Source organism: Panulirus ornatus, chromosome 13 (genome assembly GCF_036320965.1).
Source record: "Panulirus ornatus isolate Po-2019 chromosome 13, ASM3632096v1, whole genome shotgun sequence".
NCBI classification, from domain to species: domain Eukaryota; kingdom Metazoa; phylum Arthropoda; class Malacostraca; order Decapoda; family Palinuridae; genus Panulirus; species Panulirus ornatus.
The window spans coordinates 58,874,607-59,018,785 of NC_092236.1; the positions used below are offsets into that span (position 1 = coordinate 58,874,607).

Consider the following 144,179-nt stretch of genomic DNA (forward strand, 5'->3'; position numbering starts at 1 on the left):
CCACGCACGTTGCTCACTTCAAGGGTCATATGCTAAGGAATCCTTGAGAAAACCCAGTTATTTTCGTCCGTCACTCTTTTCTTCATCCTGTGCAACACTCGTCTCACGTACTATAACTAAAGCTACTGCGCTGGTTACATGTCCAGCCTCGTACATACCGGTTTATGGGTGTTATCAATTGTTTTCCTCCTAAAAATACTAATTTTCTTGTCTTATTCTGTGGCCTAATGATGATTATCCATTCGTCCCCCTCAACCCCCATTTTACCCTGTCGCCTCAGTTCTTTTTAAAGTTCGTCTCTTGGTCTCACGCTTCTTCTTCCCTCTGCTTCCGACACATAGATCTTCTTCATCAGTCTTTTTTCACTCATCCTCTCCATCAACCCAAACCATATCAGCAAACCCTGGTCAGCCTTCCTCAAGCATTATAGATCCAGCACATTTACCCTGATACTTTCCTTTCAGTCAAGGCCTAAACCTTGCATCCACAGAACACTGGTGGGTCATTCGATCTGTACTCTGATAAACAGTGACCTCTTCCTCACACTCCCTCTTCCTCACACTCCACACAGGTAGGACCTCTGTCGTCTCCACCCACACCATGACTCACTTCAGCTCCCATGGTTCCACCCGCTGCCACATCCACTCCCGTGTATCTGAGGCGCTCCAACTCCTTCACGTTCTCCCCATTTAAACTCATACTTAACCCCATATGTATACACACATGAAGATAATCATACAGACGCATACACTAATGCATGTATACATGTTTACACCCAAACATATACGTGCGTGTGAAGATGTGTACACCTAAGGTTAAGACACGACACATGAACAGGATTAAGATATGGCAACGCGAGTGTAAAACTCTCTCCTCGCAACACACAAACAGTAAACACACACATGAACATACTTATGCATACGAGGAAAATTGTTTAGACACGCAAAGCTCTGAAAAACTTTCACATAAAATGGTGTCCACTTTGCTATGCTTTGATGAAAAGACTCCCTAGTGTCTTTCTTCTATTTTCATCTACTGTTCGTAAGATAGTTCTGTGGAGTCTATTACCAAATTTTCATTGCTATGTGTTACATGAGGACGGAAAGTAAACTTTCCCCATTTGCACTGTAGTCACATGGGGAAGTGTCGCGCCTTGGAGGGTGCGAGGCTGCACTCCCCCTATGTGACGACGGAAAATCTCTCTCTCTCCCCTATTCTCCCCACATTCCATATTCTCCCCACCTCCTTCACCACTCTCATCTCCCCCATTCTTCTCCATCAGTGTTACCAACCTCACTCCACCCATGAAAAAAGGTTTATGTATTGTACTTTCACTTGTCCAAAATTGACGTTTCCTTTGATTCTCCATTTCCATTGTGTGAGTGGAGCGCCGCCTCTCCAAAGCCGACAGCTTTGTTGAGCAATAAATGAAACCAATTTCCTTTGACACTCTGGCATGAAGCGGTATGTTGTGGAGTGGGAGTGGAGGGGGTACATTGTGAATTGGAAATGGAGGGGGGGTATACTGTGGAGTGGGAGTGGAGGGGTGAGAATGTTGTGGAGTGGGGGTTTGTGGAAGTCAAAAGCACCCATATGATATGTCACTCTTGTGAGGATTCTCGAACAAATGGATTAATACCACAAACACACTTCACACTTATCAGACAACACACACACACACACACACACACACACACACACACACACACACACACACACACACACACACACACACACACAATTTACTCGAGTGTGAAATAAAGTTGTCTCTCTCTCTCTCTCTCTCTCTCTCTCTCTCTCTCTCTCTCTCTCTCTCTCTCTCTCTCTCTCTCTCTCTCTCTCTCTCTCTCTCTCTCTCTCTCTCTCTCTCTCTCTCTCTCTCTCTCTCTCTCTCTCTCTCATATCAAGTGTTTACATACGATAGAATCTCACAAAAGCTCACAAACTCACAAGGCGATTTCCTGGCCTTTTAAATGGTTTTGTAAACACAAGAGAGTAAAATGGTCTATTTGTTGACATCCCGAAAATGCCGGAAGGGTTGAGTGCAAACGAACCGTACTTCCACTGTTTACACTCAGCCATTCTAAATATAAATGATCATTTTAGCACTTCGAAATCATATATTTTTTTCTACAATAAGGAAGTAACATTTCCCTCAACGTGGATGGACGCAGTTCAGCTAAGAAGCTGAGAAACAGTTATCAAATCAGTAAAGTTATTTGACACATATTAATCCTTCATGCAAAATTTTTGTAAGATTTCATGAAATACGTAAATGTTATATAGCAGTGGGAGAGGTCTGTATTCTCAAAACACTCCACACTTTGTTTTCTCTCTTTTCTCAGTGTGTTTCACCTCTCATATATTCTCTGACAATGGTTTACATTCCTCATAAAGAAAAAAAAACCACCTAGCATCTCTGGTCTATTACTATACAGCGTAGAGCCAATTTTCCTTCAACTATCTTCAAACGTTTAAAGAAAATAAACTTGTCTCTTTTGCGACTTAGGTGAGACAGAATTACGACTTTAGGGTAAACTTATTCAGTCTGCCTCACAATTGTTTTAATTCTCTATTGGAGATATTGTTGAATGTCTCGTCTCCTTTCGATGGAATTTCATCTGTTTCTTTAAGACCGGTATGGAAGATATTGGTCTTCTCTCAACCCGATCAGAAAGAAAATAATGAATTACTTTTAGATATCGCGATCCTTTGAATTCTTTAGGAAATTCTTATATCAAACCAACAGTTGAAGATTATAAAGTTATGGATCATGCATCAAAGCCCAAGGTAGACTGATGCATCCTTTGACTTTCATTTATTTTACGTATTTAACTTTATGAGAAGAGTTTACACACGTCAAGTTAAAGATATATAGCCATACTATGTGTTCATATGTATTGTGTACGGGTTGACCTGTATGAAGATTTCTATGTATATGTTTTTTGTGTAATTGTAAATACTTGTGTGTACGTATGAATGTCTCTATGTCACCGAGTTCTATGACACATCTATATCTTTCTGTATAGACCCTGATGTTTGAGTGTATGTCTGTGTTCTTGTGTATGTGTATTGATACATTTGTGTATGACTTGCAAGCGTCTTGATACACCTAGATCCTTAGAGCAAGTCTGTGTCCCGCACATGCTCTGATGTTAACGTCTCATCATGAAATATCATGACACAAATGACATGAGCGAGGATGTAGTGTAAACAATGACGAATAAAAAAAGGTTTTTGAATAAATCTCCTGACCCTTGTCTTGAGGGTAACCACAGTAGATTGACCTGTGACCTCTGACCCCACTTCTGTATCTCTGGTGAACACAAACTGGACTTGACCTTTGACATCTGCCACCCACACACGAGGGTAAATGAATCAAAATAAAACATGAGATTTTCAGAGAAGCGAGGATCAATGTGGGACACGGAATACAGTATAAAAGTATTTTGACATTTGACCTCTGACCTCAGTCTCTCCTGCCTCATCCAAGTAATATTTGAGAACTGCTTTGATGTAAGGTTTATAATTATGTGTGAAGATTGAGCTCTTCTGAACCTTAGCTGCTCAGTTCTGCACAACTCGAATCCCCTGGGAAGCGAACCCCAACTCAACCACTGCACACACACACACACACACACACACACACACACACACACACACCACACACACACACACACACACACACACACACACACACACACACACACACACACACCACACACACACACACACACACACCACACACACACACACACACACACACACACACACACACACACACACACACTGCACCCTACAGCCACACAGACACCGCCAGTCATAAATATAATAACAACCTGTTGTACATCTACCACAATCTGACCACCACACACACACACCTTCTGTCCACCACGGCCGTCATGACCGACTCATTCACAACAGTTCCACCACAAATACAGCCGCCAGTACCTCTCTAGATCTACCAACAACAACAACAACAACAACAACAACAACAACGGCAGGACGCACTGGCCGGATCTAGTACGTCCAGCGGCGCCATTGAAAGATATTCAGTTAAATTCTGCTCGAGTGATCTCTATCGCTGGGGCGCTGAGGAGGAGTGACGAATGCTCCCCCAGGATGTGAGAGGCTGGGGAGAAGAAGGAGAAGGCCTGGGGAGGTAGCAGTGAGCTGGGGAGGTAAAGGTCAGTGGTGGGGAGATGGTAGAGTATTTAGGTCAATATGGATATTGAAGGATATGTTGAGGAAGGGAGAACAGAGCAAGAAGTCAACTATCTGAACAATACATGTTTTTAAAGTCAGTATTTAGTTCAATGTTCAAATGTCCACCATTAAATTATCTTCAAATTTCTTCGGTCTATTTTTTGGCCTCACAGATAACTATTATAACTTTTTTGTGATGGCTGATACATTTCGAGGGAGACTCATCTCCAAAGTAATCCAGATGACCAAATGTTCTTTCTGCCACAGTTTCACAAACTTCAAAATCTTTCCCATAGAGAAACGCAAATTTGAATGTTTCTAAATATATCTAAAATTATTAGCTGCTACAGGCGCTGTAATGTCTCATACGTCCTTTATTCTGAAAAGAATATTTCCCTGGTTAATGAACAATTTTACAGTCTTGAATATGATTAATGAACAGCAGTACACTTTGGGACATGATTAATGAACACTATGACAATCTTTGACTTGATTAATGAACAGCTTGACAGTCTTAGACATGATTAATGAACAATATGACCATCTTGGACGTGATTAATGAACATCTTGACAGTCTTAGACATGATTAATGAACAATATGACCATCTTGGACGTGATTAATGAACATCTTGACAGTCTTAGACATGATTAATGAACAAATGTGGAAGTTCAGAGTCAGAAACAAGATCACTGTTCGTAACCATTATTACATAGAATCTATGAACAAATTTCTATCGCCATGTTTTACATAGATTTCTTCATCACCCCTGGGCAGTTGTATGATCAACCTGTTCCCTTCAGCAATTAGTTCATTTCGCCATCAGCCATGCAACCAATCGTGCAATTTCACGGGGAAATGAGCGCTTGTCACTTGCACTGGGGAAACAGATGCTGCAACAGAGGCTGGTTCACCTCTGTCCACACATAATCGAATCGAGAGATAATGTTGCTAGACTGGCAGAGTGATCATGTATGGGCACAGATGAAAATCATGTTCGCTAAAGTTCTATATCTCTGTGTGTGTGTGTGTGTGTGTGTGTGCCATACTAACCAACCAATTGCTATTAGAAATAGATTAACATTTAGCAGTTCTGACTTCACTATATCAACAACAACAAAGAGTTAGACGCGCACTCTTATTTACTTGTAACGTTAAATGGAATTTTGGGTGTTCGACTGACGGTCGCGTGTACGTCCCCGCTGATGAAGACTCTGTGCTGGGGTCTGCCAGGTAAACCTCTATTTTGCCTTTCATTAAAGCACACCTGTTGATCACTCATATATTTCCATCCCAAGTTTCGTTTGAAGATTATCATACATCCTATGGACGAAAGATGATTTGGGGAAAAAAATAATCATATTTGATATACGTTGGTTCTTGATTACTTTGATTATATTGTGATTGAGTTTCGTGGTAGAGTTCTGTTGTGATTACATTGCTGATCTAAGACATATCCAAGAACCGCCTTCTTACATTGTCTCCCTCAAGAATTCTAATCATCGTGGCAAGATAATCAAATTATCGTACTGAAGAAGTCATGTTATCCTCCTCAAGAGGTTTAGATGTCGTGCTCGAAATGTTAACGTCATCGTACTCAGGAAATTAAGATATCGTACTCCAAAGTTAGGTGATTGTCCTCAGCAGATCATCATACACAAGAAGATAAGTTACTGTGCTCTAGAAGATAAGTTATCGTACCCAATAATCTACGTTATCGTACACTAGGAACCAAATTATCGTGCACAGGGAATTAGATTAACATACTTACATATTTCAAATTACATTCAAGACCTTCAACTCATCTCTATATCTATGGCTTCTCTCTATATTCAAATAGATATCTTTAAAAGAGCGAGGGCCAGATAGATATTGGACTACTGTACAAGTTGTGTGCTCTCGAGGCAATGATGTTCCAAAGGACTGATTTGGACTCTCTTTCCCAGGCTCAGAAGACAGCGCCAGGGATGACCGTGGCGGAGCTCGGCTCTTGTGGTGGGATTAACCTGGGATCCTCCACACCCGGTTATTCACACGGTAAATGGAACGAGTTCTACCCCTCCCCCCACCTGACTTTGGGTCCAGAATCCAGTGGATTATGAGAGATGATGATTCAGGTTTCTTCACACTCGTGCTCATATATATATATATATATATATATATATATATATATATATATATATATATATATATATATATATATATATATATATATATATATATATATATATATAAATATATATATATATATATATATATATATATATATATATATATATATATATATATATATATATATATATATATATATGTGTGTGTGTGTGTGTGTGTGTGTGTGTGTGTGTGTGTGTGTGTGTGTGTGTGTGGGTGTGTGTGGGAGGGATGGAGAGGACGTATGTTTGTGGAGCGAATCAGCAACCTACGCGTGGGTGAAGTGGAAGGAGGGAGCACAGCGACGTAGGCCAGTAGAGTGGAACTTGACGAGGAGAGACAATACCTACGAGTGCCCGACGCGATTTCTGCCACTAGTCAGGGCTAGCGAGGGAGAGAGAGAGAGAGAGAGAGAGAGAGAGAGAGAGAGAGAGAGAGAGAGAGAGAGAGAGAGTCGCACGACCCCTTTGCCTCCATAATTTTTCGTGGTTGTAGTACGTTCCCGCGACGGTCGTGTTCCTCTGAAGTTGTGGAGACTTGAAGAACAACAGCGGACGGCGAGATGACCGTCTACGACACCACGCAGGGACGGCCCTGTACCACCCGCTCCACGACTCTAGTCAAACTATGGAACGACTCTGGACTACCTGCTGGACGACTATATCCTTATGGTCACTGGACGACTGCGACCCCGCCAACAGACTGACGTGTCGCCATTACTAGACTAAGATATACCCAACAAGATCACATCAAGTTCACATTGTCTTCATTTTCACATCCTTTCAAAGGAAAAGGATGACATCCTCTCGAGCCCGAGTGTTGCGAGAGGGGGATGCTGCTGACCCGAATCTTACGTCGGATATAATCTGCCGTGACACTTCCCGACCTGGATGTCCTCGCGGCAAGACAGAACTTGGACGCAGGTTTGTTATGGGAGAAATTCCCCTCATAATGAATTACTGAAGAATTCTAATGTCTGAAAAAGAAGAATATATGTATACTATATGTATGATGTATGCATGTAGGTAGGGGAGTAGATAGATAAAGAGACACATTCCTTCGGAGATTTTGATACTTAGAGTTTCAGTAATTCTATCTATCTATGTATCTATAGTCTTGACGCCTTGTTGCACTACGATGATTGGATATTGTACGGTAGTAGAGAGACACTCCCACTTACAAAGGCGGGAAAGGTGTGAGCCAAAGCCTGAATGTCTACAGACAGTCTCATGCTGGTTGGTGCTTTGTGAGGGTAAGTGATGCCGAGGATATGTTGAGATATACTTAGGAAGGAACTTGGAGTCGCTGTTTAGTATTCGATGATATAACCAGAGGTAACGACGGTGAAGATGATAGACAGACAGACAGACAGACAGAAATTATCTATAAACTCGAGGAAAAATGAAATAGAAAACTATGCAACGTTTAACAGGTAGCCTGCTTTCAGCACGCGCGCGCACACACACACACACACAATGGTTCAGATGTGAACTGTCATTGCCACTCCATTGCCTTAATGGGTTGTTTACTCGCCATCTCCCGGCTGGGGTCCGAGCAATGATTAGGTGTTTACGATGTGAATGAGCGTCATTAAATGGAATTGATGACTTGCTACCTTGATCACCCACGTGAAAACTGGGAGTTTCCGGCATCACGGAACTTAAGCTTTACGACGCCAAGAATCCTTTCTTGCCAGATGTCACAGAAAACGACCAGACGCGACTCTGGATCTGAGATCTTGTGTGAGAATATCAATGTACTGATTTCCCTGGTGATGTGGCAGACGCAGGTACCTGGTGGCTCTTTCAAGAAGGCGGCCAAGACGTTCCTCCTCGTCTCCAGCCAATCACTACCCCGGTCTCGATCTCTGGATCCGGATTTAGACTCCTTGGAGAACACCACCCCCACGAACTATATGTATATGTCACGATATCTTTTCCCAGGTTTTCCCTGTCTTCTGCATAAGGCTCCCCTGGGAGAGACGAGTGAGGGCAGAAGTGCTGGTAGACTGTTCAACTCTGGTTGAATGGTCTTCCTCTGGTAACCAGAGACGAAGATTCCTGTTGTTGATAGATTTAGATTGTCTCACGTGTCCATATAGATTTAACATGGAGGGACTAATATCTACATCAAGGATCCTAGCTGATTACGTATCTTTAAGTTATCATCAGAACACAGTTAGCAACCCCATTCTCTCGATCTGGGCGAAATTTGTTGATCACAGAACCAAATTATCAATCAGTCACGTACATCATAAAATACCTTGACATGTCCTCACATGTCGACCAGTTACTCTCCTCTGCACCGAAAGATTAATTGGTTATCGTCGACAAACGAAGCCTCTTCCCTCGCCCCGGGAATCAAACGTGAGAGTTTTACAGATAAGTTAATTACCTGTAATCAAGCGGTGATGATACTATTCTTGCTTACCAGTTAGTAACTGCAAGTGACCTGGCTTCCATATGTCCTATGTATATGAGGTAGGAAACAAAGCGTCCCCGTAAGGGTAAACAACAGAGGTTCCTGTCATATGCATACCGACTCAATTAGCTGGGAAAGACAGTGTGTTTGGTGTTGTTGTCGTCTCTAGCAGCTGTTGCGTTTCATTCCTGTGATTGCCTCGGTGTGAATTGGATGAGGGATATTGATCTACTATTTCTGGCCCCTGGAACTTGGCGATACGACTCTTGAACACTGAGGTACGATCCTTGAGCGAGACGATACGATCCTTGAGCATTGATGTACGATCCTTGAGCATGATGGTACAGCTCCTTGCGTATGATAGTATGACCTTTGACCTGACCTTTAAGAGCAAGGCCAGAGGTCATGTCGTCGTGGGCAGCATTGATACCGTCGTACACAGGAGTTGATGGCGTGTGTAGATATTCGTCGAAACATAGTGGCAGCGGTTCCCTCGCTCTACATATTACCGTGTCAGTGTTTCCAGGGATGACCTGGCTGGTTTAAGGTCCTTTCATAAACAATTCTGCATTTATCTACTCTATATGTTTGTGTTTTACGATTCCTGTGAAATGGTCATTCAGTAGTTGATTGTCGTTAACTGAATATAACATTATACGTGAGAGTGGTACCGTGATGAACATTTGCTAACTAGTTTACAGAATTGGTTGATATTGAATCAGAATGTTAAAGATGTCGTTTAGATAAACAGACATCATAAAGGAAGAGTACTTCCAGGTTAAAGTGTTTTATTTACGTTCATGATGTGATCCGACTATAGATCCGGATTCAGGGCATCTGGAAAAGGAGATCTAAATTTCGCGACCTTCACCATAGGGACGTATGTCAGGCAGGAAACCCAAGCAGAAGCACCCTTCTTTACCGTTGTTGGGGGGGAAACGACGCATTCCACGTGAGTAATGACGTCGTTGGGATAAATGGCTATCACCATGTGAATGGTCATTAAGCCAGAATCCGTCCGACTTCAGCCAGTTGTATATGTGTGTCAAGCCTTGTATGACGTGTTATGGGCGAGGCCATTATAACCAAGAGCAACAGGTGATCTGCTTTGTGACAGAAGACGCCATAAGCTACCCGTCCTCGCACATACACCCCCAACTCCCCCTACTTCCCGCGCCGTCAGACGAAGCGCTCACATGTTGCCTGGTATCCACGGGTCATACATGATGCAGCGAGGGCGTGCTTTGTGGTAGAATCATCTTCAACAACTGAGAAGGTTTGCTAGGATCTGATTTTTCGATTTGTGGTTCCAGAATGACGCTGAAGACCCTGAATGACTGACACTGTGCTGGCTGTCAATTGTCACAAAGCCGAGAGAACCAGAACCTCAGAGCCAAGACGGCAGAGTATAAAGTCCTACGATTAATCTGTACCCAACCTGACCACTGCAAACAATAGTAAGTGTTGAAACAATGTTGATAATTTGGCCGTGACTTGAAATGTCGAGTGTGAGGGCCAGAGTGAAATGTATTTGAGTTTAATTTTAAAGATCTGATCACACTAACATGACAGAAATGACTGTGCTTGAAACAGTCATAACTGTTATAGATGCGACTGTTAACTGGTGTGTGTGTGTGTGTGTGTGTGTGTGTGTGTGTGTGTGCAGATAGGTCTGAGTATCTGTAATTATAGGTATGATTGTGTGAGCTTGTTTGTGTGTGTGTGTGTGTGTGTGTGTGTGTGTATGTATGTGTGTGTTTACATGGACGCCTGTATGTGCGTTTGTGTATGTTCATAACTGTACACTATGTATGTAAGTGGGTGTATGTATATGTATCTTATATTGCAGTAGTATTGCTGTGTATATTATTGTACCAATAGACAGATTGCTCGGTACATGTCGTTGTATGTGTGTATGTTGAAGTATTATTTACAGGGTTTTTGCATTTCCACCGAACATATTCCTTTGCTGTAATACCCCCTGCTGAAACTACGTATATCCATGTTACATTTATTTTTCAAAATAGAGAGATGTGGGACCTCTGGACACAGATACTGAGGGGAGATTGGGAAAAAGACACAATGCTAACTTTTACCACATTATTCTGTGAGTTTCTGATATTTTTCACCGTCACACACGGCCTCGAAAGGACCCAGTGGTCTGTCTGTTGCTGTCTGAATTCCTTTATATTCCTTTGTATTGATATTCCTTTATAAGTCAGTTGGCAAGTCTACATTTCTGGTTGAATGTGGATGGCTCCCGTCTCATTTAGTGACCTAGCTGGACGCTGGGGTAACATAGGTCAAAGGTTAAATGACGGGGTGACGTAAAGTAAGGAACTACGTCATATAGCCATACGTCAGTCTCATGTGTGACACGGTGACGTAAAGTTAGAAACTACGTCATGCAGACATTAACGCTCACGTACCTTATTTGCTAACTCTTCTTTTACCATAATAATGATCGAACGCCAAAGTAAGTCTCACAACAGCAACAACAGCGTAAATAAAAGACCTTCAGTCCTTCTCCAGTCAGTTAACTTTTCGAGAAAAGTTAAGATGTTTTCGATCGTCACCTATTATGGCTGATGTTTATGGTGAGGTGTACGATAATTCCCGGCGGAGTACGGTACTTTCGCGACGTACACATACACGCACAAATTTAATTGAAAATCGCTTAAAATAGCCACTTGTTTAAAGAATTTTCGCTCTGATGAATAACGAAGTATGAAGGATCTGATGTTCATCACAATCTCAAAAGAAATTATAATTCGATAAATGATATAATGTAAAGTCCTACGGCTTGTCAACTCCTCACTCAAAAAGTTTTAAATACAGTTATGGAAGGGAAGGAGTATTGTAACTTACTTTAGAAACTTTAGAAAAACAGTACACCATCTTGTTGGTGGTGAAGGTTAGAAATTTGACCTGAGGAAATAGAATAATCAAACAGCCTTATATCTACAAGACAATGTTATTAACGTCTTTAGGGAAAACAGAAATGATAAACTACATAACAACAATTACGATTCACTTATCTTACTTCTAATTATAACTTGAACCAGAAAAATCAATAAATAGCCAAAGTAAAATTTTTCAGTCAGTTTTTTCCTTCGGTATCTCGCAGAATTTTGTGGCATAGAGTCTGTGTGACATTCTCTAACAAAGGCGTCACACTGATTGTTCCAAATCCTGTCGTAATGAATATGCTACACCACTCAGCCTCTCGCGATACAATACAACACAGCGGAAATCGTTTTTAATTAAGCGACTCCGCCTTTATCAGCATCGTAATACGAGACGTTCAAAGACCCACTTAATCCTTGTGTTTTACCGTGCGACACACACACACACACACACACACACACACACACACACACACACACACACACACACACACACACACACACACACACATGGGCCTCCCCAGTGTATATATATATATATATATATATATATATATATATATATATATATATATATATATATATATATATATATATATTTCATATAGTCTTATTCCTTCAGTTCCTCAGAGATAAGAAGACGTAGATGGATAGTGCCACCCGCATCTCTTCCCTGGATTTTGCTATACTGAGGCGATGAAGTAGAAAGCTGGCCTCTCCATCGTCCTCGGTCCACACGTTATGCTGGCAACCAAGACCATTCTCCCGCCAGGACCCCAGCCTCTCCAGACCAGTTGGCACAGAAAGGTATTGTGATTTCACGACCTCGTATCTTGCACTCTTTTGCTTCACCTGAAGACCGCACCACAGTTCTGGTTTTCTGAGGCCGGCTATACGCGTGTCTGCCTGAGTGAAAGCACACGCGAAACCCCACCTTCTTATTTTTCTCCTTCTTCTTCTTCTTCTTCTTTTTCTTCTTCTTCTTCTTCTTCCTCTACAGTTTAACATTTAGAGGTGTTTGAAACCACCGTTCTTCTTCACTCAATTCTATCCAGTTATTTCGTATTTCTTTCTTTTCTTTTCTTTCAAACTATTCGCCATTTCCCGCGTTAGCGAGGTAGCGTTAGGAACAGAGGACTGGGCCTTTTTTGGAATATCCTCACCTGGCCCCCTCTGTTCCTTCTTTTGAAAAAAAAAAAAAAAAAAAAAAACGAGAGGGGAGGATTTCCAGCCCCCCGCTCCCTCCCCTTTTAGTCGCCTTCTACGACACGCAGGGAATACGTGGGAAGTATTCTTAATCCCCTATCCCCTTATATTTCGTATATATATATATATATATATATATATATATATATATATATATATATATATATATATATTACATTTCAATATTTAGGTTTTCCTGTTTTGCAACATGAATTAATCATTTGTGTATATTCAGGGGGAAACACATCGATGTTTCTTTCATTAATCCACCTTAAAACTGAGTTTAAACTCACACTTTGAAGCGTTAAACTTACACATCGTCTACACAATTATTAAGCATAAGGTCGAAATGAATTAATATTTACGTTAAATGTTGAGTAGTTTCCTCCAGTTTGCTCTCACAGTGACGGGAGGAAATCCATCTGTATTTTTCCCGCGCACTGAATTGCGACTTGGTTTTGTTTTCGTGAGGTACAACCAGCTTGAAGCTACGTTGATCTGGCCCGAGACTATCAAGCGTGTGGACCATATTTCTCTGGTGTCTTGGCCTCGGGTCGAGCTCTGGAGGAAATTCATTTTGTCACTCACGAATGGCACTCGTTCGTGAGTTTATTCATAAATGGATCGATAAACATAAAATCGTCGGTTGGACGAATTTATTCAAAGATGGTGGGGGGGTTGGGGGGTTCTTTGGGTAGACCTGATTCGATATGAAAAGCTAACATTAATTCTCTCTAATTACCATTTAAAATACCCCTAATCAAGAGCTAATTCCATATTCTTTATTTCAAGATCAGCGTAATTAGACGACAAGGTTCACGGGATTATGAAAATATAACGGAAATTAATCCTTATTAGAAGGACTTAGCTGCTGATATGACAGAACTAAATATCTAGGGAAAACATTTCATACGGTAGAAGAATGTACATCGCTGTCAGCCGTATGAGGAATTACGGGTCAGGTCAAAGGTCAGATCATCATAGTGGTCGGACTGTCGTGCTCAAAGGTCGTACCATCGTACTCAAGGATCGCCCCGTCGTGCTCAAGGGTCATGCTGCCGTGCCCGAGGATCGTACTGTCGTGCTCAATTGTCGTACCGTCGTGCTCAAGGGTCGTACCGTCGTGCTCATCGACCTTATCATTACTCTCAAGGGTTCGAATCCCGCCTACTAGAAGGAGGCTTGGGAACAGACACGGAAACAAGACGATGCTGATAATCTTGTTCATTTCCTGTGTCAGAGTGACGTACGACGCTGAACTCTGTACATTTAGAAAAGGAACGAAAACAAAAGAAACATTTTTTTCTTCGTTCTATATACCTTCGGTGTCACACACACACACACACACACACACACACACACACACACACACACACACACACACACACACACGAGTCTCCACAGTGCAGTGGTCAGCCTTGTGATCCTGCAATTTACCGGGCCCTGGTTCGAAAGCTAGAGAGAGACAGTCGGCCCACAGCCAACCCAGGTGTTTATTCTTCCCATTGGAGTCTGGTCTGTGTGTATATGTGTTTGTGTGTGTGTTTACATAAACGCAAGACATTGTTTATATACAAGGTTGAGTGACGGGGCAACGTGAGTGTAAAACTCTCTTTGCTTAAAACACACACACACACACACACACACACACACACACACACACACACACAACACATACACACACACACATACACACACACACACACCTGTCACCATCCAGCGCGTTGCCAACAGCCACCGTTGGGGTGACAACGGCTGTTGCCAACATCTACCACTTGATTGACTTCCAATATTATTATCTGAGTGACGTACCGCTATTATATATATATATATATATATATATATATATATATATATATATATATATATATATATATATATATATATATATATATATATATATAATCCCTGGGGATAGGGAAGAATGAATACCTCCCACGTATTCCCTGCATGTCGTAGAAGGCGACTGAAAGGGAAGGGGGCGGGAGGCTGAAAATTCTCCCATCTAGTTTTTACTTTTCTAAAAGATGGAACAGAGACATGGGCCAAGTGAGGATTTTTCTCCTCTGAGGCTTAGTCTTCCTTTCTTGACGCTGCCTCGCTAACGCGAGAAATGGCAAATAAGTATGGAAAAGATATATATATATATATATATATATATATATATATATATATATATATATATATATATATATATATATATATATATATATATATATATATATATATATATATATGTGTGTGTGTGTGTGTGTGTGTGTGTGTATGTATGTATGTATGTATGTATGTATGCATGCATGTATGTATGTATGTATGTATGTATGTATGTATGTATAGCGTGCCTGGTTTCGAGTTTTGCTGTAATGGAAATCCAATAAACAAGTAATACTTGTTGCGAGAGAGAGAAGTATGTTTGTGTTTGCAAGTTGTTAATCAACTATATATGTTCACAAACTGGTCACGTTTCGTCTATACCGCGCCACACGCTGATGGGAGAAGGAGATAACTTTAGAGAGATAGGAAGATAGAGAGAGAGAATAATTGGAAGAGTATAGATGGATAAAGACAGAGACGGAGGTTCAGAGAGAAGTTCAAATGAAACAGGTTGGGAGGGACGAAATAATTTCTCCATTTAACCCATGAATTCTGAGCTTTGAAATTCCTTTCACTGTGGAAAGGTCAGCTTCATCCAATCCTGCAAAAGGAAATGTAATCACCTAAATCACTTTCCACTTTCTCTACTCAACGTGGTATAGCTAGGAATATTCTGTTATCGTCAACCGCCACCAGCAACCATCACCAACAACCATCACCAACAACCATCACCAACACCACCACCAGCAACCATCACCAACACTACACCATCACCAACACCGCCACCAGTAACCATCACCAACACCGCCACCAGCAACCATCACCAACACCACCACCAGCAACCATCACCAACACCACCACCAGCAACCATCACCAACAACCATCACCAACACCATCACCAACACCATCACCAACAACCATCACCAACACCATCACCAAACCACCAGCAACCATCACCAACACCCCACCAGCAACCATCACCAACACCACCACCAGCAACCATCACCAACACCACCACCAGCAACCATCACCAACACCACCACCAGCAACCATCACCAACACCACCACCAGCAACCATCACCAACACCACCACCAGCAACCATCACCAACACCCCACCAGCAACCATCACCAACACCACCGCCACCAGAGCAACCATCACCAACACCGCCACCAGCAACCATCACCAACACCACCACCAGCAACCATCACCAACACCACCACCAGCAACACATCACCAACACCACCACCAGCAACCATCACCAACACCACCACCAGCAACCATCACCAACACCACCACCAGCAACCATCACCAACACCACCACCAGCAACCATCACCAACACCGCCACCAGCAACCATCACCAACACCACCACCAGCAACCATCACCAACACCGCCACCAGCAACCATCACCAACACCATCACCAGCAACCATCACCAACACCGCCACCAGCAACCATCACCAACACCACCACCAGTCATCATCATCATCACCATCACCACCACCATCACCACCACGTCATCGTAACGTCTCTTCACGTCGTCGTAACGTCTACTTTCGTCGTAGCAGCCTCTGCTTACGTCACTGTGACGACTGTTTACGTCATCGTAACGCACGTGTGCAGTCATGACGTCATATGACGCCCTGGCAATGAAGGTCTTGTGTTAGTCAGTCAGTCTGTATTTTGAGATTCATGGAAGACGAAAGAGAAAAAATAAGACTTAATTTCCTGCTGGATATTAAAGCGACATATTAATGTATGTCCCTCTGGCATGTAATCCAGGTATATGAAACTTCAGTGTCCTTCAAGCAGACTTTTATACAATTGTTGTTTAAGTTGGAAAGAAATGAAATCGTGAAATATACTCAAAAGAACGTATGAATAAAGCTGATGAAATATTGGGACGCACGTGTGTGTGTGTGTGTGTGTGTGTGGCTCAGGGTGAACAAGCTCACACAGCTCATGTTATAAGACGTCTCCCTCACTGTCCTGCGACTTACCATCTCCTACGATATTTTTCCTTTCTTTTTCCAGTGGCTGGATAGAAGAATGGGGTCAGGGAGACAAGGAGGGAGGGAATGAGCAGTGGAGATGAGGAAGATACAGCGGAGAGATTTTTGACGTGTGTGTGTGTGTGTGTGTGTGTGTGTGTAGAGGGTTTTATGAACACGTAATTTTTACGTGGGTGAACGCATAGTCTCCCACGTCTTGTACGTCAACTCACAGAGGGTGTGTGTATTCTCAGGGGAATAATCTCTCTCTCTCTCTCTCTCTCTCTCTCTCTCTCCCCCCTTCCATTATTATTGATTCACGTCCGCCAACTGTTCGAGAGTTACTGGACCGCCTGTACGTAGCAGTGCACAGCGGAAGGCTGGGCTGGTGTGGGCGGGAGTCATCGTTCCTGATTCATGGATCGTGATGTGTTCGTCTGGGTGGCCCTTCCAACACCGACCTCCTGTCCGGTTCTTTTGGTGCTGGCACGCCTCCCACGCCTGCCCCACGCGCCTCCTGGAGGATGCGAGAGCCGAGACGATAGGCAAGGGTCTGGGCTGGCCTGCTGGGAGCGCCTTAACGAGGGGCGTAGCTCACACACACACCCACACACCAAAGCCTCCACCTCACAGTCCGCCAGCCTCTCGCACAAGTCCCATCTCTGGGAGAAGATTTCTCCCGCAGGTCCACTAGCCAAGACGAGGAAGACTTTACCCTCCTGACGAAGATGAACGTCCTCCTCCAGATACCAGGAAATCTTGTAAAGAACTTGACACAATCCGTTTCTTACAACCAGTTATGGAGTACAGAGGTTGGGGGACATTTCAACGTTCATGATTATTTCTTTTTTTTTCTGCAGAGATGTACCCGCGTCTCCTCTTCGTGACGTTCTTCACTTGGATCCGCTGTACACATCCTGCTACATCGTTCTCGTACACGCACTTGCACACGCACTCTGGTAAAGGCGGGTTGCTCCTCAGAGAAATCACTTTGAAGACGCTTCGCTGAGTCTTTTGAACATCCAGCCATTTATTTTTTGTCTCTTATCTTTTGCAACTTCTAAAAGCATATATATATATATATATATATATATATATATATATATATATATATATATATATATATATATATATATATACGCTTTCACCTTTTGCGCCCTTCACCGATGTTCCTACTTCTCTTGTTTCTCGCAGTTATTAATCTCCTTGCAAAACAACTTGTTCTCCGTAAACTCTAATGATATTCGCTCACCAGAACTCTCGTTTGCCCTCTTTTTCAACCCCTGCACCTTCCACTTGACCTCTTGCCGCAAGGAAAGGGTGGCCTTTGTTTCCAGCCCCGTTCCCCCGCTCCCACCCCCTTTAGTCACCTTCTGCTACACGCAGGGAATCTGGGTGTAGAATTATTTCTTCCCTACCCCAAGGGAGAATATACATATGTGTGTGTGTGTGTGTGTGTGTGTGTAGGTGTGGGTGGGTGTATGGGTGGGTGTGTTTGTGTGTTTTGCATGAAGTTATAGATAGATGTGTACCCTTTGTACCCTGCTACATACATATGTATTTCCTTCGCTGTGTTTATGATGTCGACACAACAAGCGATATCACACCGGACTACCTGCACCTCCCACTCATCAACACAATGTTGTGCAGAGCAAAATAATAATGTGTTTTAAGTTTGCTTTCATAGTACCGCCATGACAGAGTTGCCATGAAATCAAAATATCATATATATATATATATATATATATATATATATATATATATATATATATATATATATATATATATATATATATATATATATATATATATATATCCAGAATCCAGTGTTCTGGTCTGGACGCCAAAGGATTTCTCTGGTGAAAGACAGAAGTCAGTTGACGAAAAAAGGAAGTCAGTAAAGTCTCTCACTAGCGGTAGATTACAGAGAAAGTGTTATATCACTTGATACATAACTAATGAGATATAACATTGAAGTTCACAACAGGTTATAGATAGAAAAGAACATTTCTAGAACACACATCGAGGGGAAATATAACGTAACAATCACGGAGAACTTCTGTGAAACTGAACTCAAAAGTTTTAATCCCATACTGAACTTTGTGCATAAGTTAATCATACAATAGATCAACTTTTATCATAATAAAAGTAAAACTTTCTAGATTCTTGAATCAGATGTGATGAAGAATGAAATGAATAACACACATTCCAACCATCTCTCTTGTGCCTCTAAAGGAGACATGAAAGTACTTTGGAAAACATGAAATCCATGAGGAAAAATATTTAAAGTTGATGCTGATAAACTTTCCAAATCCCTTTGTATATCTGAGTTAAAAAGTAGATGAAGGAAAAGTATATACGAAAGTTATTGCCGACATGTTAATCAACCTAGGTCATTGAGTCGAAAATCCCCAGTGTTATCGTATCGTTAGGACTGTGTGGGTCGTGGATTCATAGTGGCCTACTGGTTTTGACATCCATTGGAGTGTCCAGGACAGTAGTTCGAACCCTTGTTTCTCTCAGTCTCGGTGATATAGTGACTGCCTCCTCAACCCAGCCAGCCAGCTAGCTAGCTAACTGTCTTATATACATAGCCAATCACGTGCATAACGCCCCGACAACACGTACAGAACACGATCTCTTATTCATTCGTAACTCTGTGTGTATATATATATACTTTCCTGCGGTGAGAGCCGCGCGCTAGCCTCGCCCCCTCTGGCAAAAATCTCTCTCTCTCTCTCTCTCTCTCTCTCTCTCTCTCTCTCTCTCTCTCTCTCTCTCGTCACACACTCACACACACAGGGGCGCGCGCGCGCATCGTAAAGCCGCAGTGGTCAGCAGGTGGGCTGAGAGGCCTCAGGTGGGGGCCGATGGTCTCTTGTGACACTCAGAACTTAGCTAACGAGGACACCTGACCAGAGGAGCTGCCTCCTCCTCCTCCTCCTCCTCCTCCTCCTCCTCCTCCTGCCTCCCTCCTATCTCTCTCCTCCTCTCCCACACCCCCGAGGGACCTGTCAGTTCCTGTTTCCATGTATACATCAGCTTTTGGAGAGAGAGAGAGAGAGAGAGAGAGAGAGAGAGAGAGAGAGAGAATGTTCGGATTGCAAAATGTCATCGAAAACAAAGTCAGACATAACCTAACGTCGCGAGCAAGAGATGTATCAACGTGTGGAGTAAATGGGTTTCGAAATCATTAGAATTTTCCTTCTCAACATTATGTCTTGGAGAACAGAAAATGAGGCTTTTTAGTACAGGTTTACATATATATATCCTTGAGGTCTCTTCATAATTCATCAAGTATCAATATATTCATTTACTTAATTCTTTCATTCATTTCGTTCCTCTTGGAAATGTGTGATTTCGCTGTTAATGTGGCGGAGGTTTAATAACGAGAGTGCTTTTGTACTGACCGGCTTTGTTATACATGTTCCGGGTTGCCATAAATGTGTGCTGGGTTGCCATACGGGTGTGCTGGGTTGCCATACGGGTGTGCTGGGTTGCATGCGGGTGTGAGGACCGAACTAGTCTATGTCAACACGGGCGGTGTCCCTCTACAAACACATTTGGCTTTCCGAATCCCATTTTCTTTCCCTCAGAATTCATTAAGGACGACGAAATTAAGCTTTATTACTCAGAGGGGAAGGAAATATGACCCTCTTACGCTTAAGTCTGTCTGTCTGTATATGTTGGTCTGTATGTGTTAGTCTCTATGCGTTGGTCTGTAGGTGTTGGTCTGAATATGTTGGTCTGTATACGTTGGTCTGTATGTGTTGGTCTGAATATGTTGGTCTATATACGTTGGTCTGTATGCGTTGGTCTGAATATGTTGGTCTGTATGTGTTAGTCTCTATGCGTTGGTCTGTATGTGTTGGTCTGCATATGTTGGTCTATATATGTTGGTCTGTATGTGTTGGTCTGTATGTGTTAGTCTCTATGCGTTGGTCTGTATGTGTTAGTCTCTATGCGTTGGTCTGTATGTGTTAGTCTCTATGCGTTGGTCTGTATGTGTTAGTCTCTATGCGTTGGTCTGTATGTGTTAGTCTCTATGCGTTGGTCTGTATGTGTTAGTCTCTATGCGTTGGTCTGTATGTGTTAGTCTCTATGCGTTGGTCTGTATGTGTTAGTCTCTATGCGTTGGTCTGTATGTGTTAGTCTCTATGCGTTGGTCTGTATGTGTTAGTCTCTATGCGTTGGTCTGTATGTGTTAGTCTCTATGCGTTGGTCTGTATGTGTTAGTCTCTATGCGTTGGTCTGTATGTGTTAGTCTCTATGCGTTGGTCTGTATGTGTTAGTCTCTATGCGTTGGTCTGTATGTGTTGGTCTGTATGTGTTAGTCTCTATGCGTTGGTCTGTATGTGTTAGTCTCTATGCGTTGGTCTGTATGTGTTAGTCTCTATGCGTTGGTCTGTATGTGTTGGTCTGTATGTGTTAGTCTCTATGCGTTGGTCTGTATGTGTTAGTCTCTATGCGTTGGTCTGTATGTGTTAGTCTCTATGCGTTGGTCTGTATGTGTTAGTCTCTATGCGTTGGTCTGTATGTGTTGGTCTGTATGTGTTAGTCTCTATGCGTTGGTCTGTATGTGTTAGTCTCTATGCGTTGGTCTGTATGTGTTAGTCTCTATGCGTTGGTCTGTATGTGTTGGTCTGTATGTGTTGGTCTGTATGTGTTAGTCTCTATGCGTTGGTCTGTATGTGTTGGTCTGTATGTGTTGGTCTGTATGTGTTGGTCTGTATGTGTTAGTCTCTATGCGTTGGTCTGTATGTGTTGGTCTGTATGTGTTGGTCTGTATGTGTTAGTCTCTATGCGTTGGTCTGTATGTGTTAGTCTCTATGCGTTGGTCTGTATGTGTTAGTCTCTATGCGTTGGTCTGTATGTGTTAGTCTCTATGCGTTGGTCTGTATGTGTTGGTCTGTATGTGTTGGTCTGTATGTGTTAGTCTCTATGCGTTGGTCTGTATGTGTTAGTCTCTATGCGTTGGTCTGTATGTGTTAGTCTCTATGCGTTGGTCTGTATGTGTTAGTCTCTATGCGTTGGTCTGTATGTGTTGGTCTGTATGTGTTGGTCTGTATGTGTTGGTCTGTATGTGTTGGTCTGTATGTGTTAGTCTCTATGCGTTGGTCTGTATGTGTTAGTCTCTATGCGTTGGTCTGTATGTGTTGGTCTGTATGTGTTGGTCTGTATGTGTTGGTCTGTATGTGTTAGTCTCTATGCGTTGGTCTGTATGTGTTAGTCTCTATGCGTTGGTCTGTATGTGTTAGTCTCTATGCGTTGGTCTGTATGTGTTGGTCTGTATGTGTTAGTCTCTATGCGTTGGTCTGTATGTGTTAGTCTCTATGCGTTGGTCTGTATGTGTTAGTCTCTATGCGTTGGTCTGTATGTGTTAGTCTCTATGCGTTGGTCTGTATGTGTTAGTCTCTATGCGTTGGTCTGTATGTGTTGGTCTGTATGTGTTAGTCTCTATGCGTTGGTCTGTATGTGTTAGTCTCTATGCGTTGGTCTGTATGTGTTAGTCTCTATGCGTTGGTCTGTATGTGTTAGTCTCTATGCGTTGGTCTGTATGTGTTAGTCTCTATGCGTTGGTCTGTATGTGTTAGTCTCTATGCGTTGGTCTGTATGTGTTGGTCTGTATGTGTTAGTCTCTATGCGTTGGTCTGTATGTGTTGGTCTGTATGTGTTGGTCTGTATGTGTTGGTCTGTATGTGTTAGTCTCTATGCGTTGGTCTGTATGTGTTAGTCTCTATGCGTTGGTCTGTATGTGTTGGTCTGTATGTGTTAGTCTCTATGCGTTGGTCTGTATGTGTTAGTCTCTATGCGTTGGTCTGTATGTGTTAGTCTCTATGCGTTGGTCTGTATGTGTTGGTCTGTATGTGTTAGTCTCTATGCGTTGGTCTGTATGTGTTAGTCTCTATGCGTTGGTCTGTATGTGTTAGTCTCTATGCGTTGGTCTGTATGTGTTGGTCTGTATGTGTTAGTCTCTATGCGTTGGTCTGTATGTGTTAGTCTCTATGCGTTGGTCTGTATGTGTTAGTCTCTATGCGTTGGTCTGTATGTGTTAGTCTCTATGCGTTGGTCTGTATGTGTTAGTCTCTATGCGTTGGTCTGTATGTGTTGGTCTGTATGTGTTAGTCTCTATGCGTTGGTCTGTATGTGTTAGTCTCTATGCGTTGGTCTGTATGTGTTAGTCTCTATGCGTTGGTCTGTATGTGTTGGTCTGTATGTGTTAGTCTCTATGCGTTGGTCTGTATGTGTTAGTCTCTATGCGTTGGTCTGTATGTGTTAGTCTCTATGCGTTGGTCTGTATGTGTTAGTCTCTATGCGTTGGTCTGTATGTGTTAGTCTCTATGCGTTGGTCTGTATGTGTTAGTCTCTATGCGTTGGTCTGTATGTGTTGGTCTGTATGTGTTAGTCTCTATGCGTTGGTCTGTATGTGTTGGTCTGTATGTGTTGGTCTGTATGTGTTAGTCTCTATGCGTTGGTCTGTATGTGTTAGTCTCTATGCGTTGGTCTGTATGTGTTAGTCTCTATGCGTTGGTCTGTATGTGTTAGTCTCTATGCGTTGGTCTGTATGTGTTAGTCTCTATGCGTTGGTCTGTATGTGTTAGTCTCTATGCGTTGGTCTGTATGTGTTAGTCTCTATGCGTTGGTCTGTATGTGTTGGTCTGTATGTGTTAGTCTCTATGCGTTGGTCTGTATGTGTTGGTCTGTATGTGTTAGTCTCTATGCGTTGGTCTGTATGTGTTGGTCTGTATGTGTTGGTCTGTATGTGTTGGTCTGTATGTGTTGGTCTGTATGTGTTAGTCTCTATGCGTTGGTCTGTATGTGTTGGTCTGTATGTGTTGGTCTGTATGTGTTGGTCTGTATGTGTTAGTCTCTATGCGTTGGTCTGTATGTGTTAGTCTCTATGCGTTGGTCTGTATGTGTTAGTCTCTATGCGTTGGTCTGTATGTGTTGGTCTGTATGTGTTAGTCTCTATGCGTTGGTCTGTATGTGTTAGTCTCTATGCGTTGGTCTGTATGTGTTGGTCTGTATGTGTTAGTCTCTATGCGTTGGTCTGTATGTGTTAGTCTCTATGCGTTGGTCTGTATGTGTTAGTCTCTATGCGTTGGTCTGTATGTGTTAGTCTCTATGCGTTGGTCTGTATGTGTTAGTCTCTATGCGTTGGTCTGTATGTGTTGGTCTGTATGTGTTGGTCTGTATGTGTTAGTCTCTATGCGTTGGTCTGTATGTGTTAGTCTCTATGCGTTGGTCTGTATGTGTTAGTCTCTATGCGTTGGTCTGTATGTGTTAGTCTCTATGCGTTGGTCTGTATGTGTTGGTCTGTATGTGTTAGTCTCTATGCGTTGGTCTGTATGTGTTAGTCTCTATGCGTTGGTCTGTATGTGTTAGTCTCTATGCGTTGGTCTGTATGTGTTGGTCTGTATGTGTTAGTCTCTATGCGTTGGTCTGTATGTGTTGGTCTGTATGTGTTGGTCTGTATGTGTTAGTCTCTATGCGTTGGTCTGTATGTGTTAGTCTCTATGCGTTGGTCTGTATGTGTTAGTCTCTATGCGTTGGTCTGTATGTGTTAGTCTCTATGCGTTGGTCTGTATGTGTTGGTCTGTATGTGTTAGTCTCTATGCGTTGGTCTGTATGTGTTAGTCTCTATGCGTTGGTCTGTATGTGTTAGTCTCTATGCGTTGGTCTGTATGTGTTGGTCTGTATGTGTTGGTCTGTATGTGTTGGTCTGTATGTGTTAGTCTCTATGCGTTGGTCTGTATGTGTTGGTCTGTATGTGTTGGTCTGTATGTGTTAGTCTCTATGCGTTGGTCTGTATGTGTTGGTCTGTATGTGTTAGTCTCTATGCGTTGGTCTGTATGTGTTAGTCTCTATGCGTTGGTCTGTATGTGTTAGTCTCTATGCGTTGGTCTGTATGTGTTAGTCTCTATGCGTTGGTCTGTATGTGTTAGTCTCTATGCGTTGGTCTGTATGTGTTAGTCTCTATGCGTTGGTCTGTATGTGTTGGTCTGTATGTGTTAGTCTCTATGCGTTGGTCTGTATGTGTTAGTCTCTATGCGTTGGTCTGTATATGTATATATATGCTGATGATCACGTGGAAAAGTGAAACACGGAATGTTCTAAGTGCACTTTCTTGGAATTACAGCATTCCCTGACGATGTCATTACACGAAAGTGCACCTGGCACTTATCGTGTTTCACTTCTTCCTGCATTTATCCGCAGATGCTGGATCACACGCATCACTGTGACCTACTGCAATATATATATATATATATATATATATATATATATATATATATATATATATATATATATATATATATATATATATATATATATTCCGTGAGGAACCATACCTCTCACACCCACATTAAACTTTTCATTCATTTCAAGACCGGATTCTCCAGGAGAGACGTGCCAGTAGTGTCACTTCGACAACCCCACAACTTCCCCTTCTTTGCCTCCTCTCTGGGAGAGATCACAGCCTGTGCGGTGCCTCTCCCTCCAAAGGGAATATTTCATGAAGCTTCCCTCCCTCAAATGAGAGAGCATGGAGACGGGTATACCAGAGGCAACCACACTTGGGTTTAACATTATCTCTTTATTGCGTACATAGGCTGCCATAGCACAGTGTGGGATGGAACTTTGGTTCGAACATATTTTCAGGCATCATATTCTTCTGTTGACATACACACACACACACACACACACACACACACACACACACACACACACACACACACACACACACAGGGTAAATCCCTATTCGTTATAAATAGGTAATTTCACACTTCTGTCTCCCATCAAACCATGTTACTATTCTCTCCCTTTATCATCTAACATTCTATCCGTTTTCCATCTAATACACCTAACCAAACATCGCTTACACAAGCTACAGTAATCTAGGTCTTGATGATACACCTTCATGCACGTCAGAGGCACAGGTTCGGGCCTGCTGACCCATATACCCTCTCAAAGGTGTACAGACGAGGCAGGAGGAGACTATTACACCCTGGGGTCTGTATAGACCACCACTCCAGACCACAGTGGTAGAGGGATAATACTGCAGACCACAGTGGTAGAGGGATAACACTGCAGACTACAGTGGTAGAGGGGTACCACTACTTCATAACACAGTGGTAGAGGGGTACCACTGCCGACTACAGTGGGAGAGGAGCGCCTCATTCGACTCCTCATCAAAGATGTCTCCATTTAAAGGTAAACATCTTACGTAAGACGTCATAACACAAGACAACGAGACACGAGAGACTCAGAGTAAAGTTCTCCTCATTAAACCTGTCAGCATAGGTCAGGAGAGACTTGTGACGTAGTGTATCGTAGGTGGGTAACCGCCGGTGCTTCTCTCTCTCTCTCTCTCTCTCTCTCTCTCTCTCTCTCTCTCTCTCTCTCTCTCTCTCTCTCTCTCTCTCTCTCTCTCTCTCTCTCTCTCTCTCTCTCATAGCCAACCACTCGTCTGCTCGGTCAAAGTTATCAGTCATCTCAGATTTCCATCACTAGTGACTTGTACCTCAACGTCACACCAATGACCACCACCGTCCGTTTTCTGTCGTGTATTACTTCGCCGAACAGCAAGTACCAAGATGGCGGCGTCTCATATATGCATTACACACACCGACAAGATAAATGGCCGACTAATAAAAGACTCTCCATTAACTGCCAGTTTTGTGTCACCTTCTGTTACACAGGCAAGAGATGATGATAATCCAATTTCGTTGCTCAACGTGACAGATATTTTGATAAGTTTGATTCTCATATAAAAGAAAAAGAGATGGCGGAAAGATTCTGTTGGGCCAACTATACTAATTTTCTTATTCGGAAATTCAGTTTAATTTTCTGGTAGACAAGATAGATTGTGACTGGCATTTCGTAGTTGGTGATATGCAGTTAGTTTCGCTACAGTGAGGACATGAATGCTCAATGTTTAGGAGGCTATGATCATCAAGTTCCTACAGTTATAAGCCATTTGGCACCTCGACCATAGCCAATTGCTATCACTAGTCTTAATCATATAACTGAGAAACCATCGGCAAATGAAGTAATATTATATTCAATGTATGTAGAAAATTCAGCTCATCATAAACGCCACAGAGAAATCACAACATTAATGTTTCAATAACTATTATGTTGTACATTGTTAAAAGTACATTTTAATAGAATAAAATAAATCGAAAATGTTTAGCACCATAAGAGCCGAGTTCCTGTTTTTCATTTTCTTTAGAAATTAAATAATCAGAGAAAATTATAGTAAATAGTTATATTTCATGAGTAACTTACTTATTCTCATAGTTTCTATTTGATATGCTCAGTTGGCGCTCCACCTAACGGGTTATTTCTTGTTTACCGTTTGTAAATGCTTCTCCCATTTACATTTACATGCATTTGTCCTACGAAAGGAATATTCAGTACACGTTATCAGGATTGAGGGTTCGCGATTTTATTGGAGATAATTCTAAAGGTGTGGAGATCGGGCGCAGCTGATGACGCCATATATTCTGGGAGTGTCGTTCAAACGCCTGAACAGCAAACCCTTACCACATCCTCGCCACCACTACCACACCCTCCTGCTCCAGCCACCATATCCTCCCTCACCACTAGCACGCCCTCACATCCTGGCCACCACACCCTCCACTCCCTCCCTCCCATCCTGTCTACCACATCCTCCACTCCCTCCCTCCCATCCTGTCTACCACATCCTCCCTCATCGCCAACACTCCCTTTCTCTCTGGGTACCAACGCCCTCCCTGGTCACAACCTGGCTCTCCCTCTCTGGCCACCATACTCTCCCTCGCTACCATCACTCCCTCCCTCCCTCCCTTGCCATTACACTCTCCCTCCCCACAACCATTCCTGCCTCAGTGTGGTGTCAAGTGTTACGTGTGGGATGAACACATTGTATGAACGTGGACCGAAAGCTAGCAACCCGAGCCATGGGAGTGAAACTTGAGAGCCACTGAAGTGCAGGCTGGATCACTTGAATCATACCCCATGCGGGTAGTCCCAGTAATATACTTCCCTGGTCAGCGACTGCTGAGAGAGAGAGAGAGAGAGAGAGAGAGAGAGAGAGAGAGAGAGAGAGAGAGAGAGAGAGAGAAGTCGTGTCACGTGCATTATGTCTTACAAACGTGTTGCCAGCATAAGTCTGGATGTTTAAATGTTGCTTAAAATGTAAGGAAGATGGATCATGATGATGATGAGGAGGAGGAGGAAGAGGATCACGAGGGGTCAGAAATAGAGAAGGAGCGAGTGGAGGAAGAAGAATGAGAGAGTGTGAGGGAGTAAGACATGGTAGGGATGTAAGGAGAGGCGAGATCCTCACCAGCTGTCTCCTGCTACTGACTCATAACGTCAAACGTAAGATGAACTATATCTTTAAGGACTAATTCTCTCATATCCTTCACTACCTTCGTTAAGTTTATGGCAGAAAGATAATCAATAAGTAGGTCAAGATTGGCTATCTTCGTAAGTTTGAATATAATGGACGAACTGATAACTAAAACCAGTGACAAAAGGAAAGTGTTGACATTAGCGGCTCCTCCAAATCTCTTGCCATGATTATATTGTATTCATGGACTGGAAATTCATTTCTAAAGAAGATTTGATTTAATAGTACTTCCCTGCTGTTGTAAGTCACCAATGAAATAAACGGAGGTGCTGGCAGGCAAACTTCTGCCGACGGGAGAAGGAAAATCAATAGCAGCAGATTTCTGAGGAAATGCTTCAAATACCGTATGCAATTTCATGGAAAATGTTACTGGAAGAGGGAGGATGACAGGAACTGCAGTGTTCACCAAATATGTTAGTCTTGTGATTATCGACCGATGCTGACCAAAAATAAAATCAAGATCAAAATATTATTCAGGTTTTTCTCTTGTGTGTGCAAGGGATAAAGCGAACTAAAGCGACGTAGTATAAAGGGGACGACGTGCTGTCAGTTGGCTGAATAAGGATATGTGAAGCGGTCTAGGGAAACCACGGAAAGGTCTTTTAGGCTTGGCTTTGGATAAGTGGCTTTAATTTTGAGGCATTATACGTAACAGCTGGAGAGGGAATGTGAGCGAATGAGGCTATTGATTCATCTGTTCCTGGCGCTACCTCGATAACGTGGGGAACTGCACATGCTGCCCAACACGAGGACGATTCTTTGTGGTAATTGTTTCGTGATTTCCCATCGGCAGATGACGAAATTGCAATAGATTGATTCGCGTTGCTGGCAGCATCCTAGCCCAAACGTTAGAGTATACCAGAGTGATATTGACCCACAACACAGATGGAAATAGATATAAAGCGGCAGATTCCCTGATAAGAAGTGGATGTAGGAAGGAGATGGATTTTCCAATGCCTAAACACAGAGAACAATGAAAGAACAGCGTCGTAAGGATGCCTAGTAGGAAAGAGGTATTGGAACAAGAATGTTTTGAAGAAAATGTAGGAATATTGTGAGATGATGAAATATAGAGAGGTGTAAGACGTTATACATATGGAAAGATTAGAGTAAAGATATTATCGTGGTTGTGTTAATACTAGAATACAGGAGTAGAGGATAATATAATATGTGATGATAAAAAGTGGAAGATGTTTTTTACAGAAGATAAAGAGTACAGTTAAGCATTATATTCAAGTTGGTAACATAAAGTCTAGATTTAGAATTGAGATGATATGATAACTAGTGCCCCAGGGAAAATAGAACAGACAGATGAGGCTGTTAAGCTTTGGGAATAATGTAAAACTAAAACTGATGTGAAAATGTGCACTAGTGAACATCGTAATGCAGGCATTCATTCATTTTCTCTCGAGAATAACATTTTTGAAAACGGATTGAAAGGTGAACTGGCTGCCTACCAGGCTTTCTGAACCATACATTACCCTGTTGTTGCCATCAACATACCATAAATGTATCCAGTGCTAAAGTCGTGACCGATTGAAATCATCTCAGGAACTAAAAGAAATGTTATCACGAACAACTTCTCTCAATATTCCTTCTTCTTTATAAACATACAGCGTTGATTCCGAAATTTTACCGAAACTAGTTTCAAAAGTTTTCCAAAAAAATTTAGTGGCCATTGAAAATGACGGAGAGAGGCTCTGCTATTACTTTACCTGACATAGATTAAAATGCGCATATTTCTTAACTCGTCCGTGCCGGATGGGTTTAAAGATTAAATCTTTAAGATATTTTCTTGAATTTGGAATATGGATAACTCACTCTGGCTGCCTGAAAGATCCTATAGTATTCAGTGAAGTTACTGGTCAATTGTGAGAGAGGTTAATATTAGAATTAATTATTTTCTGTTGCCATTTGTATTTCTTTAATGAAAGAAAATGTATGTTTGAAAAATCATTAGAGGGGTTACATAGGTGTTTTTTACTCTTACCATACATCTCTTCACTTTCTCATTCAACGTTATTTCCTCTCACGACCAACGTCCGTCTCTCATACTACTCATATTCATACCTCGTAATCTCCACCTTCATGTACTCTTCACCCTCGCCACTCACATTCATGTATCCTACATAGATCTAATGGCCACATATTTCGCCACATATCACCTCACACGCCGAGATCGCATTTGTTCTTCGCTGCTTCAGTTAGGTCTTCACACAGTCAATCATATTGTCTAGATTTGGTTCTGGTTTGCTGTGTGTGTGTGTGATCAGCATAGGATTCATCCCTTCCGCGGATAGCATAACATGACAACACCGCCTCCATTCATGTGAAATTTTCTAATGTAATATAGGTCCAGTCCACGGCTTCTGTTGCCTCAGTCACCTCCCTTTGCCCAGTGTGGTTGTCTGTGTGAGAGAGACAGCATGACAGGCAATCCCAAGAGAGAGAGAGAGAGAGAGAGAGAGAGAGAGAGAGAGAGAGAGAGAGAGAGAGAGAGAGAGAGAGAGAGAGTCAAAACGTTGGGTGAAATATGAAATAGATTAGTGAATAAATCTGCAGCTATGAAGAAATGGCTTCGAGGAAGCTTTGACGGCGCTTCTTCCCTTAAAAGAAAGAGGCAATATTTGAACTACCAATTTAGATTTACAGATTGTCCCCAGAAGAATATTAGATCCGGTGTGGATGGTATGTAGTAATCATTGAGGAAATTTACTACATGCTTAATTACACGCATTCCGGAGGGTTTTACGTCACCATAGCCTAACTTTTGCCATCCTTCTCTATGGCATTGTCTTGAACTCTTCGGTGACATCAGCATGCGCTGTTTTTGTTCCGTTTGTTTGTTATTTTGTTGATAATGGACTGCTTTGTTGCTTCTTCCCAATTTATCGTCTTGAAACGTTCAGATTTGTACGTGAAAAGGTCTTAATAATGAAATGCAAAATTAATGTTGCGTAACATGATCTACTTGTTCTTTTCAAAAAGGGAAGAAAATTGAGGAAGGATGTTTCCTGTTTGTCTTACTGCAATAGAAAAATATTCTATAGGTGTAGCAATTTACTGATTGTGCCTCGTCCTATTGATAAAAAAATTTTAAAAGTGTGTATTTTTGAAAAACAGTCGATGCCTATATTAGAAGACTGTCGTTATCTCTTGAGGAAGTAGGTAATTACTTTGACAAGTTCTCAAATAAATCAACTAGAAGAATGTATTTTTGAGTATATTTTTTTTCTTTATTTCCATAATTTTGTATTTAAATCCGGTTTGGAGGTTTACGTAAACATTGTACTGATATAGTATAAAAAATTTTACTTTTTGAGTATAAATCTATAATTCATTGTAGATTGAACTTTATATCAGCTACAGTTGGATTTATTATTTTGTCTATGCAAATATATTTAAATGGACATTAAAAAACTCGCGACAATGTGGTCCTGATGTAAGGCGGCAGACGACGCTATCAACATGGCTGCCTGTCGTGTCTACCGTCTGTTATCCTCATGCCGTAAGTCATTTACCCTTCGACCAACGACATTGTTACTTACATTAATAGAATGAATGACAAGAGGACGAGGGAAATACCCATACAAGATATAAGAAGTGTGACTCATGACTGAGGATTTAAATGTATCGTGAAATCCTTTCGTAACCGGTCGTCCTAAGGAAACGAAGATTGTCGTGTTATAACACTAGTGATTACTGAATTTTAAGCACACCTCTGTACCTCAGTGCCAAAGGAGAGGTTTGTTCTTGTAGAGAGACGTAATGGAATATAGTTATTAAGCTCAGTGACCTGGCGATCTTGACGTCAATAATGTCCCCTGAAGTCCTCTTTGGTATATGTGGCCCACTACAGTTATTAATACCAGTTACAGAATGTGGTCATTTACAAATGTACGGACACCACAGAAATAACTTGTATGGATCTGGAAAAAAAAAAAAGAATGATGACGCCATTCGCGAGCTAGATAAGTTAGACTGGCACTGCTTTATTTGATGCATTACTCATTATTTAACTTTAATAAGTAAATGATCTGAAGCAAGGCTTTGAAAACCAAGAAGATTGTAGGGTTCATGAACATGGCAGTAGATGCAACGCTTGCAGAAATCAACAGAACCAATGTAAATATCAGCTAACATTTCCTTTTAGCTGAGATTTATATTAGTTATAATGATATTAATGTGGTAAGCTGTTAGGTTCTGCATGGAGTGTCTTAGTGTAGAGAAGCTCAGTGGCAGAGCCATAAGCGACTGTGTGTCTTCTTCAGGGCGTAGCTGTAACTCATAAGTACTTAGCTTAACACAGAAATCAAAGGCGCATAGTTAAGAAATATAAGAAAGACCAAGATAAGTATTTACAAAGTGTGCCAGACCAGCTGGGCTGTAGGAATTGCTGGGCAACAAACGATTACCTGATGTTATTTATTTGACCAGGAAGATATGTCTGTTGTGGTCTCATGTTAACCCAGTTGCTTGGGGGGAACAAATGGGATTGGTTTACGTAAAAGTAGAAGAAACCTGTTTAGAAATCAACAGAATTTATGATCCATCAAACTTCCCTAGCTACCAACTGTTACGATACATCATATTCATCGTTATTTGAGGAATGTGAATGTTTCAATCTCGTTTAAGTTTAGTTCATGGGAGTTTTTACAGAAATTGCAAATGCATTTAACCTGTCGTTAGTTCTGCTGTCCATATGTTACTTTGAGGCAGGCAAGAGTAGATGATGGTGTCATTGACATACTTTGACTGTGATGATGAAAAATATGTCAACTAAACAGAGGTTGAAAAAAGTTTCAGAAACATATTGAGAACTTTCAATATAGCTATTTATAATGCATACATAAATGTGCACAGCCATAACAAGTCCATGAAATCATTGGATTATGATTGATGCATATCTTATGTAACATTGAAAACATGGTAAATGTCAGCCTGAGGTAAAGTATGATTTTTTGTAGATTTTTCACTTTTACAAATAATTTTATCTGTCTTGCATTAGTTAGTTTCACACACTGTGCCAGACTATTAATGTTGTATATACTTGTGAGTTATTCATTATCAAATGAAAAAAGTAGTACACTTGGAACACTGTCTGTGTTTTTTGAGTCTTCATCACTGAATTATTTGATATTTGTTAATTTTGTAAGTTGACAAGACTGTATATGTTTTTACCATGAGGAATCTAGCATTTGCCAAAGTGTATCTTGACACACACATAATGCATTCTTATTCATGAGTTAGACTGATGTCGATTACAATATGGTGTATGGAACATTTATCTCAACATCTCACTTCGGTTCTTGAAACAAAAAGGATGTATTTTTATGTTTATTAAACTTTGCTTACTTTTTCAGATGTTTGGGTTTTAACCCATTCATTGCATGGATGTGTACACATCATTGGATATTATATTTTGTTCACAGTGACTAGTGCATATATAGTTAAAACTCTTGAATTTCCCACTTTTGCTTCAAGTTCATTTATCATACCCTAACATGAATTGTTTTCAGATGCTACAGCCATTTTTTTTTGCTCTTGTACACTGGTCAGTTTATGTGAAAGTTAAAGGAGGCCTTTACAAGATCTGTACCTTCTTGTTATGTAATGATCTGCGATTCTTTGAAAACAGATTGATGACTTGGGCAGTGGGCTGTTCTTCAAAAAATGTAGTGATAGAGTAAACAGAGAACTTATAGTGAAGCTGATCAGGAAGCTTTTTCAAAAAGATGTACAGGCTCTTTTATAGTTTCTGTAAGAGTGGTGGATGAGTGGAATATGACAACTGAAGATATGGGTAGTGCTGACAGCATACATGAATGAAAGAAGCTGTGCAGAGAAAAGTCAAGAGATAGGCTGAATGTAAAAGTCTTTCCCCATTCAATACATATAGGTAGTGACACACACATGCAAACACCCACACACACACATTACCTTCTCACCACAGGAATCCCTTCTGTCTTCCTGTGGGGCTCCATATAAGGCTTGGTTCCCAGTTTCATTCAGAAATAGCCCCCTATAAACATGAGAGGCATGGAGGATCTTGTATGAGTTGAAATGGTGAGCTATAGTGAATTCAACAAAACGAAATTTCAATGGATGAGGCACAAAATTGTTTAATTCATTGCTTGCAGCCATTAGAAATGCTATAGAATGTACTATGGAGAAGCACCACCTGCAGCCTGACCTTGCTTTTTTTCAGTGATTTTGTCAGATGATTTACTAAAATGCCAAGGTCAAAGGCTTTCTCAGTATATGGAAAATTTTGATGCAGCAAGTTGTGAATGTATGTTTTTTTTTTCAGGTTTCTCCCATAGTATACAGGCTCATCACAGTCGGAATGGGAGCCTTGCCAGTCTAACCAGGACTAGAATCGTTCCAACTTTTATTCAGACCTGCAACTATGCTGAGAAAAAGGTTTACCAGCGTGACAAACCCCACTGTAACATAGGCACTATTGGACATGTTGATCATGGCAAAACTACTCTGACAGCTGCTATTACTAAAGGTGAATTTCGTATTTTGTATGATGTTTTGTAAAGTATAATAAGTAAATTTTGTGTCTGGTTATGAGTGTAGTCATGCATCTTCCCCTGGGATATTCAACTCATAGACAATTCCTTATGTGGTGGCTTATTGGCAAAACTCCTTTGTTTAAGCGTGGATGTTTGGCCTTTACTGAAGATGTAGTTTAGAGACTATTAAGTTGTTACCATATCCCTTTATATATATAGTGTATGGTGCTGATTAAAACCATTGATATAATGCTGATTGTGGGATGAGTAGTATTTGTGAGTGGTGTGATTTAGGAGGGGAGCATGAGAGCATTTATGAGAGAGAGGGACCAGTAACACTATAAGTGCAAACACACATGGATGCTACTGAATTTCAGCTAACTACTTTTCCAGTCTTGCCTTATAAGGACAATAAATTCCTAGGTAAGTGGGAAGATATTGAAAAAAAGAAAGATAGAGAAGAAGAAGTGAGAGAGAATTAGGGAAGAAGAATTAGTTTAATGAAGTGCTTGAACTAAGGAGTCAGAAGGCACTATATGAAAGGAAGATTTAATATCAGTAGTAGAAGGCTGTTTTAAAGGAATATAAGGTACACATTTTGGTATAGTAAATGTGTGATCCACAGTCATTCTTTTCACTTCAACTGATATTAGTTGATAAGGTGTCAGTTATAATACATTTTTTTCTGTTTTCTTTTATATTTAATGCCTTTGTCACCTTAGTAAGGTAGTATTAGAGACAAATGGACATGTATAATGCACGAAGACCTTAGCCCACCCTTTATTAACATTAACTGTGTATTGATTTGTTATGACCACTCTGCTACTACCTTGAGAAGCGTTTTAGATAAAAATGTTGTTAATAGAAGGTGAAATTCCCTGTCACAAACTGGTGCCTGCCTCATTTCATTTAAGGATGAAGTTATTAGTAGATTCACATACCTATTTTATTTTTGTTGTTGCAGTATTTCATCATGTTTAAGGGAAATGACATTGTTACAGGATTAAAAAGATTTCAGTGTTGTGTCATGTGAATGCTGTCTGTAAATGAGTAAAGTGTACTGTGCTTTGATTATGAATTGTAAATATTTTCAGTTCTTGCAAATAAGGCATTGGCAAAAATGAAGCGATATGATGAAATTGATAATGCCCCCCAAGAGAAAGCACGTGGAATCACCATCAATGTTGCTCATGTTGAATACAATACAGAAAACAGACATTATGGTCACACTGACTGCCCTGGACATGCTGATTATATCAAAGTAAGTCCTTAGGATATAATTCTGATTCATTGCACTTTAGACATTTTTCTATGCCGCTTTGCAAATACTACCTTTTAACAAGACTTCTCTCTTATTAGTGAAACCATCTTCTTATACATTTGGTGTTCCTTCATCCCTGTTTGGGATTAGAATTAGCCTTTATTTATTCAAAGAAAAGCGAGCTGTTTAAGCACTTTAAGATGATATTTTGATAAATATTAAGGAAGTGTGTCAGATTTTGTCATTTGGAATGTATTTTTTCTTGACGTTCAACCTTGTATATTACTTTGTTTTGTCCTTCCATCAAAGATATAGATAGATATATAACTTTAGGTCTAAGAGTGCTGAATGATGGGACATTCTGATTTTTAACAAGCACATATAACCTAACTTGCAACATTTCGACTTAATACATTTATTTAGTGCTTCAGAATTAGGATACATTCTCAGTTTGCACCACATATGCCTTATATTTGAAGTAGACTTGAAAAAAGCTTCCCCTAAGTTGTTAATGCCTTTCCCATGCAAGAGTGGGAAAGACAACTCCCTAAAAAGAGTAATATTCATATGTGTACCCCTGCACTGTTAAGGTCTTATCCCAAGGGCTAATGCTAATTCTTTGAGGTACTTAACATTGTTTACTGCTTCTTGCACTAATATAATGTAATTTTTTTGTCTAGTGGAAGAATATACATTTATTTCATGTGTGTTTCCTTATTCTAAACATCTAATCTATCTAGTTTTCATCACTTCTGTTTCCTTTGAATTAAGGTATTGTAATATTTTTTTTTATGATTATGATATTCCTTCATTGAATTAACATATTCCCAAACAGAACATGATTCTGGGCACTTCACAAATGGATGGAGCCATATTAGTTGTGGCAGCCACAGATGGTGTAATGCCTCAAACCAGAGAACATCTTATCCTTTCAAAGCAGATTGGCATTGATCATATAGTAATTTTTGTAAATAAGGTATGTAACTCCCTATTTTTAGTTAACTGATGAAGCATTTTTTATATAAGTAGTTGATGAACTGTCACTTGTGAAAGATTCTGGATTGTTAGCAAAAGAGGAGCCACTTTAATTTTTCATGGCAGACATGTGAAACAAATAGAAGGAAACAGTTTAGAGATAGTGAATGTGTTTGTTTGTTAATTCCTTTTTCTTATATATTTCTGGATAATTATATAACTGAATAGAGAGGGAAACGTGGATTACTAGGAATTTAGTTGCTGAAAGCAATACTTATATATTCTCAAACGACAATTCACTATAGTTTGTAAAGTAAAAATTAAAGAAGCACTTATATAAGTGTGGATATCATTGTTGCACTTTTAACACATTGGGCACATGTTGAGGATGTGTGAGTGATATTGTATGGACTGTATGTACTTCATGCTCTATAAGTATTGGGAATAGATATCGTGGATAGATAGAAAGAAAGGGAATAGTTGTGATTTGATGTGAGTGAAACTTTGATGGGGTAAAGTAGATAAAAATAGAATTGATATTTCGCTGTTATGGTTTGGAAGATTAACTGCAGTTTTCAGGTGTGACATGAATCAGATACTGCAAACTTTTATTCAGAAACATTTGATAATGTTGTTTTGTAAAGGATGATGTAGTAATGTAGCATTGTTTAACTATATAGTCATTTCTGTCCTACAACCAAAAATTTTGGGTAGTTTGTGCAGAATTCACAATGCTCCTTAATTAGTAATTAATGACAATGCATTAAAGTCTTACTTTCGTTATTAGGTTGATGTTGCAGATGAAGAGATGATAGAGCTGGTGGAAATGGAAATCCGTGAATTGATGACAGAGATGGGTTATGATGGTGACAATGTTCCTTTGGTAAAAGGATCTGCCCTTGCAGCCTTAGAAGGGAAAGATGAGGCTATGGGTTTGTTTGTATAATTTGTTTGTTTCTTGTTCCTCTCTATTTATGCATGTCTTTTGTATATCCTTTTGGTAAATCATAGCTTGCTTCCCCTTTGGTATTATATTTATCAAGTTATTATTCATTAAAGATTCTCATTTGAAAGCTTTCTTTATGGTATCACTCATTACAGGGCTTCACAGTGCAGTAAAATCTTATCAGTGTCTTCTTTTAATTAAAAGTTTCTCATACTTTCCTGCATTATGTAGGCCGCACCAGGAAGTATACAAAGACACATACACATATGTACATTTCTTTTTTTTTCTTTTAAACTATTCGCCATTTCCCGCGTTAGCGAGGTAGCGTTAAGAACAGAGGACTGGGCCATTTTTGGAATATCCTCACCTGGCCCCCTCTGTTCCTTCTTTTGGAAAATTAAAAAAAAAGAAAAAAAAAACGAGAGGGGAGGATTTCCAGCCCCCCACTCCCTCCCCTTTTAGTCGCCTTCTACAACACAGGGAATACATGGGAAGTATTCTTAATCCCCTATCCCCAGGGATAACATATATACATGCGTATACATATTAAACTAATTTTTTATTAGTGCTTGATCGGTTTCCCATGTCAGCGAGGTAGCCCCATGAAACAGACAAAGAACAGCCCATCCACTTGAGAGGGTGAAGGCATGTACAGAGCATCAGATTGGGGAAGAGCAGTGTGGTTTCAGAAGTGTTAGAGGATGTGTGGATCAGGTGTTTGCTTTGAAGAGTGTATGTGAGAAATACTTAGAAAAACAACTGGATTTGGATGTAGCATTTATGGATCTGGAGAAGGCATATGATAGAGTTGATAGAGATGTTCTGTGGAAGGTATGAAGAGTATATGGTGTGGGAGGTAAGTTGCTAGAAGCAGTTAAAAGTTTTTATCGAGGATGTAAGGCATGGGTACGAGTAGGAAGAGAGGAAAGTGATTGGTTCCCAATGAAAGTCGGTTTGCGGCAGGGCTTGGGAAGTGAGTCAGTTGTTGTTCGCAGATGATACAGCGCTGCTGGCTGATTCGTGTGAGAAACTGCAGAAGCTGGTGACTGAGTTTTGTAAAGTATGTGAAGAAGAAAGCTGAGAGTAAATGTGAATAAGAGCAAGGTTATTAGGTACAGTAGGGTTGAGGGACATCAATTGGGAGGTAGTTTGCATGGAGAAAAACTGGAGGAAGTGAAGTGTTTTAGATATCTGGGAGTGGATTTGGCAGCGGATGGAACCATGGAAGCGGAAGTGAATCATAGGGTGGGGGAGGGGGCGAAAGTTCTGGAAGCGCTGAAGAATGTGTGGAAGTTGAGAACATTATCTCGGAAAGCAAAAATGAGTATGTTTGAAGGAATAGTGGTTCCAACAGTGTTATATGGTTCCGAGGCGTGGGCTATAGATAAAGTTGTGTGGAGGAGGGTGGATGTGCTGGAAATGAGATGTTTGAGGACAATATGTGATGTGAGGTGGTTTGATCAAGTAAGTAATGAAAGGGTAAGAGATGTGTGGTAATAAAAAGAGTGTGGTTGAGAGAGCAGAAGAGAGTGTTTTGAAATGGTTTGGTCACATGGAGAGAATGAGTTAGGAAAGATTGACCAAGAGGATATATGTGTCAGAGGTGGAGGGAACAAGGAGTGGGAGACCAAATTGGAGGTGGAAAGATGGAGTGAAAAAGATTTTGAGTGATCAGGGCCTGAACATGCAGGAGGGTGAAAGGCGTGCAAGGAATAGAGTGAATTGGAACGATGTGGTATACCGGGGTCGACGTGCTGTCAGTGGATTGAACCAGGGCATGTGAAGCATATGGGGTAAACCATGGAAAGTTGTGTGGGGCCTGGATGTGGAAAGGGAGCTGTGGTTTGGTGCATTATACATGACAGCTGGAGACTGAGTGTGAACGAAAGTGGCTTTTGTTGTCTTTTCCTAGCGCTACCTCGCGCACATGTGGGTGGAGGGGGTTGTTATTTCATGTGTGGTGGGGTGGTGATGGGAATGAATATAGGCAGACAGTATGAATTATGTGCATGTGTATATATGTATATGTCTGTTTGAGTATATATATGTATACTTTGAGATGTATAGGTATGTATATTTGCGTGTGTGGACTTGTATGTATATACATGTGTATGTGGGTGGGTTGGGCCATTCTTTTGTCTGTTTCCTTTCGCTACCTCGCTAATGCGGGAGACAGCGACAAAGTAAAATAAGATAAAATAAATATATGTAAACACTTATACACGGACATATACTTATATACACATGTATGTATTCATACTTGCTTAGTTCACACTCAGTCTCCAGCTGTCATATGTATGTAATGAAAGGGTAAGAGAGATGTGTGGAAATAAAAAGAGTGTGGTTGAGAGAGCAAAAGAGGGTGTGTTGAAATCAGGGCCTGAACATGCAGGGGATGAGATGCATGCAAGGAATAGAGTGAATTGAATGATCTGGTATATTAGGATCGATGTGCTATCAGTGGGCTGCACCAGGGCATATAAAGCAATCAAGCAGTTAGGTACTCCGTGAGGCTTTCTTGTGGATGAGAGTCTCTGGTTTTATTGTATGTGACAGCTAGAGATTGGGAGTGTGGAAATGAGGCCATTGTTTGTTTTTTCAGACATTACTTTGCTTTTCCGTGGCTAACAGTAGGACAGCATTTACGTGCATAAAGTACAGTGACCATGTTCCTTGCAAGTGATGGCTGAGCACTCGGTTTTCATAATTTTAAAGATTATGTTATATAGTTTTCAGATAACAAAGTTACTGCATAGCTGATATAGATTGATTTTACAGGTGTTAAAGCTATTGAAGAGCTGATGGAAGTAGTTGATAGCCATATTCCAACTCCTGTTCGAGACCTGGACAAGCCCTTCATGCTTCCAGTGGAAACTGTTTACTCAATTGCAGGTTAGCATGCCATATATTATTGATTGGAGATATACATTGGTTTTTTATAAGACATTCTTTTAACTTGAATTGACAACATGTAATATTAGAAATGCTTGAGTGCATTTATATATCTCTAGAAGTGTTTAATTAATCTTTTGACCGAGGACATGACTTGATACTGTCTATATGTCTCATCTGATACTGATCATAAATACAGAATCTTTTGCCTTAAAGGAACTGTTACTTGTAAAGGCCTACATTAGTTCTCTGCAGTTATAGCTAGTAGACTCCAGTGTTGCTTCTTAACCTTAAGTGCCTCCCCCTTAACAGGTCGCTGGCAGAGAGCAACTCTGGCGCAGTGTTTGCAGAGGCTCCTACATAATGTTCCTACCAGCTACTTTTACTTATTGCTCCTACCTACTACTTCTGCTTAATCTTTCTTTCTTCCTAATGGTCGTGCCTAAATGTTCCTACCTACTACATGTATCTGCTGACCCTGCCATTTTGCCAAAAGGCAGGACTAGCTATATAGTGCTCATCACAGGAAAATCTGGAGTTAAGAAGAATGAGCTTTGTAAGTTAAGTGTTTTTTTCATTGCAGGCCGTGGAACAGTGGTGGGTGGCCGACTTGAGCGTGGAATCATAAAGAAAGGAATGGATTGCGAGTTCTTGGGATTTGGGAAGAAATATAAAACTACTGTCACTGGTGTTGAAATGTTCCACCAAACTTTGGAAGAGGCTCATGCTGGAGATCAGATGGCTGCTCTGATCCGTGGTATTAAGAGGGAAGATGTAACGAAAGGAATGGTTAGTTTATTCTACGCTGCTGAAATTGTATGAGAGTTAGGGGCATTAATTTTGTAGTTTTTTTTTTTTTTTTTTTTTTTATACTTTGTCGCTGTCTCCCGCGTTTGCGAGGTAGCGGAAGGAAACAGACGAAAGAAATGGCCCAACCCCCCCCATACACATGTACATACACACGTCCACACACACAAATATACATACCTACACAGCTTTCCATGGTTTACCCCGGACGCTTCACATGCCTTGATTCAATCCACTGACAGCACGTCAACCCCTGTATACCACATCGCTCCAATTCACTCTATTCCTTGCCCTCCTTTCACCCTCCTGCATGTTCAGGCCCCGATCACACAAAATCTTTTTCACTCCATCTTTCCACCTCCAATTTGGTCTCCCTCTTCTCCTCGTTCCCTCCACCTCCGACACATATATCCTCTTGGTCAATCTTTCCTCACTCATTCTCTCCATGTGCCCAAACCATTTTAAAACACCCTCTTCTGCTCTCTCAACCACGCTCTTTTTATTTCCACACATCTCTCTTACCCTTACGTTACTTACTCGATCAAACCACCTCACACCACACATTGTCCTCAAACATCTCATTTCCAGCACATCCATCCTCCTGCGCACAACTCTATCCATAGCCCACGCCTCGCAACCATACAACATTGTTGGAACTACTATTCCTTCAAACATACCCATTTTTGCTTTCCGGGATAATGTTCTCGACTTCCACACATTTTTCAAGGCTCCCAAAATTTTCGCCCCCTCCCCCACCCTATGATCCACTTCCGCTTCCATGGTTCCATCCGCTGACAGATCCACTCCCAGATATCTAAAACACTTCACTTCCTCCAGTTTTTCACCATTCAAACTCACCTCCCAATTGACTTGACCCTCAACCCTACTGTACCTAATAACCTTGCTCTTATTCACATTTACTCTTAACTTTCTTCTTCCACACACTTTACCAAACTCCGTCACCAGCTTCTGCAGTTTCTCACATGAATCCGCCACCAGCGCTGTATCATCAGCGAACAACAACTGACTCACTTCCCAAGCTCTCTCATCCCCAACAGACTTCATACTTGCCCCTCTTTCCAAAACTCTTGCATTTACCTCCCTAACAACCCCATCCATAAACAAATTAAACAACCATGGAGACATCACACACCCCTGCCGCAAACCTACATTCACTGAGAACCAATCACTTTCCTCTCTTCCTACACGTACACATGCCTTACATCCTCGATAAAAACTTTTCACTGCTTCTAACAACTTGCCTCCCACACCATATATTCTTAATACCTTCCACAGAGCATCTCTATCAACTCTATCATATGCCTTCTCCAGATCCATAAATGCTACATACAAATCCATTTGCTTTTCTAAGTATTTCTCACATACATTCTTCAAAGCAAACACCTGATCCACACATCCTCTACCACTTCTGAAACCACACTGCTCTTCCCCAATCTGATGTAGTTGTGTTATGTAATTCTGGTGAAAGCAATGGTATGTTCTATGGTAAAGCTCTTAAACTTCAGGATAGCTGCATTGCTAATATCTAATTTCCTTTCTTGATTTAGCAAGGTAGCAGTAGGAACAAAAGAGGAGTGAAATAACTTTCACTGTCATTTATGATATGTTGAATCTGGAGACTGTCAACCACATGAACATGAACAGTCAGCACAAGCAGAGCAAAACAGAAATACTTTCATACCCTGGGGGGCAGATGAGAAGCATGCATGGGATAGATTGAATTAGATCAGTGTTTTATAGGATGCAGCATGCTGTCTGTGGGCTGAACCAGGGCTTACGAAGTTGTCAAGGTAAACCATGGCATAGTGTTTGTGCTTTGGATGTGGATGGAAAGCTCTGATTTTAGTGCATTTTACATGACAATGGAGAATGTAAATGATGCAGTTGTTCTTCTGCTCTTGACGATTTCATCCAGTGGTGGTAGAAGCAGTATGTATAAAATATCTGACACATTCTGTGTCAACCTTTCCTCACTGATTTTTATCACATGTCCATATGTTTCATACTTGATACCTGCTTCCGGTGTAAGCAAGGTAGCACTAGGAACAGACAAAGAAAGGACACATCTGCTCTCGTTCTCTGGCTGTCATGTGTAATGCACTGAAACCACAACTCCCTATTCACAACCAGGCCCCACAGACCTTTTCGTGGATTACCCGATGCTTCATAAGCCCTACTTCAGTCCACTGAAATTTAATAATAAAAGAACAATCATGAGAGGCAGGTGTTTAGGGACCAGATTGTGTGTATCAGCAGTTTTGTTTCACGAGACCGGGTATTTGTGATGGGTGATTTAAATGCAAAGGCAAGTAAGGAAGAAGTTAAGGGTACAGTTGGTTCACATGGGGTATTTGGTGCTATAAATGGAAATGGTGAAGAGCCGGTGGAGATGTGTGATGAAAAAAGATTGGTAATTGGGAATCCCTGGTTTAAAAAGAGATATACGTAAGTATAATTATGTGAGTAGGAAAGATGGTCACGGGGCATTATTAGGTTACGTATTAATGTATGTAAGAGATAGTCAATGGGTAAAATATAAGCTTCTGAGAAAAAAGTCCTCACTTTGCTTCTGTTCTCAGTTTTAGAAAGTGATAATTCAAGAGGGTAGGATTTCTAGCCCCGCTGGTTCCCGTGTGACACGAGTAAGAGGTGCATGGGTGGAATTTGTTGTTTTTACCTACCATAAGCTGGCAGTTTTTTTTATAAAAAGCATATTGCCTCTTCCTAAATGAGGTAGCAACAGGAACTAATCATTGAATCCTTAAGGAAAAAATCTTTGCTTTATTTTTTAAGAAAATTATAGCTCTTTGTATGATAGGGAGAATTGCTAACTAATTTTGTCTAGTTTTTTCTTTCAGCATGTTAATAATTTATAATCCTGTTACATTGTTTTTCAGTATCTTTTTCTTTAATTATTCTGATCATGTTTTGCAGGTTATGGCCAAACCAGGAACAATGAAATCTTGTGACAACATTGAAGGACAGGTTTATATACTTAAGAAGGAAGAAGGGGGCAGAACAAAGCCATTCACATCATATCTTCAAATGCAAGTGTACAGCAAAACTTGGCGATGTGCTTCTCAGATTGTAATAGCTGATAAAGAGATGGTGATGCCAGGAGAAGATGCCAGGTATGTTCAAAAGCTTTTTAACCAGATTTTATGAAAACTTCAAGATTAATGATAGAAATGCTCATATAATATATTGATATAATTAGTGTTAAAAAAATTTTAAAAGATGAAAACAACAGATAAGTAAGGCATGTAGAGTATTGAAATAGCAAACTAGCTATATAAGTAATTGTATTGATAACAAATGCTTTAGTTGAAGAGTTAAATTTATATAATCATGTAAAATTAAAGACATGAAGTTAATTACTGATTAGAGAAAGAAGCTAGAGATGAAATTTTTCATTTTGTAATTCCTTTTCAGCTAAACACAGTTCCAGAAAGTGTTGTTTCACTTTTTCATGTTTAATATTTGCACACGTTTAATAATTGCACACAAAGATGAGTAGGTTAGTGACTAAGGTTTGGGAGAGATGTATCTAGCCTGGTACTACTTTTTTCCCAATCTCCTTAATTATCTCTTCCCTTTAACCCTCCCCTCCTAAATCCCTACATAGTCTTCATATTCCAGTAAATTGTCCTTATTTTTACTTGTGATTCCCCTCTAAAATTTGACCAATTTTAGCAATACTCGGGTCTCACAGCTTGAGGTAATTCCTTTATGTTAACATGGTTGCATCAGAGGTAACAGTTACTATTTTAGCAAATGGCATAGTCAAGCAAGAAAATACTAATTGATTAGGCAAATTGTGGGAACTTTAAGTTTAACGGTGCCTTTGGAACACAACAAATTCTGATAAGTGGTGGTAGAATTCAGACATGGTCTACCCTGATGTGAAAAAAGTAATGTATACATTATTGAATTTGCATATGTGATTTAGTGATGCATTGTTTTCCTTTCATCATATTGCCAGTATTAAAACAAATTAGCAAGGAAATAAGTGGATCCGAGAGGTGGGTCAGTGTTAATAGTGTGTTATCACCTTGGCTGTTAATTTGTTTGTCGATGGGGTGATACAGGTAAATGTGAGGATCGTGAAAAGAGGAGAGAGTCTAAACTAGTTAAGGGGGCTCGGAGGTAAGTCTGTTGCTGTTTGCAAAATGACAAAGCTCTGATAGCAGGCTAGAGAAACTTCAGAAGCTTGTATCAAGTCTGAGAGAATGTATAAAAGTAGGAAGTTGCGAGTTAATCTGTATAATTGTAAGTTTATGAGGCTTAGGAATGGTACAAGGCAGATTAGCTTGAGTGTTAGTATGAATGGGAAGAATCTGGAGGAAGTGGTCATTAATGGTTACTGAGGCCTCCAAGCAGTCCAAATGATTCATCCTTTCTCAGGTCCAGTAGAAAAAATGAACTTGGGGATTACATTCTGTGGCTGCCAGCATACCTACAGTGTGCATGGAATTCAACTTTTAATAGGAAATTACATATAGATTGATACCAGTAACACCAAAATGATTAAGAAGTGGAAGTTTGTGTCTCACTTTATACATTGGTCATGGGTTCAGGATATTTATTCGTTTGGAGCCTCTGTGCATTTGATCCATCCACCATAGTAAATCGATAGGATGTTCATTCAAACAGTCTCAAATCTGTACAGATATGGCTTGATATCAATCTGAATGCTACTCTTAGAATATGTATGAATATATACTTTCTGTTCTGTCTGACTTGGCAGTTAAGACTGGAAAAGGTGCATGAGCATGACATCATAGATTAAATGCCCATACTTAAACTAGAATGTCATGATTGATAAAGCTAATTTTGCATTTCTTTTTATGCTGATTTTTTCTTCTCTTTAAAGACTCATTATACGCTTGGGGAAACCAATGGTGTTAGAGAAGGGTCAGCGATTTACTCTTCGTGAAGGGAGTGTCACTGTTGGCACTGGTGTTGTTACGGCCATCAACAAGGATTTATCGCCAGATGAAAGATTGGCACTCCAGGAAGGCAAGAAGGCCCGAGAAAAGAAGCTTCAGGCTAAAAATTAAACTTTAGTTTTAGCTATTGTTATAGTACTACAGTTATCCCAAACATCAACAAGAATCTGTGCTTTCTTAGATGGTTTTAGGAAATAAAGAACAAGGTTTTGTTACCCATGGGGTCACTTGTCTAAGACTATTGCTGTACTGTGTTTTAGATGCCGAGCACATTATATATCAAATATTTAAGATACTTTAAAGTATGGTTACAAGTAATGAATATTATGAAGAAGTAAGTTATTTCTAAATTCCCTCAGAATTCACTCTCATACAGGTTTTCTACCACATGTTTGAATTGCTCTCACCAATTTGTATGTAAATATGAATTTTTAATTGGGAAGAGCTTCCCTGAGAATGCATTGTGAACTAGAATAAGGGTGGGTAGCATCTGCATGTGACCAAATTCAGTTTATGTGATATGAGTTCGCCATGGTACTCTTGGACCCAGTTATTCTGCAATTCACCCACTAATAACTGTTGTGCATGATGTGGCCTACAAATTTCTATTAACAGTTTCAAAGGCCGAGAAAACTTGATCTGTAAATGTCACCAAGCAGTAAAGAAAGTTTATTAAGATACCTTATCCAGCTTAGTTTCATAAGCTAAGGCTGTAATTTTTTTCTTTTTGAGTATGGAAGTATTATCACTTCCTGATGAGGTAAACTACAGTTTTTGAAGAGTAAAATGCTGTCAAATCCATTGCTGTGGCATGGTCCTCTGTAGCAATTTGTGGGTCCAGTATACCTTTTGAAAGTTAAGACTGCTGATGCTTGAAAGGGTAAATAGTGTATGGTAAAATTTCAGATTTCAGGGACAAAGGAATGCCTAGTAATAATTTATTTGATATGTAGTTCTCGACACTACCCTGCTTACACAAGAAATGATGAATAAGTCTGAAAAAAATTTTTACACTTAAAATTCATAGAGTCAGAACTAAACATTTTCTCAGCAATGCTGATTGCTGTTGGTGTTATTGGGTAAAATAGCCATTGTTTTGGTCATTGTAATAATTTTGTAAATAAAATACATAACATTGTACATAGCAACATTATATAGCCTTATAGCACCATACGTTTTACAATCTAAGGGTTGATGGCATGAACATATTATTAATTAACTTACTGCTATTAGAAAGTAGAACCTTTTTCAACATATGATTAGCACCCACTACAAAATTTTGAAGTTAAATTTTAATATGGCATTTTTTTTTTGGGGGGGGGGAAGAGAGAATTAAGTTACTAATAGAATGAGAAAGCTTTAGTAGTGTATCTAGTAGTATGTTAACCAATTCCCTTAAGTAAAGATGGAACAGTCTTGATGAAATACTGTACACAGTACCTATGGGTATCCTCATTTGTTACTTTTACACGAATATACATTATTGGCATCCAACATGGACAACATATGCTTTTGAATTGGGAAATACCATGCATGTGAATGCAATTGTAAATATGTCCTGACTTTCTGTTGATTGTTGGTGATGATAGGGTAATCAGATTTAATATGATAGCCATCTATATACATAATGGTGCAGTTGTAGGATCTTCAGTTTGTTTTGGATTTCAAAATATTAGAATTGCCCCTTTGCTATGTTCAAGGCACAATTCATATTGTTGATTTGCATATGAGACACAGCGGATACCACCTCATTCAACACAGCTTAACTAACAAAACATCTCAGATATCAGTAATTAATTTCATTATGGGTGCTTTTAAAATTTATAACCAAAACTGTTGCCTCACATCCTGAGTGTAGTTTGTGATAAATACAGAAAGAAAATTCCAATATAATTCACTGCACTCCCAGTTACATAGGTGGACAAGGTGCAAACACCAAAGCTTTTGATTAATTGGTACGCAGCCTTTAGCATGTCCAGTGTTTACGCAAAACAGGAAGCTCCACACAGTTTATTTGTTACAAAAAGTCTTCATTTATGCACTAAATGGTTTCATTTCATCTCATCACAAGGTTTGCCTCTGCCATCCTCATCTGAATTATCTTTAGCCATAAAAAATTTTCGCACTACATCTATCCACCCCATCTAAAGGCTCTTCTACCTTCAACTATTCTATGTGCTAACTGTGCCATCACAGCATCTTCTCGCCATTGGTACATAGCTAAATACTCTGAATCATGACCACCCTGTATGTGCACATTTTACAAGATCAGGAGATCTTAGAAACACATATGCCTTTCCAATGATGTCTTTGCACCATAAGAAAAAAAAAAATTTTTAGTCAAGGTAATGTGTCTAATAATTTTCCTAATCCTAGGTTAATGAGAAATCATATCAACAAAAATGATTTATGCATCAAACATTTTTTTTACAAAACACCAACTAAGGTATAGTAATATTAGTATGAAAAAAGAAATAATGAAATTACCATCTGTAGTTACAGTCAAATTATTTTCAAGTACAAATCAGAGTGTATAATCCCTCACCAGGTTGTAAGAGGAAAAGTGACAATGGAATTAAAGCCACATTCACTGGTATCCTATTTCTTGTGGATCATTTGCTTGGTAAAAGGAGTGGCATACTTCATGTAATAATTCAAGCTCCATATCAAATAACTGTAAAGTATACTAAAAAAAATCTATTATCAAATCTTTATAATAAATATTCTTTCCTATCTTTAAGAGTAGAATGAAGTGGACTTACAATTATTGGCAGTGACAGGAGTTTCCAGTCTCAAAAATGTAAACCCATAAGTCTGTCTATGAGATATCACAAACTTAAAGTATGCAAGCTACATAAATTATACTCCGACTAACGAGACTTGGCCATGAAATGATCAATAGCAAAAGAAACTTTTACAGGATGAGCAGCTACCTAACACAGGCTGTCTTAAGCCTAACCAATTACGAGTCCCAGATTTAGGCTCAGACTAGCAATTATCTATCCCCAACCTGTGGCACCTTTCATCCCTTACCTCTGCCTGTTTACCAGCATTCAGTTTTCATCATTTCCATTCCATTTGAATTTGGAATGGCAATCTAAATAGCTGACAAGGGTTTAAAGAAATGACTTCAACATAATCAGTAAATATTGCTATATGAGTAGCCAAAGTCTGTCCTTAATTCAACCAACCTATAGTTTACTAACTTACTTGCTCAAGAAAAATCAGTTATGTGGATGTCAAATTATCCAATATTATTCTACAAAACAAATTTTATGGGAAAAAGCAACTTCCCAACAAATAAATAATTTTCATTTGTGTTACACTGGTTGCACAAAATAGCTATCTTGACATTGTTTCCATATTTACATGGATTTGAGCTAAGAAACCAAGACTTCATCTAGGCCTGGCTGGTTGTAATGTATAATAGAGTAAATCCATTCATTACATCATGGTTTATGCTTCAAGTAATATTAGCTCTACTAATTATCATTTCAACGTTAGTCAGTGTCATGGTTACACCATCCTCCGGAAAAATTCTACTGCCATTAAACCCAGAGCTTTATAAGTCTATCTATGTACAGCAAACCTAGTGTCCTTCCACCAAGGAAAATACTGAGCTGCAGTGTACAGTACTCAAGGGCTTCAAAATTAGTCGTATGCAAAAAAAAAAAAAAAATTACCATTACCATATGAAGGGTAAACAATCTTCAGTCATCAACACTAAACAAATAATGAGAGGAGACCTATGTAAGTTTTTAAGCTATTTAATGATTCTGGGGACGAAAAAATCCAAATTCTTCCTCTCTGCACTTCTAATTGCTAAATATTCTAAATATCAAGTTCTGGATAGAAACTTTAAACAATATCTCTACTACAGAACATCATCAGCTTTTTACATCTAAAAAGTTTGGGATTATGAATTAGATATTTTGGTGTTATAATGTGAAGCCTCAAGGATGGCACTAATTCTCGTGAAGAAATTTTTGGAAACAGATGCGAGTACAAATTCTGTTAGGTAGTCAAGTCTGTAATTCATTTTAAATGTGGACACAATAATTTAACACAAATACTTGAAGCATCCCACATTAACTTCTTGGAAACACATTGAAGTCTGCTGTTGACTGTACTGAGTCAGTTCCTTCAACCCCACATGAAACTCAAAAGGACCAATTTGAAGCTGGATGATCATGATGCTGTCTTTGCTAAAACTTTCAAAATCAATAGCAGCATGACTTTTGGGACATAATCGTTTTGTTGCTGACTCAATTGGCTCAGAGTAAAGAAAGAAAATTGCTCATACTAGAAAATGCTGAAGACCAGAAATGGTTCATATCAAAAAGAAAAAAAGGCCACAAATTTACTCCATAGTGTCACCTTTCCCGCAAAATTTTGGCTTTTTTAAATCTAACTATTCATATATCTATTGCTCATTCCACTGAGAACCACGTAAAGTCTCTATTTATCTCTGTTCTTGCGTGCTTACACCATTCTAAGCATTCTTCGACCATTTATCTCCCTCCAGTACTCTTGACACTATATTTCCCCATGTCAAAAGTGGTCTTCCCTCACACCAACCCCCTTAATTGTACATTCTCCTTCTTAGCTACCCATTTTGCATTCTTTCTACATGCCCAAACCACCTCAAGGTATAAGCCATACCACATCCTCCTCTCAAATAGCTCATTTCCACAGCGTGGATTCTTGACCCATGACTCATCTCATGTCCAAATTTCGGATGATTCACTTCCATACTTACACCTTTGCCCTTCATTATTCTATTAAGGTACCCAATGACTCTTCTACCCTGTACTACTCTCTCCCTTATCTCTTCTTCCATGTCACCAAACTTACCCAAGATAGCTCCTAAATACTTAAATTCTCACACCTCTTCCAGTCTTTCTCTCCCCCTTATCTAGAACAAAGATTAGTACACTTTCTTTTTTCATAATATAAAGCTTTGCAGAATCTATACTTTCACTCTATTCCTTTCAAACACCATTTCCTTACTTTTACTCAAATTTACCTTCAATCACCTATGCTTACACACATCATATAAGACACAACCCTCTACAACTCCTCTCAGCAAACAACATAGTATCATCCGCAAACATGCTTGTCACTAGTCATCACACCCCATCATCACAATTCATCTCTGCACCCATTTTTCCTTGTTTTGCTTTCACCTCTCTTACCACTCAATCCATATATGTGTTAAAAATCCACAGTAACATCACACAGCCCTGCCTCATCCCCACATGTATACTGAAACTTTTCCTCAACTCCATCCACTCACACATGCATTTGCTACTATATAGAAAGCATTTACACCATCCAACAGTTGTCCCCCTACCCCATACATCCTTAACACATGCCATAAAGCATTCCACTTAATTCTGTCATACACTTTCTCAAGATCTGTGCAAGCTCCATACAACCTCTCTTTTTGTTAATCACTTTTCCAAAGCCATTTTCACCTCAAAAATCTGGTCCCCACATCCCCTACCTTTCCTAAACCCCCTTGCTTCTCACGTATTTTGCATTCAATCACTTACATAACTATCAGTCAACACTTGCATACACTTTTCTTGGCGTACTTAACAGAATTATTCCTCAATAATTACTATACAGTCATTGTACCTTTTCCTCTGAATAAATGAATAATAATAGCTTTCACCAAATCCTCAGACACAAGCCTGTTTCCTTTCTATAATTACATACCAAATGCATTCACTCTATTACATTTTCTTCTCCATACTTCAGCATTTCAGCCATAATCCCAACCACTCCAGGTGCCTTTCCCACCTTCAGCCTCACTATTGTTTTTTCTACCTCCCTTCTTGCTACAGACCTTTACGCTTGCATCCTTTTCCTCCCATCCTCCATACCCATGGATATAACAACTGCCACCGTACCTTCACCCACATTCGTCAGCTCTTCAAAACCCTCTTTCCGCCTTCCTTTCACTTCCTCCTCTTGATTCAGCAACTCCTCATTCTTACCCATTAATGATTTTTCCACTCCTACCTCCACCTCTTTCCTTTTTCACCCCCTTCCAGAATAATTTCTTATTTTCCCTAAACTTATCACTCAACTTTCTTCCAATATCTTCACCTACTCTTTCTTTACTTTCCTGTCAGCTTCTAAACATTCCACTTACATATCTTATATTCCTCCCACTCCTCTGCTGAACATAATGGTGCATACCTTTCAAGCAATCTACCATATGACTTTTTCTTCTCTTCCACAACATTTCTAATCTCATCTGTCCAACATGCATTTCCCTTTTTATTCCAAAATCTCACAACTGTATATGCAATTACTAATTAAACCACCTTTAAGGTCTTTCTCTAAACATTTCAAACACCTTATTCACCCATGACTGCATACCTACATTTACAGCACTTCCAACTAAACTTTCAGTCACCCTCCTTTCATACTCCCTGCATTCTTTCTGACTGATCTCACTTGTCAACACTTTTATCTGACCACTCTTCCTCACACCATACCTCCACTTCCCACTAATCCTCACCCCTGTACAAGAACCATGAACTGGTCAGTTTCCATAGAATCTTCTCACATCTAGGAAAGCCCTTCTCAACATTTCATCCACTGCCACATGGTCAATCAAATCCCTCTGTTCTTTTCTTCCACCATTTTTCATCCATATATACCTATGGACATTTGACTCTTTAAATGAGGAATTCTAAGAAGTTTACAAGGTTAAAGTACAGGTGACTAAAGACAGTACCTAATTCACCAACAATCTAATAAACTTCTCTTCCCAACTTGATTCTTCAGCTTTGCCACATAAAATGAAAATATCCGGCCAGCAAAATTCCATTAACTGCAAAGCCAACAAAGGGCACTATTCATAGCAACAAAACATTTATCTACCTTTTCATTAGGTACAGACACATCAGCTTCCCATGATCAGTTTGATTTGAAGTTTGCACAAGTTGAAACTGAACGCTACTGAAACGGAGAACTGAATATTGTTAAGCTGCCAAGGTTCAAATGCAAATTTGGAGGTGTTTGACTTAATGGCTCCAGCCAATGTTGTTACTTGGAGAATTTATTCCTGTCTTATAACTAAGCTTCTAAAGCTGTCTACATGCCCAATATGAAAAGTCAGAGAAGCAGGTCTAGGTGGCTTGCTTATTAGTTACACACAATACAGTATATAAATTTTTTTTATTCATAAATATTACTGTTTAGTTTTCAAAGTGTCTGAACAATCAAATCTGTGTTCCATTAAAGGACATTAATTACAGAGGGGAGAAATATATGCATATGATTATTATCATGATACAATTTCAAAAGTGGTTAGCTATCTGATTATACTGAAAGCATATAAAATAATAGCACTACCAAATAGCAATTCTTTCATTCAAATATTACAAACACTGAAGAACAATTAAAGAATAAAACAGTAATGACAGTCACTGAAGGTCCTTAATGAAAATGGTCAATATATTAAGGAACCAAAAGTCTCCTAATCCTGGTTATGGCAGCAGCTAGGAATGCAACATGGCATGTAGCAGCTGAATACTCTTCATGTACTTTTTGTAGGCGTGGCAGCACTTCCTGTAATGATGTCCAGGCTTGTTTCCGTAGATTTTCAACCTCAGTGGGTGTAAGAGTACGAGAAACCCCAACTTCCCGTCCTGTAAGATCATCTTGAGCTGGGCCAGGGGCTGATGGTGCATGGCAAATGAAGTATTCTAAGTGTCTCCATAGAAGGAAAGCAGCAGACTCGGCACAATGAACAGCAAGCTGCTCCTGACGTCGATGCAAGGCTACAACTTGACTTAAATGCTCCTCAGCCAATCTTCGTACAGCTGCAGGGGAGGCAGCATCAGCTAAAGCACTACTCACATACTGACGAAGATGTTCAACTGGTTGGTTCCCTTCCAAGGCTTGCAAGTGAGCAGTTGCAGTTTCACGTGCACTTCTAGCCACAATGAAATGATGGCTGACCTGACTTGCACATTCCACCAAAGTGGCCAAAGATAATGGCCGTCCTACAGCTCCAGTGGGTATTCCATTATCCATGGATGCACGAAACACTAATGTAATATCACGAGCAGCAGTTCCACCATGAATCAGACGGGCTGTGGCATAATTTAGAACAGCAGCTAGAGTAGTTAAAGTTGCAGTACGGGCCATTTCCTTTACATTCACCCCTTCCTCATTTTCTGGCAGTGTGTCCAGAGCAGCAGCTAAACGGCTTTGTGGTAATATATGTGGTAACAAAGCTATGAGTAACTGCTGAAGTCGTGTTGCTTGTGCTCCAGATTCTAGCTCAGATGGATCTGTGGCTGTAATGGGACCAGTAGGAGCAGCACCTGCAACAGCTGCTGAAAGAAGTGCTACTTCCTCTAAAGCTTGCAAAGATGGAATACCAGGTACACAAAGACCAGAGGCAAGAGCCTCACCATGAGCAGCTAAAAACCGTAACAAATGGGCAGTAGCAGAATAATTATCACTACCTAAAGATGTAAGAACTGCCAAGTAAACTCTTAAGGCAGCCATCAACACAGTTTGATACCTCTGTACTGCACTCGGAATAAACTCTTCATTACCAGAAGAGTGCAAGGGTTGAGTTGGACGATAGTCCAAGGCAACCATCTCTGACAAACGGGTAGTTAACCGAGACTGTAGTAACTGTTGAGCTCCAGCAGGAGATAATGCTAAACGGGCTAATAGAGACATTCGCGCTTCATATACATAAAGTGGTCTTAAATCATCATCATCAGTTGTTAGCAGAGATATAAGCTGTCGATCATCTGTTCTTAGGGCATCTAAAAGGCGGCGCAAATGTCCATGATCAGTCAGATGTGACAACAAGAGAGAGTCACTTGTAAGAGGAGCAGCACGCTGTTCCAAAGCAGCAAGGGCACTTAGGCAAGTCAATGCTAGTACTTGACAAACGTGATGACCTCCACCTGCTTCCACAGCAAGAACATCAACCAACTGTGACAATTCTTCACGCACTACTTCATAATTTTCACGGTGAAACTGTTCCTCCTGGGTTTCACGTGGAGCCAATAACAAAGAATGATAACTATCTACATCCTCCCCAGTCTTGTCTATGGGATCAGCACGTATCTGCAGGTAGTTGAGGAGAGCAGCATACATGGAGGCCCGAACTCCTTGACTACAATGTTTGAATCGTGCAACACATTCAACAAGTCCACGCAGGACAAGCTGCAAAGAAGACGGAAATTCAGCTTGAACAGCAGAACTTCCACTATCTAACATTGACACATACTGTGGATGATGATGTGTTGGTCTTGCATGAAGAGTTCGCAGAGTGGTTACCAACATCAGCAATGTTGATACCAGCTGTGTTGTCAGCGAAGGAAGGGCAGAGTCATCTAGAAGACGACGAGTCAGATCATGGGTAAGTGTATGGAGGAATGTGTGATGGGTTGCAGTTTCTATTAGGTCTGGGGGGGTTACAGCTACAACTACCTCCACAACTTGTCTCCAACCCTCCAAGAAATGTTTGTGAGCAAACAACAATGCCCTTGTCTGGTTCAGAGTTAATGCATGTTCCATAACCAATTCCAATTCTGCTTGTAACGGATCACGCTGAGTTATTGGGGCCCCAGAACCTCCCTCTTGTAGCAAGGCCGTCAACTGTTGGTGTAACATCTTAAGACTAACCATGGGACCTTCGGGAGAGGGGTTTTCACAGCTAGTAATAAGTTCTGATGCCCTTGTGAAATATTCACATTGTAAAGGTGGTGGAGGCTCAACACTGAGATCAACAGCATCTAGTAAAGTAAGAAGTGGGCCACGTCCACCACTAATACCACCAACCCAACCCTGAGAAACATCAAGGGGCTCTTGCTGAGGCAATTCTGCTCCAGCTACTAACAAGTGAATCAATCGTGCTAACTGTGATCTCTGCTGGTGTACTGCATGATAGCGTAGTTCTAATCCAACGCAACGCAAGATCCAACCTTGAGATAACAAGCGAAGTCTTGAATCAGTTTGAGGTAGACCCATAGTAGCAACTGTGCGGTACAACAAATCTTGAGAGGATCGTAGATAACGTAGTGTGGGTGCTGAGGTATTTGTGTCACTGCAAAGTTCATAGATAAGTCGGTAGGCAACTTCATTAAGATTGGGTGGGCATGATGGTAAAGCAGCTATTATGGCATGCAGTGTTGTGCGAGGATACCCACGGGCCCCAGCATCAAGTAAATCAGAACGTAAAGTAGTCATGCCATCTGCTGTATAACCAAGCAGAAAATGGGCCACATTTGGTGCTGGAAGTGGAAGATATTTTAAAAGTAAATTCAAGGCTGCATCTGCAGCATCCAAGTGTTCTGGAATGTCTAATGCAGCATGGTCTATCACTTCTACAAAACTGTGTCTGACTGTAATGGCTGTAGTTGCAGAAGCAGTGAGTAAAGAAAATAGATGGGTCTGTGAACTGGGTCTTGCAGCAGAACAGGCTAAAAGTCGACATGCTAAGGCAGCATGGTTAGGTAGATCTTGATGATGGCCCACAAGACGCACTACATTTAGAAGATGATCACTAACTCCTGTATGGACATTGATTCCCATAAGCAAGCGCTCCACACCAAGCACTACTTCTGGGTTGGTTGATGTCCCAAGAACCAAGTGCTGCTGTTCCTGTGCAGCCAGTAATAATTGCAGTACTAACAACAGACTGGCATGAAGATCCTTCTGACCTGATACATCCTTATATTGTTCTAATATTTGAACCCCATCATGTAATACTGACAGAACTTGTTTCTGAAGCTGGGACTCCTGTACCAAATCCAAAAGGATTGAGTGACCTGGAGGCGGTCCAGCTCTTTGATCAACCAATGCTGGAGTCAGCTGAAGCTGTTCTGTTAATAACTGGTGAAGAAGTTCTAAGCAGCCATGAGCTACGGCCCAACGTTCACCTGCATCACGATAAGCACGAGAATCATGACGCAAGAATATTCTGTCTCTCACCATATCAAGGTATGGACGAAACCCTGGCTGTCGAGTGGCAGCACCAAGCATTGGAGGAATACCAGCACGAACCAAAGTGCTCAGTAATTTGAGAACTGCTCGAGTTAAGGGAAACTCCTCCCTACTACTTTCTACTTCTTCAATGTCAACAAGTAAACCTCGTGGTTGGTATCCTGCTACACCTTCCTGAATGGGAATCAGTCCACCTCCTTCAACTAACTCCCATACTCTTTGAGCTAATGCTGGGGTTCGACTAAATGACGCAAGAGTATTTACAAGTTCTACCTTGAGCATCAAAGGCACTGCACACGTTAACAAGCCAGTGCACACATAAAGTGGTGCCCAATCAGCATTGTCGCACAGTGCAACACGTGACAACTCATCCTTCTGAGCTACCATAGTAAGTAACTGTAACACTGCTGAAAGCCCCTGTACTTCTTGAGGGGTGATACCTCGTGGTGTTCCACGTGCTCGGTACATGGTATCCATTGCTCCAGGCTCTTCACTTCTCAGATTGTTGTAATACTGGGTTAATGCTGTCATAAAATGCTCCCAAGCCAAATTACTACCCTGGGAGAGTGGCTGGCTATTCATTCTTAAGAAGTTATAAACATAATGTGCAGATCGTGGAGTTGTGGCTAAGCTTGTAAGAAGGTTTACATATGGTACAAACAAAGAAGGAGGCAAAAAATCTCCAGGAAGTCGTACAAATTTGAATAAAGCCATCTGACGAGTTCCTTGACCACGATACTGAAGAGTTGCCGTGGGAAGGATTTCACTCGGACACCAATAATCCTCCACTAACTCACCACACTGTCCATCTTGATATAAAGCTGCCAAACAAGTCAGAAGCTCTTCAAATGGTTGATCTAAATTCGTTGGAGGCTGCAGACTCTCTCTCAGATTTGCTGTGATCAGTCTTGAGTTTTCATCTGCTCTGTTCTTCATGGCCTTCACCCGCTCAGGAACATTGATAATGAAATCAGAGAGGACTGCATGAAGACGCTGGCAGTAAAAAGTGTCAAGTGGAGTGTTTTTCTTGGACAGTATGGAATTCTGGATGAATGAGAATACCTTTCCCTTCAATGCATCATCTAAAACGGAGTCCTCTTGCTCTAATATTGCATCAATATCTGCTAGCTGAGTAGCAACAGCAATTTGCCTGAGATTAGCAAGACTGACAGTCCATGCTAACTGTACTATAGCTTTTAATCCTGGTGTTTCCCAAGCTTGATCTGATCTTACCTCACGGTGAATTTCTTGTACAAAAGTTCTGTCACTTGTTATTGGGAACTGAGTTAGAGCTTCTGTCATATCTTCAGATGTCAACAGGTGTCCAGCCTCTAAACTGTACAAAAGAGCCATGAGCAGAGCCATGTTCACTGGATCTAGAGACCCATCACCAGTCTCTGTCAACTTCACTTTAGATATATGTGCTAAGAGACGTCGGCATTCATCTTTTTTTAAAGGGGTTTGTGCAGCCCAGCAAAAGAGTGTATCTGCCAGCAAACTACGTACTGCTAGAAATTTATCTAACACCATTTTCCTGTGCTTAGCATCTCCTAAAGCACGATTCTGTTGAAGAAGTTCTATTTCCTTAGTAATATCCATTGATGTAATTAGTTCTAGAATCCTATCAACCAGACTAATGTTAAGAATAGGTTCGAGATACCTGGTAATACTCTGTGACAGTTCTTCATTATCAGGGAGTAAAACCCAAGAAATTCCCTGGCGAGCCTGAACCAAGGTCTTCAGAGCATGAGCCAAGTTTACTCGACTGTCATAATAAAACAAAATTGCAATTAACCCCCTAGGAACTCCAGGGTAGAGTGTGGATTCCTCTTCAGCTGACTGCAAGAGAGACATTGCCGATGTCTCGCTCATGTTGAACATATCAGATATGATGACAGCCTCTTTAACAAATGCTTCAGACAATTTGGTTGGAGCTGCATGACCTGGCAAAGTAACCAGCTCAGTGACAGAGCGCTGTAGTGTTGACCTGTAATGTATAAACATTTCAAACAATTATCAGTGAAAACACACTGCAATATAAAAATTCATCTGTTAAACTATTTACATTTAAGCCATTTCCTATTACCAAGCCTACTTGTTAGGCAAGTTACAAACAAACTATTCATAAATAATTTGTCATGGCCCAACTCCATTCCTTCCATTACTGGCAACTTGACAGTAATATTCAAATGAAGCATATGCCACATGAACGGGAAAGGAACATAAACGATGGCAAGTGGACACAGGAATGGAATGACTGTGGCATAAAGAGTTGCCTTACTGTATAACAACTAAATAACAGGAAACATTGTACCAGATAGATTAGAGCAAATACAAAAAAATTCATCCAAAGCAAGTGAAGTAAACCATTAAGGTGAGTAGATAAGAGATTAGGAGGAACTTATTACTCAGAGAGGACCTTAATTAATGACCCATGTTCAAACACATACTGCTGAACAATAACATTGTTGCTAGGTACAAGGTTTGAAGTAAAAAATATCACTAACATTTGGGATTTGTTACTTCAAATTGTTACATTCACAATTCACAACCTATCAATGGAGGAATGAGAACAGAAACATTAATTTCAGAACCAAAAGTTACATTCAAAACTGAATTTGCCCTTTTTAAAAGCCTGAATTTACGTGGGCATCTGCTAGCAGTCATCATGACCTTGCAATAAATAAATAAACCTAATTTCATTTTAGAAGTTGTAGTTCCATCCTAGCCATACATTCTATCTCACCAATGATAATACTACTAACCTTTCATTAGCATTCTTTTGTGGGTTACGCAGGAGAGAGATAAATGTGCTGCGGTGTCGCTGCAAAGCCAGCTCTAGATCATGTCCTGCTTCTAGTGCCTCTGGTGTGCCTCCACTTGTGGCACTAGTTTCTACCGCTCGCTGCACTGCCTGTGCTAGGGCCACCATTGATGCCCACATCCCTTTATCTAAAGAAAGGAGATGACTTAAAACCAGGTACCTAGGTGGAACTGAATAAAAGAAATCAATATATCATAAACTTTCTGTCCACTGAAACCATGATGTGAATCACCTGTCATGTCTCAAACCAAGCTGGGAGTTTGAAGGGCACCATGATGTGTTTGCAAATATTTAACAACAAATGCTAATAAAAATATCAGGTTTAGTAGCTATCTGAAAAGGTTATACAAAAAACTTTGCAGAGTCTGCCTTAACATTTTCAAACATTATATACTCTTGAGATAGTATAACAAAAATTTAATGATGCACTGAAACATTGAAGCTGATTTTCTTTTGAAGTAAATTAAACACAAACTTTGAAGGGATATCAGGAAAATTTGTGAAAATCTTTAGTACATGCCCTAGTTCCAAAGTAATAATAAATAACTTTCAGAAATTAGAAAAATTAAATTGCCTATTACAAAAATACACAAATAAAAGTAAAACATATCCAAAAATCAAATACTGGACAATGGCAACAAAGAACAGAAAAAAGTTCCAAAAAAGTCTTTCTTTCTGTATATTCTGAATTCTTTCTGTATATTCTCACTTGTATATTAAGTAATGTATATCGCAGAAACAGCCCCTCTAAGCATAAATAGTGGCACCTCAACAAAGCTGTCTGGAATTACTTATATAACTTCTGACTTTCTTTGGGTAAATTACCATCTCTTATGAGGTGATGCTTCTGTTTCCACCCAACAAATAGAAGAGGTTATTCTTGTAAGAATGGTAGCATTTATCCCTTCTTCCTCCAAGACAGCCTCTTCATCCAGTCCATGGTTCAACTGTTCCTGTTCTGAGGCCATTCAGGCAATGGAACAGGCATATCAGGCTTGGAAAATCTCTCCTTCCTCTGGCTCTCATTCAGCCTTTATCACTACACATGTTATCCATAAGGTGAAGCTTTCCTTTACTCAAAGGATGTCCGATAACCTCTCCTCATCATCCACTGATAGGGCTCTCTGGTCTTTAGCTGGAGACATCTCTAACAACTTCTGTTGCTCTACTTTTCCTTCAATTTTCCGTTCTAATGGTACTGTAGATGTGTCAGCCACAGACAAAGCAACTCTCTTTGGTTCATGTTTTCCTCTAACTCCACTGTAGATGACTCTAACATTCCTCCACTTCCTCATGCTCTTCTTACTAATCCTATACCCCTCCCTGTATTCTCTTTACAGACTGTCTGAAAAACTGCTGTGGTGTCCGAAATGAGAGGGTCAGGGAGAACGGTTTGATAAACAGAGAAGAGGTACTGCAGTTTCTCCCTCAAATCTGACTCACTTCCCAGGCCCTCTCTCCAAAACTCTTGCATTCACCTCCCTAACCCACCCATCCATAAACAAATTCAATCAACCAAGGGGACATCACGCCTGTACATCACCTCCACAATGTAAGGAATCCATTAGTACGACTTTGTCAAAATCTATCCACCAGGACATTGACGTCCATTCACTTTCTGGTGAATTATTCAATACATTCCTAATCTCATAATTTGCCACTATACTTGTTTAAAATCTATACTAGCATATGGTATGTGCAACTAGGATATGCTATATGCTTACAAGACTGGGTATGCTATGTACTGACAAACCTATGCTATGTGCTTTACACGTTACAGTATGCTATGCTACTTTAAACAAGCTATGATATGTGCTTACAAGGCATTGTCTGCTAAGCTACGCTAAATACTGCAAAGCTAAGCTAAACTAAATACTGCAAGTTAGATACTGCTAATCTAAATACTGCTAGGCTAAGCTACGCTGAATAAAGTTGTTTCTAGAGTTAAATACGTCGTTACGTTTATGTATGAGATAGCTGGGATAAGCTAGGCCAGATTAAGATGAAGGTATCTAGTAAAAGCTATGTAAAATTGTTTACCTAAGATGCATTTACCTTAGTTGTTCAGCCAGGGTGTACCAAGTCAAACTAGGTTATCTACCCTCGGTATACCGACGGTCGTTCTTACTACACTTTCATACTATTACAGTATCAAGAAAGTCATATGTCAATCTATGCCTAGAAGGGCCTCATGTTGAGACGGGTTCACCTCCCCGTTATATTACCTCAAAGATAATTTCCTCAACCATTCTACATCATCTCTATGCAACAACTTAGTCTTCACACCTCTGTACTTACTTGTGGAGGCCATTGTAGAATTATAGAAACATATTTCAAAGAAAAAAAGGACAGAATAAGCAGTCGGCGGGAAGTCCCGTCTTGTATTTTGTAAACAAACAAATGAAGGTGATGATCGTTCACGTCCAACGGTAACTACTGTTTAATGATATATATTCTGTTAATATATTATATAAAAAGGGATTAATGCTGTATACATATACACATTATATATCTAGCGTGAATTTCAAAGACTCTATATTGCTAAAAAATGTATATAATCGTTACTATTGAGAGTTTTAGATTTAGGGTGCGTTCTGATGGGAAATACATATTAACATTCGCTGTTTTAAACTTTTAAAATGACAAGAAGAAATTCTTCATTTGATTTAAAAAGTTTTTATATCTTTCCTGCATGATTTCCTGACCTATTTCTAGATACTCTGCTTGGAGACTCAATTCTATTCAATAATTCTATCACAGTTCTCTTACTTGCGAGTCTGAATTCAGCTTCAAAATGCATTCAAAATGTTGCAGATCTTGAGTAACATGTAGATTGCTTACCTGACATTCAGTTTCAACTTGTAATGTGGGAAGCATTATTACTCCCTTTCATCAAGCCTAAACCATATTTCATCACGTGGTGAAAGGTTTTTCCAACTACATTAGGCTTATTTTTCTCAGCGGGAAAGATTTATCTTAACAGAATTAGTGTATTTAACAACTATTCTATTGAAGAATAAGAAAATATGAAGCATGGTTCAAAGGAACAGTAGCGTAGGGTTGACCGGCACATTACCAAAGCAATTATAACATCTTATAGGTTACGTATAAATAATGATATAAGAGAAGCCCAGCTCTCTAGATGTCAGCTATAATGAAATGAGAAAAGCCTAGCCAAGTCTCTAATGCAGCTCATATTAGTGAATAAAATCTAATGGTACTCAAAATGTACCTATCCCTCTAAGGTTTGATGCCTTTCTGGTTGTATAACCTGTTAACCTATCCTTATCTATCCCAATCTCATACTTTATTAATGAATATTCCGATAGTGCATTAAGTGTAAGAATGATACCATAGTATTTTTTTTCCGCCGTAGGCTGATAATACAGCATTAATGTCTTGTCTCTAAATGCTGACTTTTTATGAACACTAAATAAAATAGATACGCTACCAATCTTATCTACGTTATTAATGGCGTCGATACGAATAAATCAAATGGTGTTGCTGTCATGCACATATCGTGACTATTATTACTGTGCATGTTATATGATTCACATATGTTGACAGGTCTGATCACACGGATGTTAGGCGGTAACAGGACTCTGCCTGCATGAGATTATACAACAAGTCAAGGGTCACCTTCTGGGAACCTGCATTATCGTTTAATGAAGGGAGATAATAAGAGTATAGTCTCGAGGAACGTCTGTCTCTTCTTGAAAGAGTCCATCATTACCCTGCTACTTGGAAATAGCGCAGCAGGAGCTTCTGGTCCCTTTAAAGACACTGATGGACTGATAAATATGCTGCAAGTCCTTCTCCGTAATACTACAGACAAATCCATAAAGACGTAAACTACTTCAGAGTTCTTAACTGACTTATCTACCAAGAAAAATGTAGCTAAACTTACTGTTACGAAATTTTCGCCTTTTCTCCCACATCATAGGGAAGATAGTAGGGGGAATCCGACGAGAACCTGGACGCATCTCAGCCATAACGACGACGTGGATGATGTCTGACAGTTTTCAATTCGCCTCGGAAAAAAAAAAAAAAAAAACGTAAATGAATAAACTAATAAATATTTCCAATTCTGATTAAAGTAGTTTTATATATCACCAAAGTAATCTCAACTTTCAGATTCAATACCTATTAGATTCGAAATTAAAGAAATTAGCATTCGAACAGGACTTTTGAAATTATACATGAAACTTGAACTCTTCTCGAGTGGCCTAAACTTAAAAACATATTGCAATACTGAAAAAGGTAGGCAATAGCATTGCATACACAAATCTACCGTTCTTAAAAAAAAGATGTTTGTCTAACTGCTTCTGAACCATCTATGCAACCTGACCTCTAATTTTTACTTTCCATAGATAAAACCCAAAATAAACTTAAGTACCAGAGAAAGATAAATAGCTTTGATCAAATCCATGAATCATAATCATCTCCAGCGCAACAGCATACCCTGACATTAAGATAATAGAAATAGATGAAAAAGTGAACTGTTTAACTTGCTAAAAGGAATATAATTTATTTTTAAAATCATCTGTCGATCTCCAAGGTTTACTATACCAGATAGCTGAACGAAACTTAAAATGAGTCGATGGCTTTAAAGAATACTTAAACTTTACTAAAACCTAAGATAGAAGAGAAAAACGGTAACAGTCTTCAACTTTTGAATAAATGAATCATTCTGTAATCAACTCACTCTCATCGACAAGTACAAAATCCTAACGTCCTAAAGACAAAAAGAAATATCCTTTTCTAAAATAAGACATTTTCCTTTGTTATCATTTTGTATCATTTAATAAAAAGCAGCTGCTGTATTTTCTCAAATCAAGTGAATTCGCTAAGTAATGTTCATAATTTTTTTTTCTTTTGGGTGGGGGGCACATCACAGCTGAATAAATTCGAGCAGAGGTATAGCGTTCGTTATTGATTTAGATATTTGAAAATGGAAGCAATGACTGCAGCACGTTCCTCAGACACACCACCCATGTGAAACTGATGAACTAAAGGTGTAAATCTGAATTTCGCGCCATAGTGTCCATGTGGCTGGCGTGACGGTCGGTACCCCTCAGCACCTGCCGAGCTCTGATGGTAAACGTGGGAAGCAACTGTGCTAGGGAGTGTATGGTCTTTTCATTAAAAAGGTGAGGAAATATCGAAGTAGCTTTTGATGATTTTTTTTTCTTCGGACACAAAAAGGTATCTGTCTTTATGTAACGAAAATTTTATTTCCCATTACTAAAAAGGTGGGAGAAAGTTATCGTACACTGATGAGGGAAAATGCTATGAACCTGCCCAGCGCCCATTCAGATGCAGAAGCACAAAACTTTAGCCTTCGTATTATTGAACATTGATGCCAATGATATGATTTCTAGAAATACATTCCTTAAGCTTACCCCATATAATTGACCCGTGAGTTTGGGGACACGGGTAAGAAGGTCAGTTTGGTTTTGGTACTTGAATTGCATATAAGTGGGAGGCCCTTTAATCAGAAAACAGATATGTTAACAGTAACTGGGCTACTTATAAAGAGGCAACAAGATGTGGAAGAGGAGTAATGCAACAAGTGGGGTTAGCCTTACCATCATGGCAGTGGATTTTGATCTGTGCGTTTCAGTCGGCATCGGAAGGTAAGCAACAAATAGCACATATTCTTCCGTAAACTAAAATAAAGAATAACCCAACCTGATCCAAACGTTTGAGTAAGAAAATCCCGATCTTGCTCTATTGAACAGCAACCATCTCACTGTTTGAACTTGATTTGATCCAAGTGGGTCTGGGCTGTCACGCAGCAACATCAACACAGCTAAGAGATGTGTTCTCGTAGGCCCATTGCATGCAAAATGAATTCTCATAAACAACCGTATGTTCATGTATCAACCATGAGATAGGAATATTCATATCTGTCCTCATCAATAATGGATTTATTGTTGAAATGATTAATCATCTGTAGGACACTCGACTTTCCTATTATAGAAAAATATTAATGGATAATCATAAATATTACACATGACAACCAAAAACTAAAGTTCACATTACACCTGATTTGCAGTGAATCAAATACAGCAACTTTAATAAAGTTGCGTAAAGCAGTTAATTCCTGAGAGTTTACAGATAATCTACTGTGAACGGGTTCCTGATTCCGTGATTGCCAGGAAGGAAAATATGCCCAACCGAATCTGATGAGGAAAAAATGGAATCAAGAACACTGTGCAGTCCTTCACAGAACACCTTTACTCAGTCAACAATATAAAAATCATAAGAGAGAATCACCCCAATGCTATCAAAATTATATCATTAAAGTTTTGTCTTGGTACTACTCATCCGTAATGCCCTTAGTGTAGAAGTAATTTAGAGGACACTGTCGGTTTTAAATGAGTATGCTATGTGATACAAGCATGCTCCTAACAATGTATTACCAATTCTCTTCGTATGGAGGTTATCAAACGTTCTTAAACAGAAATGAAAGCTATTTGGATGTAGCCTTATCTTATATTCAAGTTACCCATTAAAGCAGCAGTCACAGAGAACTTCCTAAATGTGCAATGATGAAAAGAAAACGACGACTTTCTAGCATATCGTTTCTAGTTTACCAAGACCTCAGGAACATCGCGTACTTTGGGAGTGAAAATAATTTGCAACATCTTCCCTGAGATAGCATCCGAACCGTAAGAAAGCTGGGAAGGCCTGTAAATGTGTGGGTTAAAAAGGAAAAAGAATTATCAAGCGCGATATAGCAGCCGTGCAGAGGTATTGATTGAACATATCTGTCAGGCGCAACTCTGCCCAATAACAACAGTCGTGGTGGCTCATTCATGAAATACCGAATCTTGTGGAGTCTTGGAGGAAAATTGGACAATGTATCATTAACTGAACCTTAAAGAAAGCCTAATGACGATTTTGTGGAGGTATAATGGCCCATACAGCCAAATATAAGGTAAGAAACTGTAGAATTCTTGTAGATTTCCAATCCAAGTGTTTTCACTTATGGTCTGTAATCATATCTACCATTGTCGTTCTTTATTTTGGTTTAATATCTCTATGTCATGGTAAAACTTGAACGTATTTTCACGCTAACTTACAGCTTGGACCCAAAGGTTGACAAATATAACCTGTTTTTCCATCTGTTTCTGCCCGGTAAATCGCAATTCCAATATTTACATAAATGATACTTTTGAAAACACAGTACACAGAGAGGGAGTTCCTGGAAGTGGAGGAGAGGCCAGGGAGAGGCCAGGTGCCTATCTCCCCAACCTCTCAACATTCTCACTCCCAGCCAGCTATTTCCAGGAAGGCTTCTCCTCCATTGCATCGTGGCCGTTGCTCAGTTTTGTGACATAGTTTGTCATCCTTTAATGAAAAGTTAACTTCCATAGATAAAACGGAAGAGCTGTGATTTTATGAAACGTAATCGTCAAGGAAAACCAAATGGTGGAACGAATTCATCTGAAAAATAAGAAGCGGCTTTAGTTATCTCTGTTTACTGAGTATACAGCCACAATAAAAAATAGAAATACGTTGTCCATTCCCCAGCAGATAACCTAGCATTATGACGTTCATTAAGACAGTTACGAGCAATGCGTATTGTGTTTATGAGTTAATGGAGGTATCCAAAATGTGGTCTGCATTGTTATGCAGTCTGATTAATCAGAATGCTTATCGTAAGCGAGAAACTAATATAAGTGTAGGGTTGTATGTAGCCATTATTTTCGCTATTCAGTTCTTATTTTACTGTTATTTCAACAATTAAGCTGTTCATGTTTTTATACAGCAATGACATTATTATTATTATATTATTATTATTATCATTGTTATCATTATTATTATTATTATTATTATTATTATTATTATTATTATTATTATTATTATAATTATCATTATTATTATTATTATCATTATTATTATTATTATTATTATTATTATTATTTTCATTATTATTATTGTTATTATTATTATTATCATTATTATTATTGTTATTAAACCTTGTCGTGTGGAGAGGTCTTAGGAATTGATATAGCACCTGTAACCAGTATACAGGAAGAAAAATAGCTTATTAATGTAATATGAAAACAACAGTTTTTGTAATATATATATATATATATATATATATATATATATATATATTTATATATATATATATATATATATATATATATATATATATATATATATATATATATATATATATATATATATATATACCATTTCTGTGCTTACAGTTAGCTATTCCTAAAGAAATAAAGTCTCTGAGGTTAATATTGTCGATGCAATGACGAATGAATGTTAAAAATGGCTGACCGGTTGCTCAGGTCTACTGTGTTAAATATTTATACTACGATTTTCCTTTCTAATCCCTTGTTATTCTTCATATCCGCGTCAAGTACTTTCTTTTGGTCTGTTTGCTGCCAAATTATCGTTCTCATTGCGATATCATTGTATACAACAATATCATTGTATATAAATTTGTTATTGTTTGTCGAACTTGTTCTATTTTCGTGACTACTATATTGAATTCGTTTATATTTTTCGTGTACTGTTCTCTTCATCAGTTTTGATGCCTTTTCTCTTTTAGTGTTATATAATCGTTCGTTGATTGAAATATTCTGATTTTTTTTTACACAATTATGGACTGTCGTGTAGTTTTGATAGTTACAATGACCTGGATACTCTAATTCAGTCTTGAGTACTTATATATATCAACCTTATATTTGACTGTTTATATAGGAATCTATTTGCCTGATATACTCTTCATTGTTTCTTACACACTTCTGAAAACATTCATGGAACGTGACATACAGATATTTCATTGAGCTATAGGCTTAAGTAGGTAGTAATCTTTCAGCTTTAGCAGTTCCTTATCTTTACTTATCGATTCATTTATTTCATGAGTATTGCTAGTGGGAAAAAGAATGTTATTCAATCGGAATGCAAACATTACAGACCAAAGCCAGTGTTACCGTCATAGATTTTTAGTCTCTTGAGAAAGGCGGTGATAGCTTGACCTTTGACCCAGCGCTCAAGAGCTTATTAGACGATTTAGTTTCGCAAAAAAAAACTACACATCCTGCTGCAGGGTAATTTTTTTTCTTTGGTGACGATTATAATATGCCACCTACGACCTTAAAGACCCTGACAGTCAATATACCGACAGCATAAACTCTCCTCCATCTTATTTTTTTTAATGTAGTAAGAAAGCTATGTTAATTAAAGCAACGTTAATTAGTAAACAATAATCAAATGGACTCCCTACAACGCATGATTTTTTTCAGTTTTGTTACTTTGCAGTTTCCAAATAGGTGCAGCTTCAAGTTTTTACAAAAAAAAAAAAATGTGAATTAGATGTCTTTACCATCTATGATTTTTTTTCGTATTAGATATAGGTTTTCCCACTGATCATATATATATATATATATATATATATATATATATATATATATATATATATATATATATATATATATATATATATATATATATATCAGTTTCTGCATAAGTACTTTGGTCCTTTTCCTCGATCACAGTACATACACTACAGTGTACATTAGTTGAATTTCCGACAAGACTATTAATTATGGTGACAAGTAATTCCTACCTTAACTGGATGCATCATCAAAGCCTCTCAAACTCCCCGTAAACTTAATTAGCCTTCGGTGTGTATGTGTGTGGTGGATTAGAAGTACCACTTACACAGGCGCCACTCACTGCGACGCAGAGCGGACACGCCGTTCCCCTCATTACTTGTTTAAGTTAATTAAGCTCTACTCTTGTGGTAGATTCTGCTGTCACGACTAGCGTGTCCTACTTTTCACTACATCTGAGGCCGAGTGGTAATTCTAACTGATGTCGTAAACTCGCGGCTAAGTGCAATTGCAGAATTGTTCACAAGTGCCTCTTGACTCATACTTCTGCTTAAGGAATCTAGTGACTAATATAACTTTACATACGTTTGAAGATTGCGTGCGCCTCATACATTCGCGGTTTCATGACTGTAAACCAAAAAAAGTACATATGTGTATATATAAGCACATTCTTACCATTGTAGCAACGTAAATGATTATCTTTTGCGATGAATCTGTTGACAGTAACAGTTAATGGTAGTAAACATCACAGTCAACAGACTTTGTTGTTGTTGTTGTTGAAGAATTTTCTCTGAACATGTTCATGATACGAACGGTTACTTTGTTGTGGTAAGTGGTAACTCAGTCTTATTACATAAGTAAATGAGTCTAGTGCTGTTGCAAACAGTGCCAAGTACTAAAAGTGCTTTTATTTCTGCGAAGGAGTGCTAGGCAGCCGGTGATTGTTCTGGCTAGGCAGCTGGTGAATGTTCTGGCTTGGCAGTCGGTGATTGTTCTGGCTAGGCAGCTGGTGAATGTTCTGGCTAGGCAGCCGGTGATTGTTTTGGCTAGGCAGCCGGTGATTGTTCTGGCTAGGCAGCCGGTGATTGTTCTGGGTGCTTATTTTTTTCGTGGATTGAAATTTTATATTTGTTTTTAACAGGGTGGAACGGTAGAATTAGTTGCAGAGGATATTAAGGGATCCAGTTTTTTGCCCAATTCTGTTGCGTACCTGTGAGTGTTCTGAGGGCAGTTAATTTGTTCATGACCTTTGTGTTCAAGTGTGTAGTCTGGGGAGTAAATGCCATGTGTTTATATTACTATGTGTTTGTTACGGGGAGAGAATTTTGTAACCCTGTTGCCCAATCTCTTTTTTATGTGTGTGTGTGTGTGTGTGTGTGTGTGTGTGTGTGTGTGTGTGTGTGTGTGTGTGCTGTATCCTCAATCTTCTTTAAATACACACACACACACACACACACACACACACACACACACACATACACACTCATATTGACTTACGATTGGTGTATGCTGTTCCACTCCGTCGGGAATAGTATTACGCAGTGAAGAGTTACTTATGTATTGGAATCATGGACAAAACTGAATATTTTAGTTTCTGCGACTGAATCATTCTTTTCTTAACGTAGAGTCCATTCCTTCTTTGAACAAAGAAGACTTTTCCTTCATATCTTTCTCTAACCACTTCATCTTAAATCCAGTAGTGATTATTTTGTTATTTGTTTTTTTTTTTTTTTTTTGCTTTGTCGCTGTCTCCCGCGTTTGCGAGGTAGCGCAAGGAAACAGACGAAAGAAATGGCCCAACCCACCCCCATACACATGTATATACATACGTCCACACACGCAAATATACATACCTACACAGCTTTCCATGGTTTACCCCAGACGCTTCACATGCCTTGATTCAATCCACTGTTTTAGTCGTTTATTCATATGTATTTGTACATGATAGGGTCATAAAATTGATTTGTGGTAATTTCGTTGTTATCATCTTATGAAATACGTTTAGATATTTTTTCTGTTGAGTATAATTGAGGAAGTTATGTCTTAAAGCTTTAGTAATTACATATTTTCTATCAACTGCCTGCATGGGAAACACCTCACTTGCCTCTTTCCCTCCACACACACACGCTATCACACCCTTCTCCCACACACTCCAATAGCCCCCCTTCCACCACATTACCACACACTCCACCACACCTTCCCTTCACAGACATGCCAGTTAACCTTTCCTCCACCAGTCAACCGACCTACCTTCCCTCCACAACCGTACTGATCGAGCCTCCCTCCATAGCCTTCCTGACTAACCTTCCCTCCACAGCCGTACCGGTTAGCCCACACAAAACAGCCGTACGCCCCTTCCACAGCCGTCCCGTCTGCCTCTCCCGTCACCCACTGTTAACGCGATACCAAAGCGTCAAACCCCCTCCCGCCCTGGTCACTTCCGGAGCTGCATTGTGGTCACGCCCTTGGTAACGACCGTCACCCAACGCAGTCCTCTGTGTTAGTAGGGAAGAGAGAACTGTCCCTCCCCCGTCACACTCAGTTCCACTTATATATGAGGGGTGCTGCCCGCCCTTGTATGTACGTGGATGTTCCTGAATAGTAGTGTTTCAGGGGGATCTGAAGCGCCGCAGGTAGTGAACGGGGGTGAATCTCATGGTGGGAGTGGGTGAGGGGTTTGGTGATAAATAAGACGCCCCACAAGAAGGTTGAACTAACGGGATGATTCTCAGGGGTGAACGTAGACATTTCTTAAGGGATTTAGCTTACGGGGAGATTCTTAGGGGGTGTATTTAGCTTCTCAGGGGTTGTATGTACGGGTTGGTTCTCAGAAGTTATTATATATTGACGCTTTTCAGGGGTTGAAGATACGGAGTGATTCTTAGGGGTGAATGTAGATGTTTCTCAGACGATTCTGTGGGGAAAAACTTAAGGGAATGATGCTAAAGGGATGTATGCAAGCTATTCACATGGGTCACATATACGGAGGAGGGGAGGGAGGTGATTCTTGGAGGAAGCACACCATGGATGTTTTTCAAAGACATTATTTCGTAGGAAGTGTTAAGGGGTGATTTTAAAGTGTTCAACACAATGTTGACAATTCTCTTTAAATGATCTGTATATCTGCTAACTTTTACCACACTGATCTGTGAGTTTCTGAAATCTTCCACTATCACAAACAGCCTTGAAAGAACCCAGTGATCTGTTACTGTTTGAATTCTTCTGTATCCCTTGGAATTTTTATGATCGTATTCATGATGAACGGAATATTGACTTCAGACGCTGCAGGTGTGGGTTGAGGGTAATAATGTATGATGTATCCAGTAGATGTTTCTTACCGCAACATCATGAAGCCTAAGTTAGAATGCGATTCTTCTCCACAAATGTACACTCAGGAACACAGTGGAACACATGTTCACAAATACACCTGACATGCGATAATAGACTGGTGGCATGGATGTGTATTACACACTTATACGGTTTTTTATTTCATTTATTTACACGCGCGTGTAAAACTCCTCGCCCGTACAGCACCTATCAGTGTGTGTTATTGCACGAACAATCAAATAATATACTTGGCAGATCTACATAACCAAATTCTTAAATGGGCCTTACACACACACACACACACACACACACACACACACACACAACACACATACACATACGGCCTTACAGAGAGAGAGAGAGAGAGAGAGAGAGAGAGAGAGAGAGAGAGAGAGAGAGAGAGAGTAAGGTACTCCACCAGTTTTAATCCACCACACTTTAACCTATTGTACTCTCTCATTCGTCGGCCAGGGCATCAGAGGGCTATGACGCTACACAAGGAGTTCTAAATGGAAGAATCTCATTGGTTGCATTCCATGGATTGATGACGGCATATGCGTATCCGAAGAGTGAAGGCCTCCTATTGGTCCTCGCTTGCCCTTGTAATCATGACGTCACGGGCCGGGTGACGTGGAGTTAACTTGTGAACTTGATCTTAGTATCATTTTGTCAGTGGTGCAAGCAACACTAACGTCCCATCACGAGACCTTCTTTGGGTTCCATGGCATCGTTATCAATCGTCTGACATTAATAATGTGTCCTTGTGACATTGGTGAACATTTTGTGCTCATACATAACACAAAAATATTATATATATATATATATATATATATATATATATATATATATATATATATATATATATATATATATATATATATATATCAAGGAAAGTTTTCAGTGCCTCATTGAAACACTTTAGAATAGTGATTTTTAGTGATCAAAATTTAGAAGGATTAACGTGAACGCAGTCTGACTTACAATAGAACCAGAAAGCTATACTAACGAAAAAAAAGAAACAAAAAATGTTTTGTGAAATGCGTAGTTTCGCTTGACGAGAAATTGGCAACTCTTGTCACAATCCTCATGGAAGTTGTATTAGAAACAAGGTGAAATATTCTGAGCCTAACAACCAATATATATATATATATATATATATATATATATATATATATATATATATATATATATATATATATATATATATATATTTTTTTATACTTTGTCGCTGTCTCCCGCGTTTGCGAGGTAGCGCAAGGAAACAGACGAAAGAAATGGCCCACCCCCCCCCCCCCATACACATGTATATACATACGTCCACACACGCAAATATACATACCTACACAGCTTTCCATGGTTTACCCCAGACGCTTCACATGCCTTGATTCAATCCACTGACAGCACGTCAACCCCGGTATACCACATCGCTCCAATTCACTCTATTCCTTGCCCTCCATTCACCCTCCTGCATGTTCAGGCCCCGATCACACAAAATCTTTTTCACTCCATCTTTCCACCTCCAATTTGGTCTCCCTCTTCTCATATATATATATATATATATATATATATATATATATATATATATATATATATATATATATATATATATATATATGGGAACTTCAGTGAAGGGCGCTAATGGGGAGGTGATAACAAGTAGTGGTGATGTGAGAAGGAGATGGAGTGAGTATTTTGAAGGTTTGTTGAATGTGTTTGATGATAGAGTGGCAGATATAGGGTGTCTTGGTCGAGGTGGTGTGCAAAGTGAGAGGGTTAGGGAAAATGATTTGGTAAACAGAGAAGACGTAGTAAAAGCTTTGCGGAAGATGAAAGCCGGCAAGGCAGCAGGTTTGGATGGTATTGCAGTGGAATTTATTAAAAAAAGGGGGTGACTGTATTGTTGACTGGTTGGTAAGGTTATTTAATGTATGTATGACTCATGGTGAGGTGCCTGAGGATTGGCGGAATGCGTGCATAGTGCCATTGTACAAAGGCAAAGGGGATAAGAGTGAGTGCTCAAATTACAGAGGTATAAGTTTGTTGAGTATTCCTGGTAAATTATATGGGAGGGTATTGATTGAGAGGGTGAAGGCATGTACACAGCATCAGATTGGGGAAGAGCAGTGTGGTTTCAGAAGTGGGAGAGGATGTGTGGATCAGGTGTTTGCTTTGAAGAATGTATGTGAGAAATACTTAGAAAAGCAAATGGATTTGTATGTAGCATTTATGGATCTGGAGAAGGCATATGATAGAGTTGATAGAGATGCTCTGTGGAAGGTATTAAGAATATATGGTGTGGGAGGCAAGTTGTTAGAAGCAGTGAAAAGTTTTTATCGAGGATGTAAGGCATGTGTACGTGTAGGAAGAGAGGAAAGTGATTGGTTCTCAGTGAATGTAGGCTTGCGGCAGGGGTGTATGATGTCTCCATGGTTGTTTAATTTGTTTATGGATGGGGTTGTTAGGGAGGTGAATGCAAGAGTTTTGGAAAGAAGGGCAAGTATGAAGTCTGTTGTGGATGAGAGAGCGTGGGAAGTGAGTCAGTTGTTGTTCGCTGATGATACAGCGCTGGTGGCTGATTCATGTGAGAAACTGCAGAAGCTGGTGACTGAGTTTGGTAAAGTGTGTGAAAGAAGAAAGTTAAGAGTAAATGTGAATAAGAGCAAGGTTATTAGGTACAGTAGGGTTGAGGGTCAAGTCAATTGGGAGGTAAGTTTGAATGAAGAAAAACTGGAGGAAGTAAAGTGTTTTAGATATATGGGAGTGGATCTGGCAGCAGATGGAACCATGGAAGCGGAAGTGAATCATAGGGTGGGGGAGGGGGCGAAAATCCTGGGAGCATTGAAGAATGTGTGGAAATCGAGAACATTATCTCGGAAAGCAAAAATAGGTATGTTTGAAGGAATAGTGGTTCCAACAATGTTGTATGGTTGCGAGGCGTGGGCTATGGATAGAGTTGTGCGCAGGAGGGTGGATGTGCTGGAAATGAGACGTTTGAGGACAATGTGTGGTGTGAGGTGGTTTGATCGAGAAAGTAATGTAAGTGTAAGAGAGATGTGTGGAAATAAAAAGAGCGTGGTTAAGAGAGCAGAAGAGGGTGTTTTGAAATGGTTTGGGCACATGGAGAGAATGAGTGAGGAAAGATTGACCAAGAGGATATATGTGTCGGAGGTGGAGGGAACGAGGAGAAGTGGGAGACCAAATTGGAGGTGGAAAGATGGAGTGAAAAAGATTTTGAGTGATCGGGGCCTGAACATGCAGGAGGGTGAAAGGCGGGCAAGGAATAGAGTGAATTGGATCGATGTGGTATACCGGGGTTGACGTGCTGTCAGTGGATTGAATTAGGGCATGTGAAGCGTCTGGGGTAAACCATGGAAAGTTGTGTGGGGCCTGGATGTGGAAAGGGAGCTGTGGTTTCGGGCATTATTGCATGACAGCTGGAGACTGAGTGTGAACGAATGGGGCCTTTGTTATCCTTTCCTAGCGCTACCTCGCACACATGAGGGGGGAGGGGGATGGTATTCCATGTGTGGCGAGGTGGCGATGGGAATGAATAAAGGCAGGCAGTGTGAATTGTGTGCATGGGTATATATGTATGTGTCTATGTGTGTATATATATGTGTACATTGAGATGTATGGGTGCGTATGTTTGCGTGTGTGGACGTGTGTGTATATACATGTGTATGGGGGTGGGTTGGGCCATTTCTTTCTTCTGTTTCCTTGCGCTACCTTGCAAATGCGGGAGACAGCGACAAAGCAAAATAAATAAATAAATAAATATATATATATATATATATATATATATATATATATATATATATATATATATATATATATATATATATACTATATTATATATATATATATATATATATATATATATATATATATATATATATATATATATATATATATATATTGTAAAATAACATCTATACCCAGATTTTCATTAAAATCTTCAGAAGTTGTAAATCTGAGCAAAATATTTTGCAAGTCTATAGCCTTGGATTTTTCTTGATTTTTTTCAAAAAACGGAATTTCGTGAGAATTTCAGGATAGATCCTTTTTGGTATGCTGAATACGAATCTGAGGTCGAAACCCAAAAATTCCTGTAATTACTTGAGTAATTAGCATAATTTTATTATACTTAATCTTAGGAGTAATTAAAGGCATTAATAATGCAAAATGCGGTCATTCGAATCAAAATCCTGAATCAGCATGTAAAATAACATCTATACCCAGATTTTCATTAAAATCTTAAGAAGTTGAAAATCTGAGCAAAATATTTTACAAGGCCTTGGATTTTTCGTGATTTTTTTCAAAAAATGGATTTTCTTGAGAATTTCAGAATAGATGCTTTTAGGTATGCTGAATACAAATCTGAGGTCGAAACCCATAAATTCCTGTAATTAGTCGAGTAATTAGCATAATGATTTTATTATACTTAATCTTAGGATTAATTACAGTCTTTAATAAAGCGAAATGCGGTCATTTGAATCAAAATCCTGAATCAACATGTAAAATAACATCTATACCCAGATTTTCATTAAACTCTTAAGAAGTTGAAAATCTGAGCAAAATATTTTGCAAGGCTATAGCCTTGGATTTTTCTTGATTTTTTTCAAAAAATAGATTTTCCTGAGAATTTCAGGATAGATGCTCTTAGGTATGCTGAATACGAATCTGAGGTCGAAGCCCAAAAATTCCTGTAATTAGTTGAGTAATTAGCATAATTTTATACTTAATCTTAGGAGTAATTAAAGGCATTAATAATGCGAAATGCAGTCACTTGAAAAAAAAAATCCTGAATCAGGATGTGAAATAACATCTATACCCAGATTTTCATTAAAATCTTAAGAAGTTAAAAATCTGGGCGGAATATTTTAGATTTTTCTTGATTTTTTTCAAAAATAGATTTTCCTGAGAATTTCAGTATAGATGCTCTTAGGTATGCTGAATACGAATCTGAGGTCGAAACCCAAAAATTCCTGTAATTAGTTGAGTAATTAGCATAATAATTTTATCATACTTAATCTTAGGAGTAATTAAAGGCATTAATAGTGCGAAATGCAGCCATTTGAATAAAAATCCTGAATCAACATGTAAAATACCATCAATACCCAGATTTTCATTAAAATCTTAAGAAGTTAAAAATCTGAGCAAAATATTTTTCCTGATTTTTTTCAAAAAATGGATTTTCTTGAGAATATCAGAATAGATGCTTTTAGGTATGCCGAATACGAATCTGAGTTCGAAACCCAAAAATTCCTGTAATTAGTCGAGTAATTAGCATACTAATTCTATTATACCTAATCTTAGTATTAGTTACAGTCATTAATAAAGCGAAATGCGGTCATTTGAATCAAAATCCTGAATCAACATGTAAAATAACATCTATACCCAGATTTTCATTAAAATCATAAGTTGAAAATCTGAGCAAAATATTTTTTTATTTTTTTCAAAAAATGTATTTTCCTGAAAATTTCAGGATATGTGGCCTTACGTATGCTGAATACGAATCTGAGGTCGAAACCCAAAAATTCCTGCAACTAGTCGAGTAATTAGCATAATAATTTTATAATCCTTAATCTTAGGAGTAATTAAAGGCATTAATAAAGCGAAATGCGGTCATTTGAGTCAAAATCCTGAATCACCATGTAAAATAACATCTATACCCAGATTTTCATTAAAATCATAAGAAGTTGAAAATCTGAGCAAAATATTTTGCCAGGCCAGGATTTTTCTTTATTTTTTTCAAGAAATGGATTTTCCTGAGAATTTCAGGATAAATGCGCTTAGCTATGCTGAATACGAATCTGAGGTCGAAACCCAAAAATTCCTGTAATTAGTTGAGTAAGTAGCATAATAATTTTATACTTAATCTTAGGAGTAATTAGAGGCATTAATAATGCGAAATGCATTCATTTGAATAAAAATCTTGAATCAGCATGTAAAATAACATCTATACCCAGATTTTCATTAAAATCATAAGAAGTTGAAAATCTGAGCAAAATATTTTGCAAGGCCTTGGATTTTTCTGATTTTTTTTTTCAGAAAATGGATTTTCCTGAAAATTTCAGGATAGATGCTCTTAGGTATGCTGAATACGAATCTGAGGTCAAAACCCAAAAATTCCTGTCATTAGTCGAGTAATTAGCATTATAATTTTATCATACTTAATCTTAGGAGTAATTAAAGGCATCAATAATGCGAAATGCAGTGACTTGAAAAAAAAAAAATCCTGAACCAGGATGTAAAATAACATCTATACCCTGATTTTCATTAAAATCTTAAGAAGTTAAAAATCTGAGCAAAATATTTTGCAAGGCTATAGCCTTGGATTTTTCTTGATTTTTTTTTTATAAAAAAATTTATTTTCCAAAGAATTTCAGGATAGATGCTCTTACGTATACTGAATACGAATCTGAGGTCGAAACCCAAAAATTTCTGTAATTAGTCGATTAATTAGCATAATGATTTTATTATACTTAATCTTAGGAGTAATTAAAGGCGTTAATAATGCAAAATACGGTCATTTGATTCAAAATCCTGAATCAGCATATAAAATAACATCTATACCCAGATTTTCATTAAAATCTTAAGAAGTTGAAAATCTGAGCAAAATATTTTTCTTGATTTTTTTCAAATAATGGATTATCTTGAGAATTTCTGAATAGATGCTTTTAGGTATAATGAATATGAATCTGAGGTCGAAACCCAAAAATTCCTGTAATTAGTTGAGTAATTAGCATAATAATTTTATACTTAATCTTAGGAGTAATTAGAGGCATTAATAATGCGAAATGCATTCATTTGAATAAAAATCCTGAATCAGCATGTAAAATAACATCTATACCCAGATTTTCATTAAAATCAAAAGAAGTTGAAAATCTGAGCAAAATATTTTGCAAGGCTATAGCCTTGGATTTTTCTTGATTTTTTTCAAAAAATGGATTTTGCTGAGAATTTCTGGATAGATGTTCTTAGGTATGCTGAATACGAATCTGAGGTCGAAACCCAAAAATTTCTCTAATTAGTTGAGTAATTAGCATAATAATTTTATACTTAATCTTAGGAGTAATTAGAGGCATTAATGATGCGAAATGCATTCATTTGAATAAAAATCCTGAATCAGCTCGTAAAATAACATTTATACCCAGATTTTCATTAAAATCATAAGAAGTTGAAAATCTGAGCAAAATATTTTGCAAGGCTATAGCGTTGGATTTTTCTTGATTTTTTTTTTTCAGAAAATGGATTTTCACGAAAATTTCAGGATAGATGCTCTTAGTTATGCTGAATACGAATCTGAGGTCGAAACCCAAAAATTCCTGTAATTAGTCGAGTAATTAGCATAATAATTTTATCATACTTAATCTTAGGAGTAATTAAAGGCATTAATAATGCGAAATGTAGTCACTTGAAAAAAAATCCTGAATCAGGATGTAAAATAACATCTATACCCAGAATTTCATTAAAATCTTAAGAAGTTAAAGATCTGAGCAAAATTTTGGATTTTTCTTGATTTTTTTCAAAAAAATTGATTTTCCTGAAAATTTCAGGATAGATGCTCTTAGGTATGCTGAATACGAATCTGAGGTCGAAACCCAAAAATTCCTGTAATTATTCGATTAATTAGCATAATGATTTTATTATACTTAATCTTAGGAGTAATTAAAGGCATTAATAATGCGAAATGCGGTCATTTGATTCAAAATCCTGAATCAGCATATAAAATAACATCTATACCCAGATTTTCATTAAAATCTGAAGAAGTTGAAAATCTGAGCAAAATATTTTTCTTGATTTTTTTCAAATAATGGATTTTCTTGAGAATTTCCTAATAGATGCTTTTAGGTATGCTGAATATGAATCTGAGGTCGAAACCCAAAAATTCCTGTAATTAGTTGAGTAATTAGCATAATAATTTTATCATACTTAATCTTAGGAGTAATTATAGGCATTAATAATGCGAAACGCATTCATTTGAATAAAAATCCTGAATCAGCATGTAAAATAACATCTATACCCAGATTTTCATTAAAATCATAAGAAGTTGAAAATTTGAGCAAAATATTTTGCAAGGCTATAGCCTTGGATTTTTCTTGATTTTTTTCAAAAAATGATTTTCCTGAGAATTTCAGGATAGATGCTTTTAGGTATGCTGAATACGAATCTGAGGTTGAAACCCAAAAATTCCTGTAATTAATTGAGTAATTAGCATAATTTTATCATACTTAATCTTTGGAGTAATTAGAGGCATTAATAATGCGAAATGCATTCATTTGAATAAAAATCCTGAATCAGCATGTAAAATAACATCTATACCCAGATTTTCATTAAAATCATAAGAAGTTGAAAATCTGAGCAAAATAATTTGCCAGGCTATTGCCTTGGATTTTTCTTGATTTTTTTTCAGAAAATGGATTTTCCTGAAAATTTCAGTATAGATGCTCTTAGTTATGCTGAATACGAATCTGAGGTCGAAACCCAAAAATTCCTGTAATTAGTTGAGTAATTAGCATAATAATTTTATTCATACTTAATCTTAGGAGTAATTATAGGCGTTAATAATGCGAAACGCATTCATTTGAATAAAAATCCTGAATCAGCATGTAAAATAACATATACAGATTTTCATTAAATCATAAAATTGAAAATCTGAGCAAAATATTTTCGCTTACCAAGATTTTCTTGATTTTCAAAAATGATTTTTGAGAATTTCAAATAATCTTTTAGTATGCTGAATAAATCTGAGGTCGAAACCCAAATTCCTGAATTAGTTGATAATTAGCATAATAATTTATAATCTTAGAGAATTAAAGCATAATAATGAAAAGCATTCATTTGAATAAAAACCTGAATACATGTAAAATAAATTAACAGATTTTCATTAAAATCTAGAAGTTAAATCTGGCAAAATTTCAGTATATATTTTGATTTTTCAAAAAGATTCTAATTAGAAGTTTATGCTAATGAATGAGCAAACAAAATTCTAATATCGAATAGCATAAATTTTCACTAATCTTAAGTAAATTAGCAATATTGAAAAAAACCTGATGATTAAAAATACAATTATAATCTTAGATGAATACGACAGGTCGAAACAAAAATCTGATATCGAATACATAATATTTTATACTTACTTAGAGAAAGGCTTAATACAATACGTATTATCAATCGATCAAATAAACATTATACAGATTCATAACTAAATTAATCAGCAAATTTTTGATTTTCAAATATTCTGAAATTCCAATTTTGTATGATAATCTGGAACCAAAATCTAATTTTGATAGAAATACTATCTTAGATATTAAGATTAATATGCGAACATCATTTGAAAAATCTGAATCGCAGAAATAATAACCTTTTCATTAACATAAGATAATGAATATTCAACTATTTCTGTTTTTCAAATATTCTGAATTCGATAGCTTGTATCTATAATCGGTCGAAACCAAATCTAATTAGTTAATTAGCTAATAATTTAATTTATAAGCTAATAGCAATGCTCATTTGAAAAACATACTGTAAACACTACAGATTTTATAAATCATAAGTAAAATCTAGCAAATTTTTCTTTTTTTCAAAGATTCTGAATTCAATATCTTAGTGTGAATACATTAGTCGAAACCAATTCTAATTGATACATAAAATTTTTATATAGAATAGCATAATAGCGAATGTCATGAAAAATCCGAATCGATAATAACTCTAACGATTATAAAATCTAAGATAATAGCAATTGGTTTTGATTTTTCAAAATATTCTGAATTCGATAGTGACTGAACGATAGCAACAAATCTATACGATAAATATATTTATACTAATAGGAGTATAGTATAAGCAAGTATAAATCCTGATCGTAAACATTTGATACTGAGTCGAACAATCGTAATAGGATAATAGATATTTTATAATTAGATAATAAGATTATAAGAACTCATTTGATAAACCATACATTAATAATTACAATTTCATTAATAGATAAAATTGGCAAATATTTTGATTTTTTCAAAGATTTTCTGGATTCAATCTTTATGGAATAATAGTGAACCAAAATCCGTAATAGTAGTATTAGCATAATTTATACTATAGTTAAGCATTAACAATTCTGAATAAATCCACATGTAATATCTTACATTTATAAAATCAAGAAGTTAAAATAGAAATTTGATTTCTTGTTTTTCAAAATGATTTCTGAATTCGGATATCTGTATGTATACGATCTGGGTCGAAACCCAAAAATTTCTGTAATTAGTCGATTATTAGCATAATGATTTATATACTTAATCTTAGAGTAATAAAGGCATTAATAATGCGAAATACGGTCATTTGATTCAAAATCCTGAATCAGCATATAAATAACATCTATACCAGATTTTCATTAAATCTTAAGAAGTTGAAAATCTGAGCAAAATATTTTTCTTGATTTTTTTCAAAAATGGATTTTCTTGAGAATTTCCTAACAGATGCTTTTAGGTATGCTGAATATGAATCTGAGGTCGAAACCCAAAAATTCCTGTAATTAGTTGAGTAATTAGCATAATAATTTTATTATACTTAATCTTAGGAGTAATTATAGGCATTAATAATGCGAAACGCATTCATTTGAATAAAAATCCTGAATCAGCATGTAAAATAACATCTATACCCAGATTTTCATTAAAATCATAAGAAGTTGAAAATCTGAGCAAAATATTTTGCAAGGCTATAGCCTTGGATTTTTCTTGATTTTTTTCAAAAAATAGATTTTCCTGAAAATTTCAGGATAGATGCTTTTAGGTATGCTAAATACGAATCTGAGGTCGAAACCCAAAAATTCCTGTAATTAGTTAAATAATTAGCGTAATAATTTTATCATACTTAATCTTAGGAGTAATTAAAGGCATTAATAAAGCGAAATGCGGTCATTTGAATCAAAATCCTGATTCAACATGTAAAATAACATCTATACCCAGATTTTCATTAGAATCATAAGAAGTTGAAAATCTCAGCAAAATATTTTGCCAGGCCAGGATTTTTCTTTATTTTTTCAAGAAATGGATTTTCCTGAGAATTTCAGGATAAATGCTCTTAGGTATGCTGAATACGAATCTGAGGTCGAAACCCCAAAATTCCTTTAATTAGTTGAGTAATTAGCATAATAATTTTATCATACTTAATCTTAGGAGTATTTAGAGGCATTAATAATGCGAAATGCATTCATTTGAATAAAAATCCTGAATCAGCATGTAAAATAACATCTATACCCAGATTTTCATTAAAATCATAAGAAGTTGAAAATTAGAGCAAAATATTTTGCAAGGCTATAGCCTAGGATTTTTCTTGATTTTTTTCAAAAAATTGATTTTCCTGAGATTTTCAGGATAGATGCTCATAGGTATGCTGAATACGAATCTGAGGTCGAAACCCAAAAATTTCTGTAATTAGTCGATTAATTAGCATAATGATTTTATTATACTTAATCTTAGGAGTAATTAAAGGCATTAATAATGCGAAATACGGTCATTTGATTCAAAATCCTGAATCAGCATATAAAATAACATCTATACCCAGATTTTCATTAAAATCTTAAGAAGTTGAAAATCTGAGCAAAATATTTTTCTTGATTTTTTTCAAAAAATGGATTTTCTTGAGAATTTCCTAACAGATGCTTTTAGGTATGCTGAATATGAATCTGAGGTAGAAACCCAAAAATTCCTGTAATTAGTTGAGTAATTAGCATAATAATTTTATTATACTTAATCTTAGGAGTAATTATAGGCATTAATAATGCGAAACGCATTCATTTGAATTAAAATCCTGAATCAGCATGTAAAATAACATCTATATCCAGATTTTCATTAAAATCATAAGAAGTTGAAAATTTGAGCAAAATATTTTGCAAGGCTATAGCCTTGGATTTTTCTTGATTTTTTTTCAAAAAATGGATTTTCCTGAGAATTTCATGATAGATGCTTTTAGGTATGCTGAATACGAATCTGAGGTCGAAACCCAAAAATTCCTGTAATTAATTGAGTAATTAACATAATAATTTTATCATACTTAATCTTTGGAGTAATTAGAGGCATTAATAATGCGAAACGCATTCATTTGAATAAAAATCCTGAATCAGCATGTAAAATAACATCTATACCCAGATTTTCATTAAAATCATAAGAAGTTGAAAATCTGAGCAAAATAATTTGCCAGGCTATAGCATAGGATTTTTCTTGATTTTTTTTCAGAAAATGGATTTTCCTGAAAATATCAGGATAGATGCTCTTAGTTATGCTGAATACGAATCTGAGGTCGAAACCCAAAAATTCCTGTAATTAGTCGAGTAATTAGCATAATAATTTTATACTTAATCTTAGGAGTAATTAAAGGCATTAATAATGCGAAATACAGTCATTTGAATAAAAATCCTGAATCAGCATGTAAAATAACATCTATACACAGAGTTTCATTAAAATCATAAGAAGTTAAAAGTCTGAGCAAAATATTTTGCCAGGGTATAGCCTTGGATTTTTCTTGATTTTTTTTTTTATAGAAAATTGATTTTCCTAAGAATTTCAGGATAGATGCTCTTAGGTATGCTGAATACGAATCTGAGGTCGAAACCCAAAAATTTCTGTAATTAGTCGATTAATTAGCATAATGATTTTATTATACTTAATCTTAGGAGTGATTAAAGGCGTTAATAATACAAAATACGGTCATTTGATTCAAAATCCTGAATCAGCATATAAAATAACATCTATACCCAGATTTTCATTAAAATCTTAAGAAGTTGAAAATCTGAGCAAAATATTTTTCTTGATTTTTTTCAAAAAGTGGATTTTCTTGAGAATTTCAGAATAGATGCTTTTAGGTATGCTGAATATGAATCTGAGGTCGAAACCCAAAAATTCCTGTAATTAGTTGAGTAATTAGCATAATAATTTTATCATACTTAATCTTAGGAGTAATTAGAGGCATTAATAATGCGAAATGCATTCATTTGAATAAAAATCCTGAATCAGCATGTAAAATAACATCTATACCCAGATTTTCATTAAAATCATAAGAAGTTGAAAATCTGAGCAAAATATTTTGCAAGGCTATAGCCTTGGATTTTTCTTGATTTTTTTCAAAAAATGGATTTTCCTGAGAATTTCTGGATAGATGCTCTTAGGTATGCTGAATACGAATCTGAGGTCGAAACCCAAAAATTCCTGTAATTAGTTGAGTAATTAGCATAATAATTTTATACTTAATCTTAGGAGTAATTAGAGGCATTAATAATGCGAAATGCATTCATTTGAATAAAAATCCTGAATCAGCATGTAAAATAACATCTATACCCAGATTTTCATTAAAATCATAAGAAGTTGAAAATCTGAGCAAAATATTTTGGATTTTTCTTGATTTTTTTTTCAGAAAATGGATTTTCCTGAAAATTTCAGGATAGATGCTCTTAGGTATGCTGAATACGAATCTGAGGTCGAAACCCAAAAATTCCTGTAATTAGTCGAGTAATTAGCATAATAATTTTATCATACTTAATCTTAGGAGTAATCAAAGGCATTAATAATGCGAAATGTAGTCACTTGAAAAAAAAATCCTGAATCAGGATGTAAAATAACATCTATACCCAGAATTTCATTAAAATCTTAAGAAGTTAAAGATCTGAGCAAAATTTTGGATTTTTCTTGATTTTTCTCAAAAAAATTATTTTCCTGAAATTTCAGGATAGATGCGCTTAGGTATGCTGAATACGAATCTGAGGTCGAAACCCAAAAATTCCTCTAATTACTCGATTAATTAGCATAATGATTTTATTATACTTAATCTTAGGAGTAATTAAAGACATTAATAATGCGAAATACGGTCATTTGATTCAAAATCCTGAATCAGCATATAAAATAACATCTATACCCAGATTTTCATTAAAATCTTAAGAAGTTGAAAATCTGAGCAAAATATTTTTCTTGATTTTTTTCATAAAATTGATTTTCTTGAGAATTTCCTAATAGATGCTTTTAGGTATGCTGAATAAGAATCTGAGGTCGAAACCCAAAAATTCCTGTAATTAGTTGAGTAATTAGCATAATAATTTTATCATACTTAATCTTAGGAGTAATTAGAGGCATTAATAATGCGAAACGCATTCATTTGAATAAAAATCCTGAATCAGCATGTAAAATAACATCTATACCCAGATTTTCATTAAAATCATAAGAAGTTGAAAATCTGAGCAAAATATTTTGCAAGGCTATAGCCTTGGATTTTTCTTGATTTTTTTCAAAAAATAGATTTTGCTGAGAATTTCAGAATAGATGCTTTTAGCTATGCTGAATATGAATCTGAGGTCGAAACCCAAAAATTCCTGTAATTAGTTGAGTAATTAGCATAATAATTTTATCATAATCTTAGGAGTAATTAGAAGCATTAATAATGCAAAATGCATTCATTTGAATAAAAATCCTGAATCAGCATGTAAAATAACATCTATACCGAGATTTTCATTAAAATCATAAGAAGTTCAAAATCTGAGCAAAATATTTTGCAAGGGTATAGCCTTGGATTTTTCTTGATTTTTTTTCAGAAAATGGATTTTCCTGAAAATTTCAGGATAGATGCTCTTAGTTATGCTGAATACGAATCTGAGGTCGAAACCCAAAAATTCCTGTAATTAGTCGAGTAATTAGCATAATAATTTTTTCATACTTAATCTTAGGAGTAATTAAAGGCATTAATAATGCGAAATGTAGTCACTTGAAAAAAAAATCCTGAATCATGGATGTAAAATAACCTCTATACCCAGAGTTTCATTAAAATCATAAGAAGTTAAAGATCTGAGCAAAATATTTTGCAGGGTATAGCCTTGGATTTTTCTTGATTTTTTTCAAAAAAATTGATTTTCCTGAGAATTTCAGGATAGATGCTCTTAGGTATGCTGAATACGAATCTGAGGTCGAAACCCAAAAATTCCTGTAATTACTCGAATAATTAGCATAATGATTTTATTATACTTAATCTTAGGAGTAATTAAAGGCATTAATAATGCGAAATACGGTCATTTGATTCAAAATCCTGAATCAGCATATAAAATAACATCTATACCCAGATTTTCATTAAAATCTTAAGAAGTTGAAAATCTGAGCAAAATATTTTTCTTGATTTTTTTCAAATAGTGGATTATCTTGAGAATTTCAGATTAGATGCTTTTATGTGTGCTGAATATGAATCTGAGGTCGAAACCCAAAAATTCCTGTAATTAGTTGAGTAATTAGCATAATAATTTTATCATACTTAATCTTAGGAGTAATTAGAGGCATTAATAATGCGAAATGCATTCATTTGAATAAAAATCCTGAATCAGCATGTAAAATAACATCTATACCCAGATTTTCATTAAAATCATAAGAAGTTGAAAATCTGAGCAAAATATTTTGCAAGGCTATAGCCTTGGATTTTTCTTGATTTTTTTCAAAAAATGGATTTTGCTGAGAATTTCTGGATAGATGCTCTTAGGTATGCTGAATACGAATCTGAGGTCGAAACCCAAAAATTTCTCTAATTAGTTGAGTAATTAGCATAATAATTTTATACTTACTCTTAGGGGTAATTAGAGGCATTAATAATGCGAAATGCATTCATTTGAATAAAAATCCTGAATCAGCATGTAAAATAAGATCTATACCCAGATTTTCATTAAAATCACAAGAAGTTGAAAATCTGAGCAAAATATTTTGGATTTTTCTTGATTTTTTTTTCAGAAAATGGATTTTCCTGAAAATTTCAGGATAGATGCTCTTAGTTATGCTGAATACGAATCTGAGGTCGAAACCCAAAAATTCCTGTAATTAGTCGAGTAATTAGCATAATAATTTTATCATACTTAATCTTAGGAGTAATCAAAGGCATTAATAATGCGAAATGTAGTCACTTGAAAAAAAAAAATCCTGAATCAGGATGTAAAATAACATCTATACCCAGAATTTCATTAAAATCTTAAGAAGTTAAAGATCTGAGCAAAATTTTGGATTTTTCTTGATTTTTCTCAAAAAAATTAATTTTCCTGAAAATTTCAGAATAGATGCGCTTAGGTATGCTGAATACGAATCTGAGGTCGAAACCCAAAAATTCCTCTAATTACTCGATTAATTAGCATAATGATTTTATTATACTTAATCTTAGGAGTAATTAAAGACATTAATAATGCGAAATACGGTCATTTGATTCAAAATCCTGAATCAGCATATAAAATAACATCTATATCCAGATTTTCATTAAAATCTTAAGAAGTTGAAAATCTGAGCAAAATATTTTTCTTGATTTTTTTCATAAAATTGATTTTCTTGAGAATTTCCTAATAGATGCTTTTAGGTATGCTGAATAAGAATCTGAGGTCGAAACCCAAAAATTCCTGTAATTAGTTGAGTAATTAGCATAATAATTTTATCATACTTAATCTTAGGAGTAATTAGAGGCATTAATAATGCGAAACGCATTCATTTGAATAAAAATCCTGAATCAGCATGTAAAATAACATCTATACCCAGATTTTCATTAAAATCATAAGAAGTTGAAAATCTGAGCAAAATATTTTGCAAGGCTATAGCCTTGGATTTTTCTTGATTTTTTTCAAAAAATAGATTTTGCTGAGAATTTCAGAATAGATGCTTTTAGCTATGCTGAATATGAATCTGAGGTCGAAACCCAAAAATTCCTGTAATTATTTGAGTAATTAGCATAATAATTTTATCATAATCTTAGGAGTAATTAGAAGCATTAATAATGCAAAATGCATTCATTTGAATAAAAATCCTGAATCAGCATGTAAAACAACATCTATACCGAGATTTTCATTAAAATCATAAGAAGTTCAAAATCTGAGCCTTGGAGTTTTCTTGATTTTTTTTCAGAAAATGGATTTTCCTGAAAATTTCAGGATAGATGCTCTTAGTTATGCTGAATACGAATCTGAGGTCGAAACCCAAAAATTCCTGTAATTAGTCGAGTAATTAGCATAATAATTTTATCATACTTAATCTTAGGAGTAATTAAAGGCATTAATAATGCGAAATGCAATCATTTGAATCAAAATCCTGAATCGGCATGTAAAATAACATCTATACCCAGATTTTCATTAAAATCTTAAGAAGTTAAAAATCTGAGCAAAATATTTTGCCTTGGCTTATTCTTGATTTTTTTCAAAAAATGGATTTTCCTGAAAATCTCAGGATAGATGCTTTTAGGTATGCTGAATACGAATCTGAGGTCGATACCCAAAAGTTCCTGTAATTAGTCGAGTAATTAGCATAAAAATTTTATCATACTTAATCTTAGGAGTAATTAAAGGCATTAATAATGCGAAATACGGTCATTTGAATCAAAATCCTGAATCAGCATGTAAAATAACATCTATACCCAGATTTTCATTAAAATCTTAAGAAGTTGAAAATCTGAGCAAAATATTTTGCAAGGATTTTTCTTGATTTTTTTCAAAAAATGGATTTTGATGAGAATTTCAGAATAGATGCTTTTAGGTATGCTGAATACGAATCTGAGGTCGAAACCCAAAAATTCCTGTAATTAGTCGAGTAATTAGCATACTTTTATTATACTTAATCTTAGGAGCAATTAAAGGCATTAATAATGCGAAATGCGGTCATTTGAATCAAAATCCTGAATCAGCATGTAAAATAGCATCTATACCCAGATTTTCATTAAAATCTGAAGAAGTTGAAAATCTGAGCAAAATATTGGATTTTTCTTGATTTTTTTCAAAAAATGGATTTTCTTGAGAATTTCAGAATAGATGCTTTTAGGTATGCTGAATACGAATCTGAGGTCGAAACCCAAAAATTCCTGTAATTAGTCGAGTAATAAGCATACTAATTTCATTATACTTAATCTTAGGAGTAATTACAGGCTTTAATAAAGCGAAATGCGGTCATTTGAATCAAAATCCTGAATCAACATGTATATATATATATATATATATATATACGAAATTCAGTGCAAAAAAAGTCGGTTTGGTGTCGTACGAATAAAAATGCGAGGAACGCGTTGTTACTTACACCACAAGAATTATGCGGATCCTCGTGTGCCTATAAGATTATTTCATATTTCTTAGTTCTTAAGCTGTGTTCAAAGTGTAAAGTTTCCTCAGATGTGAAATGTAGCCAGGGGTATAATGAGGTCGGGGTAAAATTTGCTTAAGGGGGTTGGATTATTGTCAGGGGTAATTTAATAACGGGTTCAATTTTGATCAGGAGACGAATGTTTTGTCAGGTGTAAGACGAGGTAAAAGCATGTCAAGAATGAATTGAGTTTGGGGGTAAACTTTAGTCGTCTCGCGACACCTTTTCTCAGGGCATGTTTGGGTGAAATGTAGCAGGGGTGAGACAGTGTCAGGTGAAAATCTAGGTAATGGGTTAAGCTGGCCTGTGAGGACAAAGTTTTAAACGCAGTAGCATTAATGACAAAAATATTCGGAACAGTAACACCAACACCACCACAGAATAAAAGCAACAACAAAATCGAGGAGGGGGGTAAGTGGCCAGTGTAACAGCCGTGTAACAGCAGGTGTAGCAACAGTTGCAGGAAGAGTGGCGTTACCCTCGGAAGCCTTAAAAGCTCCAGAAGTAGCTGAGATTATGATGACATGAATGAAATAGACAGAAACAAGAAGGAAACCTGTCAGTTCGAGCGTGGAGAACTAACCTTGGCGCGCCAATTTGAGCGGCTAATTTTCCAATGACAGGATGATTTCAGTTGCAGTGTGTGATAGCAGTATTCGGATGCGGAATGACCTAGTCGGAGAGGCCCTTTGATGGTTACCGTCCTTAGTGTTGATTTTTTCAGTGACAGAAGACCAAATCTGTGGAGGCTGAATTCGTATTTCGATTTCGTCGCTGATAAGTCAAAGTGGTTAATGTATTATAAGTGCCATGCAGAAATGTCGGCTTATAGTGGATTAGCATTTCACACTGTAATGCAGCTTTACCTAATTGATAATTTGAATGTTGAATCTACTCCCATTTTTTTTATTCGTACATTTAGCTGCCTAATTCATATCTTGATATAAATCTCGAATTTAAGTTAGCTTTCGGATACTATGGAACTATACTAATTATACGTAAGTTTTGTGTTAGTTACAAGTGTTTTTATTTCTATAAGCGTCTTAATAAGCGGACCAACAAGGATCTCATAACGGTGGGCGGGTCCAGCTTTGCGTAAAAAACCGTGATCATGGAGGACGACCATAGCAGCACGAATGACTCTTTTCCTGGGAGCATGGCAAGCAGGATCACTAGGAGGAGCAGTGAGAGGAGCAGTGAGAGCAGCAGGGTGAGCAGGAGAGGCAGCAGCACCAGCACTACTAGCAGCGTCGTCAACATAGATGACCTGTCTCTACTTTCCGAGTCCTTCCCAGCTAGGCTGTGGCATCGATGGATAGGTCTTGTACGTCCTTTGATTGTTTACCCTCTGTATTCTGACTTCTAGTACGTCACTTAATTGTTCACTCTTTACACGCTCACCTCTAGTACATCCTTGATTGTTCACTGTCTACTGTACACACTTCTAGTACGTTCTTTGTTCACTGTCTGTATATCCACCCCAACTTTGGCTTTGAACTGTTTGGTCTATATTTTTTTTCACCTCTCTTAGTCCTTTAATTGTCTACTTCTCTGTATGTTTACCTCTATTTTGTCCTTTCTTTACTATTTATAGATTCGCCTCTTAAAGTCCTTTAATTATTTACTGTCTACATTCTCACCACTAGTTCATCCTTTAACTGTTTACTGTCTATATGCTGACTTCCAGTCCTGTTTACCTACCTCAGTAGTTTTGTTCGTTCATCTGAGTTCATTTCACTAGTCTGAATCACAGTCTTTTTAGTCTATTTTTTCCTGTACTTATTAGAGGTATCTTTTGAGATGGATTTGTTTGTTTATCGACTGATTTGTCTGTCGATTATAGCATAAACCTATGTCTATATTCTTGTATATCACCATGTCTATATCTTTTTACATATATATATATATATATATATATATATATATATATATATATATATATATCTACCTACGTATTATTTTTAAAGTGTAATCATAGGAGCCCTTTTATGAGGCTCCTTGTAGCTTCGAGGCTGCGTTCCATTCGAGAGCAGGGTAAGGTAGGGTTCTTTCGGGTAAGAATACCCTCGACAACGCTGCGCTCTTTTTCCTCCTTTTGATGGTGATAAGAATCAACCCCCCCCCCCCCCCACCTCCTTTTTGATACTGATAAAGCGTAGCTAAAATGCCGAGCTCTCGCTCACGGTGGCACCGCTTATATTCGGAGTCCGCTAATGCCTTTGCCTTCTTACCTTTATACTCATATCTTTTCTTACCTATTTATGATTTGTACTCCCTGTATTTTTCCCGTTACTAACTCCCCTCGCATATAGCGGAGCTAATACGTCTGTTCTCGTTTAGCACTTATGTCTAATCGGAAATAAATATCCTTTTTGATTTGCGATGAGCCACGTATATAGTGAGAGCGTGTATAGTCTGAGAATTATCTGAAGCAAAGATAATTCTGTTGGTTTGTTCAAAGTTGACGATGATTCATGTCTTAATGCCCTTGATAGTCGACAAGTAACCAACCAACCTCGTGATAACGTTCCCAAATACTCAGATATTTCGAGTTTTTTTTTTTTTTTTTTTTTGCTTTTCGTCCGCAGGTTCGTATCACCTAAGGTGGTGAAAGATTTTAAGTCGTACATCGAAAAAAGAAAAAAGTCCACCCAAGTATTGGATATGAGGCATTACTTAAAACGTTAAAACTAGTAATTTATGGGACCAGAATATTAGAAAAGAAGTACTTCAGTGTACTCTGTATAATGAGGCTAAGTTAATGGTGCTCTGATAGTAAGTGCTTTACCCAATTAATATTTTTACATTCGTACGTTTTCATCGTCCAAACTCCATCCTAAATATTTACTTAGTTTCTCATCAACAGAATTGTACCAGACAAAAATTTAATTTTGTCATTAATTAAACGGTGCGTGCGGTATGTGACTTGTTCATCTAATGTAGTCGACGTGTGTGTTTACGGATGCCCTGCCATTTGCACCGGAAGTCTGCGTACACGTGTTCATTTAGCTGTAAATACATATTTGCATATTCCAGTGATCCAGTATAGAAATAGATTTTAAAGTGCGATGCTGTATATACATTCGCTGTTATGTTCTGTAGATAATGACAACTGCCACGCATCATCTTGCCCTGCGGGAAATTACTTTCTCGCGAAGATGGTCTTACGTCACTTGCCTTTTCGTTCTCATACATTTAATTTCCTCACGATGATAGGCTAGGTGCAAGGACATTTCTAGGGACAGTGTCTCACGGAAATGTACCGTCTGTAAGGTCATTCCCCCAGAAATCTATTGCCTGTGCTGTCTGGAAGGTATAAAGTTAGCTTAGCCTCTCTGGGAATGCTAGGATTCATTAATTCATTTGGTTTACCTTTCATAAATCCATTTGAATTTTCTCGGCTTTCTTTTTCTATATGAATATTTTTTTTTCTGAGATCTTATGTCAGTCACTGACCTGTAAAGATCCCAGTCCTTAAAGTAACAGGCGTCTCTCATTTAACACACAGACAGCGAGTTTCGTGCGTGGGCAAGGTATTGGAACTTCATGTTAGCAGAGACTGTAAATCTATATTGGCCTCCAGTGATGATGGTGACTCTCTCTCTCTCTCTCTCTCTCTCTCTCTCTCTCTCTCTCTCTCTCTCTCTCTCTCTCTCTCTCTCTCCAATATCTCTGAGGCCTCTTTCGCCCAAAGAAAAAAAAAAAAAACCATTTCCTTTCGATAACAGTTCGTGTTTACCTCACATCTCCCCAGCCGATGCCTCTGGGAAAGATGTCGGACTACGGGTTTGAGGAGGACGACAGCGGAGGCCTTGGTGGCCACCAGACGGACGCGGGTCAGAACTACATCACCGTCATCCCCGTCGAGTACCCCACCAGGAGGCCATACGGAGATTACGATGCCTTCCCAAGGTCCGCCACCATCTCCAGGTGAGGTGTGGGGCCAGCTGGCCGATAGTGCTGATTGCGGGAGGGAGCTTAGGTTAGGTGGATGTTGGTGATTGATGTCTTAGAGTAGAAATAGTATCTCCAGCAATGGTGATAGTGATAGTAGTAGTAGTGGTGGTAGTAGTGGTAGCAGTAGTAGGGTAGATGGTGATGTATAGCAGTATAGAAATGGTAGAAGTTGTAGCAGATGCAGTTGTAAGAAAAGTAGTAGTAGTAATAGTAGTAATAGTGGTAGTACTGATAGTAATACTAAATGTGATAACTATTTTAGAAGTAGTAGCAGTAATGATAGTAATAGTAATAGAATCAGTGAGTAGGTCGAGTATGATTGTTAAGTAGTTTTTATGCAATGGGTAGCAAAAGTATTAGTAGTCATAACCTTACTATTGCTGAAGAGTTTAGTAGAATTAGCCAGTTGAAGAAGTGATAATGTTTACATGAATATTTTTTGATATCTGTAGCACCGTTTGTAGAGATATTAAATCATGCACTTATATCATTTCCCTCTATATTTTCTTTTTCATTGTAGAAGTAGCTTTTAATCTTTAATATCTGTCGTTGTTATCAATTATATGAAATACATTTTTCGATGATTTATGTTATATATTTTGTTGATATTTACCTATAGTTTTAAATGAATATTGCTGCGAAGGACTCGGAGGTAAGAAGGAGTTGGATGTTAGCTGAGGTCAGTGCTCAGTAGTCGTCTGGGGTCACTTGTCACCTGGGGTTAAGGGGTCAGCTGTTTTTTGATGGGAAATATTTTCTTCCCCCTGTGGCTTTTCGAGGTGGGTGAGTGTGCATCATAAATCAAACGAGAGACTTACCTTCAGTGTTGTCATTTGTAAATAAACAGTTTAGTTTGTGTTAGACGTTCAAAAACAGCATACCCTTGGGAGTCTTGTAACCTGGCACGATTATTGTCCTTGTCATATATGGTTTTGTAAACGTCAAGAAAAGTTCACTTAGATGTGTCTGCTTGCGTCACCCAGCATCAGAAATCGTTTATTTTTTTTTTTTTCTTATATGCACGAGAATGTGATCCTTCTGGAATGTTGATCGTTGTCAAATACACTCACAGTTTGTTCATACTGCTCAAAGTTGTTTCTTGTCAGAACCAGTGATGAAGAATATTAATTAGTTATTGAATTAGACAAGTTTAGTGACGGCACTGCAGTAGATGATCCTGTACCCAGAGTATTCAATTTTTGTTTATTTTTTCCGATGGACACGAAGTTATGAAACCACCACAAGTAGGATTGAATATATTTATTAACTAACCACAAAACATTCAAGGGTAGAGAGAGGTCTCTTACCTCCCCTTCCCATGTACTCTTAAAGTTTTCAAATCATTTTGGAAGTCGTCGCGTTGCCTGATTCCCACCTTAGGCGTCTTGTGGTTAGTTTATAAAGACATTTTAATGTAATTAATGAAATCTGTGTTTTCCTATCTAGGCGTCCACGCGGAGAGACCGATGCTTTCCCACGCTCTGCCACCATATCAAGGTGAGACAACTAGTCTTAAGAGAGAAGGAGTAAGAGAAAGAGTGAGAGAAAGAGTGAGAGAGGGTTTTGTTCTTTTCCCAATCCAGACTTCATTTATCAGAACTGAAAGTTATCTTAAAGGACTGGTCCACTCATGTATTATAGTTTAGTGATTGAAAGAAGAAGTGATTCTAAATGTGAAAGTGAAGATCTACAAATTCCATCATTTTACATCCTATAGATTCTGTCTCTTGTAAATCAAGCCGTGATCGTACCCCTGGAGTTAGGCACTTTACGTCCCTTAGGTAATGATATACCAAGATCTTTTGTGTAATCCTAGATATTCACCTTTTGGTTGATATTCATTATTCATCGTTTTCTTTGATTCTTGTGTGCAATATCGACGCAGTACAACCTATCCAACTTCAGATAATTGTTATAATATCTCAGAATTCAGTGTGGATGATTTAGGACAGTAGCCATCATCAGTATGTCGTTTCCGTCAGAGATAGATCTGATTTAATCCACCGCCTTCTTCAGGGAGTTCCTCCGCGAGAGGGCGGCCGCGGATTTCCTTCGCGCGGATTACAAGGGCAGCGCAGATCACCTGGACAAGGCCGCTGGCTTCTACCCGGGCCTCCCGCCCCCGGCCTTCGACGTTCCGCCCCTCACGCTCGAACCCGAGACCCGGAGACCCTCCACCCACATGATGGCCACGCCGCCACAGACCACCAGCGCGCCAACCAACCTCCCTAGCCATAGTTTGCCCTCCACAACCACAGCCAGCGTCACACACCCCTCAGTGCCCCAACCAACCTCACATAACGATGACTACGAGAAAAATAACAAGAAGAACGAACACGAAAGGAAAGGAAATAAAGGTAAGAAATGGGCGGGTAGTGAGTTATATAAGGGATGGGTTGCTTAGGATGGGGAAAGAGGAAAGGGAGAGGAAGACCAGAAGGGATAGAAGGAAAAGAAAAGGATAGACAGAAAGGTGGAGATGGTTGGGATGGAGAAAAAGAAAGATGGATAGAGGGATAGGGGTAAAGACAGAATGGGAGACGGGAAGACGGAATAGGTGTTTTATCTGATATGAAGTGTATATGATATGAGGTGGTTTGATCGAGTAAGTAACGCCAGAGTAAGAGATGTGTGAATATTAAAACATACACTGTAAAGACGTTACAAGAACTGTATGTGGCTCTTTCCGGGAAAAAAAAATACAAGCTACTTTTGGTAGTTTACGTTACACACACAAGCCATGACTCAATTATTTACAATTTACACTAGCTACACTCAATAATTTACATGCGATACTTGTTATACTCGATTATTTAAAGTGTACACTACCTGTACTGAAGAGTTTGCAATGTTACACAGATTATTCTCAATCATTCTCTACACACAAGCTGTATAGACGATCATAGCATGAAGATATTTAACTAACACAGCTATAAAGACTGAACGCTGTTTTGCGTGCACTAGGGCGGGCCTCCAGTGGCGTGGAAGTGTGTGTGTTCCTGCACTCGCGTGTGGCTGTGAGGCTTCGCTTGGAAGACGGCGCGAAGATCACCGCCCAGGAGCTGCAGGCGATGGTCATCGAGGAGGAGGACGTGTCTCTGCCCAAGCAGGCCATGGAGGTCTTCGCTATCTGGATGGTCTCGCCGGTTCTAGGTAAGGACGATTGGCAAGGAGAGAGAGAGAGAGAGAGAGAGAGAGAGAGAGAGAGAGAGAGAGAGAGAGAGAGAGAGAGAGAGAAATACAATATAATTTATCCTAGTGATTGTATCGCTTAGCTAGCCTAGTTCAAACCTGAATAGAATACTGTATATCCTAGCTGAAACCTGAATACGGTATTATACTGTATGCCCTTTAGGAATAATTATCTTGGTCTCATGGTGTGTATACATATATACACGATATACATATATACACACACTTCATTACCTCGTCTTCAGTTGACAATTTTCGTTTTTTTTTTCTTTTTTTGTGTGTGCGTGTGGGTAAGAGATATGTTTTGCTAGCTTCAGTAGTAAGACTATTTTTCATGCTGAATTCGAATCTAGGGTGGAAATTTGTGTGTCGGGGTCATTAAGCACCGTAATGAAGTATTTTATGATCCTTGTGATTTTCGTCGTATTCATTGGGTATCTGTTTACTTAGGGAAGCATTTTGAGATTTTTTTTATGGCTGTTTCAGGTATGGAAGCGTTCCATTATGTTATGATTTTAAAACAAATATTTTTTTTTATTTTGCTAGCTTCTACTGCTTTTCAGGGGACTGCATTACCCCCCCCCCCCTTTTTTTTTAGTGTTAAAGCAGGCCTCCGCGCTTGCTCCTTAGGTATCTGTGTAACTATGCAATTCTAACTCCTTTATCCCTCGACCATTCTGTCAAGTTCTCAGCCCCTCACGCTTTCCTTACCCTCGGCAGAGATCCAGCTGAAGCCTTACCAGCGCGCCCTCGAGGTGCGCCGGCAGTGGGGAGAACTGCTGAAGCGGTTCACCCAGACTCCAATCAAACCCCAGGACGCGCGATATGCTTATGAACCCAAGATGGTGCTCCGGAGAAACGTGTTCTTCAGCAAGAGGGACGAGGTGAAAATCAGGTGAGTTGGCTCAGAGGAAGGGTGGTCAAGACTGCCCTTGGGAAAGGTCAGAGGTTGTTCTGGGAAACTTAAAAGACCCATGTCACTGAGTCTTAAGGGTGTCAGTAGTTTGCGTATAAACATGGGGACCGGGGTGAGGAAGTCAGGGAAAACGTTAGAAACGGAAAAATCAGGCTTTGTTCAGTGTACTTGTGGAATGGCTGGTTTATGTGAGTACATTCTCATATTGTCAAGATGAGCTTAATCAGCTTGAGTTGATACATATCAGGTAATCTGAATTACATTAGGAGAGATGAATCAGCCTTATGTAAATCTTAAGACAAACACCAAAGAAAACCTGTTGTAAACTGTAACACCTCCTTCCTCGTATACCGGGTTTTGGGTTCTTAAAACCAGTTCCCAGCACAGTTGTTTTGAATTTGATACCACCTCCTTAAACACTTTGTTTTATACCCTCATAAAAAACGGCCAGAGCATCTGTTGCCAAACTGAACTGTTAAGATAATGGGCCTCATTATTTCGAAACCTATTTCATTATGGTTCGGGTCATCTACCTTAAACCGCTAAACCAACGCTAAGAACACTTTCTTTTTTAAACCCATAAATCGTCGACCCTCAACAGTTTATAACCTCGCTCCACAACCGCAACAATAACAAGAAGTCGTACTTCACCCACCAAGTCCCAGACACAAGCGCCCTTACATAACCCTGTACTACGCGTGTAGCCGCCCTTACCCGGATCTACGCAATGCATGACAGTAGGTTTAACCAAACCCCCTGGACTATATATACTACACACATTAAGCCACCCTGACCAACAATACTTCCCTTCATCGCACAGGGACGCCAAGATTCTAGAGCTGCTGTACGAGGAGGCCCAGTGGAACATGCGCTCCGCCCGGTACCCATGCGAGCTCTCAGATTACGAGATGTTAGCAGGGATACAGAGCAGACTTGAACTGGGGCCTTATGACCACACCACACATACGCCCTCCTTCTTCAGGTAACCCTACGGTTGGCGGACGAGTTGTGTGTGGTTGTTATACCATCCTCTTCTTATGTCATCCTCCTCAACTTTTCCACATTCTTTTTTTTTTCATTACGCGTCCAACTTTTTCTTCGGCTGTGTCCTAATCCCATGTGTCACTTTAACTTTATTTCTACTTTTGCTTTGTCTTTGATTCCTTAACCTTAACCCCGCTTTGTCTTCAACTCTAAATTTTGACATATTCTAATACAAAATTTCATCCAAACCATAAATTTCATTATAATATAATGTAAATTTTCATCCATACTTTGAATTTGACTTTAACTCTGAAGATATCTTTGATTTCATTCACCATAACATCTATTTTGACTTCAGCCTTGACTTTGGCAGTATAGCCTCACACCTCCTAACCTTACCTAACTCTCACCCTCTGCAGACGTCGGCTGCTGGATTACCTGCCCGAGCACGCCTGTAGACTTAAGTTCAGCGACCTGATCAGCTTCAGCAGTAAGTCGACGCCTGAGATCCGCATCATCGAGCAGTTCCGCTCCATCCCGAGCAATGTGACGGCCCGCAAGCTAGTCAGGAAGTACCTGGAGTTCTCATGGTCGCTGCCTTACTACGGGTAGGTAGGAGGAGAGGGAGGGCTGAGTCTCGAAGTGATAAAGAGAGGCAAACTACATTATATATAGATGGATAGAAATAGAAATATAGCTAAAGTTATCACGAGTATTAGGAAACCACACGGTTGTTGATGATCACATATATAACGATAATGATTTCTAATGAATTCTTTATGATGGAACCCGCCATGCTTCTGATATCTTCCTAGGCTAATATTTATTTCCTTCCAGTGATCTGTATAGTTCAGAAAGCCGAAGGAACTCTTCAGATAACTATGATATATATATATATATATATATATATATATATATATATATATATATATATATATATATATATATATATACACACACACACGTATGTCTGTCAACTACAAACAAACGAGAACAAACAGCAAAAGACCACTGGTTCCCAACGAGGCTGTTTGTGATAGTGGAAGCGAACAAGTATTTAAAGATCCATGTCGTAGAAGTCGACAAACATTTTAAAGAGCGAAAGCTATAAACTTAAAGCGTAGCTTAAGGGGATGTAAACAATATCTGTAATCAGTGGTTCAGGTGACTGGGTAATGACTCGCTTGCAACATAACTATAAAACTCGCTAGTTTCAGCGATATGACGTTTGCTTTGATGTATGAAACTATTATTTCCCTAGGCATTTTTACGTAATTTACTCTGTCATTTTGGTTATTTGTTTCTTTGATTGTCTTATGTGCTATGTTCTTAGAAAACAAGAACTTCTTTATGTTATTGCTTCACCACTTCGGCTTCGTTTTGAGACAAGACCGTGTCATTCGTATTAGCACATAACGTCATCTCCGCTACTTTGAAAGTATCACTGAATCGTGTACACGGCTTGGCACAAGATCCTCATTTGTCCTAGATGTAGATCTAATTCGATCTCATCGCGAGTAGGTTTCTCTACTAATTGTGTTGGGAGCACTGTCAAGCTAATTTAGGTTAGAGCCCCGTGCTACCGGATTCCTCCCGCCTGAGGTTTCACAGCGAGTAGAGAGGTAGGAAAGTCACCGTAGGCGAGATTGTATCATCGTCAGAGGAGGAAAGGAAATAGCCATATCGAGGGACGTCCCCTCCAATGGAGTCCCATCATTTCCCTGCTATCGATTGTAGCGCAGCCTTGAAGATGCAAGAGCGCAGTAACAGGGGTGCGCAGATTTTATGAGGGAAATTATTATATTATTTACCCAACCCTCCAGCCCCAGGAGTTCCCTCCGAAGCAGTTTATATATATATTATATAATATTATATCATATCATATATTATATCATATTATATTATATTATATCATATTATATTATATCATATTATATATTATATACGTCTCTGTGCCAACAGGAGTGCGTTCTTCCACGGGCAAATCGAGCAACCCACGCGAGGCGTCAGCTCCTGGTTGCCCAGGCCAGACATTCCCGTCCTGGTCACCATCAACGCGACGGGCGTCACCGTTATAGACCCCAAGAAGTCGGTGAGTGCCAGTGTCACGTCTGGGTATGATACTCTGATGAGTTTGAGGTTTATTTGAAATTCATTTTTTTTTAATGTGTGTGTATGTGTGTGTGTGTGTGTGTGTGGTGAACGATTTCATGGATGTATTCCACATGACTTCGTCTCTCTCTCTCTCTCTCTCTCTCTCTCTCTCTCTCTCTCTCTCTCTCTCTCTCTCTCTCTCTCTCTCTCTCTCTCTCTCAGAATGTTAAACTGATGCCTTTTTTGTTCAATCTGTATTGCAACATGAGTTTTTTTTTACTGTGTAATATCATAGGTCGTCATAATGCGACAATTGTAGGATGGCCTTTGTGATATCAGATGCCCTTTGCTTTACAGATATCTCATTGTCCCTACTTGTAAGAGAAGCAATAGGGTAGATTTCAACTTGAGAATAAGAAAAGGAGGAAATTATTCCTTTTTTCCCCCCACAGTTCTCTTGCAAAATACATCTGTTGCGTAGATTTAAGCTAGGATGCATATATGGCAACAAGGACGTATGTGTTTGTACGATGGATGTGGAGAATTAGCTGTGGCGAGTGAATCTGTGGTGGTGTGGGGTTGTTGTGGTGAATGGAACACCACTCCCTTATGAGTACGACGGTACGACCTCTGAATACTGTAGTACGACCCTTGGATCGCCCAGTTGTATTCAACTTGACCTTTGTGTTCAGCATGACCTTTGACTTTGATCTTCAAGGATATCCAAGGTCGTGGGTCACTCTGTCATACCCAAGGGTCGTACACCATCGTGTTCAAGGGGGGTCGTGCCACCGTCCTCGAGGTGAGGTGAGGGGGGGAGGGCCGTCGTGCAGCTGTTTTCAAGATTCTAAGGTGTCTTACGACCCCCTGCAGACTGTGCTGCTGAGTCTGAGGTACGATGAGTTGTCGTGGGACTTCGCCCGGCCCAGCAACGACAGGAACGCCAGCTGCCTCCCGTGTCTCTTCCTCCAGTTCGCCGTCGTGGAGAACGGCAGAAGATACTCCAAACTCCTACAAATTTTCTCCAAACAGGTGAGGGAACGGCAGGAAATACTCCAGATTCCAAATTTCCTCCAAACACTTGAGACCTGTGTTAAAATTCTCCGCGTTTTCTACAAAGCACTCCAAATTTTCTCCAAAGGGACCAGATACTTGTAAAAAAAGAATGCAAACTTTCCCAGATTTTGAGATAATTTTGCAAGTTCAAGTTGATATTAGTAGTGTCAGGGATGACAAAAAGCTCATGTTAACCTTTGCAGCAGTTATGATATTGAGCCAAGGAGTTTACACCACAGCTCACAAAGTATCAAAAGTAAGGGGAAAGTATCGTACCCTCTTAGAATTTTGTAGGCTAGAGCTACTCATAGAATATCGTACTCAAGGGACGAAATTGTCGTACTCGTAGAGTACCGTAATTGAGGGAAGGAATTATCGTGTTCATGATGCACTACAATGAGGAAAATGACTTCTTTTTTTGTTAGCTGAGACGGCACGGGCAACTGAGGCCCTAGTCAAGGCCATCCCATGAATGATGGCGTGGGCTATGGATAGAGTTGTGCGCAGGAGGGTGGATGTGCTGGAAATGAGATGTTTGAGGACAATGTGTGGTGTGAGGTGCTTTGATCGAGTAAGTAACGTAAGGGTAAGAGAGATGTGTGGAAATAAAAAGAGCGTGGTTGAGAGAGCAGAAGAGGGTGTTTTGAAATGGTTTGGGCTCATGGAGAGAATGAGTGAGGAAAGATTGACCAAGAGGATATATGTGTCGGAGGTGGAGGGAACGAGGAGAAGTGGGAGACCAAATTGGAAGTGGAAAGATGGGGTGAAAAAGATTTTGTGTGATCGGGGCCTGAACATGCAGGAGGGTGAAAGGAGGGCAAGGAATAGAGTGAATTGGATTGATGTGGTATACCGGGGTTGACGTGCTGTCAGTGGATTGAATCAGGGCATGTGAAGCGTCTGGGGTAAACCATGGAAAGCTGTGTAGGTATGTATATTTGCGTGTGTGGACGTGTATGTATATACATGTGTATGGGGGTGGGTTGGGCCATTTCTTTCGTCTGTTTCCTTGCGCTACCTCGCAAACGCGGGAGACAGCGACAAAGCAAAAAGAATATATATATATATATATATATATATATATATATATATATATATATATATATATATATATACCCTAGCCTGAGACAGGTAGCTATTTTACCGACAAACCCCAAGCGGTGGATGAACAGCTGGGTTGACTGTGGACCTATGCGCTCGACCCTGGTGCGGCCCTTGAATGCGTCACGGTCAGGAACACTAACCGCTACACCACGGGAGTTCCATAATTGTACCTGAAGCATAATGAATCAGATTATTTAGTTATTGTACTCGTATGGTAATCACTGGGAGAAATTACCGTCCTTATGATTAATTCCTTATGTCCTCTCCCCTTCCCACTCACCCCACCAGGCCATCATGATGGATGCCCTGATCAGCACCTTCGTGGACGAGCTCAAGCGGCGGGCGGCCCAGTATCCAGACGACTTGGAGGGTCATATGCTGGACCATGGCACCGAGGTCGACGGTCAGTGACGCTCCCTCTTGAAACCTGAGTTTCTCTCTCTCTCTCTCTCTCTCTCTCTCTCTCTCTCTCTCTCTCTCTCTCTCTCTCTCTCTCTCTCTCTCTCTCTCTCTCTCTCTCTCTCTCTCTCTCTCTCTCTCTCTCTCCTGTATTCGTAAAGATCCTTCCTTTCTTCACCGTGTTCTAGGATTGCCGTGTGATGACGTCGACGAGGCGTTATTGCACAGCGTGGCTGAGAGAGTGTTCAGTAACCTGATCACCCCTCCCCCACTCTCTCTCTCTCTCTCTCTCTCTCTCTCTCTCTCTCTCTCTCTCTCTCTCTCTCTCTCTCTCTCTCTCTCTCTCTCTCTCTGACGCGTACTTCTTACCTCCCGCCGTGACGTGTGCTTGTCTTCTCCTGTAACATGTTCTTGTCACCCTCCCCACCGTGATGTCCTCTCCACATGGCATGTTATCGTCTCCTCCCTTTGATGTGTTCTTGTCTCACCCCCCTCCCCCTGTGACGTGTATTTGTGTCCCCTCTCCCGTGACGTGTATTTGTCTCCTCCCTCCCGTGACGTGGGTGTGTCCTCTCTCCCCTCACAGACGTGCTGGTGCCCCTCTCCACAGTCTCCCGCAAGGAGGTCCCGGGATCCGTCCTCTCCAACAAGCTCCACAGACTGTCCCTCGCCACCTTCACTGAGGATGGTAAGTTGCCTCGCCAGGATCCTTCGCCTTGTTCCACTAGTCGTGTGCCTTGTGGCAGTACCCACGACCTCACTTGTGCAGCTTGTATGTACACCTAACCTCACCTGTGTAGCTTGTATGTACACCCAACCTCACTTGTATAGCTTGTATGTACACCTAACCTCACCTGTATAGCTTGTATGTGCACCCAACCTCTGTACAGCTTGTATGTACAAGAGACTTCATTGTACTGCTTATATGTACACCTGACCTCACTGCTTGAGTTCAGCTCGCCACACTCCACTTAACACCTGGCATCAACACTTGTTCTAGCGGTACACTGTTTTGTAGTACATCAGTACACTTCTGTTCTCTGATATGTTCAAGTTCTTGGTATTGAATTAATAGGTTTGTAGATTTTGTCGGTTATGCAAATCATGCGCCATGGCATAAGTACACTTTGTTTTCAGCATTGTTTACTTTAACAATATTTACATTTAAGTTTTCGATTTTTTTTTCTAAACACGTAAATATGTTGATGTTGCACGTGTTTTGGCATGGTATAGTCTGTTCCATGGGTCTTCTGGAATCTTTTCGTTCCAAGGGTACATGAGCTGTAGGAATCCCTCCTTCCCTCCCAGTCGAGGAGAAGTCCTGCGCGTCCCCCTCCTCTCTCCGTCAGGAAGGTTCCTATGTACCATCTTGCCATGGTCTACTCACATTCCACCCGTCCCCTGCGCCACACACAGGCTCTGTAACGCGTAGAACTCCCACCGTTGAGGTCCTCTGTGACCTGACCCATGGTCACCTAAGGTCGTGGTAACCTGGTAGAGAGTACGAGTTTCTGACCCCCTCAAGGAACTGGGGAGGAACGGTGGTTTTCTTACCCCTTTCCTACCACAGATCCTATGTGTTGTGACCCCCCCCCCCCCCTTTCCCCCTTCATAGGTCCTTAAAAAAATTTATCTTCATCCCCCGTAGTGTTCTGACCTTCCCCCCCCCCCTAAACCTGGATGGGAATCTTAAAGCGAGACGATCACACTCCCATCTCTCGCCCCGATGGTATGTGTTCGACGGTAACCTGATCCCTCCGTTCCCCTAGGTCGCTGCGTGGGCACTATGGGATCCTGGCAATTCAGCAGATGAGGGGATGCCATCGACTACGTGTGACCAGAGACCACCACCAACACCACCACGCCCAAGATGCCCACCTCCGACTCCTCCACTTCCTGGATCACGCCTCCGCCGGAGTCCACGCCGCTCCTCCATTCATGACGCCGTTTTTGAGCCAGAATATATGTTCATTCTCTCACGGGCGGATCCAGGTCGGGCGCCGACGTCGACCACAACCTTCTCATATGACGAGACCACCGCCTCTCTCTCTCTCTCTCTCTCTCTCTCTCTCTCTCTCTCTCTCTCTCTCTCTCTCTCTCTCTCTCTCTCTCTCTCTCTCTCTCACACACACACACACACACACCTCCTCCTACGCGAATTATGAAGATTTGTAATCAAGGGAACTTAACTTCTTAGTGCGTCATAGTGACGGTGATATTTGATTAAAGAAAGAAAAAAATAAGAAGAGGTTTCCCTCGGTGTTCGAATCGTGGTTCAACCAGATGTTGGAACGCCATTCAAAACCCACGGATCCAGACGAGGTTAGCGCGGGGTCCCCAATGCTCAACGGACTCAGTCGTCGTTAGCCCCCCGGACTAGCAAGGCCTGGGTCCACCTTCAGCTGTGATATTCAAGCGTAGCAATGTCTGGGGCGACCACATTAGCAAGCCGGTAGCGAGGGGCTTTACGAAGCCTTCAATTATTAATTTTCTTTGTCTACAATGCGAAAATGAACAGATTAGCAACGCAATTAAGTACAAAAAAAGATAAAATGTTCTAAAAAGTGGATAAAGAAACATGAGTGTGGTGATTCGTGTCTTGTGTTTACAAACGTTTTCCATAAAGCTGCGTCCAATCAGGTCAAGAAATTATTGCGGGAAGCAAAACACAAAAGGGCGTGGAAGTGGTGTGTTTTCCCCGTTTCTGTAATTGCACACCGGCAAATATAATTAGTCGCGATATATTGTGGAAAAACAAGAAAAAATTTATAAAGGTTCAGCGAGTGAAAAAATAGAAAAATTTGGAACGCGTGTATCGTAAAAAAAGAAAAAGAAAAAAAAGTACATCCAGCAAATGAAAAAGAAAACTGGCTTTGCAAGTCGATAATGCTCAAACTCCTGCTGGCTGGCGACTTAACCTGAACTGATGGAAACTTTTTCGTACAAGAATGAATACTTAATAACGGGTCTATTTCACACTTAAACCTGCAGTAATGCATGATGGGATATGGAAGTCCAGTTGTCATTGCCAGTCATTTATTCCATTCTTAACACTTTCCAGTATGATCAAAACACCTGTGTCATATATTCTGATGTTAGCATAATTTTTTTCTTGATTAGATATAATATTTTCATGCAAGTGTTTAACCCTGTGAAGATAATGTTTGACTGCCTTGTTTGCATAGATAATTATGCATATTTATATGTAATCATAAGAAAAGGCAATTATTCACTCTAATACCTTAACAATACCTGTAACAATGGTCGCCGTAGATTTAAGAGAAATTGTACTGTAAAAAGATTTCGTGATACAGTTTTGCAATGGCCAGTTTTATGTGGGAAATTTGAGGTTTCCCGCGGCAAAGAATGCGGTTATATCCACCACACCAATAACTCATCGCTCTCATTTTTTATACGAACTTTCATGTTCCTTTAATGTTATTGATGAACAAATAGTGGATAGGACCAAACTCCCAAGAAATAAGGAAGCTAACATTAAGGAAAATATTTGAAATTCTTTCATTGGTGTGATCTTACAACACATTTATCTTTCAGAACAACGTGGTTACATCATTTCCAGTATTTTGTCGTTGATATAAAGTGGACGAAACTATGTCGAAACTGATCATTGTTTTTTTTTTTCCAGTGTCAAAACTGTTGTGTTGTAAGCATGCAGCAATGGAAGGTTTGGAAATATGACCGGAGACTCCGCCAATGTGCCAGACATTATTCCCAAGTGTTCGTGTTTTTGTCATATTTTTGTCAATGTTGGAACATCCAAGAGTACGGGATACTTTGTACATATTCTTGCTGTGTATCATACATTTTTTTAAAACTGTTGGTTTGCTATGGTGTATATTAGTATCTTGTATAATGAATGCGTGTCTTTAGTGAAATAATTCAAATGAAACGGAGATCAAATGTTTAGGTACATGAAAACGGTGAAAGACCAGGAATTTTCCAGTTTTAAGCCTTAGATCGTATGCGGATTATCTGTACAATAATTTTTCTACGTCTTTAAGGAAGTGTACTTAAGCCCTGCATCTTTCCTGTCACCAGTTGTGAGCAAATGAATCTTTTGAAAAGGCAGCTTCTGTATGAGAGATGCGTAAACCATTTGATATACTTATGAAAGGACCTAAGCGACAATATAGAGCAATACCAGTATTTAGCACGCGCGAAGGAACGGGCCAAATCGGTCTACCCCAACGTCCATTTTTTTTTTTAATGTATCTAAACTTTGCTTCACATATTGAGTAAACACAGTGGTTTTCATTAAATCATGCTCGTGGACACTGCAATCAGATTACAAACATGACAAAAATTTGCATCATTCCTCTGCGTGCGCTTGGTGGCTTACCGTTGCCCTGTGTTGATGACATGGTCACTCATAAGGAAATTGTAATACTTTTGGACAAGACAAAGCAAAATAAAGGCTTACAGGTGAGGTGCAACATCAGCGTGAATTTGGACGTAAAAACAAATTCAGATGAGTTTGACAGTTTTAACATTCGAAACATTTTTCCATAGTTAAACCTAGAATTGATTTCTAATTCAGATAAGAGTAATTGACAATTTAAACATTTGGAATATAAATTTCCATGCATAAAAGTCTGGTACTCATTTCGGATTCATCTAAAAACCACTAACATATAAATTTCCCTGCATTTAATTCACTTTCATTAACACGGCGTTAACTGGTTAGTCCAGTCAGTATCGATTGCTTATTCATCAAAAAGATTATATTGCATAGAGTAAATCGTATACAAAATGAATGATACCATTTCGAAAAACTATCCCAGTATTTTTAAATGTAGTGTAAGCCAAATTTTAATGATCTCCGGTAAGTTGTACATCCCCACCTGTGTGCGTTTATTTCTGACTGACTATTTACTGATCCCTATTATATAAGGAAAGTAAACTTTCCATTTCATGATGACTGAAAAGTTGAAGGATTCACTTCACTATTGATATTTGCGGGAGACAAACGGCAGGACAGTATGTTTCAGAATTTTAAACTCGGAATTCACAAAGAAGTGGCAAAAGGAGAGAAAACTAGTTATTTCAGCCCCGTAGGACGGTAGATGGCCATTTTCCATCGGTCCCTTTCCTCCCTCGCTTCCCCTCGAGTAAATTTAGAATGATAAAAGCTGTATCATTGATAGAAAGTAGTAATTTAAGTCATTATTCATTAGAAAGCGATCATTCCCATTGTAAATAAATTCTGATTGGGTAAATAACGTATGTCGAAGTATGTATGTATACGCACGCACATGTATGTATATATATATATATATATATATATATATATATATATATATATATATATATATATATATATATATATATATATATATATATATATATATATAAAGTGCATTTGTAGATATGTTTATGTATGTGTTAGTGATTGTATGTGTGGGGTATGTATGTTCGTATTTATGTACGTGCTTGTGTACGTTGGCTATATGTGTTTTTAAGCATATGTGTGTGTGTGTGTGTGCATACTCAATTGGTAGGTCCAATCCAGCCCAGAATCACATATGAGGTGCCAGGAAGCGTGAGGGATTTGTAATCTTATTCTGTCGGCCTAGTTCTGAGACTGTGGTACTCTAGGCAATGTTAAAACCATGAGACTGATTTTCATGATCACTTGATATTCTATTTTCTTAGCTTGAACAGTGTTCCTCCTAGGCTTGTGGTCCTTAGAACCTATCTTTATCGTGACTGAGAAGGCGTATGTCGATAGTGACAGAATCATGTAAATGTAATTCATCACTAGAAAAAAAAGTCCATTACCCATTTCATTTCTCAGATTTTATAGTAGGTGATTCGTTTCCTACAGTAGTGCACCGTGGTCATGCAGAATTGCTGCCAAACACCACGAGCAAGTCCTGACGATCTTCACACCAAAGTAGTTTTTTCTTACTGTCATCAGCATCACTGGGACCTGAAGTACTATTAGTCTTTCCTTTTGGCTGTGCCTTGTGCCTGGCTATGTGATAAAAACCTCTCCGTTTGAGTGAGGGTATATAAAAGCCCCGTTTGAAGAGTGTACAAAGGCCTTTTAATTAAGAAGCTTCACTGTAAATATCTGGGGTACAGAAACTCATTTTACGAGTCCTAGGAGTATTTGACAACCCTCGGAGATCTGGGTCTTTTAAAAACTTTTTGATATTCTATTGATTTATTTTATCTGCAAGACTATTGACTAGCGAGTACGAGTATGAAATGGCTGATTTGTCCTTGTCCCCCGCATTGAAAAAAAAAATCAAATTCTATGCAATACAGCGTGTCCAAAACGTTATAACAATTGTTAACAACATTCTGGTGAGTGCTTCTGAATTCTTCAATAAGGAACGTACACAATCATCGCTCACTCATTGCACTGCCATTTTTAACTGCAAAAACTTGACACCTTGAGGATTTTTTCAGATCGTATAACAAAACTAACGAGAATGATCGCGGATCACAGAAAAAAATACTAGGAAATAAGATTATAGAAATTGCTTGTTTTAATGGAAGGGAACTGCTTTTGTTGTCTGGAGTGATAATTTTTGTACCTTGTGCATGTCGCCAGTACTTTGTACCAGTGCCCCTCATCATTGTACATATATAAATATATATTCTCCAGTTAATCCTGTGATGATATTAATAAATCTTTTATACCTGGCTTAGAACTTATTACCCCATATGTTGTATACAAATGAAAGGAAGGATTAAGAAAGTAATTTGTTGAGGTCAAGGTCTTATTATAGTGGTATGATATATGGCCAAGGAAATTATAGGTATAAATTATTCATTGGTAAGAGGTTAAGACCAGTAACTAGTAGAGTTCAATAAAAGATCAATAAAATTAGCGTATGTATGTCCGACTGAACGAGAATAGTTTATCGCTCCACTTAAACGACATAAATCTGAAGAATGAAGTACTATATATAAAAGAGACAAGTAACAAGACACTAAAATAGCTTTCTAATTGAGTGAAAATTATCAGGTTATCAAGAATTTATCTGATCAATATACACATGCCTAACTGGGACAAAAATGATACACCTTGGTATGTTGGCTTGTCATGGTGTTATTTTCTAGAGCTGGAGAGTTTTCGTAGAGAAAGATCTAGCTAATAATGAATATTTACTTATACCTTTTTATCAATTTCCAAGATAGATAGCAACAACCTTCCTTAGAGCATTTCAATATTTCCAGGTTGTTCTTCAACCAACATATATTTTCAAACAGCGCTTAATCAGATCTAGATATAGAGATTTATCAGTATTCATAAAGACAATGATAACTATAACGATGTTGATATTATTGGTAGTGATGATGAAAAAGACAAAAAAGGAATCATTCCAAATATCAACGGTACATGAAGAGTAAACTTCACATGTCAACATTCTAGCGCGTGACACATGAGGTTTAAGGCAGCAAAGTTCATGCAACTTACCTTCGTTCACCACAGGATGGATTCCGGTAAGAAATAAGTTACAATATTTAGAATTTTAGGTTATTTTATGATAACTGAGCTTGTAGGAACACTTAGAATCGTGAAACTCCGTCATGCAAGTCTGCAACTAAGAAGGAAGTGCTACCCCGCATGTGCTGAAGGTGTCAGGTGGGTCAGAGGTACCTCCGGTGCACAACTCCGTGCATAAAACTGTCAAATCGGACTCGACATTAAAGTAAATGAACCAACAGAAGGTAAGAGGGTTTAAAGCTATAGCATTTGGTCTCTAGTAGCTCACCACACTAGTATTGGTACTGTAGGTTTCTATAAATCAGCTTCTAGAATAGGTTTGCGTTGGTTCTGTTGATTTCAAGAAAAATAACATCATTGTTTATATTTATAAGCCTCATGTATTCCTTGATGGTCATACCCTTCCCTTGTACTAATAAACCCCATGAATTCCCTGAGGTCTTCATACCCCTCCCCACTCCCGCTTATTTATTGATATACAATGTAAAAAGTACATTTCCCACCTTATTTTACTCAAAGTACTGTATACTATCATTGCAAAATAGAATTGATATTATTCACTAGTTATTCAGGTGGTGCCCTTAAATTTTGTAATTATCATCGTAACTTAATCATATCAGGTGTGCATTAAACTTTTGATATGAACAGAGACCAAGCTTCTCTCATGATTAATGTAAAAGCTTGATCATCTGATCCTTTTGCACCTTTGTTGTGGTGGGAAAGGCAGACATAGAAAAAAAAGGGGGAATAATTAAGTGTGGACTATGCTGTTTATATAGATATTGCTGTCTTTTTATAAAAAAAAAAAAACCCACAGCACAGCATTGGTCACTGATGGTAGTAATGCAGTAGGTTCAGATCTGGAACGGTTCAAGTGAGGACTGTCTTTCATTGGTAGTTATATTTTATTGAGGTAAGATATGTTTTCAAATTGTTTCTCTGCTGTTTTGATGAATACAGTAGTTTTGATGCAATATAGCCTGAGTGCATGATCAGTATTTGATATGATTTTATTTGCACACTCACTGCTTTAAAGGATTACATACATGAAATTTAGGGCAAATATGTCAAGCATTTCTTCTTGAATTCAGCTATATGTTTAGCTGTTGTAGTCAGTGAGTGTGTGTAATAGAGTTTGCTTTAAATATTAATTCTATGAAGAAACTTCATTGTTTACATGAAAACAAAATCTTTTTACAGGAACAAGAGACTTTCCTGATGACTGGACTTATTAGGATACTTCATTTAGAGGTATTTGATACTAAATCACAAAGTTAAGTTCACCTTTATTACCTTTTCCCCAGTATTTACTGAATCCTTTCTCTTTATGTCGTAGCCTTTATAGAGTTATTATTCCCAACCTTTGCTTCTCCAGTTACTTAGGCCATTTAGTCCTCTATGTAAAGTTGAAAAGCCAAATGCAGTAACTGTTGTTTTACACTTCCCTTACTGCTGTAGGATATAATTTGTGAAGGATGTTATTTTGTATTGATTTATTATGCTGGAGGTCAATCTTTGCTGTAGTTTTTTTTTTGGGAGGCATGAAAATGGAGGTAAATTCACTCACGTTCAACTTGTCCAAGGTAAGTGCTAGTTTTATAACAGGAGACTTTAGGGTAACAGATACAGATGGAGTGAATATGAAATGGAGATGAATGTAAGTCTTAAGCTTACTATAACTTTCTTACAAGGAAGATAAAGGTTGAGAAACGTCTTAAAAAAAAAAAGTTTTTGGTAGTTGAAAACAGTTCTTTGGTAATGTATCTTGTCAATTTGCTGATATTTTTTTATGAAATATGTGACAACTGGGATATGAAACTACATAGCTGCTGATTTCATCTATTCAGACAAAAGATGTAGTAAATATGAAGTGGATGCAAAATGGTCGCGAAACATATTAAAAGCAAGATTTTGTGGTAGTTGAGAACAGTTCTGTAGCAATACATGTTTTCTTGTCAGTTTGCTGGAATTTTGTTTATGATGAATATAACAGCCGGGAAACAAAAGTAGCAGCTGATTCCATCTATTCAGACTTTCGAAAAACCTTATGAGACTATGTAAGATAACCATCACAGTGTTGGTATGGAAATAGGTAGCAGGATGAAAATATGGCAGACTAACAGAAAACAAGAGTATTAATTGCAAACCTGAATTCTTTTGTGTAACTGATTTACTGATGATTTGAAAGAATAAAGAACTGAATAATATCTAAAGTTACTTAAAGTATCCAAAATTATCTTAAATGTCAACTTTTCATATATATGAAAAGTAGCAAGTGAAGTTGTGTAGAAAATTGTAAAGTAATGCATTTGCAAGTTAAACATTGAAAAAGCATATGCAGTGGTCCATGTACAAGAGGGTTGTGGAGTCTTCATTAGTAATCGTATGTATTGCAAACAGCTTTTCTTAGATGTTAATCCCCATGGAAGCCAGTTTAATGGTAATTATGAAATAGATGGGCATCACATTGATAATTTGCAAACGACATTGATATTATTTTGCGATGATATTAGACTATTTAAAGTGAAACGAGACTAGGGGAACATGATTTGCTTAATTATTTTGTTTTCAATATGTGATAGTAGAGGGGGTTGTTTAGGTAAATATGGGTACATTTTGTAAAAGTAGATGAAATACTTGTAGAAATCAATAGAACCAAGAATGGAAAAAGGGGAAAACAAAAAGGGAGTAAATGCGTGAAAATAAGATGTTAAAAAAGGAAATTAAGTATTTTGTGTACTTAAAGATAAGATATACTTGGGAAGTATATTACCAGTACTGCCTGCTTGGGTATCAGAACAGCTACAGACAGCCGTGTAGTGGGCCAGAACTTCAGTGGTTGTCAAGTTGCACATGGACTGCTGGCATTCTTTGCACAATAAATAGTATTCTCCTTGTCACACATAACACTTGACAAAACTTTCACTTACACAACTTAGTAACTCTAGATTTTGCTGCAGTGAGCACTATGCACTATCCTTGCTTCTTGGCAAAATGGTAGGAGTAATAGATAGAGATATAGTTGGTAGGAATATTAGATGGGAGCACTAGGTAATTGGTTGGGAGATTAGGCCAGAACATTAGGTAAAGTAAAGTAATTGGTTGGAATATTAGGTAGAAGTCTCTGAAAACAATGTGCTAGAGTTGCCCTCTGCCAATATCCTGTAAAAGGTGAGGTACTAGGCAAAGCAGCAGCAGTGGAGTTTCTCAGTTGAGATTTTTGCCATGGCCACCCTCAATTGAGAGACTTCCTGAAGGGAATGGGCATCAAAAATATAGATAGATATATAGATATTAAATATACCCAATTTGCTATTTTAATGAAATAAAGTGGTATCAGAAAATTTGCTGATCTATAAGCACGTTTTAAGATAATCACAGTCTAACATTGCTTGAACAGCAGGTGCTCCATCTTGCCGAGCCAGACCCATCTAATATGGTATAACATAAATTCAAGGACATGTGGACTTTAAATTTTAGAAGCCTGCTAGCCAAAGTTGAAAACTTAGGACAGAATTATACCAACATGGACAGAATTGCTTGATTTTAGAAAAAATCAGATTGCATTTGAAGTACGGATATCATTACTAGACACCTTCAGAAATTTGAAGATTTATGTGTTTAGCAGTGTATCCATCTTCAAATCCACTTTTCCATGTTAGCAATGATTTTCTCACTTGAGCTTTAGAAGTAAATTGAGAAATTGTATGATGGAATTCCTGCATTAAAGTTAAAAACAACAGTCTACTCTTCATATGAGGAACAACTGAACTGACATTGCATTAAGCTATCAGTTCATTAATTCTTTTTATAGATTAGTTTGGAAACCAAAGTTAACATATGGGCTATTGCACTTAGCAGTGTAAAGGATGATGAATGTTTTGAAATATTGATTTGCTTAAAATGGAAGTAGCTGGCCATTATCAGTTGTATGAATTCATATTAATAGCAAATTTTTATCTTGATTTGGTATGGTTTCCTCATCAATTCTGATGTTGCCTCTTTACTCTTTAAGTTTGTTGTCACAGTTGTAAGTATACACATATTTTTTAAACTTCTCTCATCTTTACCTTATTTTTTTTATTTGATCACTGTTTCCCGCATTAGCAAGGTACCACCAGGAAACAGACAAAGAAAGGCACATTCGCTGACATACCCATATATGTATGAATATGCATATGCATACCCATGTTTGCTTTGAAGAATGTAGGTGAGAAATACTTAGAGAAGCAAATGGATATGTATGTAGCATTTATGGATCTGGCGAAGGCATATGATAGAGTTGATAGAGATGCTCTGTGGAAGGTATTAAGAATATATGGTGTGGGAGGCAAGTTGTTAGAAGCAGTGAAAAGTTTTTATCGAGGATGTAAGGCATGTGTACGAGTAGGAAGAGAGGAAGGTGATTGGTTCTCAGTGAATGTTGGTTTGCGGTAGGGGTGTGTGTTGTCTCCATGGTTATTTAATTTATTTATGGATGGGGTTGTTGGGGAGATGAATGCAAGAGTTTTGGAAAGAGGGGCAAGTATGCAGCTTGGGAAGTGAGTCAGTTGTTGTTCGCTGGTGATACAGCGCTGGTGGCTGATTCGGGTGTGAAACTGCAGAAACTGGTGACTGAGTTTGGTAAAGTGTGTGAGAGAAGAAAGCTGAGAGTAAATGTTAAAAAGAGTAAGTTTATTAGATACAGTAGGGTTGAGGGACAAGTCAATTGGGGGGTAAGTTTGAATGGAGAAAAACTGGAGGAATTAAAGTGTTTTAGGTATCTGGGAGTGGATTTGGCAGCGGATGGAACCATGGAAGCGTAAGTGAATCATAGGGTGGGGGAGGGGGTAAAAGTTGTGGGAGCGTTGAAAAATGTGTGGAAGTCGAGAACGTTATCTGGGAAAGCAAAAATGGGTATGTTTGAAGGAATAGTGGTTCCAACAATGTTATATGGTTGTGAGGCTTGGGCTATAGATAGAGTTGTGTGGAGGTATGGTTGCGAGGCCAGAGTTGTGCGGAGGTATGGTTGCGAGGACCAGGCTATAGATAGAGTTGTGCAGAGGAGGGTGGATGTGCTGGAAATGAGATGTTTGAGGACAATATGTGGTGAGAGGTGGTTTGATCGAGTAAGTAATGAAAGGGTAAGAGAGATGTGTGGTAATAAAAAGAGTGTGGTTGAGAGAGCAGAAGAGGGTGTTTTGAAATGGTTTGGTCACATGGAGAGAATGAGTGAGGAAAGATTGACCAAGAGGATATATGTGTCAGAGGTGGAGGGAACAAGAAGTGGGAGACCAAATTGGAGGTGGAAAGATGGGGTGAAAAAGATTTTGAGTGATTGGGGCCTGAACATGCAGGAGGGTGAAAGGCGTACAAGGAATAGAGTGAATTGGAACAGTGTGGTATACCAGGGTTGACATGCTGTCAATGGATTGAACCAGGGCATGTGAAGTGTCTGGGGTAAACCATGGAAAGTTTTGTGGGGCCTGGATGTGGAAAGGGAGCTGTGGTTTCAGTGCATTATACATGACAGCTAGAGACTGAGTGTGAACGAATGTGGCCTTTGTTGTCTTTTCCTAGCGCTACCTTGCACACATGTGGGGGGAGGGGGTTGTCATTTCATGTGTGGCGAGGTGGCAACAGGAATGAATAAGGGCAGACTATGAATTATGCACATGTGTATATATGTATATGTCTGTGTGTGTATATATACGTATACGTTGGGATGTATAGGTATGTAAATGTGCGTGTGTGGTCATGTATGTATATACATGTGTATGTGGGTGGGTCGGTCCATTCTTTCATCTGTTTCCTTGCGCTACCTCGCTAACGCGGGAGACAGCGACAGTATAATAAATGTATATAAATAAATAATACATATCTGTTCCCCAACACTAGTTACCCGACTAGAACTCCCTCAAGGGGATGGCCATGGCAATTGTCTTCATTACTAGTGAACTCCAGTGCCACTTCTTATCCTTCAGTGCCTTAACCTCAACAGGCCATTGGCAGAGGGCAACTCTCGTACAGTGTTTGCAGAGGCTTCTACATAATGTTCCTACTGACTATTACTACCTAATGCTCTTGCCTTATGTTCCTACCTACTACTACCTAATGCTCCTGCCTAAATGTTCCTACCCACTACTTCTATCTATTGTTCCTAACATTTTGTCAAAAGGCAGGACTAGTGTATTGTGCTCACCACAGGAAAGTCTAGAGGTACAAAGAATGAGTTAAGTGTTGTCAAGTGGTATGTATGACAAGAAGGAATAGTTTGTTTGTGGACAGAATGCCAGTAGTCCACATATGGGTGAGGCAGAAAAGACAGCTACCTGGATCAGAGGAGTGGAACTTGACAACCAACTACTACCTACCAGATATACACGTGCACATACATACACATGTAAGTATTCATACTTGTTCACCATCATCCATTCCCAACACCACCCTTCCCCACAGGAAGCAGCACAAATGCATGAAGGAAAAGAAAAAATGATTACATATACATTTTTTTTCTTCCCAACATCTGATTGCTGCTCCGTGTCAGAGAGGTAGTGCCAGGAAACAGACGAAGAAAGGCCACATCCACACATAAATATTCGAGCTGTCATATGTAATGCACCAAAACCATTGCTCCTCATCCACATCCAGGCTCCACATTTTACCCTTGGACATTACACATGCCTTGGTTCAGCCCAATGACAGCCCATCTACCCATCGTTCCAATTCACTCTATTCCGTGCATACCTTTCACTGCCCCTGCATGTTCAGGTCCCAGTCACCCAAAATCTTTATCACTCTGTCCGTAGAAGAAACCTCTTCTGGGACAGGAACTCTACATGTGCTTCACTTTTAATACTTTGTGTTCAAAATGGCAATCCCATTCTTGCTTTATCAACCATTTTACCATGAGCCTTTATATTAGTGGTGTCCTTGTAGAATTAATGGTCATATGGTAATCCAAGGGTAACATAAAATAAAAAGAACATATCATCACTTTATTAATTACAATAATATAAAGACTTACGGAAATATGTACAACTGGGTAAAACCCACACAAGCCTGTACAGAAGTGGATAAAAAAGAATAGTGGAAACAAATTTACCAGTGCATTTGAAATAAGTATACTGTACAGTAAGAGTTGTCAAAGAAAAAACAGTAAAGTAGCATCTTGGACTTGATGAATGAGACTAAAGATAGAAACTAACGTGAGTTGTTGCATGTTACAGAATGGGAAATGAAAATTTATGTAAAAATTTCTTTGGTAACTGTACTAATATTAATTCTTTCATTATCCATGAATCATGGATATTCCTTAATTATTAGATAACATTAACAACATGATGAATAAGATTCAGGTTGGAAAATAAAAGACAAGATATACAAATATTAAAATTATGGAAAAATCAACATTGTTTTTGTTCAAGTTCTCTTCATACACACACGTGCGCACACTTGTTTTGCAAACATTTTTAAAGGTTCAAAATAATTTTCATATTTAAGAAAGGCTGCCTTAAAAACATCGAAAGTATAAATAAAACTACATAAAACATGACAGCCATCACAGCTTTAAACAGTGTGGTACATAGTTATCAGTTATCAACCCTTGGGATTAGAAAATATTTTTTGGAATACTGCTGAAGGGACACGTTACATACACACTAAAGGGTCATAACATAACTTTGTTGCACACTGTAAAAGGAGATTATATGGAGGTGTGAGATCAGATATCTTCAGCAGTTTAACTGTGATAGTGATCAGAATACTGGATTTTGGAAAATGTATATTTTGGGTTTAAGTTGTATAGCAGAAAATATTTCACAATTCATGATATACTGATCACAGCACAAATACACAAGGCAAGAGGAATATGGCTGGCAAGATTTAAGAATAATGATAGGTTAGATTAATTTAAAAGACAGTGTTACAGAAGGCCATATTTTGAGTCATGTCTAAGATAAATACCTGTGCTTTGGGAATGAGGAAAGAGTAAAGGATTGTGAAAACCTTTGACAATTTGCACTCACCACTGATCTTGGATTAAGAAAATGCAGAGTATTGATAAAATTTATGTATTACAAGTTGAACACTTGAGTGGAAAGTCCATGATGCTAGATGATTTCTAGGGCATCTCTTTTCTTTAATTTTCCAAAAAATATTCAAATGGCCAAGTATTTATGGATACTTTCAATTTGATAATATAAAACTCTATTCAAATTAGAAAATTTCCAATTTTCGTCTTCTTTTGGCTCCAAGATTAATAAGCATTTAAGTTGTGTGGAATAGGGTTTTTTCTCGATCTTTTTCATGGGAAAGTTATACGACTTGTTTGTACACCACCAACTGGTCACAAAATCACTTGGATTAGTGATGTGTCATATGCATGAGAAAATCTTGTCAAATTGCATTATCAGATTTCAACATGCAGTGGTATTAGTAGCAAAAAATTTTAGTTCATGCAGCCATTCATAAATGTACTACACTGATCTGATAAATACTTTCATATTCCTATAATGCACAAACAACTTGGTACAAACTGACTTATAAGCTTTCTGCATTCGCTCTTGGTGTCTAAGAAATATACAACTAGTCACAGAAAATGATCACAACAAAACATCCTTATACACATGTGCTTCAACAAGCCAAATACATACAAGTATTTACAGTAGTACACAGGATCTTTGTAAATTAATGGCATACATTTTAGATTTTTATTGAAGAGATCTAAATATCATATGCCATAAATTTGTTATTTTCACTATTCACATTAATATGTACACAAAAATATTCACAAGCTTACAAAAATCACCAAGCAAGGCCAAGGGTGATTTAAGAAGTAATGTCCGTTTTTCAAGGAAACAAGGACACACTGGCATGCAAATAGGAATATTTTTCTTAATTTTTTTCAATTTGCCAGTCTTGGATGATTCCCAAATGACAGTAAATTTTAGTTCAATTTATCACTGTGTTGCCTTTGCAACCGCAAGTACTTCAGTATCTCAATGTTATATCATTTTCAAGAACATCAGGCAATTGTGTCCTTCACACAGCCACTTTTGTTATAAATAATCACCAGTTAATGAGTTCTGACTTGCAGGTTATTGAACACTTTAAGTTTGATAGGTTTGTCCATTTCTACTGTTTCACACGCACAGTGTGCCCCTCTATCCACAATTATCGACTGCTGTTCTTCTGAATATTCTTTTTTCTCTTTGCCAGCATATCATAGAATGGATTGTGGCTGATACTTTGTCTGAAAAAAAAAAAAAAGGCTTGTGATTAAAATTTGTGCTTTCATCTCAAATATAGTTTTAGTAGTTCCATGAGCTTATTTCAACTTAAGCTATTTTGGAAAGTTTGGTAATATGGAGAGAAAGATATGGGAAATAGCAGTATAGGGTATAAAAATTATTGGGTCCCTTAATTGAATAATGAGGGGTAGAGGTGTAAGCATGGTAATGAAGAAAGAATTAATAGACAAAAGAGTCCTCCTGACCATGACCTATGCAGTCTAAACATCCAAACATGGATATGGGATGAGTCACAGAAGTAAAGAATCCAAGCTGTGGAAATGATCTGAGAGGAGCATGTTATGACTACATGGAATGAAGAAAGTAATTAGTGTGTGTACGAAAGATCTGGTATAGCAGGAAATAAACTGTAGAATGTAGGGTGGGTAATGGGCATGTGGAAAGAATGCATGACAGAGTTTAAAAGGAAAACGTATGTGCAAGTGCAATTAAAGTGGTTGGTGTGAGAGGAAGACCACCTGTGACATGGGGAAACACATTGAAAGAGTACTGGAAGGAGAGAAACGGTGGAAGAATGCATGGAATGGTATATACAAGGAAGGCACGTAAGGACATGGATAACTGGAGACTCTTTTACCGTGGCCATCCCCATGATGGGAGTTCCCGGAGGGAACAGGCATCATAGATAGTGATATATATGTATATAGATGGGCAGCAGTTCATTAGTTTCCCAAAGTTTTAAAGTTCAGTGCATTAAATTTACACACCTCTGGTCTCCAATTAAAGTTTACATGTATATATATATAACTTTAATTGGAGACCAGAGGTGTGTAAATTCAAATGGAGAAAAACTGGAGGAAGTGTAGTGTTTAGATATGTTTAGATAGTGGATGGAACCATGGAAGCGGAAAAGAGTCACAGGGTGGGGGAGGGGGCGAAAGTACTGGGAGCGTTGGAGAATGTGTGGAAGGTGAGAACATTATCTTGGAAAGCAAAAATGGGTATGTTTGAAGGAATAGTGGTTCCAACAATGTTATATGGATGCGAGGCGTGGGCTATAGATAGGGTTGTGCGGAGGAGGGTGGATGTGTTGGAAATGAGATGTTTGAGGACAATATGTGAAGTGGGGTGGTTTGATCGAGTAAGTAATGAAAGGGTAAGAAAGATGTGTGGTAATAAAAAGTGTAGTTGAGAGAGCAGAAGAGGATGTATTGAAATGGTATGGTCACATGGAAAGAATGAGTGAGGAAAGATTGACAAAGAGGATAATTGTGTCAGAGATGGAGGGAATGAGAAGTGGGAGAGCAAATTGGAGGTGGAAGGATGGAGTGAAAAAGATTTTGAGTGATCAGGGCCTGAACTTACATGATGTGGTATACCGGGGTTGAGCTGTCAATGGATCGAACCAGGGCATGTGAAGCGTCTGGGGTAAACCATGGAAAGTTTTGTGGGGCCTGGATGTGGAAAGGGAGCTGTGGTTTTGGTGCATTACACATGACAGCAAGAGACTGAGTGTGAACGAATGTGGCCTTTGTTGTCTTTTTCTAGCACTAACTAGCACATGTGCAGGGGGGTGTGTGTGTGTGTGTGTGAGGAATGGATGAAGGCAGCAAGTATGAATATGTACATGTACATATATGTATATGTCTGTGCATGTATATGTATGTATATGTTGAAATGTATAGGTATGTTTATGTGTATGTGGGTGGGTTGGGCCATTCTTTCATCTGTTTCCTTGCGCTACCACGCTAACGTGGGAGACAGTGACAAAGTATAATAAAAAAAATATATAAAAAAAATGTGTAAATGAACGGATGGGCCATTCTTCTCTCACTCTCAGTCTCTTTCATGTGTAATGCAACGAAACCACATTCATGCCCAACAGACCTTTCATGGTTTACCCGACATTTCATATTTATTTATTCATTCATCATACTTGATTGCCGTCTCCCGCATCAGTCAGGTAGCATCCAGAAATGTATATATAAACACATGTGCATACTCATATTTGCTTGCCTTCATCCATTCCCAGCACTATCCCGCCCCACAGGAAACTGCATTGTCAGCCTCTGCTTCAGCAAGGAAGCACCAGGAAAACAGAAAAAAAAGGCCACATTTGCTCACGCTCAGTCTCTATCTGTCATGTGTAATGCACCTAAACCATAATTCAGTCCACTGACAGCAAATTGACCCCTGTACACCACATTGTTCCAATTCACTCGTAACCTGTAAAAGGTGTTCATTGGAATGCCCCTCTTAGATGCATTCGACAACCGGCAAAAGATATGAGGGTAAAAATCATTCTCCCCTATTCCCTGGGATATCTTAATTCCCCTTCCTAAAAATGTTTACTAATTCCACTTCCTTTCATCCATCTCCCATTCACCATACTGAATAATATGTCTTTACAACTTTTTCATTAAAACTGTAAATGTTCTCATGTAATACTGTACTAATATCTTCGTCTTAAGGAATTAAATAAACATGTGAATGACTAACCTTTTCTAAAATCTAGTAAACTCTTTACTCTTACCTTATGCACTTAATCCATTCTTCTTTTTCATCTGGAGTTGCAGCAGACATACGATACACTGTATGTTTGCCTTCCACCACTTTGCCTTCACTGTCTGTTTTACACGCTTTGATGAAGTCTGTTGATGTGGCATACAACTCAAAACAATTTGGTTTATTACGGTCCTGCACTTCACGAACCTGTAATGATATCATGCCATGTTAAGTAAAGGAAAACACTCTAGAATACATTATTTAGGTTCTTAAGTATAATAAGAACCGATGATATTTATGTATATCTACATATTTATGAATATATTTTAAATTACCACAAGATCAATTTCTGTAGAGTCATGATGTTACCAAGAACTTCTTTCTAATGGTTTCTGAAGCCCAAGTCTGTGCTGTTTCCAAGAGCAGGGAAATGTGAACTCCTTTTGAGTTAGAAGTTCTTGGACAAGACTATACTCCCAGTGATAAGTCCATTCAAAGGTTCCTTTTCACTGATGGTGTAACCTCTTGCTGAAAGAGCCCAGTAACACCTGCATCTATATTTTCTATAATTACCCCAGGACCAACTTCTAAGTAAGAGTCCTGGTGTTATCTACGACCTTTTTAAAGGTTCCTGCAGCCTATGGCTGCATTTCTTCCAGCAGTAAGGAAATGAAACCTACTTTGGATGATTTCTTTGATGATACAGCCTCACCAAAGGTAACACCCCTATGCCTCTATCTATCTTCAGAGAGCAAGTCTTGACAGTTTGGTGAAAAGAGGTGGTGAAAGCCTTGTGAAAGATGACATGTGGCAAAGTGGCTGGAGTTGGGGAGATAGCAGTGTAATTCTCAAGAAAGGTGGTGGAAGTGTTATTGACTGATTGATCAGGATTTTCGGTGTATTTATGGTTCAAGATAAGGTGCCTGAGGACTGGCAGAATGTCCACTGTGTCATAATATAAAGGCATGAGGGAAGGAAAGAAATGCTTGAATTACAGAGGTATAAATTTATTTAGTGTACCAGTTAAGTTTATAGGAAGAGTTGTGTATCAGAGGTGGCTATGGCAGTGATAAAGGATGAGTGGATCAGCATAAGAAGAAGGCAAAATTGTCAATTCTGAGAACATAAAAGGAGTACATAAAAGTATGAAAAGGATGAGAAGGGAATTTGTAATGAAAGAAGAGTACTATAAGGTAAGCTGACAGATGCTGGAAAGGAAAGGGATATTCTGATGAGTTTCTGAAAAAAAAAAGTGCCTCAAAAAGATGAAAAGGTAGAGAAGATAAGAATGGAATGTATAACAATGTGGTGCAGTATGCATCATGGCCTAAAATACCCTCTGACATAGACGCATTAATGATTAAGTTAAACAAACGTAAAGATGATAAAAATTATCTTTTTTTTTCTTTTTTAATTTTTCCAAAAGAAGGAACAGAGAAGGGGGCCAGGTGAGGATATTCCCTCAAAGGCCCAGTCCTCTGTTCTTAATGCTACCTCGCTAATGCGGGAAATGGCGAATAGTGTGAAAGAAAAAAAATAATTATAAGGGGCTTAGTTTCATATTTATTTCCAAAACGCATATATCAGGAGTACCAAAGAATTAGAAATTTTCAGTGAGAAAATGACAGATTACTGAAGGGGGCATGGATGTATGGAAATGATATATACCATGAGACTGATGGAAGGGAAATAGCAAAACAAATAATGAGTTGTTTATTCTGTTTATGAAGCTCAAATAAGATGAAAGAACTGACAAGTAGAGTGATAACATTAAAGAGGCATGGAGGGAGGAAAGTTGACAGTGGCATTGATAAGCTTTTAAAAAGAAAGAAGGGCATGTACAAAGTTGAGCAAATGAATAGATAAATGGTTTGGAGGCAGAATGTTAAGATAAAGTTCAGTGTCTCCATGGCTACTCAGATATAAAGCTGGAAATCCTTGGGCTATAAAGGTATATAATAATACAGTATAAGGGTAAAATCAGGAAAAGATACAAGGAAAGGGAGAAATGGGATATTGGTGCATTTGGAGATATCATGTAAGCCATACAGACTGAGGAAAACTTGCTATATACTGGGCTAGGCTTTGGAGGATGATGTATCAAAAGGAAGCGGAAAGTGATTTGATTATGAGAATAACTACAATATTCAAGGAGGAAGATACAGGATGTAAGACATGGTCAAAGGTAATGAGAGAGAAAAATCAGTCCAATACATCCAGCTGGATGGCATACTAGATATTAACAAAGAAGTGTTCTTACCTCAATATTCTCTAATGGAATAATCCCTCTTGGTTCTTTGTCTGTAGTGTACTCAAAATAATAGAGGCAGTTGTCATTGAGGATAAACCATCTCCTCTTCCAAGACTTGTAGCGACCACCCTGTTTCATAAGCCAACCCTCACGATCAGGGTTGAAGAATGTATGCATAAGATCATTCCCATCATCTTCAGGAATTTTGAAGGGTTCTGTCTTGATGCTATCATATAAACTCTGTCAAAATGATAATATATTAGGAAAGCCAAGGCAACAAGAAAATTTCTTATGAGTACAGTGAAAATAATGCAGAATACAAGAAAAGCATTGTTCACTGATAAAAGAAAGTATGAGTTTTATAAAATATGCAAAGTAGAAAATACACAGAAAATAGTAACTTACTTCAAGGAGTTCTCTGGGAAGATCATCTCCATTATCAATGCCCCGATTCATAGCAATAAACTGCTCAATTGTTTGTTTGTCTTTAACTGCAGGGTTATGCAATGAGGTATTTAACATGATGATTGCAAAAGACAGGACAAAACATGTGTCTGGGTGCTGGAAGATTGAAGGGTTAAGTTCACAATATCGATGGGCAAAACGTTCCATCATTCTGTCAATCTTCTGTGCTTCACCAGGCAGACGAAAACTCCACAAAAACTGTCTGTTGAGGAAAATGGTGCAGCATTTTAAAATTATTTTAATATTATAGCATGATGAATCTTGTTACAACTTTCTGTAATCACAACAAAGAAGGCTATACACGGTAATGAGATAAAATACCATTTCTGTAAAGGGTGAATTTCAAGGAGGTTCAAAATGCAATTCTTCATTTCAACAGTTCCGTATTTCACTAGGAGGTGGCTTATTCAACATCCACCAGTATATACAGGAGCCATAATTTCTTTACATATAGGTAATAAACAGATTCTTCATGTATCATGGCATCAATCTTGCAATGAAGAAAAGGTACACAATTCGACTATGAAGTATGCTTATCAAAGTGTAAGCTATCATTGTCATATAGTATTTACCTGTCTTATACTTCATTTACCAGTCCAAATATTCATCCTTGAAAATGCTTATCTTAGACAAGATCCTCATTTACTGAAGTAAAGAGGTAAAGCAAAATTAAGATTTTTTTTTTACAAAGCAGACTCACAAAAACAGACATTGCATGTTTTCATTAAACTGTCATAAGACAGAGCAAGTGCTTTCCTTAAGTTTCACCCACCAGATAAAAAAAATAATAATAATAATCATTAACAGTTTCAATAAATATATGTGTTTTGGTCTGTTTGTTTTTGGGGTAGATCCCTTCACAACCATTGGTGCAACAACTGGAAAAACTATCTATCCATTTTTATGATTCCCATTCCCTCTGGGAACTCACTACAGCAGCAGAGAAACAAGTTAACTAAAAAGAAATGCATAAAGTCATTTTTAAAATGAGAAAACAAGTCCTACAACTGGATTTTACCTTCTTAAACCGGCTACACAAATGCCATTCCCCCTCATTCAGAGTTAATTCACTTCTTTCCTTTCCTTTAATAAAAGATATTCTGAATTACTGTATGGTTACTCACTAATAAAGAAAAACAAATGCCTGATAAACTTACAAATACTGTTATGTAAGACACCAGCAAGAGCACATCCATCAACTGTACCTGAATTCTATTTCCATTATATTGTATAGTACAGTAACATCTAACATACTAACACTTACCTTAGGGCCTGAACAAGAATGAGGTCAGTGAAATCATGAAGGCAGACAAAAGCATCAAGAACTGCCTGGTTGAATTCATTTCGTTCACCAAGGTAGTCGCCAATGGCTGTCTTGTTGAGCCCCTCTCCTTTGTACAGGAACTGTGCAATATCTGAAAGAAAACATGTATGCAGCTGAATTACTACAAACAGATTTTGCATTATGAATAACTACCAAACTGCGTATTTAAAATACCGTTTGAATTTGCTGTTTTATGGGTTGTAAGCATATTTTGTGCAAGATTGTTAAAAAAGAAAAATAAATCCAGTAATTATCTTCCAGACATTTATGGTCTCCCGTGGTGTAGCGGTTAGCGTTCCTGATCGTGACGCATTCACGGACCGCCCAGGTTGGGCGCATAGGCTCGAATCCTGGTTGCGGCAGTCGGTCCATTGTCACCCTTGCTGTTCGTCCACCCCTTGGGGGTCGGTCGATAAAATGGGTACCTGGCTCAGGCTAGGATATATATATATATATATATATATATATATATATATATATATATCGTTAAATGAGATGGCCTTGATAAGGACCTCAGTTGCTCGTGCCGTCTCAGCTAACAAAAAAGTAGCAATGCTTCATACCACTTGCAACAACTATCTTCTTATATGACAAGCGAACCCCACTAAAGTGTGCTCACTGCAGTCTCCTTTAAATAATGCCAACATGCACTGTATGTAGGATCACGGACAAATAGTTATATAGCAATATTTACAACATACACCTTACTAGTCATTTTTTCACTTAATTTACAACTTTATTGTTAACTATAAGAGACGTTTATTGCAAAACAAAGCAGTTATATATATATATATATATATATATATATATATATATATATATATATTAAAACATCTTGCACTCTCCGCATCCGGCTATACTGATGGTGGTATGATTACGTGTTACACCCTTTTACATTTGAGTACATATTTCTTCATAAACTTTTAACCCCAGAAAATAAAATTTGATGTAAGAGAATAGTATATCTTGTATATATATTAGGTATTCTAATGGAAGAATGGGTCGTAAGCCTGAACCAATAATCAAGATGTTTTACCAAATCCATGTGGGTAGTAAGGAACCTATGAGTGTTTTCTAGTAGCACAATTCATCTGAGCATACACGGCAGCGATTTGTCTGACTTTATATGGTAATTTTAAAACATAATTACTGGAGGAAAGGTAATGTTCCCAAGACACCACTGGTAGTACTTCTCTAATCTTGAAAGTTATCAGGCTGTGTCTGCTTTGTATATTCGACAGAGTTCCCATGTTTTGTCGTTCTCCAAGTGAGGTCTCTCTCTCTCTCTCTCTCTCTCTCTCTCTCTCTCTCTCTCTCTCTCTCTCTCTCTCTCTCTCTCTCTCTCTCTCACACACACACACACACATAAATTTATTTTACTGAGGAGGGATGAACAATTTACCATCAGGAGTATTCTTTAAGAGTCCGTGATCAATAAGATACTCGATTCCTTTCTTGGGGTCCATGTTGAACTTCTTCCTCCCGATGCTCATCTGTTTACTCTTCGGATTGTTCTTACTGTGGAAAGAAAAATGACATTAAAATACTGATGTAAATATTCACATATTTGGTTTAATTTCTATGATTTAAATTTAAAGTAATGTTGGCACTCATACAAATTCGTTTTTATGTAATTGGGAAGATAATAATTCTAAACAAACTGACTAACATTAGAAGCTTAATAAAAAAAAATAATCTTATTACCGAAGAATGAATATGCTAACTGAAACACAACTGTATCATGTTCGATCTAATGTAGGTCAGTTGGAACTGGATGACATCATCATATACAGCATATTCTTTACTTCAGAACATACGTATTAAAGGTTTATCAGGGGATGGAGATGCCTGTTCGACTGCCTCTAATATTCATACTGTAAACAGACGTGAAGGATAATCTTAGACCAGACACTAAACCCAACCTGCTTAAGTGGTACGCTAGTGAAAGGATTATAGTATGGCTTTCCATGGGCCAAGGTGCGGTTCATCGTTATTCTGTTCCTTTCCGTAAACTGTACCCGACAAGACGTCATTTTAACATCCAAAATATTAATTATCAAACTCAAAAGTAGATAAGCAGCAACCCTGTCTAATTCAGCGCCTAACATTACGGTCACAATCTCTATAAACTGCGCAACGTCGGACATGAATAAAATTATATAATGCAACTCCGGATAAGACGTCAGGCCGGCTCCAGTGTGTGTAAGAGTTCATGGGAAATAGTGGCGTTGAGGTTGGCAGGGCACCACTGGTCTGACTGGCCCAACTGCTGCTGACTCATGGGTCTACATTCACTGCCCCCAAAATCACACTCAGGGACCTTCCCACACAAACCTACTGGTAACTTAAAGTTTGGCGATGGCTCGTACGTAAAAATTCAAATGAGCGAATAAAAAGTATTACCTACTTTATGGCTTGTTTAACAGATACTCATTTCTGAGACGACTAACAATTGTGGTTAAAATTTATGAATACTGAAATACATTTTTCCCAATGACAAATCACGACAACGAAGGTTGAAATTACTTCTGGGATCAGAACCCCTGAAACTGACGCGACTAAAAAAAAAAAAAAAAAAAAAAAAATAAAAATTCAAGGGTTTAATCAACTTGTAAAATAACTGCTATATATACACGCGCAATGTAGCCACTAGTGAGAATACTACAGTTGCCTACTACCGGGGAAATTTATAGTTAACCCAATGAAATCGGGTTGTCAAGATGTAACAATTTATATTATGAGAATGTGCATAGTGGAGTCTGACAAGGAACCTGTGATATTTTTGCCCTACCGCTCGCAGAATGAGCAAGGCTCATGAGGCAGCCGCTGACAGCAACACGCAAAGTGATCACATTTTGGATTAGGGTTACATGACCACTTCATACTTGCCCTAAGCTACTACTGTGAACCCCGCGTACGTGCCAAATTATGACGCCATTTCTCACCGTGCTTGTACCCTTAACTAAACATTTTTATTTTCATCTAAGGTAATTTCGCGATGGAAAATTAACTCTGTACTTTCAGGTGAAATAATATATACATTTAACGTTACCATTGCTTCTGATAAGGCTTCCTTGCGTAACGAGTAGAGTGGCGTACATGTATTTATACAGAGATCACGTTACCGTGGCTGCCGACAACAAATCGTATCAGGTTCGCGATCGTAATGCGTAACAAATCCCTCAAAACTCGATCTACAGTTTAAAAAATTACATAACGTGGTTCTCTCTACTCTCGGCGGTTTCCTAAAAATGTGTCGGGCGGTTATAGGACTATACAACACGGTCAAATCAGGTGGTGGTACTTTTATCCAAATGAAGGATGAGGCTTCGAGAATATAAGACCGAGAACCACACCCTATAGTATAACTTTCCTCAGCCAGTGATGAATAGCAACGCCCAGGTCTCGGCGGAAAATTTTCCCTACTTTACGCTGAGTTCTTAGGTTCATCATAAGAAATAAGAAAAACAAACAGTTAATCTACAAGCTTTACATAAACAGCTTATCTCTGCAAATACAAGAAGCTAAGAGAAAATGAAGCCTACAAAACAGAGTGGTCTATATATCTGTAAGAACGGAGGGTGTCGCTTCGGAGCAATACATTATGGCCTCTCCAATACCGGATATTGGAAGTGGCAGGTGCAAGACCTCGACGGGACAAGGCAGAAGGATGTATGCGTAGACATGTGGGCCGCAGAATGTGTTTGTGGGTGAGGGCAACTGTACTTCGTCATAACAGAGCATTACAATGCCTGATTTGATGAATTCCTGTACCATGGGCGGATCAAGGACAAGGTGTACTGTTGCAGCTGCCAGGAAGCCTCAGCTAAAACTTCTTTAATGAGATTTGAAGGTGCACCCAAACAGTAAAATTTGGCGGTTTACAAAATTTAAGTCGAGGTGACTATATATTCCACACAGGACACAAACAGGAACTAAGGCTGTCAAAAATCAAACCTACATTTCTGGAGAGAATAGTAATAATGTGTCTCAATCACAAAATATGGAAAAAAAAAATCCAGTGGAAAAACGATCCCACGAAGCGCTGGGCGAGTCCTCTTATTACCGCTCCGTCTCACGATGTGGGTAAATGATATTCATTAGTTCCCGGGCGCTACAGGTAGGTTCTCACACAACACCCAAGTCTTCCCGAGCCGCACATGTATTACCTACCGCCTCTCCATTATGGTCAAGGCTCGACGGGGGTTAACAGAGCCTTGAAGAATGAGTGCCGATAGCTACGGCACTGAGTGATGATGGCCTCGACCTTCAATCACTTGCCCAGTCCATGTAAACTTCCATTATTATGTAATTTGTAACATAACCATCGACGTTCTGTCCCTGAACTTTTTTCCATCACGCTGTAACCTTCTTCGTCACCCACAAGATGGGCAGGAGTGCACAGGGCATCTGCCGCTCCGACAGCAAAGAATCGCAATCACCGGCGTCTCCATCATCAGCTACACCTAACGTACGGTCTTCAGGTAGAGGATTAAAGAAAGTTTCTACTTGAACACGAAGGTACGAACCCTCGAGTATGATTGATGGAGTGGCCTTTGACCTGACAATTAAGGATCAGGTCAAAGGGCAGGTCATCCTAACCAAAGGTCGTACCATTATGGAAAAGCGTTAAACAGATTTCCTCCATTGGTATCTTCACGTTTTACAGTCATAATGAGAACAACTCTTTTCAGCGGAAGAAATGCGAAGCTCAGGCAATTTCTGAGTGTACCTCCTACAACATCAACTATCGAGACATTTCGGTGTATATTTTCAAAAACAATCGGCCATAAGTGACCCAACCTGTCTCCCATCTGACGATAGGCAAGGTCATCATGGGTCAACAAGCATTTACACGCTACTGCCACCACTTCATCATCACCAGCACATTTTTTCCCCTGAGAGAGAAGCGAGTAAGCCCATCTACACCCAGCCATACAACCAAAAAAGCTTGGGGCGATAACCTGCTGACACCCTGTCATCTCCCGAAGCCTCTCCACCACGTACCCCTGTTCATCACCAGACAGATATAAGAACACTTATACCTACCACTGTGAACCTCATAAACAATCCAAGAACAAGTGCATAGCTAGGCAAGAGGACAGCTCAGTTTTCTGTTAGGCTATGTGGTATGCACACTACTGTGATACTGTAACTATTCATCATTTAATCTTCCACTAAATGTACTATGTGTCAATCATTGTATTTACACTAAACATTCCTGTATATACATCTGCCACCCTGACTATCGAGATGTACCTCACTCGCATGCTCACCGAAAGTGCGGAAATACCCAGCCCACCTTGATCTTCAGCTCTTTTATGAATCGTTAACAAGTTACTAACTACCACGGTCTCCCAATTCTTTAATATCTGTAACGCCTCAACTGTGTATTCTCAGCCGAATGGATACACAATCCAATAAATCGTTATTCTTTTTATTCATAATGCTAGAAAAACTTAAAAGTTAAAAGTCTGGTGTAAACATTAAAACTACTTCGTTACAAGCTAAATATAAATCGCTAAAAGTGGACGATAACCCACGACCCCCATTTTAATCTAATCAAAGTCGTAAGAAGTCCTTGTGGGTGATGCTGGCCTTGTGGCACAAGCGTTGGAGGTTCTGCACTCAGCAGTCTGGTTGCTGGTGTGCACTGGTTGCGGGTCATTGCGTAAGATGGCGGGGTGGTGGCCTGCTGAACCTCGGTGCCCCCAGGTACTGCTCCTCTGTTTCTACGGAAATGTTTTCATTCAATGGAATCACATGACTAATATGTAAACGCAATGAGAAGTCTTCTCAAGTCACGATCGCTGAGCCAGAATAACTAACACGGGGGTTATGAAAGTTGTTGAAAGATATGAATCTGGGATAAGCTCAGTTGGCTCAATTTTTGTCATTCTCAACTGCCAATTTACTCTCCTTCGCCACGTTCCTCCTCTCAGCGGTGACCCACGAGAACACAGGTCACACGAGGTTTCTGTCGGGCATCAGTACCGGCCGGGTCATTATAACACTGGATATTACCGCCTCCAGCGACTCCTCAGTCCATGGGCGAGGAATACAGGCGAGGCCAGGGGGGGAATACCCGGGGAGTTGAGCAAGACGCGGAATGTTCCACGTCTCACTTCTGGTGGTAAGGTCGCCGGGGTTTCCCAACACATTCTCTTTCTGGAACCGCTTCGCACTAACGGCCTCTCCACATGAAGCGCTTCTTCATCACGGCCAACAAAGACATCAATGTCTTAATACGCTTTTAAAAACCTGGTTTGTTTTCATATCATTAATGTTACTGCTTAAAGTCCATGGGGTCTAATTAACCGTTCCTTCCCCCCATTCCTCTCGTCCCTCCACCATGAGGACGGAGGGGTGATCCTTGTGGGTATCGGCCTGGGATATTTGATTCTGCATGGTCAGGTCAGAGGCCAAGTCATCATCATACCCTGGAGTGTACCGTCGTGCTCAAGGGGTTATCGGAGACCAAGTCCCAAATACGACGAAAAGAAACCCGTGTTGGTCCAGTACCCAGGGTGTGCAGGGCAGGTGTGGTGAAGTCTTTATCATTACTAACCCACCGCACACAACGGAGCCAGCCACACGACCAAGATAAGGTCATTCGCTAATGCTTCCAACACAAAATCTCGGGCTTTCTACAAAACTCCCTCCTATGCCTCCAACGTATCCTCTTGTGCCTCCAACATGACCTTCTGTGGTTTACTCCACCACGACCTGTGACTGTCTCCGACATGGCCTTCTGTGGTTGCTTCTGTCTCTACCATGATTCCCTCAACATGACTTCCTGAAACTGCCTCCAACACGCCCTCCAGCAACTCTTCCTCCAACATGACCTCCTGTGACAACCTCCAACACACCTCCCGCCCTGACACGTCCTCACCTCGGGTGGTGGGTGGGTTAAACCCGCCCCTCAGGTGCCGCCCACCAGCGCCACACGTTTCCCTTCGACAAAGACAAATATTTAGGAGAAACATGACGTCCCGTGCACTGCCAGGGGCCGCGGCCGCTCGCCCAGCCCTCTGCCACAGGACACACAAGGTCACCGACAACACAACATTACACAACCACTGTCAGGATACCGTCCATAATTATTGAAGACTCGCAGGAAAAGCAGAGCGAGGGCTGGGAAGAAACATGACGTTGATCGTGCGTCAAAAGTACTATACCCTTGCAGCCTGATACTAGGGATAACGATGATGGATGGCTGAGTCATATGCAGTTGAAGGTAAGGCAAGGTAACGTAAGACACCAGTTCTAGTGTTTGAGGTCCTTCCAACAAAAAGTGTCACCCGCATCTCAACTTTCCTACTTATTTATCAACATTAACTCATCCCAATTTCCATTGGGTGGACGACAGTCTAACATCAAGGTTGCCTAGCGCGCAATTACATAGCTGTGCATGAGGTCAAACAGAAACAGACCAATGTCCTAACACGCAAGCATCATCATCATCGAGAGCGGCAGAAGGTAAGTCATGGAGCGATTTGGTGGTGTCAGACGGTCCATTATTCGCTGCAGACTAGTCCACTAAAGACCGTGATGGCCGGCCGGCCATCTGGCTTTACACCTGCGCTGGTCAGGACTCACAGACAACACGGACTAATATTACGCTGATGGAGACAAAGTGGACCCGTCAGTTGAGTACACACACGTGGTAATAGCGGGGCGCCTCGGTGAAGACTAGAGGCCCGCGAGGCGTGTGCGGAAGACTCTGGCGAGGCGGAGGCTTTAGATGAAGAAAAAACAGGGTCGGTCTGTCTTATGCACAGCAAAGACAACCACTAATAGGGCTGATAAGCAGTGGGGTTGCAGGAGATATGAAGACGTGGTGAGGAGTGGAAGTGTGGTACAGTCATGGCCAGGACCAGCAGCAGCAACAACAAGTTGCAAGGTCCCAGCCTCAGGCATGCCACAAGCAAGGACCACTTACTCCTGTCGACCTGCAGCGTCTAGCTAACTCCTTCCCGGCGCCACTTCTATTACCACACAGTCTAGAAGGTCAACTTAAACAAACCTTGCTACACCGCCACTTTCCTCTAAGCGCTGCTTACACACACACAAAAAAAAAAAAAAAATCAAGATACTTTCATGTTAAATTCTAAGACGTGCTGACACCAGGCATGGGGAACGAAAGAGCATTTTCTACTGGTACATCGTACATTAGCCCAACAAGGAGACGGACTGGAGGTGTGTGAAGTGGAGGAGACAGACAGACACCACGGCCTCCTTCCCACCTCCCTCCAGCAAGAACACCTGACCACAAGCACAGCTGACTCACGTACACACAATGATAATCTAAGCTAATGTTCTTACACGATTCCAGGAAGTCTGCAATCTTCGGCGTAATACATTTCTAATCTGTGAAGCTCATCGCTAAAAGAGCCACATCATATTCCGACAATCATTGCGGCAGTAATTATATCAACGATGTTTAAAAAGAAGCTACCAGGGCCCATTTTCCAACCAGTGCCTTGACCGCAACAGATCCAAAGTAAGACATTCGAAGCAGCACTCCGCACAGCACGATTCTCTTGTTAATATCTAAACTGGATCTATATCAACTTGAGCCAGACATTAGCTCTTATCCTGATCAACCCAGACGAAGTCAGTGCCACCTCACGAAGCAAACACAATGAAAAACATAGAGAGGAAGAGACACAGGGCCAAACATACTATGGTACCAAGAGCAGAGGAAAGATTACCAAGGTTTCGAACCACTAAAACAGGAGGTAGCGAACCAAGGAAGGTACAGCACAGAAGGGAGGGCAAGCGAGCAGCACCTCACCACAAGACGAGGCAACCAACATTCACTCCTCTAAGAACCACTGAACCACAGCAATTGACAGTAACTGCCCGCGAAAAGAAAACTACGAGTATCATGTGGCATGCAAGCAGTCCGGCCAATCAAAATTCTACCGCCTGAGTTGCAGAATCCTCTCCGATACACTTGGGGTCCTGAATGCGAGAGGCAATGACGGCGATAACCGTCCGCGTCCGAACATAAGAACTGGTGAATGGGGCGATGGAGTCCTGAGTCAGGGGGACAACGGTGTGACCAGATAAAAAAGAAAACTTACACCAAATTGATCCACACAAGCTGACTGGTGAGTGATCACTCACTCACTACCCCTCACTCTCTCAACACCAGAGCTACACTCAGCATCCTCTCAATCTTGTAGATGCGGGCAGGAGGAGGAGGGGGTCGGGTTGGTCGTCCACCCGCACACCGTCCTCACACCACGGCTACATGAGGCTGGTTTTCGCTCGTGGGGTGGGGGGGGCACACTCACTCACTCAGATGCGGAGCATCACCTCACAACTCACACAAGTGATGATCACATTCTACCCCAAACCTCTGGGAAACCTCGCAAGTACCCCCCCCCCCCTCCCTCCTCGCCGCCTTACAACCAACCCCTTAGGGGGAAGAGGGGTTTAAGTAGGGTGGATAGGTGTCCAGTGGGGTTGTGTATAGTGTGGGATCACGACCACCACCAGGTTAACAGTCCAGGAAAGTAAACAGGAGCGATACTAGGCTTCCTGGTCGTCCACTGGTATAGCCATGGCTCGTCCCTCGTAACAGGTGTTCGCTTGTGGGTCGTACTTAGTCATTTCCTTGTGAAGTCGCGCTAGGTGTTTCCTCACGAGGCGTGGATGGTACCAGCTGTACCCCTCGTGAGCCGCGAGTCGTACCAGCTGTACCCTCGCCAGCCATGGATCGTACCACCTCCTCCCATGTGAGTAAGGAGGTCGTGTCAGCTGTTCGCGCGCGAGTCGTCAGGACGCTCGTCACTCCTCAAACCATTCAAGTTAACCCCCCCCCCCCCACCACACGCACACACACACACACACCAGCAGACTACTACATCACTAACTTACCTTACCAATCCCCACGACAATGCCCTGTTTTTTGTTTTTTTTTCACTGAACAACTTTTACGTATCTACATAAAGTGTAAGTAATGTATATAGGATCACACACACAGCCCAAAAATTTTCACAAAATCATTCAAATTCAAGTTAAACTGAACTAAGTGCAGGTTACAAGTTTCGGGCTGCATAATATATATATATATATATATATATATATATATATATATATATATATATATATATATATATATATATATATATATGAATGATATCTGTAGTGCAATGTTCTTAGAAAAATGGGGTATCTTAAAAACTATAACATCCTTAAAAAAAAGTGTGAAATCTTTAAAAAGTAGTCATTCATGTGGAATTATGACATTCTTAAGAAGTGCGTCATCTTCAAAATGTGTGTGTCATCCTTCAAAAAGTGTGTCATCCTTAAATATGTCGACTTTAAAAAAGTATCATCCTTAAATGTATTTCAGCCTTAAGAAAGTATCATCCTTAAATGGCTTTCAACCTTAAATATGTCGACCTCAATAAAGACGTATCATCCTCGAATGTATGTCAACCTTGAAAAAGTGTGTCATCCTTGAAATGTCTGCTGACCTTGGAAAAAGTATGTCATCGTAAGTGTGCTTTGCCCGGAGAAAGAATCTCGCCCCTGAGGGAACATGTGGCCTCCGGGGAAAAAAGCCTCCCCCCCCCCTCATTGGGACACATGTCCCACCCCTGGGACAGTTGACACTTACCTGTCTTCCCCCGTGTCCAACGCCTCCATCTCCGCTGTGACCTCGGCCATCTCATCTTTGAGGGTCTGTAAGGCAGAGAGAAAAAATGTCCCATTAGTCATACTTCCAATTTATACATTAATATCTAACTGTTTATATACCGACAAGATTTACCAAGTGGGTTTACCTTAAGCTATCACTAAATGTGGCGGTCCACTTACGATATATGTCGCACGGGATAAGAAATGTGGATCACAAGAAAGAAAAAAAAAATGTTGAATGTCAAGTGGTCACTCACACTCAGCGTACGTGATGTAAGAAGCAACACACCGTTAGCGAAAACGTACTTACATGTACGTGATCTTATGACTTACACAATACAAAGGAACTCAAACACCAACACACCGCTGGACCCTGCAAGGCGCCCGCTGTATCTGCTGGAGAATGGCAATACCCTCAGTCGGATACGTGGCTAATACGAAGATAATTTATCTAAGGTCACATCGTGCACACCGAAACGAAATCAATCAAATATCGAGAGGGAAGTGAACGTGGTCAGGAGAAAAACTGTGTCGATCCGTTAGTGTTGTGACGTAAGACGCAGTCAGGGAAGGCTAGCTGGCTGGCTGGCTGGCAAGTGTGGGGCGACGTCCCTGCATCATGCAGGACGAGCACCTTGCTCCTCCTCCTCCTCCTGCTGTAAGAGAGGTAAACTTGGACCCTCCTGCCGGAACACCGCCGCCACCACGACCACCGCTGCCTCCGGCGATAATAACCCACACAAAACACTTGTATAAACGCATAACTGCACGTTACTCCCTCCTCCTCCTCCTCCCCCAGCACACACGAAGTTTAAAGTCGGGGGGACTGGGTCATACATGCCGCAAGACCGTGGGGGTAAATGAAGGAGGACACTCAGATCGCCTGCTAACCTACCAGGCAGCCCTGCAGGTGTAGACCAAAGATGCAATTACCTCAAGATCCTACGTAGGCTCACCTCCACACCCACCACCAGGTATCATGATCCAATTCCCACACCCCTACATTTGTGAGCCACATTCACCACAAACGTCATGGGGCCCCATACCCAACCTCCCTGCACCTGACCAACAACGATACGTCTGTCACCTCAAGCTACAAATAGTGCGAGCGTCGACCTTACGCGCACCAGGCAACAACAAGACTCCAGTATTCCACCAATGCACCGTACTACAACCTCAGACGACGCAACAATTCACACAAGTTAACAGTCATCACCAGCGCAGCCGTCCGCGCAAACAGCAACACCCAAAACTCCAGTGATGCCAGATCGACGATGATGATCAAACGGCAGAAGTTGGATGGGTGGTCGAGGGCACGAGGACGAAACCCGGGATGCAGAACGAGGGCTCGTGGTAGGGGCGACACACACACACACAACGCGTGGCTGTAACACACCAACACTGAACCCACCACATAGAACACTGCTGTTCTCCTCGACGGCGACTTCATGTTTACTGGTAACTCCGAGTCCAGCGAGGTAACCCACACAAAACCCACCACACGTCACGTCAGACTCTTATCAGTTAAGATATAAACCCTCTAATTCCTCCACCATCTACCTCCACCGCCGAGGATTTTCCTTACCCGCTATACGATAGCCTTAGTTTCCATGACTCACTGTACTGCACGTTACCTCACGTTTCCCCGATTCGCTAGACGTTCTCCCAACTTTTACGGTCTTGCTAAACGCCGTTTCGTCTTTCCCTGCCTCGCTGTACGTTATCTCAACTTCTCGAACCCCTCAGTTCCTTTGTCAAATAAATCCTCATCACCACGTCAAGAGTCAACATTACAGCGGCAGCCATACACCGAAGCAAGACGGCCCACCGTTCTCGCCCGAACACTGACACGTAAACAATCTCCACAAACATCAATCTGACGGAGTTGTTTTTCTCTTGCTACCGTCGATAAGGCCGGGTTCCAAGTGTATTATGAAAGGTATTAAGAATGAGAATCTACTGGAGGGGGTGTTATGTAGGCGACCCGTCCACTGTTTACATAACAGTGATGATACTGACGAGGCCAGTCCTCCTCCTCCTCCTCCGCCGCATTCTCCAACACTATCGCCAACACCATCACCAATAGCGACCTAACACCATCACCAACACCCAGACCAACATCAGTACCGTTCAGTGCCGCTGTCATACGTCATATGGATCGTCAGAAAGAAGAAATCTCATACAAAATTGACCGTTCTAGAAACGGGGTGACCCACACCACCACATCATTGGCCAGGTACCAAAACCCAGCCATGTACAGGGAAAGCTGGTGTGTTACTCTCCTCTCCCACCTGACAAATACAGTGCTAACACTTACTCTTCCCTCCCTCAGTTTCAAAGCTCCCTCCCTCCCTTCCTCCCACTCTCACACCACCTCTCTCCCACTCTCCCAGCTGCTATCTTATCATCGGCTGGTCGAGTTCAGCCGTCGTGACGCCAGCCCGCTCAACACCAGCGTGAAACATTTACAAATATTGGCTCAGACCGGAAGCTGAGGCTACTCTGGTGAAATGTTTTGGTACAGTTGTTCTGGCTCGTCCAGACAACGACACAGCACGACCTGACCCTCAGCGAACGTCGGATGTGACCCTCAGCCGACACCAGGACTTGTCTACATACATCCGACACCATACGTAACTCACCATCCAGCACGAGACCTTGCTCTATATACCATACATAACTCATCCAGTGGCAGATCCATCCACCCTACATCAAACCTAACACATCCAACACTTCGGATAATCAACCGATTCATCCGTCACCAGGCGCCCCGTATAACCACCAACATCGGAGCCTGACTCGTCCAAACAGTTAGGCCTCCACACAGTAACCGGAAGTCCGTAAACCCGATATAGAAGTCCACCACACGGTGGTAAGTACGTCACTGGTACTGCCCACATGTGTACAACACTGTACACGATAAAAGTGCACACGCATGACACGTGAGACGGCAGGCACAGTGTATGAATGGCCGGCAGTGTTATCTTTGTGTTGTTAATAATCCAGTGTCACCCACAGATCACAGTAACCACCATGTGTGTGTGTGTGTGTGTGTGTGTGTGTGTGTGTGTGTGTGTGTGTGTGTGTGTGTGTGTGTGTGTGTGTGTGTGAACGATGAAAACTTGGATCTGGGGATTAAGACTTGAAGCGGGTGACGTCGGGTGTCCTTAAATCGAGTCAAGTTAGCCATCGCCAGCTGAGGTCCAGCAGGAAGGAGTACACCATGGTGTACTACCGGTGGCTAGTTTGCCATGGAGTACAGACCTAAAGAGCTCTCTGCCTGAGTGCATCGAACAAAGCATCTCTCTACACACGTTAGAATGTAAATGACAACGTGTGAAGTGGACACTGAAGTGGCTGTGTTTCTGGATTTTGCGATCGTGATGGCATAACTGTGAGGTCTGTAAATCTAGAGGCAAGCGTTGCACCACCACCACCACCACCACACCACCGAGGCAAATTTTGTACATTAACACTGTCGAACAACAGCTGAAACGCCGCGTCACTGCGAACAACGCGAAATACGTTGTGATGACTGAGAGTGTTTGAGGGGGGTCTGGCACGTCACTCTTACTGCTGCGTCCGTATGCCTGGTTGGGAAAACGGCGAAGGAACCACTAGAGAGGATTGCTGGATGGTTCCTGAAAGCATCTCAGCTTTCGAACTAGAATATGTGTAATGAATGATGCCATTCACTTACTGTTGGGCTACGGAACCAAAGGTCTCACTGAGGGAAGCAAGAAAGGGAAGCACATGAGACACATAATAGCTTCAGGAACTTGTACGCGCGTGTGGTTTTCACACACACACACACACACACACACACACACACACACACACACACACACGCAGAGTGAGAAGTAATCTACCTCTTTCTATCATATCCAAGGACCAAGAAGAATTTCCCAAGGTGTCACATGACCATTGTTCGAGGATCCTAAGTGGGTGAATAACCGCGTCTATTCCCAGCGGTGGAGGGCAGTACCATCACGGGCCCTGTACACCTCACACTCGCTTCTGACGAGACTGTTAATACCTCACACACACACACACACACACACACACACACACACACACACAAACACACACACACACACACACACACACACACACACACACACACACACACACTTCACGTAATAGTCGACTGGCAAGCCTCTGTATGTGTCCCAAAGACGCAGGACTCAACGGCCCTGAGCACATCACTGCCTCTACTGCTTTCCCCTCAGCATGCCACTGATTCACTGGATTTACATCCCCGCCAGACCAGCGGTGATGTGAGGTCACCTGTGCGTCACGAGAACGGAGGCGTGACTTCATTCTCCAGGACACAAAAGAACGTGGGAACCGTTCGCAGACGACGGGGGAGAATTTGTTGCCCCAGTAAATCGGACAGAATAGGATTTAAGACCATTTCTTTACGACCTGATTTAGAAGTATGAAGCTCAGATCTTCCCAGATGAAGCTGTATTGTTGTCGTTTGGTGTCGCAGGTCTTCCACCCCCCACGCCGTGGATCGGGGTGGGAGCAGAGCTGTTGTACTGTTCCTCTGACCAGTCAGGCTGTTGGAGGCCGCTGCCCGTAGACCAACGCAGCCACCATATCTTAACCAGGCGGAGTGATTCGACGTTGGTGTGAACCCCGGTTTGATCCGGGTCATCAACATCCCGGCTGGGGCGGTGTCTACAACCCCCCAGAGTCCAGACGACACAAGGAAACAACATCGAGTTATCACACTCGTACCCAGTACACAGGACTCAGAGCCGTGGGTTCACACTGCTCGTACAGAATCGCTGGTCTGATGGTGAGAAGTGGTGAGCTGTGGTCGAGTATGAGCCGTCGTCAGGGAATGTACCAACACTGTCTGACTTGAAAGATTCAAACCATGATGATCAGAAAAGATATATATATATATATATATATATATATATATATATATATATATATATATATATATATATATATATATATATATATATGTGTGTGTGTGTGTGTGTGTGTGTGTGTGTTTTCCCCTTCGGATATTACACTGTTTGCCGTCATGCACGACAACAGGTATTTTGTAATATTGCTTTACCAGGATATGCCAGTACAGTGCTGGTTTGCGTGATGAAAAATACTTGCATTTGACCCAATGGGCACGACGGCACGACCCATGGGTGGTGATGGCCTGGCCTGACTTGACCTTTGCCCTGACTGTTA

General features: G+C 39.3%; 4 protein-coding genes across 20 annotated transcripts in view; 2 read left to right on the forward strand and 2 right to left on the reverse strand.

The window, feature by feature from the left end:
* The first annotated feature begins 31,742 nt into the window (after nt 1–31,742).
* Nucleotides 31,743–47,883, forward strand: mEFTu1 (mitochondrial translation elongation factor Tu 1). The gene is made up of 9 exons (XM_071669027.1): nt 31,743–31,879; nt 34,682–34,885; nt 35,987–36,153; nt 36,989–37,129; nt 37,916–38,060; nt 40,853–40,966; nt 41,550–41,755; nt 44,729–44,925; nt 46,668–47,883. The coding sequence occupies exons 1-9, from the start codon at nt 31,840–31,842 to the stop codon at nt 46,852–46,854; spliced, it is 1,401 nt and encodes a 466-aa protein (XP_071525128.1). The 5' UTR covers nt 31,743–31,839; the 3' UTR covers nt 46,855–47,883.
* Nucleotides 47,884–49,136: 1,253 nt separating this feature from the next.
* Nucleotides 49,137–62,974, reverse strand: Nup205 (nuclear pore complex protein Nup205). The gene is made up of 3 exons (XM_071669026.1): nt 62,858–62,974; nt 60,501–60,687; nt 49,137–59,722 (listed from the first exon to the last, which is right to left on the reverse strand). The coding sequence occupies exons 1-3, from the start codon at nt 62,868–62,870 to the stop codon at nt 54,220–54,222; spliced, it is 5,703 nt and encodes a 1,900-aa protein (XP_071525127.1). The 5' UTR covers nt 62,871–62,974; the 3' UTR covers nt 49,137–54,219.
* Nucleotides 62,975–67,229: 4,255 nt separating this feature from the next.
* On the forward strand, nt 67,230–111,742 carry Bili (FERM domain-containing protein 8 Bili). 6 transcript variants are annotated; one of them, XM_071669030.1, is made up of 14 exons: nt 67,230–67,502; nt 92,407–92,691; nt 95,122–95,297; nt 96,771–96,821; nt 97,341–97,681; nt 98,289–98,477; nt 99,237–99,411; nt 100,253–100,414; nt 100,836–101,024; nt 102,379–102,508; nt 103,384–103,542; nt 104,959–105,073; nt 105,656–105,757; nt 106,839–111,742. In XM_071669030.1, the coding sequence occupies exons 2-14, from the start codon at nt 92,479–92,481 to the stop codon at nt 106,880–106,882; spliced, it is 2,046 nt and encodes a 681-aa protein (XP_071525131.1). In that variant the 5' UTR covers nt 67,230–67,502; nt 92,407–92,478; the 3' UTR covers nt 106,883–111,742. The 6 variants fall into 6 exon arrangements, with proteins under 6 accessions (XP_071525131.1, XP_071525135.1, XP_071525129.1 ...); XM_071669028.1 differs by lacking the exon at nt 67,230–67,502 and adding an exon at nt 73,914–74,023; XM_071669031.1 differs by lacking the exon at nt 67,230–67,502 and adding an exon at nt 73,916–73,990.
* Nucleotides 111,743–119,512: 7,770 nt separating this feature from the next.
* Nucleotides 119,513–144,179, reverse strand: part of step (cytohesin steppke) — a 369,634-nt gene continuing 344,967 nt past the window's right edge. For all 12 annotated transcript variants that reach the window (XM_071669042.1, XM_071669043.1, XM_071669044.1 and 9 more), the window contains 7 exons: nt 138,958–139,022; nt 129,727–129,842; nt 128,265–128,415; nt 126,941–127,202; nt 126,545–126,775; nt 124,313–124,491; nt 119,513–121,781 (listed from right to left, as the gene is read on the reverse strand). In XM_071669042.1, the coding sequence (XP_071525143.1) occupies nt 121,703–121,781; nt 124,313–124,491; nt 126,545–126,775; nt 126,941–127,202; nt 128,265–128,415; nt 129,727–129,842; nt 138,958–139,022 (1,083 nt within the window). In that variant the 3' untranslated portion in view covers nt 119,513–121,702. The remainder of the gene's footprint in view (nt 121,782–124,312; nt 124,492–126,544; nt 126,776–126,940; nt 127,203–128,264; nt 128,416–129,726; nt 129,843–138,957; nt 139,023–144,179) is intronic.

Excerpts from the sequence above, each read along its gene's own strand:
- Bili (XM_071669030.1), top strand. The coding sequence starts at position 92,479 with ATGGAGGACGACCATAGCAGCACGAATGACTCTTTTCCTGGGAGCATG. Across the intron at positions 92,692-95,121 it reads GGCATCGATGGATAGGTCTT|CCGATGCCTCTGGGAAAGAT; the intron begins GTACGTCCTTTG and ends ACATCTCCCCAG. Across the intron at positions 101,025-102,378 it reads TGGTCGCTGCCTTACTACGG|GAGTGCGTTCTTCCACGGGC; the intron begins GTAGGTAGGAGG and ends CTGTGCCAACAG.
- Nup205 (XM_071669026.1), bottom strand. Across the intron at positions 59,723-60,500 it reads CAAAAGAATGCTAATGAAAG|GTCAACACTACAGCGCTCTG; the intron begins GTTAGTAGTATT and ends TATACATTACAG.
- mEFTu1 (XM_071669027.1), top strand. The coding sequence starts at position 31,840 with ATGGCTGCCTGTCGTGTCTACCGTCTGTTATCCTCATGCC. Across the intron at positions 36,154-36,988 it reads GACATGCTGATTATATCAAA|AACATGATTCTGGGCACTTC; the intron begins GTAAGTCCTTAG and ends ATTCCCAAACAG. Across the intron at positions 37,130-37,915 it reads TAGTAATTTTTGTAAATAAG|GTTGATGTTGCAGATGAAGA; the intron begins GTATGTAACTCC and ends TTTCGTTATTAG.